Genomic DNA, 144,179 nt, shown 5'->3' on the forward strand with positions numbered 1-144,179 from the left:
AGAAAGTCAGTCTTAACGTACAGTCCTGTGAGCATGACTGTTCTCATCTTGCTAGAGGGGAATGCTCGTACCATACTCATCATGAAGATGGACGAGAAAGGGGGCTTTGACTCAGTCAGAGCGTTCAGGTAAAAATCGTGGTTCATGTTCGTGGTAACCTTAATGAGTGGGCCCATCTGGTTCGGAACCCCCCCCCCCCCCCCAAAATATCACAGAACCATCTTTGTGGTATGGTGTCCCCCCCCCCCCCCCCCGCCCCCAACATGCTGCGGATTAAACGTGATGTCGATCCATCAGTGCATGCGACTCCGTTCATCATTTGAAGAGGAACAAAATCAAGACCCGTCAGACCATTTGTTACGTTTGCAGTCAGTTGATGTCCAGTATCTGTGTAGTTCGACCCAGTGAAAGCACATCGTCTTATGTGCCTCTCTGAGAATAGGCCTTTTGCGTGGTACGCGACTCTAATACATCCATTCCGTGCAATTCCCTTCGCGATATTAGTTCGGAAACTGGATGAAATGGATCTGCGTTCGCTGACAGTAACAGTTCCTGTTGAATGTGAAGCCGACTGTACTGTCATTGGCAAGGCGTGGCGATTGGCTGTGGTCTCTAGCACTAGCGATCTTTTCACGATCGCTGTTCTTGCTGTGTGTAATATGGTTTCGAGTGGTACAGCGTTGCTTGTAGAAACACTGGACAGTCAGCGTAAAATTGGCCAAATTCAGTCACAGTGTGGTCATCGACGTGGCCACTTCTTTCTGCCATTCTGTCTGTCAACCCATCTTCCTAGTCTAATTCCTTACAGCCGACTGGCAAGTGACATTACTTACTGGACAAGACATAGAGGTGGAAGGGCTTAATGCCGCGATCTGTGCTGCGTGCAATGAGGAGTAGCGGCTGGCGATGGCGTCTGGTGTGCTACGGGTCGCAGGATCAAATCCAATCGCCAAAGTCTCTTGTTGTTTAGCATTTACCATTTCTAGAAAGTTCTCGGAATTTCGTATATCTGTAATATTTGTATGTTCTGGAATATTCAATGTTTGTATAAATAGCAGCACTGTCCGTCCACAGAGAAAGCTCTGTCGTAATAAACTCACTTTCAGTGCAAAGCGTTGTACTTCTCTGACGACCCTGTTTTCTAATTTGGACTATAGTGCGTTTACGACGTGACATTGTTTGGTGGAGACACGGGTGCCTCCCCAAGACCTCGATTCCAATCAGGTGGAATGGCGGTGCTGCTGGCGGAATTGGTATCCGATGCCCCGGAGGTAATTGCGTCATTGGCCAGGTCTCTGCTGCTTCTTTAGACACTGTGTGAGACACTGTAAGGAATGCCAACCACGGAAGGAGGTGCTGCAATTACCTCCGGGACATCTGATGCCAATTTCGCGTGCAGTAGCGCTATTCCGCCGGATTGGAATCGACTCTTAGGGCGATTCCCGAAGTCGACAAACGAGAATCGATGGATAATTGCCTGCACTGACTACCTTACCCGCTGCGCTGTCATCAGAGCTGTGCGAACTGCCGAAGCTCCGGAGGAGGCACCATTTAGAAGCATGGAGAAAGTTTTTAAAATTTCTTTTGTCCGTAATGATCGCTGGTGTTCGAAGACAAACAACAATGCGGAGAAGAGACGGAAACCAGTAGTGCCGGTAACCATAGCGACCATACAGCCAAGGGATGGCGATGTATTCGTTAGGGACTCTCGGCTATCTGGTTAAGAAAAAAGAGAATGGTGCAAAACCCATGTTGGAAAATTATTAAAATGTTAAACAAAAATGTCGAGGTCAAAAGAAGAACAGAACAAGGGTTCAAGATAAGCACTCTATGGCTTTGGATACCCTCGAATCATTTGCTTCATATTCCTAAACCTACAAGACGTGTGGGTAAACCATTACTTACTTACCAAGCTTTGTACTCTCCATGGGCAGGTGCGTGTCTTCAAGGCACATTTTGTTGCATGACAAGCGGAACCGATGTGAAACTCACGAGCCGTGAGAAAATTTCCTGTCATAAGAATTCTGTAGCAGAGAACGTTGAGACGATGAGACGACAGTATTTACTGTCAACAGTAACAACATATTAGACTCTATTAGAAAGTAATAATTCTTTTATGAGAACATAATTCTTCCAGTCATGTCAGAGGTGAGGTAGTGACCTTTGGCAAACCAAACACAACGTTTCTATGTGTCTGAGTGCCATGATACGTGACAGCTATAAAGCAAATACCATTTGCCATTGGACTGTCTATAAAGCACCTTTGCGGCCAATAGACATCGATAATTTTTCGGTGACTCCTGTTAACCATCTGCCATCAATCAGACTCTAAACTATCAAATATAAGTACACTGAAGAGCCAAAGAAACTGGTACACGTGCATAATAACGTGCAGGGCCCAAGCGAGCACGCAGAAGTGCCGCAACACGACGTGTCATGGAGTCGACTAACGTCTAAAGTAGTGCTGGAGGGAATTGACATCATGAATCCTGAAGGGCTGTCCATAAATCCGCAAGAGTACGAGGGAGTGGAGATCTCTTGCGAACAGCACGTTGCAAGGCATCCAGCACGTTGCAAGGCATCCCTTATACGAGGTGCATTCGAGTTCTAAGGCCTCCGATTTTTTTTCTCCAGACTGGAAAGAGATAGAAACATGCGCATTGTTTTAAAATGAGGCCGCATTCATTGTTAATACGTCCCAGAGATGGCAGCACCGTACGGCAGATGGAATTTTACCGCCAGCGGCGAGAATGAGAACTGTTTTAAATACTTAAAATGGCGACGTTTTCCTTACTTGAACAGCATGCAATCATTCGTTTTCTGAATTTGCGTGGTGTGAAACCAATTGAAATTCATCGACAGTTGAAGGAGACATGTGGTGATGGGATTATGGATTTGTCGAAAGTGCGTTCGTGGGTGCGACAGTTTAATGAAGTCAGAACATCGTGTGATAACAAACCGAAACAACCTCGTGCTCGCACAAGCCGGTCTGACGACATGATCGAGAAAGCGGAGAGAATTGTTTGGGGGATCGCCGAATGACTGTTGAACAGATTGCCTCTAGAGTTGGCATTTCTGTGGGTTCTGTGCACACAATCCTGCATGACGACCTGAAAATGCGAAAAGTGTCATCCAGGTGGGTGCCACGAATGCTGACGGACGACCACATGGCTGCCCGTGAGGCATGTTGCCAAGCAATGTTGACGCTCAACGACAGCATGAATGGGACTTTCTTTTCGTCGGTTGTGACAATGGATGAGACGTGGATGCCATTTTTCAATCCAGAACCAAAGCGCCAGTCAGCTCAATGGAAGCACACAGATTCACCGCCACCAAAAAAATTGCGGGTAACCGCCAGTGCTGAAAAAATGATGGTGTCCATGTTCTGGGACAGCGAGGACGTAATCCTTACCCATTGCGTTCCAAAGGGCACTACGGTAACAGGTGCATCCTACGAAAATGTTTTGAAGAACAAATTCCTTCCTGCACTGCAACAAAAACGTCCGGGAAGGGCTGCGCGTGTGCTGTTTCACCTAGACAACGCACCCGCACATCGAGCTAACGTTAGGCAACAGTTTCTTCGTGATAACAACTTTGACGTGATTCCTCAGGCTCCCTACTCACCTGACCTGGCTCCTAGTGACTTTTGGCTTTTTCCAACAATGAAAGACACTCTCCGTGGCCGCACATTCACCAGCCGTGCTGCTATTGCCTCAGCGATTTTCCAGTGGTCAAAACAGACTCCTAAAGAAGCCTTCGCTGCTGCCATGGAATCATGGCGTCAGCGTTGTGAAAAATGTGTACGTCTGCAGGGCGATTACGTCGATAAGTAACGCCAGTTTCATCGATTTCGGGTGAGTAGTTAATTAGAGAAAAAATCGGAGGCCTTAGAACTTGAATGCACCTCGTATATGTTCGTGTCTGGGGAGTTTGGTGGCCAGTGGTAGTGTTGAAACTTAGAAGAGTGTTCCTGGAGCCATTCTGTAGCAATTCTGGATGTGTGGGGTGTCGCATTGTTCCTGCTGGAATTGCCCAAGTCAGTCGGAATGCACAATGGTCATGAATGGATGCGGGTGATCAGACAGGATGCTTACGTACGTGCCACCGGCCAGAGTCGTATCTCGACGTATCAAGAGTCCCATATCACTCCGACTGCACACGCCCCACACCATTACAGAGCGTCCACTAGCTTGAACAGTCCCCTGCTGACATGTGGGGTCCATGGATTCATGAGGTTGTCTCCACACCCGTACAAGTCCATCTGCTCGATACAATTTGAAACGAGACTCGTCCGACGAGGCAACACGTTTCCATTCATCAACAGTCCAATGTCGGTGTTGGCAGGACCAGGCGACGCATAAAACTTTATGCTGTGTAGTCATCAAGGGTACACTAGTGGGCTATTGGCTCCGAAAGCCCATGTCGATGATGTTTCGTTTAATGGTTCCCACGCTGACACTTGTTGATGGCCCAGCATTAAAATCTGGAGCAATTTGTGAAGGGCCGCACTTCTGCCACGTCGAACGATTCTCTTCAGTCGTCGTTGGTCCCGTTCTTGCAGGATCTGTTTCCAACCACAGCTATGTAGCAGATTTGATGTTTTACCGAATTACTGATATTCACGGTACACTCGTGAAATCGTCGTACGGGAAAATCCCCACTTCATTGCTAACTCGGAGATGCTGTGTCCCATCGCTCGTGCGCCGACTGTAACACAACGTTAAACTCACCAAAATCTTGATAACCTGCCGTTGTAGCAGCAGTAACCGATTTAACAACTCTGCTAGACACTTGTTGTCTTGTAGAGGCGTTGCGACCGCATCGTCGTATTCTTCCTGTTTACTTATCTCAGTCTTTGAATACGCATGGCTATACCAGTTTCTTTGGCGTTTCAGTGTAATATGCACTGAGACTTGGCAAAACACCTTTTATGAACATTGTGATAAAAGGAAGAAAAGTGAATGAAAAGCAGAGAATAACATTGTGTGTGACCACTGTGATTAAAGGAAGAAAACTGCTGCGTGTTCGCGTTGGTAACAATACCTGCTTGTCATTAAACTTCTGTGTACTTTGTATCACTTCGGGTTCGGCTGCATCCCGCCAGAGGCAACCTAGCTATGCGCTGAGAAGATTTAATCGCACTGGTGCTCTGTCGAGAGTTCAATGTTTTCTTGCTGTTCCGCTTAGTAATTCGGGTTGTTCAAATGGTTCAAATGGCTCTGAGCACTATGGGACTTAACTTCTGAGGTCATCAGTCCCATAGAACTTAGAACTACTTAAACCTAACTAACCTAAGGACATCACACACATCCATTCACGAGCAGGATTCGAACCTGCGACCGTAGCGGTCGCGCGGTTCCAGACTGTAGCACCTAGAACCGCTCGGCCATAGAGTTGTTCACCGAAGAGTGAGGTCGAGTTCTTCATGTTATAGATGGTGATCCGTAACTGTAAAAAGTGTGCTTACGACATTCGAAGATTACTGCTTCCCTCTGCCTTCGTGGTCACGAGTGCACGTCTTCAGAGTCAGAACGTTTCTCATTTCAACAGCTTCGACTTGTGGATGCCCATCTGCCAGTATTTGCCGTATAGCCAAGGACCAGCATAGAAAGAGAACTCTGAGCGCTTCTTGTTATGTGTCGTTAAACTACTGGTTGTGATCCGCGAAAATTCCTGTTCTTCCTACGAGGTCTTTTTTACAGAAATTTAATTTGACATCTGACCTACAATGCTGTCTAGCATTGATTAGTGTCTGGAAAATTTGTCTTACGAACATGCAGCACGCTGCAGGTGAAAAGTAGGTCCGCAACTTGTTTAATAATTTAAATAAATGGTTGTAACTCTGTCGTAAGTTTCGTTCAGAAGAATCTTTTTATTTCTTGATGGTGACGGATTTCGGACACCTAAGTCCATTTTCAAACCATCCGTAAAGTGTGACAATACAGGCGGAAACATATGTACAAGAACTGTGCCACTTTGATCACCACTGTAAGGACAGTTTTGTACATAGATTTTCGCCAGTATTGTCACACTTGCGACACGGATGGTTTGAAAATGAACATAGATGTCCGAAACTATTCACCATCAAAAAGTAAAAAAAAAGATATTTTTAATGCAACTGATGACGGAGCTACAACTATTTATTGCAAATTTGTCTCTGTCCTCAATCTGGATCAACAATGCGAGTTACCAGAATGTACCTGAATTATTCTCAAGCAACTTATATAAAGCAATACCTAGCCTAACTGAAATTTTTTACTGTTTGGTGCAATCAAAATTAATTAATCTTTTTTAAATTGTTGTATGTTTTTAAATTGTTGTATGTTTTATTAAAACTGCTATGAAAGAGTAATTCTTTAAACTGTTTATTACCTTTTAAAAATCATGTGTTAAAACCGCCACAGTTATTATTTTCAAGATTACTGAGCCGGAACTTAAAAATTATATATGGTTTTAAATTTTACCTTGTGTGTGTTTTAGAATATGTAATCTAAGCTGAATGAAGGGACCGAGCGATATCTGGCCTAAGCTCAAGCTGGTCACCACCTGATTATTAACCGACTGTGTTTGTTTTCATGTCCTTGAATTGTGATTCAATACTGTTAATGTTTTTATTGTTTAAATTCTGTTAATATTCATAATCTCACTGTTTATGAGATTTTAAACTCATAAGCAATATTTAAAGCAATATATTGAAGTTTTATTTTTATTGTGGGATTCATTAAAAACTTTGGTGGCCCTTTTAACACCTACTTTTGTGATTGTTCATTGTTGTCAATATCATTTAATTGCTGCTGAAGTAAATACATTTTGTGGGTGTGTTAAGTCCAGTACCTAACATTTCCAGATTCATGGTATCTGCTATTTCAAAAACTCAGATGAAAAAAAGTAATACTGACAAAGATGAATCACAAGTGAAGCAACTGCATAAAGGCAAATACTGTGTACAGCTTTCTTAAACCTTACAATAATTTGCTGGTTAAAGTCAGATCGTCGAAATGCCTGACTTCTGGCATATTTCTGCAATACTTTTCAGTTCTTAGAAAAGGCATCCGCTTGAGCAGTCAGAAGATTTTCTGTCGATAGAAGTGAAAACTTTACCCAGTCAGTACCTCCATAAAGGTTTATTAAGAGATGTGTGTTGAATAGAGACGGTTAAGAAATTAACAGCTGAGAAGTAGAGGCATTTGGAAACCATCACTCAATGGAGTGAAATGTTACCTGGGTCATGGAGTTGCCGGTGAAGAAGAAACGTGAGGATTTCTAACCGCGCTCGCTAACAATTGCGCTGAAAATTTAAATAAATAAATATAAACTTAAAATTATTAGAAGGAAAAGGAGCTTACCCAAATGTAGTTCCAGAAGAAGGGCAAATGTTCTGTAACATCCAGAAACAATTGCTTTGCTGCTGAACGGAATAACAGATCGTTTAAATACTAGGTGAAATACTAGGGCAGAGTATGTGATACGAATTTCCAAGTATACGACAATAGAAAGAATAGGACACTACAAAAAAAGATTTTAGCCTCACGTCAGTCGAAAATAGATGACTGCAAGAAAGAAGTCAATAAAATGCGAACCATAAATTCAAGTAACAAGTATAAAAACTTACTGGTTAGAAAGTTTAAATCACCACAATGAAATACAAAAGAATGCTTAGCGGTGTATTAAATATGGATCAGCCAAACGCATAAAGTAGACGGAACGTGAACGGAATAGTAGGGGCATTGACAGTGTCTGGAGGAAACTGGAACACAATGATAAAATATACTGAAACAGTAAGGATAAGGGAAACTATTTGAAAAAAGAAGACTGCTATTAAATATTTACATATTTTTTGAGATTATTTCAATGAAATAATTTTTGAGTTCTAAAAAATAAGGTAACAACCTCTTCAGTTCATGATGCTAAACAGGATTACAATAAGAAAAAAAATGTCAGTTTACATAAGAAGATGTTTTCAGAAATGAATTTTGAAAAAATAATTGATTTTAGTGTAATAGTCAGAAGTCAACGAGTCAAGGAAGAGACTAAGAATTACAAGTGAAATGGTTCAAATGGCTCTGAGCACTATGGGACTTAACTTCTGAGGTCATCAGTCCCCTAGAACGTAGAACTACTTAAACCTAACTAACCTAAGGACATCACACACATCCACGCCCGAGGCAGGATTCGAACCTGCGACCGTAGCGGTCGCGCGGTTCCAGACTGTAGCGCCTAGAATCACTCGGCCACTCCGGCCGGCTAAGAATTACATAAGCCAAATATCGAATGAGGGAATGTTTTGCATGTAACATCAACAATAACTGATTAGATGGAAAAGCCTTCATTAAATTTCACTAAGTTTGTTCCACTACCCTTGCCAATGAATGGGTTCCACAGAGACAACAGTGTAACGCTAACCAAACACTCAGTCTCACGATTTTACTTTAAGAAAAGGATTTTAGAAATCTTTGTAGCAAGAAGGCTTATGTGTACAACCAAAAACCTTTGTAAAATTAATACTATACGTAATCACACTGTGACTAACGGAAGACACAATTCCAACACTACGTTGGCCAGCAACTCAATATACTTCTTATTTATTTAGTTTTCTGTCACATTTGCATACAATATTCAATGGCAACTAGTTTCGAGCAATTTCGTCATTTTCAAACCATATGCTAACCTGGTGTATGAACAAGTCTTCAGAATGTCCCACTGGAATTATATTGGAATGAAATATTAGAGATGCAGGCAATAATTTGAAAATGAACGCAATCGTTGGAAACAGGTCACCATTAAAGATTATATACAACTGGGTCAGAAAACTAAATAAATAATAAGTGGTTCAAATGGCTCTGAGCACTATGGGACTCAACTGCTGAGGTCATTAGTCCCCTAGAGCTTAGAACTAGTTAAGCCTAACTAACCTAAGGACATCACAAACATCCATGCCCGAGGCAGGATTCGAACCTGGGACCGTAGCGGTCTTGCGGTTCCAGACTGCAGCGCCTTTAACCGCACGGCCACTTCGGCCGGCATAAATAATAAGTAAAGGAGGAAATCTTGGCCCTGCTAAATCTTCACTAATTTGGTAATTTATCTGTCATTTGTTGAGGGTCTTTTAGCGAATTCGTTCATACGTATCTATTAACAAAAAATTTTCTGTTGGTTAGGTAAAATCGTATAGCCTATAGAGATTTGAGAACCTATCCGTAGTTTGCCTTCCCTTGTCTAAGTCAGATCGGCAATAAGAGAAGTTGACATCATCTACATTGATATCTATGCTCCGCTAGACACCCTACGCATGAGACAACTTCGAAATCTCATATATTCAGTTCGTCTTTCACGAACCAGCCTTTCCTTACTACGCTCCTTTTCCCGTCCAGCATTTTTCGCACTGCTGTATGTGTGAAGACGAGGGAACTTTACGTTTCGCTATTAGAAGAAAATTAAATTTCATTTGACCGTAGATAAACTGATTATTGATAAAATTTTACACGAAATTTGCTACATAAAAAGTATATTGTAAAAATGGCGTTGTTAACTTGAAAACTTCTTTCAGTTCTCTTAGGACCGTTAGGTGTAGATGTTTTGAGGGAAATTTTTGAAAATTTGTGGTGAGTTTCTATGGGACCAAACTGCTGATGTCATTGGTCCCTAGGTTTACACACAACTTAATCTAACTTGAACTAACTTACGCTAAGGACAACACACACACACACACACGCACACACACACACACACACACACACACACACACACATGGCCGAGGGAGGACTCGAACCTCCGACGGGGAAGCCGCGCGAACCGTGGCAAGACACACAAGACCGCACGACTACCCCGCGCGCCTTTTTCAGGGAAATTTATGTGTATAGTGTCGGTATCAGATTTTGTTATCAGAGAAACCGATTAGTTTCTAGGGTTTACTTTATCTCTTTATGCTTCAATTTTCATTCATCTTCATTTTACAATCTAGAGAGACAAATATCTAATGTGTCTTGTTACGGCGACAATAGTGACCGCTGAACTTCACCAATGGGATTCTTTAATAGGTCACGTGATCTCAGGAGCTAAGCCACGCTGAATAAATATTCCCATTCTCGTCACCGAAAGTTCCTCTTTTGATAACAGCGCCGATTCATTGTCATAAGAAAGCACCAAACGTAGGGACTGTGGAACCATACGGGTGGAGGAGTCCTGCTTATCGGTGACACGTATTTTTACGGAAAAGATGCTGAAAATTTGCCTCCACAAGTATGTCAACTTTCTTAGCTCAACAGACATTGTTGATACCGCCGCTAATGAAAACAGGTCCATCGTTGAATGATATGAACGGAATAAACCAGAAAATAGTAATTACCCTTTGCCAAAATTCTAGTCGCAAAACTTCAGCGTCTTGCGTGAAGGTGTTACAACAGGCGATGCGGAGAAAAAACACGAACTATGTTAATGTAGTGTGGAGTTACGGAGGGCGTTTTTGCTTGTCGTGGAACTACGTTCACCGGATTAAAGAATGTTTTCATTTTATGCACATTTTGCTCGATTAAACCTTTAGAAGAAATGTGTGCCAGTCTCACTAAGCTTATCGGAGGCAGGCCACGTGTGTTGCTGTGGTCTTCAGTCCAGAGATTGGTTTGTTGCGTCTCTCCACGCTACTCTATCTTGTGCAAGATTCTTCATCTCCTAATAAGTGCTGCAACATACATATTTCTGAATCTGCTTACTGTATTCATCCCTTTGTCTCCCTCTACAATTCTTACCCCTCACCCTTCCATCCAATACTGAACTGGTGATCCCTTGATGTCTCAGAATATGTCCTATCAACCGACTCCTTCTTCTAGTCGGGTTGTACCACAAATTTCTCTTCTCCCCAGTTCTGTTCAGTACCTCCTCATTAGTTATGTGATCTACCCATCTATAGCACCACATTTCAAAAACTTCTATTCTCTTCTTCTTTAAACTGTTGATCACCGATGCTTCACTTCCGTACATGGATACACTCTTAGGTTAGGTTAGGTTAGGCACAGACACTTTCGGATAAGATTTCTTAACACTTAAATCCGCATTCGACATCAATAAATTTCTTTTCTTCAGAAACGCTGATCTTGCCATTGCCATACTACATTTTATACCATCTCTACTTCGCCCGTCATGAGTTATTCTGCTGCCCAAACAACAAAATTCATTTACTACTTTAAGTGTCTCATTTCTTACAATAATTCCCTCAGCATCACGCGATGTAATTCGACTAGACTCGGTTATCCTTGTTTTGTGTTTGTTGCTGTTCATCTTATATACTCCTTTCACGACATTGTCCAGTATGTTCAACTGCTCCTCCAATTTCTTTGCTTTTCTGACAGAATTACAATGTCATCGGTAAACCTCAGAGTTTTTATTTCTTCTCCCTGAACTTTACTTTGTACTCCAAATTTTTCTTTTGTATACTTTACTGACTGCTCAATGTACAGATTGAATAATATTGGCGATAAGCTAGAACCCTGTCTGACTACCTTCTCGACCAGTGCTTCCTTTCCATGCCCTTCGACTACCGTCTGGTTGCACAGAGCATAGCTGAATCATAGCTAACACTTGGCTTAAGTCACGAGTGAACAATCTTAGATATGGAAAGCATCGACTTAGAAATCGCCTACTGGGTTCCTGACTAATAAGAGGATCTTTTTATTACAAAATAGGTAACTACATAACATCGCACCATGTAACACATTATTTTAAATGCTTATTATAATACAGTCAGCTTGAAATTGTATTTTCATTGCATTAGGGCATGTAAATCTTGAGTACTTGTCATTTATTTTATCTCGATTGCATGCCTGTCAACTTCAGGGAGCTACATAGGTACTTTAAAAGAAAATTACCATTAGAACTCTCTTTACTGTAATTATCAACGGGCATATTGCCCCGAGCAGTGGTTCAAGTAGTCTAGCGCGACAGCCAGCATTGCTAGGGGTGTCTCTGTCAGTGTCACGCCGTAAACAGAATTAAGTCGAAAACCGAAAGGAGTCGTCGTCAATGGAGCACATCACTCAGCACTGAACGCACGTTTAGGTCTACAGCCAGAACGCAACTGAACTTCTGCGAGCAGAGAGCTCTGTCTATATAAAAATCGATTGTTCCACGATATGCAGACGAAATGAATACAAGAAATTTCGAGAACCTTCGAGCAATTACAAATTCTAAATGACAGGTCATGATCGGTTTGAACTGTAGACGCACGGCATATTAGATAGCGATGCTAATCCTTACGCGACCATGAATGGTGTTAAAATGGTGTATTCTCGAGATTCATGACGACTTTTCGTGATGATCGTTGGTGTAAATTCTTGACAACGACAGCCAGTTAAAACAAAAAAAAATGTGTTCTTTTTAACACTTTTCGCACTACACTGAGTGCTTACCTAAGAATCCTACAATTCAAGATCATAACCAAAATGCAATAACAAATATAATGTTCTGTGGTAGGTTAAAAGCTTTTATCGCACTTTCAGTGAACAAATCTCGTTTGACATATGGGTGTGGGTGTGATAACGAGGGAAATAATGCCAGACACGTTCCATTACTGAGCTGCCAAACACAAACCAACCTTCGTCAGGGGTGAACAGGAATGGCGACAATTCCAACAATTACTGGTCAGTGACAATTGCTCTGCTTGTACCCCAAACTGCAGTATTCGTGGAGTCCATTGCTGTTCGTCGGTAACTACATATAAAATGTCGACAACGTGACGAAATGGTTATAACTGTTCAACAAATTTTTATACGAAACTGAGGTTTTTCCTAAAGTTCAAAACAACAACACCATCAGAAAGGCATTCATTTTGTCCACCCCATGCTGCGACCAACGATGCTTTGCTACCAAACTGGCAAATTGTGGATAACCATAAATAAACAGAGCACACAATGTCTTGAAAAGATAAAAGCTGTGGCTAACTTCGAATTATCGTACAGGTTCGCCAATTCAAGAAGACTTCCAAGGAAATCATTACTGTCGGCAGTCATACATGGAGTGGCGGGCAAGGCGGTGACGATTTTGACATCATTTTGACATTAAATCGTAGTGCGGTCCCAGGAATTAAAAACAGAGCAGTTGCCTGCATAAAAAGGTTGGCAAATTCGTTCATTCGATATTCTAAGTTTCACGTAAGTTGTACAACTCATTATGGTTGTTAAGGAGCGAGTGACTGGTACTAGCCATGTCTGAAGTGTCGTCTTAGTTTGCGAATCAAGATGACTGCCCCTCTCTTTCCCTCAGGAGAAAACGGACATCCAAACACCAGCGTTTCCACGTTTAGGAATTTCGCCCCTTTCTAGCGTGAAACGTCTCATATTTTGTGTGATTTAGGGCTATTTTATTTTGACAGGGAGTGAGGGAAATCTGGAAAAAACTCAAAGTTACTGGACATAAATTACCATTTCTTCATGTCTCAGCCTTACGGCATCACATGCCTGTCGTAGACTACCTAAAAATTTAGAAGATTTCTGCCGTAATATACCTGCTGTGGTGTCACCGCCAGACACCACACTTGCTAGGTGGTAGTCTTTAAATCGGCCGCGGTCCGTCAGTATACGTCGGACCCGCGTGTCGCCACTATCAGACCGAGCGCCGCCACATGGCAGGTCTAGTCTAGAGAGACTCCCTAGCACTCGCCCCAGTTGTACAGCCGACTTTGCTAGCGATGGTTCACTGCCTACATACGCTCTCATTTGCAGAGACGACAGTTTAGCATAGCCTTCAGCTACGTCATTTGCTACGACCTAGCAAGGCGCCATTTCAGTTACTATAATTACTATCTTCAAGAATGTATTCTGAACAGATAATATTGTGAATCATGTACCGTCAAGAGTGACGTTCATCATTAATGGATTAAAGTTAAGTATGAAACTAATTACGCCCGCTTTCTGAATTCTCATTCCTTGTCATGTTCCAGACCTCACGTCGGTATAGTTCTTCCCTCCTCACGCCAGCCTGCGTGAGCTAAAACGCGTGCTTTTCGGCCTCCACTCGTAACACGGTGTTGGCTCTTCTGCTAACACAAAACCTGCATAATTTTATATGAGCCTGATGCGAACAGAATCAGTAAAGCAGTTTCAAGATTGTGTCAAGATACTTCAACATAAATTTGGCTGCCACTTCAAGCTTTTATCGACAGGATACTATAGCAAAATGATACTCTGAAATTATTTTTCAGGAAAGCAGGTTTTGAGGATTCTTCTAATACTAATGACAGTATCTAAGACAGCATCTCGAACAGTGTTAACAACCTGTTTAGTAATGAATTACACTTCATAAGTTGAATCCTCTCTGTAAGCAATGATTTGAATATCTTCTTTCAATAGTTCGGGAGACATTGCACTAAATCAGAATATCACATAAATGACGACCATATTTATGTTGGAAGGAAGCATATGCGATATTGGAAGATTCAGATATAGCCCCCCCCCCCCCCCCCCCCCCGCTTCAGCAGAAGAAATGAACAAAATTTATGCAAGTAGCTTGGGAGTTTTTTTTTGTGAAAATAATACTGCAGATCCAATAGCGGTCAGACTTTCCGATTTATTGAAATACGTAGACTCCCAATTACCATGAAGTCTGCAGTGAATGATGTGTTTAGCCATTTTCATTTTTTGGTAGGAAAAAGCAGTATTCAGAAAGCAGACATTGTGTTCTTATCGAAACCAAGCATCTTGGAGCTTGGAGTCGAAGGTGAGGGAAAAAAAAAAAAAAGGTCAGCTGAAATTTACTGGTATAGGGTAGTAAGCTTGAAAGATCATTATGTCAGTTTTATTTACGAAAACATAGAAGTGGTCATTTCACTTTTACAAGCAGTTCCATCTTTTAATGCTGAGATAAAGATATTAGACCATATTCTCAAAAATGTAGGAACAGACAAAAGAAATAGAATTACGACGAAACACTTAACGGTTTGCTTCATAGCAAACTGGGAATGCTAGCAAACTGTAGCTCAATCTTAGAACCGAACATTGCCATGCTAAATGCTACGAAAAACTGTAGAAATAATGTTTCAGCTTCTGACCCTGTACATCTATGAATGTTTATTATCGTGCACCATATGTATTTTAAGTTATTAAATATGCCAAATAAAGTGTTTTTCTTTGATATATGCCATAAATCTAATGATTTTTAAGATTTTAGGGGTATTTTAGGCATAATACCGAAAGATACTAGCGTTAAACCAAAATCGTATGTGGAAACACCGCCACACACATTGAAATAAGATACCAAGCGAGCTCGTAACGCTGTGAAGCGGGTTACAATTGGAAATATCTGGAAAGGAATTTCCAATTTTGTCTTTTGCCTTACAACCAGTGGAAACCTCCCGAAAACCTTGCTCGGAACCAGGCATATGGAGTTATCTTTCATTTGTTTCTGGTGCAACATTGTTCATTGTCCCAGATGTTCATTGTCGCAGACGAAAATCAAAATCTGTATATGAATTTGTACTGGGTGTTAAGGAAATTCGCGTATTCCTATAGGTAACGGTATTTGTCAAAACCAGAAAAAAAGTTCCAGTACTGATATTCCCAGAAACGAATACGTGTTGAGATATGGGCAGCATCATTGAAGTTGGTAACACTCAATCCGCGTTACACAACACCTGTAGCGTGTAACTGGCGTGAAAGAGTATTGTGCCAGTACCACATTCGAAAACATTTCATCCTCTCGAAACTTCGTTCCATGAACGCTTTCTTGGCGATGACTTTCGAAAGCAGCTACAGTTCTCCGAATGAGGTATAGTAAAACGTAAAGTGAAGAGGCATTTCTATACAAGATTGTGTTTTTGATTGAAGTATTGGTTACAAAGCATGGGCAAAACACACAACTAATCAGGCGAAGATTCAGCATGACTAAGAGAAGTGGAGACTATTGGCAACCAGTTAATTAACCAGCCTGCAAATAGCCGCAGCAGACATGCTCCTGCAATTATTAGAACACATCCCATTGAACTCACGAGGTACCAAATAATAAGTGTCACGTCCGTTCTGTACGGATGATTACATAATTTCTAAATGGAACGTCTGAAGATGTGTGCTTTGACCGGTCGCTCAGGAAACACAAAAGGCTTGCGCGAGCGCGCTGGATTATCACTTGTGGAATTTTACCTATGGGGGAAAATTAAAACAAGAAGCTTACAAGGAAACACTAACAGCTCCCTAAATCATGTAATGACGCATAATACGGCCTTCTGTTGCGGTAAGTACTGCCTGTCCGGAATCATTTTGTTGTACGCATCACTACTCTAGCTCAAGATTTTGAGCACTTAACGTGACAACCATAATACTAGGAACATGTGTGTGGGTAACATGGAGTTCATGAGCTAGATACACGATAACACTCTATTGGTAATATAATGAACAAAAAAAAGTTGAGTATATCAAAGGGAGGGCCACTCCACACAATGATAACGCCTACCAGAAATGCTCACATCATTTCGTCAGACGCTTCAAATCCGACTTGTTGAGGGCACAATCATGCGACTCCAACACATGCAAGTCGTTCAGTTTTGTGAAAAAAGCCTACCGCCTACATGAATATAGATCTTTCGGTGAGCTGATTCCACTGGTTGCCTCCACAGTCCATTTTAACTAGAATTCCCTACAATCTTTCCGTTTTCTCACATTCTTTCGTTCTCGGTTCGTATCTTCATCTGCACTTCCTGTGAAATACAACAGTAGCGCCCGGTCTTCTGCCATCTTTCTTTCCTTGTTTCTGTCGGAGAAATTAAAGCGAACAATTCGTCGCTATATGGCGATCTGTATGAAAATCGCACATGAGCACGAAAATAGCAGGTCGCAGCGATCGGTTATTGACCGCTGGTAAATCCGAGGCAGTTCGATCAATCGCTTGCGCCAAGTTGCTTCTGTGTAGAAATATAGCTTCCTGCTTGAAACCAAATGTCTGTTTATTGCATTTACAAAATTTGGTTGAAATAGCTCCATACTTCCTGGAGTCTTGTAGCTTCTGAAATTTTGTTCCGTTTTGCTATAACCATCTGGAGTAAGGACTTTTATGATACAACCGATATTTATTCAAGGAGCACGAACCAGTCCGGAAAGTGAAGTTGGATGCTGAATTGCCGCTTACATTAAGCATAAATACAAATGTAAAAAGGAATGATACTCTCAGATTTTGTAGTGAGTAACATTTTGAAGCTTGAGCTGTAATAGTAGTAATATATGTTAAGTTGATAGTAACGACCAGAGTCACAATATGCCTGCAGCTATTAGTTGAGATATTTATGAAACAACAGTAAGCATTATTAAGCGAATGAGGTAACATTAAGTCGGGATTTTAATTTAAATGTATAGGGGGTATAGCTTTAATTGCGCCCTTGCTTTTTCATATAATCTAACTCTCCGTGATACAAGTTACATAAAGAGGTGCAGTTGATAAGATTTCTATACATAGAGAGATTTCAGAGCCATTGCATGAATACTTGTAGCTAAAACTACCAGTCTAACAAATGGTAAAGGAACTAAAGGAATTAAGAGCTTCTAAGACTATATAGTTCCAAAGAGATGCTTTCCATAAGAAGTTTAATGAATAAGATTTTTTGCTAGTTTTACCTGAAATATGCAGACGATCTTCCCATGTCGCTAAACATAGCACTTCACTTTTAGTTCATTTTCCACAGTAGACCCGGTGGCGTTCGAAATACTAGTTGAAATTTCTTGACATATCGCTCGTGTCTGGCAGGTCGAAGTGGGCAACCGACTACAGCCGACAGGTTATCGCTGGCGAGATCGCCAGTGATTTGTCGCTCATGTACCTGGAGCTTAACGTTTCAATAAGTAACTCTGTTGTACGCTGCAAAGAGGCTTTCTACAGCTCTGTCTCATTCCATTTGCCTTACATGGCAGCCATGAAAAGAATCCTCTAGTCCAGTGTCCATGAGAAGAGAATTAGCAAGCAACAGAAATAGAAATCGAGCGAGGTCGCGCCGACGTTAATAGTGTTCTCGCACTAGGGAGCAGCCGAGTTCTAACCGCCCTATCCTCTCTCATTACCCTAGTTAGTTTAGCCTTCCCCTGCCTTCTCTAAACCATGTTAGGCGAAATTTGGAAAGACTTCTTCGAAAATGTCGTGGTCAATTTCCTTTTCAGTATTTGTCCAATTAGAGCTTCGAGCTGCGTCGCTAATGACTGCATCGTCGACGCGACGATACATCGAAATTTTCCTGTTTCCAAGAAGTAAAAATAAAAGTAGCTAATATATGTACCGCGAAGGAAGCTCTAATTATTTTTAGTGGAGTATGCGTGTGTGTGTGTGTGTGTGTGTGTGTGTGTGTGTGTGTGTGTGTGTACTAGGGTGACCAGCTCTCTTGTCTCCCGTATCATAGCAAATTTCTTTAATCCTCCCAGCTTCATTATTGAACGCCTGTTCCTCCCAAAAATTTCATCAGTGATCAATTTCATAAACGTTAATGCCACGAAATACTACCGGGAGATCGAATTCCCAGGCCGACAGAACTTGAACATTTTTGATGTGACAGTCGATACTATTGTCGACAAATACTCTTTCTTCTGTTCGTTATTTTACGGAAAGAAAACGGTTCGCTTCAAGAGAATCGAGGAACCGAGAAAGAATGGCTTAGCCTTAAGTGTCTAGAGGGATATAAGAGGAGAAATGTTTGTTTGTCGGTTAGTACCGGCTAGTCACAGATTCACGATTTCGTACCGATTAGGAGCTGTGCCATAAGAACATGAATGTAACAAGGACTTGTGAAAGTGGACTATAGAGATGTTCATGTTTAAACACACTCACTACATTATTTATCAATTGACTCACACATCACAACCCAGCAAGGGTAATTGACTGTCTACAAAGATTAACAAAATTTCTGTTTTATATTTGAATTCCTATTGTCACCCATTCCAAGAACATGAGATGCACTCCAAATTTATTGGCACTAAATCTATCTTAAACCTCCCTTAAGATCATGGTCAGAAATTAGTCGTCTCGCTTAAAACCATGACCAAATTTTGGTGGCTCTAGTGCGTACTTGATGTAGTTATCTGTGTACCTAACTACACGCTTTCATAATTCACAGACAAGAAACCCTCACGCACTGATTTTGAAGTATACCACTGCTTACCTCGCGACAGCGACGACTACGTGATCACGCGCCGCATGGTTCCACCTCTTACCGTTTCGTTTCTTCCCCTCTGGGCCGACTCTCTTTCTCTTTTTCCCCTGCCCCTTTTTTTACCCCCTTTTGAAACTGGAGCAAGGAGAGAAGCGGCCGAGGGCGGTGGGCGGGTTTAAAAAAAGAATTGATGCTTTGTGTCAGGCACGCAGCGCCGGCCGCGGGATCAACTTATCAATTATTAATTGCCTTCGTTTCGCGGCAGATGTCTCTGGCGTCGCAGCCCTCGGTGCAATATCTAAACTTGGCGGGCTGTTCCCCCCAGCCGCGCGACCCCCCAAGGATTCACTCCGCTGTTCAAACCGGCGCGCCGGCCCTTCTGCTTCACATAGTCGCACCCCGGCGTACCCCCTTCAGCATCCCCCCAGCGCCGCTCTCGATCCGCTCTTTGCATACGTACCACCACCCTCTTCTCCCTTCCTCCGCGCACCCGAGCACCATTCCATCTCTTCGTCTCTCTCGTCTGTGCTTTATGTATTTTTGTCAGAGGAGATGTTTTTAAGTCTTTCATCTCACTGGCCATTTTGAACTCCTAAAAAAAAGGGAGGTAAAAAAAGAAGCGAGAGTGAGTGAGGACGGGCCGAGAGAGGAAGAGAGGAAAAAAGGAAAAAAAAGGGCCGACTTGCAGAACACCGTGCCAATTTATCCCGGGGTTTCTGTCTGAGCAGCTTTGCCTCTAACTACTCATAAATTTTTATACCTTCGTAAATCGTTCGCCTGGCAGTCTGAATTTTTTATAATGCATAGGACGGACATTAAAGCTGACTTGCAGGGAGGCGACCTCAGGGACCGGCTCCTCATTACGGTGAAAAAAGACCGCTGTTTGTGACGGACCTACGCAGCGGGCGAAACTTGTATCCGGGCAACTCAAAAACAGGTACGCTCTCACTGTAATTGGAGCGGTAATATATTACTAGATGTGGCAGTTTCCAGGCTTTTTTTACACAATGTTTTATTTCTCAACCGCGCAAAAAGTGCATAAAACCCTTCAGTTTAGTAAACGTCAGTGTCTGATGTAATCGAATCGTAAGGAGAAAGATTTTTATTTTTTATTTTTTTCCTGGAGTGCTCTCTTGTTAGTTCTTCAGTTGTTCCCGTCTGTTCAATACCTCTAACTCGTTCCAATAAACGTTGTGAAAATAACGAAACAGTCAGGATATTCACCACTTCAGCATTTACTTATTCATGCGATGTGCAGCAATGGATATTTCAATTTTTTTCAGGTGTTGTTCGTTTTTTGTGCTGTTTAAATGTCGTCCGCGAAAGATAAGCTGTATTCACTGATTTGCTCTCTGACAATTACAGTCTGTTAGGTACGAAACTAATTTACATAATATGATCACCGTATACGTGATGTTACTGGTTGTATAACTGATGATAATGGTGGTATTTCCACATCACTGCTTCCATTAGTACAGATGCCCTAATACACTATGTGATCAAAAGTATCCGGACACCCCCTAGAACATATGTTTTTCATATTAGGTGCATTGTGCTGCCACCTACTGCCAGGTACTCCACATCAACGACCTCAGTAGTCATTACAGACCGTGAGAGAGCAGACTGGTGCGCTCCGCGAAACTCACGGACTTCGAATGTGGGCATGTTATTGGGTGTCACTTGTTCCATACGTCTGTACGCCAGATTTCCACACTCCTAAACATCCCTAAGTCCTCTGTTTCCAATGTGGCAGTGAAGTGGAAACGTGAAGGGGCACGTATAGCACAAAAGCGTGCAGGCCGACCTCGTCTGTTGACTGACAGAGATCGCCGACAGCTGAAGAGGGTCGTAATGTGTAACGGGCAGGCATCTATCCAGACCATCACACAGGAATTCCAAACTGCATCAGGATCCACTGCAAGTACAGTAACAGGTAGGAGGGAGGTGAGCAAACTTCGATTTCATGGTCGAGCGGCTGCTCATAAGTCACTCATCACGCCGGTAAATGCCAAACGACGCCTCACTTGGTGTAAGGAGCGTAAACATTGGTCGATTGAACAGTGGAAAAACGTTGTGTGGAGTTACGAATCACGGTACACAATGTGGCGATCCGATGGCAGAGTGTGGGTATGGTGAATGCCCGATGAACTTCATCTGCCAGGGTGTGTAGTGCCAACAGTAAAATTCGGAGGCGGTGGTGTCATGGTGTGGTCGTGTTTTTCATGGAGGGGACTTGCACCCCTTGTTGTTTTGCGCGGCACTATCACAGTACAGGCCTACACTGATATTTTAAGCGCCTGCTTGCTTCCCACTGTCAAAGAGCAATTCGAGGATGGCGATTGCATCTTTCAATACGATCAAGCACGTGTTCATAAAGCACGGCCTGTGGAGGAGTGATCATATGACAATAACATCCTTGTAATGGACTGGTCTGCACGGAGTCCTCACCTGAATCCTATAGGACACCTTTGGGATGTTTTGGAACGCCGACTTAGTGCCAGGCCTCACCGACCGACATCGTAACCCCTTCTCAGTGCAGCACTGCGTTAAGAATGGGCTGCCGTTCCCCAAGAAACCCTCCAGCACCGTGAAAGTGGAAGCTGCCGTCAAGGCTGAGGGTGGGCCAACAACATACTGAATTCCAGCATTACCGATGGAGGGCGCCACGAACTTGTAAGTCATTTTCAGCCAGGTGTTTAAATGGTTCAAATGGCTCTGAGCACTATGGGACTCAACTGCTGAGGTCATTAGTCCCCTAGAACTTAGAACTAGTGAAACCTAACTAACCTAAGGACATCACAAACATCCATGCCCGAGGCAGGATTCGAACCTGCGACCGTAGCGGCCTTGCGGTTCCAGACTGCAGCTTCAGCCAGGTGTCCAGATAGTTTCGATCACATAGTGTATCACATACATTATGTTATGTTAATCAAAATAACAATTACTTTCTCCAAGAACTGCTTTTACAAAGCTCTATTTGCTGCTATAATGCTATTAACCTCTACCCAAAGTGACAAATACTAGAACAACTATCACCGTTATCAATAGTACTCCTCCTACTCCTACTCCTACTATTACTGACACTATGCTTCTTCTTTCATTAGTTCAGTCATTTCCTCCCTAAAGTAACATGAATTTTTTGTCGAAATGAATGGCAATGTTGTACAAACTTGATAGAGTGTAGAAAAAAAGTTGCTTAATTTACCAACAAACTTGTATCCCTTGGCTATAGGATAATTTCGCAGTGTTTGAAAAGCTACTGAAAATAGTGACGTAAAGGTTCGTATCGGAAACTAACGAAAAATTGATGTCACATGCCTTTGAACGTAATCTTTGTAGAATAGTACATCACATCAGTTTCGCCCGAGGGCAAGTTTAGTCTGAAACAAGAGCGCTTTAGTCAGCTAAGTAAAACAACGTTCTTCCCCTGGCTGACCCAAGCTTAAACCTACACCAAAAGATGATCCTCCCTGGGACGTTATACGTTTCAGTCCTCGTATTGTCTTTTCCAGTTGTCACTAATTTGAAGTGTTAATTTCGTTTGTCTCACCTAGTTCATGCCTTTACGTGTCGAGGTTCATTCATCAAGCCATGGAGGAGATATTTTCTCAAATCTTTTTGACCATTTTTTAAATTACTTCTGCACTTAACGTGTACTAAACAATATACAGTTTTCAGAATGAGATTTTAACTCTGCAGCGGAGTGTGCGCTGATATGAAACTTCCTGGCAGATTAAAACTGTGTGCCCGACCTAGACTCGAACTCGGGACCTTTGCCTTCCGCGGGCAAGTGCTCTACCATGTGAGCTACCGAAGCACGACTCACACCCGCTACTCACAGCTTTACTTCTGCCAGTATCTCGTCTCCTACCTTCCAAACTTTACAGAAGTTCTCCTGCGAAACTTGCAGAACTAGCACTCCTGAAAGAAAGGATACTGCGGAGACATGGCTTAGCCACAGCCTGGGGGATGTTTCCAGAATGAGATTTTCACTCTGCAGCGGAGTGTGTGCTGATATGAAACTTCCTGGCAGATTAAAACTGTGTGCTCGACCGAGTCTCGAACTCGGGTTTTTGCCCCTATTTCAGTGCCTTGGATGGATTTTGCTAACAATTTTGCTTGTTTATTCTCCGCGCATGAACATGTACAGGCGAAAAATTTGTTACAACTTCAGAAAAATTGGGTGATTTATTCAAGAGAAGGAGCTTCTCAAACTGAGCAACTCAATAACACGTTGGTAAAACTCTTATGCAAGCACTATTCGACTTGACATTGATTGAAAGAGTTTTTGGATGTCCTCCTGAGGGATATCGTGCCATTTTGTGATCAAATGGTGAGTTAGATGGTCGGAATCCCGAGCTGGTTGAAGAGCGCTGCCCATAATGCTCCATCTTACTGGCCAAGGTAGGGTTTGGCAAGCACCAAGACAAGTAGCAGGAACTCTCTCCGCGTGCGGGCTGGAGTTATCTTGCTGAAATGTAACTACTGGACAAGAAAACGTGACCCACAATATCGTCGACGTACGGCTGTGCTGTAAGGCTGCAGCAGATGACAACCGAAGGAGTTCTTTTATGAAAAGAAATGGCATCCACGACCATCACTCCTGGCTGTCGGTCCCTATGGAGGGCAACAGTTTGGTATCCCACCGCTGTCTGGAGCGTCTCTTCAGAAAAGTCTTTGTCCTGGAATCTCACTGACTGGAATAGAATTGTCTTCAGTGATGGTGGTGTCCCGCCGCGGAATGAGCCCCAATGACAGTGAAGACGTGTCTGGAGATGCCCCAGACAGTGGTGGGATACCAAGGGATATCAGTCTGGCTGTCACCAGCCATACGGTCCCACAGTGATGGTTTGGGGTGCCATTTTATTTCATCGCAAGGCCCCTTTGGTTGTCATCTGCGGCACCCTTCCAGCACAGCGGCACGTCGACGATATTCTTCGGTTCGTTTTGTTGCCCTTAATGGTAAGCCAACAGGGCTCTCTCCCTAACTGAGAAGGTTTGCAGCATTATGGGCAGGGCCCTCTCACCAGCTCGGTAATTTGATATCTGAATCACCAATTGGACGGAATTTGGCACAGTATTCCACAGGAGAACATCCAAGAACTCTGTCAATCAACGCCAAGCCAAATAACTGCTTGCATAAGAACTAGAGGTGTACCAAAGTGTTACTGAGCTGGTGAATTTCCGAAGCTCTTTCTCTTGGATAAATTCTCATATTTTTATGAAATTCTGATCATTTGTTTGTCTGTACACATATGCAACATCTAACGATTCCCGTCCCATTCTGATAAATCCTTCATTGTACGTCGTATTTTTTGTCTAGAGTGTATGACATGGAATTGAGTTATCTACGAGAAAGCCTTCACCAGTATGCCACTTCCCAGTTGTACACCTTACTGACTACGGGTGTACTACAAAACCACGTGGGGGTGAAATGTCCAACCAAATTTGGGAAAATATGAGTAAGATATTAAACAACAATATCCTCACGTTAGAAGTAAAATCTGTATGGCATGATATTGTCCATGAGAAATCTCTAATGGAGCATAAACCGTACAAGATAAAACTGAAGACTGTCCCATGTTGTGACCACTGTCAATTAGCAGACACCCTAGAACATAGCTTCGTTTGCATCGATCGCTCTTTGATCAGGAACTGGACACACAAAAAGTAGCAGTTATCAACAGGACATTGGAAACCATAGGATCTCTACAGGAGGTGCTCTATCCGGACTGGAGCTTATACATCAACTCGTAATACAAGTTATGCCTGGCTGCTTGGAAATTTCTGTACAAATAGAAACAAAGTTGCAACGTCAAAAAAAAAAAAAAAAAAAAAAAAAACTGGAATTATTTATTTAACGGAAAATACAGCTCACCTTTATTCAAATTCCATTACAGACTTCAGAGGAATCTTCCTCGGACCCAGTACAACGATTCAAGCGTTCAAAACACTCCCTGAAACCCCATTTCGATAGTCTGTTGAGTACACCCGAAATTTGATTACTTAACTCTCAGCCACTCTGAAAATAACCACACCAAAGATCTTTTTCGCTGCAGGAAATAGGTGGAAGTCACACGGCTCAAGGTCCAGTGAATAAGGTGGCTGTGGCAACACCTCAACGCCTAATTCAGTGACTGTTTCTTGAGTCTCGATCGCGCGATGAGCCGGTGCATTATTCTGATGAAGAATCCATTTCAGCTGAGCAAGATGTGATCTTTTTGTTGCAATTTTCCTGCTTAATGTCCCCTTCAGTATGTCACAAAAGTAATTCATAGCAGCATTGCGTTTCTCATTCATCACGTAATCATACACAATGACGTGCTGATCGAAGAAGATAAGAGGCATGACTTTTCCTGCACTTGGTTGAACTTTGGAATTTTGGGTCTTGGACTTGAAGGAGGTTTGCATTAGGCACTATCCTGTTTTGTCTGTGGGTCATAACGACGAAAACAGGATTCGTCGCATGTGATGATTTGTCCAAAGCATCTGATTCTCCCTGAACCTTCCCTTCCACTACTGACATACCAACACACAGTGAGTCTACTGTTTGTCACTGATCATACGAGGCACCCACTTTGCTGCAACTATTCTATACCCAACAACGTTTCGTACAATGTCTTCAGCTGATCTGTAGGATATAATTTCTGCAATCTTTGTTGACGGTAAACGATGATCTTCCCGCAGCATGACATCAGTTGTCTTGACACTGGTTTCAGTCTTCGAAGTTGAGGGCCTTCCGGGCTGTGGTGCATCCTCAAGGTCATTTTTATCCTCGCGAAATCGGTTATGCCTCCCAGAAACTTGTGTTTCCCCCATGGCTTACTCTCTGTAGGCTTGCTGCATCATTTCCAACGTTTGTGACGGAGTTTTGTCAAGAAGAACGCAAAATCTAATTGACGCGCGCTGTAGCAAGTAGAGATCGATGTTGGATACAGTAAACACGCCCGTAGACTTTTTAACAATACCACCACTTGCAAAGTAGGTTAGAAATCAGATTAATAATGTTGCTCACGCAGCATATGTTCGCTTTATCGGGCAACAACAAAGTTATTGACTGTGGATGGTATCGTCAGAATGGAAATAATGAAGTCACTGTAAAAATGTCATGAATTTTGGCACTTATCTTGAATGGAGTCCCACGTATATTTCGTCGAAGTTGTTATGGCTCATCATTTTGATTCTATGGTGATTCCACTTTCCCCTTTTTTACTATTTATGCATGACTGTGCTTAAACTGACACACAATATTTTTAGCGCAACGCAATCTGACTATCAAAGATCCCTGCAAAAGAATGGCCCTGACTAACATTAAACTATACCTCTCACAAATCACTTACCTCACAAAAATCTTCGCTGCTCAAGCTACTGCAATACAGCGAGCGCCACTACTGCCAGCTAAATAAAAGATTCAAACTATGGAAGGCACTAACTACTGATAGGGATAGTTAGCAAATGAAAGATATTAATAGAGAACAAACAATGTATTTACCTTAATATCATCACAAGTCTTAATATATATATCAGTTCATGACAAATTACAAATCTCCGCCATCTCTCTCCCCACATTCACCACTGCTGGCGGCTCACCTCCAACTGCGCAACGCTACGCGCTGTTCACATCCAGCTGCCGCTGCCCAACACTACAATGGCGAGTATTACAACAATGCAAAGCAGACACAGACTGCCCACAGCACAGCCAGTGATTTTCATACAGAGGTGGCGTTACCAATGAAAAAACCTAAACAGCCTACTTACATAGCCCCCATGCTTCCCACAAAAAATTTTTACAAATAGGATTGGGCAGTGGCCAATACAGAATTGAAAAAAATTTTTCATAATTACAATAACAAAGAAATCAAATGCACACACTTATTGATACAACGTTGGTCAAAAGCTAAAAATTTCTTACAGTCCATAAAGACAGTCCACATTGTTCATCACAGTAAAATAGTGTTTCTCTCAAAGTCTGAGCAGTAGAAGAAAATGCACACGGAAGTAGTGGATTTCCATGCAGTCTTGAAGAAGTAGTGTTGTCCTTCCAACGGAAAGTCAGTGCTGACTCTCGACATGCTGACAGGTAATGGGGCACAACAGAGCAAACCCACTGCAGAGTCAGTCGAAGTTTTGATGAATATTGGTAGGTAGGTCATCACAGAGCAGACCCACTGTAGTCCTGGTAGAGATTACGGTATTGGTGGGCCACCAGAGGTGCAGACCCCACTGCAGTCCTTGTAGAAATAATGGTATTGATGAATCATCAAAGATGTAGACCTACTGTAGTCCTTGTAGACACGGCCAGCAGCCATCTGTTGCGACTGTGCAGGTGCACAATCACCATCGAAGAGTCTTGCGGAGAATATAGCAAGTCCATAAACCACCCCTTGTCCACTCACAAAAAATTTGTTTGACATGTCCTTAGAACCAGCAATGCTGTTATCCAGTCCCTTGCGGAATTATTAACACATGTGCAAACACTAACAGTCCCAACTTCTCACATATTGTCCATATACTATGACCAACAGAAACGTGTGCAGTGAAATGTAACTTACAAGTTAATAATATCATGAACTGGTGACAATTACAATTTTATAACAGAAGAATACAATAACAAAGGTACAAAATACATCATTAAAGAACATAACAATACAGATAACATTTGTAGTACAGGCTTTACAAAAGAATCGAACTAACATAGACATCAGTGTTACAGGAATTATGACATGAGTACGTACATAAAAGATCAGAATAACTTTCGAAACATCAACTTCACACATAAGCATTTAAACAGAATGAATAATGTCTAATATCTTTACAAAGTAAATAACATATTATTAATGCCAATTATATTTGATGATAACAGTATTCCTCATCATAGTGAATGTAGCTTAATATTAAAAGAGGGAAAAATTCTATGAAACTACACAGAGACAGGAAGAAAACAACTACACAAGGGTACACAAACACATAGTGGGATAACACCAATAGGAAAGGACAGGGTTCGTTTTCAGTGTAACATTTGGTACTGCAGTCCAACCCAAAACTTCATTCTATAGATCTTTCGTCTTATTTCAACCTTTGCTTCCCCCCAAAAAAATCTTATCCAAGCATGCTTTCTGTATTCTGTTCATATTTCTTTCAAAATAATTATTTCTGATTGTACAATACTCATTTGGGCCCAAATCCTTTTTATATAACTTCGCAATGCATTCTTTACCTATTCTCCATAGTCAGTTTCTCATATAGTCTACCCCCTCTTAAGCTAACTTAAATCTACTGAGCTCAGATGCTAAACTAAGGGACGAGGCAATGCAGCAGCACGTAAAACAATTATTATAAACAGCAATGCAAAAAATGCAAATTGGCAAAGCTAGCAGCATAAATGAGCAAAAGTCAAATTCAATAACACTATGCCTGGCAAACAGCAGCAACTTATACCTAAACATGACATAGCGCAAGCAGAAAAAATATTACACTAAAATGGCCATGTCTAATACCTATGTCACATCTTAACATTAGAGTGATGCATCACAATTTATTCTACAAAAGAAATTACCAAGTACTTGAAAAGAAAATTATGTGTTACTGTTATTAGTTCCTTCTTATTGTTCTTTCGTTTCCAAGTGCTCCTTTTTTTTAAAGAATGTGGATCATAAAATAATTATTTAATAGATCTGTTGACAGAAAGTGTTCACATTAGCAAATGCATTTCATTTTATAAAAGCAATGCTGCAACACAGCTGAAAAACAGGTATCAAATGAAATAAGCAGTTATGCAAACCAAAGCATAAAAATATCATTCAATAGTCATGTGACATTTCATAAGTTAGTAGAAATTCTCTCAACTCTCGTAGAAAGACGCTTGTCGTAATCAGGTGTGCAGATGTACGAATATTTCCCATCAATTCATAAGCATTTCAGTAATTAGCACAAAGTGCGAGTAATCATATGTTTTCAAGTAACGAGGGTGTCGCATTAGCGATGAAAGGCACACCCTAATGGCTTGTTCTCCAGGTGTTTGACACGTCCCACGTCCCCTTTTTTTTTTCTACCTGTGCCGCTGAAAAGGGCTCGCAACAATGGCTTTTTCTCCAGGCGTCTGACACAGCTGGGTGCCCGCGACGCATTACGTGCAGGTGATCACTTAACTTTCTTACGGAAATATTTACCGCTACAGTGACAGCCTCACATAAAAATATTTCACAGGTCAAGAATTAGCGTTGCAAATCTGTAGAAACAAAATCCTATGAATATAACAGTGTCCAAAAAATGTTCAGTGGCATTGTGATACATTCACACATGATTCACACATGTCATAACTCGTAAAGTACGATTCTTGGTTTCCAACATCCTTTTTCACAAGTCAAGAGTCCCTACCCACTATTCATTACTCCTTACCTTATTACACATATACGTATCCATCGACACTCGTCAATATTTCGTCATTATAAATATGAAGCATAATCAAATAACTCATATAGCCTCAGCCTATTAATCGTAAACATACCTCAGCAGCATAATACACATCGTCGTCGTAAAAATAACATCATAACACCTCGGTCAAATCTCAAAATCGTCGTAGCTTCCTCCAATAATTAAAAAAATTCTCTGCTCATGTCAAAAGTGTCATCTGCCTCAAACGTACTTTAAAAATCATAATCCCTTTACCAAATACATCATTCAAAGCTCTCATAGTATCACAATGGTTCCAAAAAAATATGAAGAGTTCACACAGTACAGACAAAATACAATTTCGTAAGTGTGAAGTTATCCAACGGTGTAATTACGTAAACATGTGTCACTGATGTAGTAAAAATAAATGTTTGTCTCTCTCAGTTAAATGATCAGATAGCTGTGTAAATTGTGTGTTAGAGAAATATGGTACCGATGTGTAAAGTTGTATAAGCACATACCATATTAGCTAGGGTTCCTTGTGGTTGCCACACACATGGTACACAAAGTAAGCATGTACCCCCCTGAGGATTAATGTAATTATACCCTCAGGTGCTACAGATTATTGCAATGGAATGAAATGTATCACGGAAAAACTTTGTATCATTGTGTTTCAAATATCTTTGAAAATAAATGTTTTTAGTACAAAATTGATCACTCAAATACGTGTCCTGTAGCGCTAAATGTGCGTCTTGTTGCAACATAATCTCTGTGGAAGTGTCGTAGTTATCGTCCTCCGAAAGCTAAGTTCTGCAGAAGTCAATGTACTGACCTCATGATAAACAAAGTGAAATGCTTTGCGTATGGATATCATACTTATTACGCTTATTGCTGTGATGAAGAAAGTCCTGTGCTGTAACGTATTGTTGTGCTACAGAAAAGGCTGTCTCCTTGTAGCTATACCATAAAAGTTACTACTAAAACATATTTTACTTTCCAGAATAATACATAAAAACTGTGCAGATATAAAACAGAAACACCGCAAAATCAACATTGTAAATTGTCACTCATTAGTAGCGTCGTGATAAAATCGTGTAGCTGTCACATAAACTAACTATTGTCTCATCTGGTATCTCACAGAAAGTACTTTAAATCCCGAATGTATTTTCAAGTAAACCAAAATGTTGCATTAAAATCTCATTAGCAGTACTGGTAAATGTTCTAAGTATGTGAGGCTTATAGTCGTTACGTAATCGTGCAACAAACAAGCAAGAATGCACACACACAATAACACTGTGTCGTCTGTCCACAATAACAATGCATTCGTAATTTCTGTTTAAATAATTTCTCTTGGTTCTTGGCTGGATATTTAACTTCAAACATTGTTGTATGTTAACAGATTCGAAGTCTGACAACGCTTACTCGCAATGTAAAGTGAAAAGTTATATGGCAAAGACAAAGTTAAAAAGCAGATTATCTTTCAATAAACGGTTTTACATGTGAAATGTGGTACAATCTTTTACTCTTCCTAGTGCACAGAGTTTCAACTTCAAAGCAATTATCATGTTGTATACATCGGTAAAGAATGCTAAAATTTTTCTCAAGGCTAGCATCTTATGTTATTTTTCTCGGAGCGAGCGGGCGCACGCGGCTGCCTGCTGTGCGGGTCATTGTCTGTTTCTTTGTTGGCGCGCGTCGTTATTCGGATTAGGAGACCGAACTTCTAAAAATTCACCTTGACGAGAGGGCCCTGCCCTGTTTGAAGCTCGCCAGTTCTGATGCAATTCAGGTCTGTCGTTACGATCATATCGTCTGTCGTCATGTCGGTAGATTCCATAGTTTCTTTCTTGTCGGTCACATGGTGGAGAATTTCTCCCTGAATCGTAACTGTGCGCCAAACTGTCGCGTCTGAAGTTATTCTGCCTCCATTGATAATAATTGTTTTGGTTCCCATATTGTCTGTTTCTCTGATTGTCTCTGTGACAGTCATTACTACGGAAATGCGATCTTTCTCTGTAACTATTATTACTCTGCCAGCGGTTGTCATATGGGTGGTGTCTGTTTTGGTCACGATTTGCGTTGTAAGAATAGCCTTTTCGTGTCCAGTTATTGTTTCTGTCGAACCGGAATTGTGACGGATGTGACCTGTAGTGATTGTTTTCCTGTTTTCGCATCCCGCGACGGTCTGTGTCAATTTCCAGTTCTTGTAACAGTCCCTGAAAAGCTTCAATGTCGTCTTTGCAACGTCCTGCTAAAATAATATGTCTCAAATGTTCGGGCAGTTTGATTAAGCAAATGCGGATGAGTTCTGAGGGGCTGTATGGGTTTGATAGATATTGATTCTTATGCAACATGTCTTCAAAATATTTGACAAGACTGGAAAATTCAGATTGTTCAAAGTGTTTCATCATCATGATGCTATGTTTTACACGGTCTTGTGTAGCTTGAGACCAATACGCTGAGAGGAAGGCATGATAAAAATCTCCTTCACTGTGACAATCGTGAATGACCGATCGCATTCTTACACCTGGTTCATTCTCTAAGTAGCCACACATAAATTCTAACCTGTGCTCCAATGACCAGTTGGGAGGGAAACAATGAGAGAATTGATGGAGCCACGCTTGTGGATGAATGTCGTTGGCAGAATTCTTAAACGTTTTGAATTTACGTGTAGTAATGAACAGCTTATAGTCAAAATCATCGTGTCTGCGAGTAGCATCTCGGTCATAGTTACGTCGTGTCGGCGGTTCCATCTCAAAATTCGGTGTACCTTGCCAATTTCTTTCATAATTACCGAAATGCCCTGTGTTATTATTTTGTGGCTTTTGCGTATTTCTAAGTTCCTCTTCCCGTGTTGGAGCGCGAGTGTCTTCTGAAATACGTAATTCTTGTATTACCTGTGTCAGCTGATCTTGTACTTCCCGGATTTCTCTTTGGTGTTGCGTATCAATTTGATTCAGATTTTGTTTCAGTTTCCTAATTTGTTCGCTCTGTTCTGTGTCATTAAAGACTACCGGTTTTGCGTCATTCAGATTATCATCTACCTTCGTAGATAAATTATTTAGCTGATCCGAAAGTTGAACTACTTTCTCTGATAATGAACACATTTCCTCAGTGTGTTTTTCTGAACCAAGTTTCAGAGTGTCCATTTGTGTTGAAATCGAATCTACTGTGTCCTTTAAGTTATCCTGAGTTTTTGCAAGTTGCGTAACCGAATCGGTAGATGCAACTGAGTCAAATTTAGCTTGCAAGGTCTCATGATTTTCATGAACAATAATTTGCAGTTCTTTTATGGCTGCTTCGTGATTCTGTAATGCATTTTCATGCCGCGAAAAAATAGGTTGAAAATGCTCACAAATTTGTGTTTTTACGTCATTACAGACTTTTTGACATTTCGATTCAATGTTATGTAACTCAGTAGTTAAGTCTTCACGTGTTTGTTCAAGAGTTTGTTCCAATGAGTCTAACTTTTTAAGATTTTGTTCCACTGTGTCTAACTTTTTGAGATTTTGTTCCACTGTGTCTAACTTTCGAAGATTTTGTTCCATTGTGTCTAACTTTTGAAGATTTTGTTCCATTGTGTCTAACTTTTGAAGCTTTTGCTGTGTTTGTCCCATTTGCTGTATTAATTGTAATAACAATGCACTGGTGTCTGGAACATGTTCCTCAGTGCTTTTCGGCAGTGAATTTGCACCGGCAACATTCACATTTTGACAAGCAGAAAATGTGTCTTGACTTATTTGAGAAAACGGTGAGGAACCAAAACCTGAATCTACAGTATTTGCGAGATTGTTTCCTGTCATTTCGGATTCCTGAGGCGAGCTGTTGCCGACCGATCGTTCGATAATGCGTCCCTCTTCACTAATTGTTTCACTGTCCACGCCATTGTTTGCCGCCCGCTCCATTTCCCTATGCACAGTTACCAAATTACTACTTTGAATGTCTGTTAATTCATTACTCTGCGGCGCTAACACACTGCTTTCATCTTCACTGTCATTTCTCAGTTTACTTTGGAGCCTAGTATTACGTTTTTCACACGCCATTATTGTCACAATATTTCACACGACAACACAGAAAAGCACAATTTGAAGAGCAAAAATAAGAGAACACATTAACATAACACTGAAAAAATATCTAGTTAATTGCACGCGCTGCTGAGAAATACTTGGTGTAAAACTGCATGCATGCTACAACTGTTTTACTGTACCACAATGAAAGACTGCAACTACAAAGGAAATTCTCTCTATAATTACGCGCTAGCAATAAACAAAATCTACACTAATTGCACAAACTACAAGAAAAAAATCAGAAGATTCCAGTGAGGTATCCTAGGCTAAGGGTCGACATTTGAAACGTCCCCTTTTTTACTATTTATGCGTGACTGTGCTTAAACTGACACACAATATTTTTAGCGCAACGCAATCTGACTATCAAAGATCCCTGCAAAAGAATGGCCCTGACTAACATTAAACTATACCTCTCACAAATCACTTACCTCACAAAAATCTTCGCTGCTCAAGCTACTGCAATACAGCGAGCGCCACTACTGCCAGCTAAATAAAAGATTCAAACTATGGAAGGCACTAACTACTGATAGGGATAGTTAGCAAATGAAAGATATTAATAGAGAACAAACAATGTATTTACCTTAATATCATCACAAGTCTTAATATATATATCAGTTCATGACAAATTACAAATCTCCGCCATCTCTCTCCCCACATTCACCACTGCTGGCGGCTCACCTCCAACTGCGCAACGCTACGCGCTGTTCACATCCAGCTGCCGCTGCCCAACACTACAATGGCGAGTATTACAACAATGCAAAGCAGACACAGACTGCCCACAGCACAGCCAGTGATTTTCATACAGAGGTGGCGTTACCAATGAAAAAACCTAAACAGCCTACTTACACTTTGACTGCTAGAAAGTCCAGATCTGTATTTTAGCAATATTTGAAGACCTAACAAATGCGTTTTTCAGGAAATTCTTAATGATCAAACAATCCCAGATCAGAGCAATGGTATGGTAGAAATAATTTTTGACTTGGTGTTCACGATCCACATTTTTATTAAACTTCTTGTAAATTCACATATACTTATTCTTAATTGTCGCAACATCAAGAAAACAGTTTTGTATCAATTTTGATATATTTAATTTCCACTTTAACCAAACACAAGACTTGACTGTTATTTTACAAAGCGAAATAACAACTTAACTTCTACAAAGTGAAACAAAGACTGCTCTGTGCGCATTCGCTCCAAAACGGTTACAAGTAAGTCAAAGATTATGACAGTCTCACATAAATGAAAACACACAAGAACCAAAATGGTTCAAATGGCTCTGAGCACTATGGGACTTAACATCTGAGGTCATCAGTCCCCTAGAACTTAGAACTACTTAAACCTAACTAACCTAAGGACATCACACACATCCATGCCCGAGGCAGGATTCGAACCTGCGACCGTAGCGGTCGCGCGGTTCCAGACTGAAGCGCCTAGAACCGCTCGGCCACACCGGCCGGCCACACAAGAACCATATCACTGTAATATATCGATACATCGGAGTACCTATATATTAATAAAACCAAATGTGAATATTGTCACAAAAATATGTCTGTTACTTCGCAGAAAAGTAGTACGATATTACTGGTATCGAGAACTGGGGTTGGAGTGCCGTAATGGTCACGTAAATAAAGAACCATTATAACTTTCCGTGCTTCCCTCAAACTACATACTTCCAGGCGACTGACGCGTATGGTATTATGTCACTCAAGGTCAGACCTCTCTGATACTGCCAATACCAGTCTCAAGAGTGGGAGCAAAAAAAAGGTCCGGTTATTTTTCTGCACCCCCTCGTAAGTTACGTAGGAGCAGAAGACTTTAATTTTTAAAAAAATTCCACAAATACAAACACGGTTTTCAGAACTTTCTTGCTCATATTTTGGACTAAGGTCGTCAAAAATAAGTTACAATGACCTACGTTAGCAGACACTTATTAAGCTTATACTCAGAAGAGTATATTCACAAATATAAGAGGAGATTTCTGCCGAGAAACAATAAAATTTTATTTTTATTACTCTTCTTAAGAAGAACTCAGTTGTCAAGTTGATTAATAGGGTTTCTGCCGTTTATTAGCGTCTTTCCTGCACAATCTACAATCTGAGTTCTTCAAAAATGGATGCTCTACTCGAGATATTCAAAAGGCGCTGCGCCCTGTTTCGCCACCAGAGATTCCTGAAGAGATACTGGAAGAAACGCAAAAGGTTGCACGTTTGCCATATATTGGGTCGATATCTGCCAAAATCAGCAGCATTCTCCTCAAACATAATACTAAAAGCGTGTTCCATCCACCCACCAAGATTAAGCCTCTGCTAGGGAGTGTGAAGCATGACCTGCTTCTACAGAAACCTGGCGTTTACCACGTACCTTGTGAATGTGGTATGGCATACATCGACCAAACGACCAGGACCGTTGACATCAGGTGCAAAGAGCACCAAAGGCACACCAGGCTGACACAGGCGACCAAGTCAGCGATTGACGAGCACTGATTAGAACTCAATCATTCCATGAAGTACAATGATGCCAAGATTTTAACACAAACATCGAGATAATAGGACAGCGTCATCAAAGAATCTATTCAGATTAAGGTCATAGAGAATCTCATTAACCTGGACACCAGTTTCCAGCTGAGCTCGGCTTGGAACCCAGCACTCGATCTTCTGAAGACGCAACGTAGGCCACATCCAGACCCTTAAGGGACACAAGTATAAAGATGGAATTAGGGATACGAGCCCAGTACATGTAACAAAGGACGTACGTGAAATGATACGTCAGACCACAGGCACAATATCTGAGGGCGTTCTTCAGAGTCTCGAGTGACAATTTGAACAGAATCGGCCCGCAAATGACATTGTAGCCGCTCCTGGCTGCAAGAACTTCGGACGGAACACCTGACACGGCACACCACGGTAACAAACCGTCTCAATTCACAGAATGACTAAAATGACGACAATCGACTGATAAGATGTCTAGCACAACTTGGACCCTATTCAGAGCTTAATTCAGCTATATTGACAACGGATAATAGCCAAAAAGTACGCTCACAGCCTTCGGAACAGCCACGGCTAGAAGAAAACTTTACAGCCGTTGCTATTGGTCGGCGCACACCACGGACAGAGCGCCAGATGCGGCGCGGGGGAACTCTTAGCACAACGTAGGCATAAATATCGGACTCGTTCCACACTGGAATCTAGCCAGGGCATAGCCACCTACGGTAAACTAATATACACTAACAAGCGACAAACGTCGGCAAGCCCCTGCATATCACCAACACTGATTGGTAATTACCAGCTGCTGTTAGAGCCGACCAACAGGTCACAGCAGGGACACCGACGAGCTCGCCCACTGACGCACAAACAAACCGCCAACATTACCTTACACTGTGCATCCGATATATGACCTATCGGACACAAGAACGATAATAAACCTAACTGTTGCAGGTTGCCGACGCTGAACGAGAGCTCTACACCGGCACCCAGCGCCAGCCTCCGAGCGACACAACCCCACAACGTCAAAGGTATCGACATGCATGATACCCACTACTAACAAAGCCTATCCTTGCACGACCTATCGCAGGCCGCGAGACATCCGCTACTGCTCTTACCACCCGATCTAACTATCGCAGAGTTTTTTTTTTCCCTTGGCTCTTGCCTTGGCACTTTTTTTTCCTCTGCCATTCAAACCGCTGCCCTTCGTTCAACTTCGACCCAATCTATCTCAAAAATGGTGCAAATGGCTCTGAGCACTATGGGACTTAACATCTGAGGTCATCAGTCCCCAAGACTTAGACCTAATTAAACCTAACTAACCTAAGGACATCACACACAGCCATGCCCGAGGCGGGATTCGAACCTGCCACCGCAGCGGTCGCGCGGTTCCAGACTGAAGCGCCTAGAACCGCTCGGCCACTCCGGCCGGCCAATCTATCTCCAGATGAGCACGTATTAATGGTTAACCGTAACTAGACGTACGCAAACATCGCAGTACCCACTATCTATATATATATATATATATATATATATATATATATAAACACTGGAATGAGTGTCGGACAGCACCTGAAGAAGACTGCGAGTAACGCAGTTGGAATATCGTGCAGGAAAGACGCGAATAACCGGCAGGAACCCGATTAATCAACATGACAGCACCTCGCCGGGGAAGCCTGAATAATTAAATAAGAACTCAGTTACTTTCAAGGAGGTTGTTTTATATGAATCCCATTCTTTTGCCATTTCCTGCCAAAATAAGCGGTCACTGCGGAGTACTTGGCGAGCGGTGCATCACAGTGAAGAGAAACAGAAATCAGGCAACCAATGAAGCGGGCAACACACCTCTCAGAAGATGAACGTTGAATCCGTCATAGAGCCGAGCTTGGTCACAATTTACGCTTCAGAGGAAAGAAAAGCTTTAGTTCATTTTCAGACGAAGAATTCAAGAAATTCACAATACACGTTGTAATGGTACTTGAATTACGTAACCATTACGGCACCTCACCTCAACCTCTCGATACCAGCAATTTCTGTAAAATAGTTAACATATTTCTGTGACAACATTCAGATTTGATTTCATTAATGTAGAGGTACATTTATACATCGATATGTATAAATTGCAATGATATTAGCCTCTTTGCATCCGAGCTTGGAATCATCACTACCTAGATTTTCGACGATTGGGCCATGAATTCACAACGAGACCAGCGTGGGAAACACGGAGAGATGAGTGCCTAGTTTACCCATTATTTCAAGAAATGACTTTATTAACTGTGCTCTAATGACACCTGCCAAATAATGTAACTTTGTTGTTGCCAGAAAATGCAATATTTAGCAGCCTGAGCAACACTACAATCATAATTAATTTTTGACCTTTGTTGCGGTAGGGTTGTTAGAACGTGTAGATAGCTGGCGGATGAAGGCATATTCCGGCGAGGGAAGGTCAGCTGTAGGGGCTGTGGAGGCATGATTAAAAAATATAAAACATAAACAAATAAACAAATAAAAACAGAAAAGCGGATAGCGTCTTTAACAAAAACAAAAAATGGAGGTAGCGTCTTAGATTACTAATCAAAACGTTCTCTGTCCCGGCTTCGAACCCCATCACTGCTTAAATTTTGAATGAAATTCAGCAGCAACGGCGACCGAACACTTCCTGTTAACGGCCTTGTTAAAAAGGCCAGAGGAGTGGACAGAGGTTTAGGGCACTCTCTTGCCCTGGGGGTGGGAAACTGCCCTTAATGGTGTAAGTAGGCTGTTTGGGTTTTTATGCTGGTAACGCCACGTAGCGCTCTATATGGAAATCACTGGCTGTGCTGTGTGCAGTCTGTGGCTGGTTGGCATTGTTGGAATAGTCGCTATTGTAGTGTTGGGCAGTTGGAAGTGATCAGCGCATAGCGTTACGCAGTTGGAGGTGAGCCGCCAGCAGTGGTGGATGTGGGGAGAGAGATGGCGGAGTTTTGAGAGCGGATGATCTGGACATGTGTCCATCAGAGACAGTAAATTTGTAAGACTGGATGTCATGAACTGATATAAATATTATGACTTTTGAACACTATTAAGGTAAATACATTGTTTGTTCTCTATCAAAATCTTTCATTTGCTAACTATGCCTATCAGTAGTTAGTGCCTTCAGTAGTTAGAATCTTTTATTTAGCTGGCAGTATTGGCGCTCGCTGTCTTGCAGTAATTCGAGTAACGAAGATTTTTGTGAGGTAAGTGATTCGTGAAAGGTATAGGATATTGTTACTCAGGGCCGTTATTTTGTAGGGATTTTTGATAGTCAGATTGCGTTGCGCTAAAAATATTGTTTGTCAGTTTAGTGTTGATCAGAATAAGTAAAGAGAGAAATGTCTGAGTACGTTCAGTTCTGCTCAGTTGTTTGAAAATCAAATAACGTAAGGGGTTTACCAGCACAGTAATTCATTAATTTTTCTAAGGGGACGTTCCAGTGATCAATGGTATAAGGTTGCAAAAGGCAATGACAAGCACTGCACTGAATAGACATAAGATGTCTCCGCAGGACATGGTGCTTGTAACTGAAATAATATCATGATGATCTCTCCATTGGCAAAAGATTCCGGGTTAGTCCTCATTTACATCTCCGGAAAGTGGCTGCAAAGGGGAAGGTGACAAAAAGGAATAAACAACGACACTATTTGGAATTTCTGTATATTGCAATACTTAGATGCACACTTTTGCGTATTTTCCTTCATTAATTTCCTGTACACTTGATTCCACAGCTTCAGTCTGATGATGAAATTTTGAAATGCATAACGCTTAATAGAGAATTGTGCGATCATAATCGTTCTGTATTTCAAGTTTTGGCAAATCTGAATGGTCGCCTGCCTCCACTATGGAAGTATTTCTACATCAAGTAATAGTTCCACCTTTCGTGACATCTAAAGATCAGCTGCACTTGCGTATTGTCGACCGGATGTATTTGATCAGATAATGTACACATTTATGAAAAACAGTTTATTACTTCATTTGCCACTTGTCCAACAGCTCCGTGAGTACCACCCGCCTATATGGTTGCGGTGCACGCCATTCTGCCCCCACGCCCATTTTCGCTGTTCCTCCGAGGATATCTCGGGCGCAAGCCACCGTTCACCACAATCGCAAGCGAGGCGGAATGCTCCCCCGAATTTAACTGCAGAGCAACTAGCAGTGCCGCTTTTACGCTTCCAGACTAACGCATTTAATTATGCACCAGATAAATCTGCGGGTTTTCTCCCATTTTCTTTCTTTTGGCGCCCACGGTAGCGGTGGCGGTGGATGCGTTCCTCGCTAATACAGCGGCCATTCGATTTCTCCGCCGTCGGGGGATGGGGAAGGGGGGGGGGGAGGGGGTGGGGGAGGTTCCCGCAGGGCGGAATCGCAGTGGTTCTGTTCTTATCCTCTTATAACAGATTAGCCGAGCAGCAGTCTTCGCTTTGTAGCGACCCCTCTGCGTTCTCGTGTTGGTTGGCTGACCTGTGGTCACGCGAACCAAGTCTCCCGGCGGCGTGCTCAAAAAATCCCTGCAGCTCCGTTCCAGAGGCAAGAATACCTGTGTGAAATAAAACGCAATTCCCATGCGCGAAGGATGCTTGCGGAAAAATGGTTGAAAGTTGCGTGTTGAACGGCCATTTTCAATTTACAATTACGAGGGGCGTTCAGAAAGTAAGCTCCGATCGGTCGCGAAATGGAAACGACTATGAAAATCCGATAAAGCTTTGCACAGATGTGTTGGGTAGTGTCTCTAGTATAACCCCAGTTAGCATCACGTCGCTCTTCTCATTTCTGAGCTCGCAGTGAGTGCGTAAAGATGTCTAGAAAATAGTGTCTGCCGCCAAGTACGAGGGCCTGGTGAGAAATTTCGCCTGAAGCTATGCAGCTAACATTACATAACTGTCGTGCTGTTTCTTCTTCAAGACAATTCTCAGCCGCATTCTGCAGGGGGAATGAAGATGCTCCTGCATCGTTTTCAAATGGAAGTGTGAGATTACCCACAATACAGTCCGCAATTGTCTCCCCCTGAGTTTCATCTCTGGTCACATGAACCGCTGTCTTTGAAGACAACATTTTGACACAGACAACGAGGTGTAGGCCAGCGTGGAGAATTGGTGGAAAGCACTGGCGGCTGCCTTCTATGATGAGGCTATTGAAAAGTTGGTACAACGCTATGACAAAAGTCTAGGTCAGAACGGCGACTACGTAGAGAAGTAGCTGAAAGGTGTAGCTAATTGTTACAAGTAAAACATTTCTGATGTTCACTGTGGTTTCAATTTGGCAATCAATCGGAGCTTACTTTCTGAACAGGCCTCGTATATCATGACTTCACTTGGGGAACTAGCCATTCCAGAACCTAAGCGAAATTTAATCTTTACCAGTATCGACTACAAAACAGTCACTGTCTTTGAAGAAAGCATGGTCACACGTTTCCAGATGCTGCAGCAAATGAGCGTTTAGCTGGTTCACGAGCGTTCGGTATCGGAGCATTTCAAACTACTCTCTTCCCTGATTCCTGAAGGCGTGTACTCGTTTCATGTTCTCGGCACGCTGTGGTTCATTGATGAGTGATGTTCAATGCTTATATATGCCTGATATTGTCGATATGGGTGGTATCCGCAGAGTACGGTAACTGAAAAAACTTCACAAGCCAATATTGCTAAGAAGTGATCTTCATGATGCTGGGAAGCGCATATGCAACATGAGACGGCTTGAGTATTGTATGGGCAGTATGTTGTTATATTTTAAAGCATAAGATCCGATGATGACAGCACAGCTCTGTCGAAACCGGACGTCCAATAATATGCTTCTTTAGCAGTCTTGGCTTGTGAAGTTTTCTTCAGTTATCATGATGATGAATGCGGCTTCGCATTCTGGCAGTTTTGGTGAGACGTTTCGTGTTACTGGGATTATCTGGAGGCAGGGCCTATTCACAAGGTGATTTCGTTAGGCGTGAGCTAGGTATCTTATTAAATGGTCAGACTTCCATTGATTCAAGACGCTATTTTTGCCACAAGCGAAAGCACTAGTTCAGTGTATTACGACGTTTGTAGTTACGACCAGTGGTACAGAATCCGAAATCCGTCATTCAGTCCGAAGAGTAATTCAGTCAAATCAATATCTCTCACAATTAATTTAGTTTATTAAGTTCTTTGTATCGTGCATAAACTTTGGTTCATTTGTTGTGGGTGTATCTGGTTTACTTGCTACGTGTCTGTAAGTTGTTAATAGGGCTGTGTATTATTCTGTGAACTTGCTTTGGAGTTAATTGTACAATATGGAAATCACGTGCCTCCTCTCATTTAAACTGCAGTAACATACAAATATTGCATTACCACACCTAATTCGGCAACGTGAATCGCTACCACAGACGTTAACAAGGACTCGCTGCAGTCCACAACGACGTATGGGTGGCACTCCTGAAGACCTCACCTCCCCTCTCAGCACAGCAACGCCCTCACGCTGAGGTCAACATAGTGTCGAGCTAGCACGAGCTCTCCCCGGTTCGCGACCACAGTTACAGCAGCCAACATCGCCGGGTAGGACAGTGACCGTTTAACAGAATCAGATTTTCACTCTGCAGCGGAGTGTGCGCTGATATGAAACTTCCTGGCAGATTAAAACTGTGTGCCCGACCGAGACTCGAACTCGGGACCTTAGCCTTTCGCGGGCAAGTGCTCTACCATCTGAGCTACCGAAGCACGACTTACGCCCGGTACTCACAGCTTTACTTCTGCCAGTATCTTGTCTCCTACCTTCCAAACTTTACAGAAGCTCTCCTGCGAACCTTGCAGAACTAGCACTCCTGAAAGAAAGGATATAGCGGAGACATGGCTTAGCCACAGCCTGGGGGATGTTTCCAGAATGAGATTTTCACTCTTCAGCGGAGTGTGCGCTGATATGAAACTTCCTGGCAGATTGGTAGAGCACTTAACCGCGAAAGGCAAACGTCCCGAGTTCGAGTCTCGGTCCGGCACACAGTTCTAATCTGCCACGAAGTTTCAGTGACCGTTTAGGTTTATGACCTTGCTAAATGTTGCATTTTGCACTGCAAGAGAACGGGTTATTAATTACTCCAGCACTCCTGCGGAAAAGAAGTGGGTCAAAGTTAAGTTAATCTTTTAAATTAATGTACGTTTATGTAATAAAGCGAACAAAAATTTCGCGTGTTCTACTGTGATGAGCCTTCCCCTAAAGCAATCAAAGAACCCACAGTTGTAACTGGTCGAAAGGAATTTTTCCTACTCACAACATAAACTTCTTTCGTCACTGCCGGCCGGGGTGGCCGAGCGGTTCTAGACGCTACAGTCTGGAACCGCGCGACCGCTACGGTCGCAGGTTCGAATCCTGCCTCAGACATGGATGTGTGTGATGTCCTTAGGTTAGTTAGGTTTAAGTAGTTGTAAGTTCTAGGGAACTGATGACCTGAGAAGTCCCATAGTGCTCAGAGCCATTTGAACCATTTTTCTTTCGTCACTGATTTAGTGTATGAACATGACCACCATTACGTTGTCAAGGATTGCAATAATGCAACCTTATCCCTGTATCTGATGCTTTTGCTGTATCCCGTGCAACATTTCTTATCACAGATAGCATCTCCTGTTCTTTGCATGGATCTTACAGCCAGTAAGTTCAGAGAGGCTAAGGCGAAATGGCTGCATGAAAAATGTGAAGAACTCGAAAAAGAAATGAATTGCGGAAGGACTGACTCAGCCTATAGAAAAATCAAAACAACCTTCGGTAAAATTAAAAGCGAGGGTGGTAGCATTAAGAGTGCAATGGGAATTCCACCGTTAAATGCAGAGAAGAGAGAAGATAGGCGGAAAGAGTACATTGAAGGCTTCTATGATGGAAAAGACGTCTGATGAAGTGATAGAAGATGAAGCAGGAGTCGATGTAGAAGAGGTAAAGCATCCAGCGTTAGAATCAGAATTTAAGGGAACTTTGGAAGACTTAGGCTCAAATAACGCAGAAGGGATAGATAACGTTCTATCAGAGTTCCTAAAACCATTGGGGGAAGTGGCAACATAACGACTATTCAGGTTGATGTGTAGAATTCATGAATATTGACATATATCATCTGACTTTCGGAAAAATATCAACAACACAGTTCCAAAGATTGATAGAGCTGACAAGGGCGAGAATTATCGCACAATCAGTTTAATAGCTCATGCATCCAAGTTGCTGACAAGAATAATATACAAGAGAACGGAAAAGAAAATTGAGGATGTGTTAGAGGACGATCACTTTGGCTTTAGGAAAGGTAAAGGCAGCAGAGCGGCAGTTCTGACGTTGTGGTTAATAATGGAAGCAAGACTAAAGAAAAATCAAGGCACGTACATAGGATCTGTTGACCTAGAAGCGTTCGACAATGTAATATGGTGCAAGATGTTCGAAATTCTGAGAGAAATAGGGGTAAGCTATAGGGAGAGACGGGTAATATACAACATGTACAAGAGCCAAGGGGGAATAAAAAAACTGAACGACCAAGAACGAAGTGTTCGTACTAAAAACAGTGTAAGACAGAAATGTAGTCTTTCGCTCCTACTGTTCAATATGTACATCGAAGAAGCAATGACGGAAATAAAAGAAAGGCTCAGGAGCGGAATTAAAATTCACGGTGATAGGATATCAATAGAACGATTCGCTGTTGACATTTCTATTCAGGAGTGAAAGTGAAGAAGAATTATATGATCTACTGAATCTAATGGACTGTCTAATAAGTAGAGAATATGGATTGAGAGTAAATTCAAGGAAGACGAAAGTAATGAGAGGTTGTAGAAATGAAAACAGCGAGAATCTTAACATCAGGACAGTTGATCAAGAAGTAGATGAAATTAAGGATTTCTGCTACCTAGGCAGCAAAATAAGCCATGACGGGCGGAGCAAGAAGGCCTTGCACTGGAAAAAAGGGCATCCCTGGCCAAATGGTCAAGAGAAGTCTGCTAGTACCAAACATTGGTCTAAATCTGAGGAAGAAATTTCTGAAAATGTACGTCAGGAGCACAGAATTGTATTGCAGTGAGACATGGATTGTCCGAAAACCAGAACAGAAGATAATCGAAGCATTTGAGATGCTATCTACAGACGAATGTGGAAAATTCGGTGGACTGATAAGGTATGCAGTGAGGACATTCTCCTCAGAATCAGTGAAAAAAGCAGTATGTAAAAAACACTGACAAGTTGGAGGCATAGGTTGATAGGGCATCTGTTAAGACATCAGGGAATAACTATCGTGGTACTGGAGGGAGCTGTAGCGCGAAAACTGTCGAGGAAGACAGAAACTGGAATAATCCGGAAAATGACTGAGGACGTATGTTCCAAGTGTTACTCTGTCATGAAGAGATTGGCACGAGGAGGAATTCTTGGCGGGCCCATCAAACCAGTCAGAAGACTGATGACTCGGAAAAGAAAACCGTCTCGAAGAGATGATGTACGTATTTTTGTAAAGTGCATTTATCCGGTGCTTTGCAAACAGTCACTAACAAAGAGCTTTTCGCACTGTTTTCAGAACACATTGTCGAACCATGGCTGTTCAACCTCGCTAGGATCTTGTAAAAGATTTTTAGGTTAACTTATGTTGAACTAATGACGGTATAACTGCTATTTTTTCGTTGTGCTATTGTGTGTTCTGCTCAATCAATTTTCAGTTACTGTTTTGCAGTCAGCCAGTTAAGAGTTGTAAACAAACTCAAATAAACAACTGAATGAATGCATCAATTACAGATGCAGCATGCAGAATTAATTAATTAATGTGATAGTTTTGAAGTGAGTGGCAAAGGATGTTTGAACTATTTAACTGACAAAAGGCTATTGTACCGGTAGCCTCTGTTCTGTCAACAAGAGTAAATCTGACACAATCATTACTGAAATACAAGGAAAAATAAATGCGAGTGAGAGACAGAGAGAGAGAGAGAGAGAGAGAGAGAGAGAGAGAGAGAGAGAGAGAGATTCTTTCAAATAGCGCTATGGCGGCAGGAGAAGATTTTAGCTTGACCTGGCCTGAGAATGGTCGATTTTGTACTTCGATTGTAGCTTACGAACTAACATTGTAATGTTTATTAATGAAATTGTCACGTCTAACGAGCAACCAGATGCTTACACGGTTTTTCTAGTCAAAATCCGGCAACATACTCACACATCTTAGGCTTCATCTCTCACAAACGTTGCTACTGTATGCCATCTTAACTGTTGATCCAAGGGGCTGACTGCACATACCGCGGAAGTGGCGTGTTGACCTCTACAAACTAGTTCAAAAAGTAAGAGACACATTTCGTCTTAGGTACTACTTAAAGCCTCAGTTTTTAAAGGAAACAGTCGACAGAAAAAGTGGAACTACTTTTCATGACCAGAATAAGTTCATACTTAGTATCATTTCCAAAAAGGTCTACTCGAAAACGCTAAATTACACGGTACTGGTGTCATATATTTTTCGTCTTCACAACGCACGTCTATCCCTGTGTATTAAAGGGTTGAAGTTCACGAAAAGGCGATTTTAATGGAAATCATTGTTTCTGGAGAGAATTAGTAGCTTTTCTATATCTACAGGTACATGTAATCAGCAATTCACAATTTGTTGCGGAAACTATTAAAAATATCTCGCATTGAAGTCTGCTCTGAATTCCGACCTTCCGTAAAACATCGCCAACCTTGCGGATTTTGCGTTCTTATAAATCTGACACGCTTATGTACCTACCTTTGCAGCAGTATTTTAACCCGTCGATCCCGTGTGGGATCGGTTCCGTCTCTTATTAATTTATTTGGTACGAATATCTCAAGTGTCGTCGACACTATTTCCTCGAATCTAAACCATATTTGCTGAACGCTTACATAATTAGCTTAGAATAATTGGAAACTATATATTAGGAAGGCGCCACGCGAATTTTTATCTGCTTATTTTAGAGAGATATATTTTGCGTTTGTTTTTGGTGTATTTGGATGTTATGGTATCCAGTCTCGCTACAACTACTTTGTGATCACTAGCCCCATATTCATCGTGGAGCTCCCAATTCGTTCAGGACTATTTTTTACTAAGATGTGAAGAACATTTTCGCAACCATTTAGACTCCGAGTGGGCTCCTGAACTAATTGCTGAAAACAAATTTCTGAGAAAGTATTTATTACGATTTGGGCCGTGATTTGTACATATCACCGACTTTAAGCATGTATTTTCGCCAATATAGCTATGCTATCAACTATAATGGTATGAATAAGATGCTTTTTTGAAAAGAGACTCAAATTTTCTTTGAGCCTTTCACTAACTGAGTCAGGGATTCAGTAAAAGGGGCCAATTATTAATTTATTCCAGTTGTCAGGTATAACCTCTACAAGTATTAACTGATACATTTCAGTTTCACTTCAAGATAAGATATTTTTAACAGCAACAAAAATATGACCAACTGTATTTCATCTATTCCTTCTGAGTACCATTAGGTCCTTCGTAAGAATTTTGGCTAAAACTGTCTGCGACTTCATCCAACTTTCAGTATCTGTAATGATTTGAGCTTCAGTGCCTTCTATTGGCGCTTGGAGCTCTGGATTTTTCCCAGTACAGATACGACAATTTACAATTATAATACCGACGATTCCTAGGTCAATCCACGTCCTCTGTTTGACCTGCAACCATTGAGACAGAAGCCCTTTTTGTGCTTTGCCGAGGCATTCTAATCTACAGTGTAACTAGGCATAAGGTCACACAAATTAGGGAAAAGTACTTTTATAATTGTGTTTCAACATTGTCTACTTATCTTTCGACAACCCTCACACATTAAACAACTTTTCACACTCATTAATTACCAAAGTCTCTGAATTATGTTTTAACCACAAAATGTTGTTAAAAAATCAGCCAATTTGTTCAGCCTCTTCACATGGACACAGCTGCTGATTCGCAGCCATGTTTAAGATTTTGGTTTAATCATAGGTCGTTAATTTTCTCTCATACAAGCATCACACAGTGATTATGTTTCACACCTGAAAGCTATGTGTTTGCGAAAGCATTCCTTCTTAAACAGGAAAATCTTTTTGATATATTCGAGTACCTGCTATCACTTATACCGATACATTCTCAGTTCAATGATTCTGACGAATTGAAACCGTAGTGCGTCCGGGAGCAATGGGCCCATAAATTTATCGTTTGGAAGCAATGCTTTAAGAAACTGAGCCTTCCCAGCATGGCTATACTGGAATTCTATTCAAATGTTCTACGGACTCAGTAACGCATCAGTTTTATTTTGATTATTGCTGTTAATAGAGGAATTAATTAAGTTCCACTTGTAGGTAAAACTGTTAAAAAACTGTGCTACGAAAACATTCCCAAATTTGCACTAGTTGCTCAAATACTCACCGTTCTACATTTCTCCTTTATTGTTATTTGTTAATAATAGTTCCTTAAGCTTCACATAACCAAATTCTGCTTTTGAAAATGTTGCCTATTTTCATAAGGAAAAAAGTATGCCACATTACAAAAAAATGGTTCAAATGGCTCTGAGCACTATGGGACTCAACTGCCGAGGTCATTAGCCCCCTAGAACTTAGAACTAGTTAAACCTAACTAACCTAAGGACATCACACACATCCATGCCCGAGGCAGGATTCGAACCTGCGACCGTAGCGGTCTTGCGATTCCAGACTGCAGCGCCTTTAACCGCACGGCCACTTCGGCCGGCGCCACATTACAATAACTGTATTTATACACTTGCCAGTACAACCAATATCACCTAAAATATTTTGTAATATCGCGGATTATTTATTTCTCAGAGCTAACGAGATGCGACTCAAAACGATACGAAATCTAGTCTAGGATATTTTAAGTGAAATGCTTGTCAGAACATCGCATAGCGTAAGACGTAAAAAGTTTATCTTGACGTTAAGTATCAACTTACGTTGGGCTTGCGATATTTACACACGACACGAAATTTCAATTAATGCGTTTTGCTTATATAAAAGAATACAAAGGGAAAAGTGACTATGAACGGTTGTTGGATGAGGGGTGCCACCTTCACTTTGTCTCCTTTGTCTCACGGATGTGTGTGAATGTAGTGCTACAGAACTGGAAATGACACTTGGTTGGAGGAAGACATATAACACTAGGGGCGTGCTGAAAAGTAATTACTCCAAACTTTTTATGTGAAAACTTTTGAAGCTTTATAAACAAAGCAAACGTTATTAACATTCTACATCTTTATTCTTCATGCCTACATATTTATTTCTCAACAGTCACTCTGGCTACGAACACATTTCTTCCAACGAGAGGCCAGTTTGTTGATACCGTCACTGTAGAATGTTTGTTGGTGGAACCACAACCTCACCTCAGCTTGTGCCACTTCATCACTATCAAGGTGATGTTCTAGAAGTTTTGGAAAGAGCTGAAATTCGGATGCGGCCAAGTCGGATTGTAAGCACAGAAAGGAAGTCAGCATCGTCGTAATGCAGTCTGCCGTTTTTATTAAACTACTGATCTAGATTTCAACTGACAGAGCAGCTACCATCAGTGCGTTATAAGTGTCCATGTAGACTGAACGTAGTTATAACGACACATATTCCAATCTAACTCAAGCGTTAGTCCAACTAATCTTCATTCTATTCTGGACAGTCGCTAGCCACAACGTTACATCAGGATATATTTTTAGAAAACAGATCTGAAGACGGTCATTATAGACCGAAACCGGTAGTCAGATGGCAAAGAAATTTGTGACCATCGACGTGAAGTAAAGGAAATTCATTCTATATTCGGGTCACTGTTTTTTTCGCAACGATGTCGCAGCTCGTGAAATTACTTTAAAGCATCTCCTAGTATCCCGTGTAAGACTGCCAACTGTTCCTTGTTAGATACTTTAAAGTCGTCGAAGCCTTCCGAAAACAGAGTAGATTTAGTACTCCGTGGCAGTGTGGCGCGTCATATGTTGAACACAAAATTTTAACTGTCAAGATGGAAAGAAAAGATCAGCGACTTTTCCAGACTAAGCGGCCGGGCTCATCAGCTGTCGCCGGACGCTACCAGGAGCAGTAATCAAGCTGTACGATACTGAGTGGTAAGCCGACATGAGTGACAGTTTTTTCTAGGGATCACGAAGAATTCAATAAGCGTAGAGAAGACAGATGCTATCAGGAGTGAATATTACTGAACCACCAGCTCAAATAGTCATGGCTACAAAATACTGACAGGAATTATTTATGGAAGATTGGAAAAAGGTAGAAGCTGACAACGCGGAAGATCATTTTGGCTCCGGAGAAATACACGAACACACAAGGCAATACTGACAATGAAGCATTTCAGAAGATAGGTTGAAGAATGGCAAACCTAGGCCTATAGCACTTGTATGGTTAAAGGAAGCTTTCGAAAATATCTTCTGGAGTCCACTATTAGAAGTTCTGAAGGTAATACGGATAAAATGAAGACTGGCAATGGCAAGACAGTCATCTCTAAAACAAAAATTTGTTTAACATCGGATACAGATTTAAATGTTAGAGAATAACGTACTATCATGAGGTGTAAGTATACATTCAAAAACACTATAATGAGGCACACTGCTAATAAAGGAAAACAATCATCGTATACCATACAACATCCGTCATATAATATACTCTTACAAAACGACAACAATTAGTGGTCATACGGCAAAATCATAACTTGTGTGCAGACAAATGTTTAAGACCAACTGCTTAAAAACCATAGAAAGCAGGAGGCTATCCAATTCACATATATCAACTTAGATGTTGGTGTTGAAAAGTAAGAAGATGACGTCCCATCGACGAAGAGGTCATTAGAAACTGACCACAGATTCTGACTAAGGAAGGATGAGAAGTAAAGAATGAGAAGTAAACCTTACTATGTGTTGCGCGCCCGTTGGTCCGTCGTGTGGCGCTCACATAAAAAAAAAGAAATAGCAGTTAAGGGGCACTGTGTAAACGGTGGAACTGGATGGCCAGACGAGAGTATTAACTGCCGTCCTCCACAACGCTAGTCCAGCGGTTCAGTACTGCACAGTCTTTGCTCCCTAGGTGCGGCAGTGGGACACTTGGTAAGAGAGGGATCGTGATTCCATTGTGGACTACACGCTAGACATGCTCTGAAACCGTGCCACACATCTTGTCTGCATACATTTCAGAGGAGCAGAGACGTTATATAGAGAACCACAGAGAAAACCCTGGTAAAATTTGACAGGTGTGTTCACCCGTTTCGTGTTACATATATTTCGGTGCTAATATCTATGAAAACCATGATATTTTCTTACTGATAGCATTCTAAACACTGCACCATATAAATAAGATATATGTATTTCGGCATATCAATTTACATTTTTTTTTGTTAACCAAAGTATACATAACACCGCCACGCGGGATTAGCCGAGCGGTCTGAGGCGCTGCAGTCATCTAGTCATCTAAGGCGCTGCAGCCATGGACTGTGCGGCTGGTCCCTGTGGAGGTTCGAGTCCTCCCTCGGGCATGGGTGTGTGTGTTTGTCCTTAGAATAATTTAGGTTAAGTAGTGTGTAAGCTGCAGGACTGCTGACCTTAGCAGTTGAGTCCCATAAGATTTCACAGACATTTGAACATTTTTTTATACGTAACACCAAATGACCTGGACACGACCGTCGAAGTTTACAGTTATTTCATCTGTAACCTGTAAGTAGTGTGTTTGCACCTCTAACGCGTATGTAAACAAAAGGTGCCACATCGGTCCGATTGCATGATCTGTTGCGTAGTCTACAATGGAATCATGATTCCTGCTTAAACATTTGCCTCAATACGTGTTAGCAATAACCAATACAATCCTTCAGCATAAAAACAGTTAAGCCAATTCCGTTCCTGATTTGCAGCCTGAAACGGTAAAACGAGCGCCTGGAAACGTAAACGTCAGGAGGTCGAATCCCAGCAGGACCACGGAATCTTTCCGTGTGCCTTTAAACTAGTCTTCACCTCTGAGCGATGTGAAGTTCTTCAGTAACGACACGGCTTTCGGATTCCGCGTTAAGCTGTAGGTCCCTTTCCCCAGTGGATTATGGGGGTAGAATGGGGTCACGCAGATCACCGAAGTAGCGTCCAATTGAAAGAACTGGGGCACACGGGACTTCTGTTATTGTCGTAACGCTATGACAACATGATGCTCCAAATAACTGCAACAGACTAAAAGTCCTTACGGCTGTTGAATGAACTGTATAAGGCAATGATGATGGGCGGTGCTCCCAAAACCAATGTCGCAAAAAAGTAAATAAATAATTCAAAAAATAAATGAAAAATCGTTACCTAGAATTTGATTGCTATTCTGAATCAATTACCTACATAAGACAGGTAACTTTGATGTAATAATTACATGAAGATTTCAAAGTTTTATTTCAGGCTCCAAGTATTCGTCATTTATTCTCTTCTAATTTATAACATTTGCTTTAATTTACTGTTCTGTATGATTTCTGTATCCGAATAATACAGGGTGATTCAAAAAGAATACCACAACTTTAGGAATTTAAAACTCTGCAACGACAAAAGGCAGAGCTAAGCACTATCTGTCGGCGAATTAAGGGAGCTATAAAGTTTCATTTAGTTGTACATTTGTTCGCTTGAGGCGCTGTTGACTAGGTGTCAGCGTCAGTTGATGCTAAGATGGCGACCGCTCAACAGAAAGCTTTTTGTGTTATTGAGTACGGCAGAAGTGAATCGACGACAGTTGTTCAGCGTGCATTTCGAACGAAGTATGGTGTTAAACCTCCTGATAGGTGGTGTATTAAACGTTGGTATAAACAGTTTACAGAGAATGGGTGTTTGTGCAAAGGGAAAAGTTCTGGACGGCCGAGAACGAGTGATGAAAATGTAGCACGTATGTTGTGAGATGTTAGAGAATTGGCTGTTCCCTTAGCTCGAACAAGAAGCACAACAATTCATATTTCAGCAGGATGGAGCGCCACCACATTGGCACTTATCCGTCCGTAAGTACCTGAACGTCAACTACCCGAGGCGATGGATCGGCCGCCAGGCAGCCCGTGACAGAGCACTTCATCACTGGCCTCCAAGAAGCCCTGATCTTACCCCCTGCGATTTTTTCTTATGGGGGTATGTTAAGGATATGGTGTTTCGGCCACCTCTCCCAGCCACCATTGATGATTTGAAACGCGAAATAACAGCAGCTATCCAAACTGTTACGCCTGATATGCTACAGAGAGTGTGGAACGAGTTGGAGTATCGGGTTTATATTGCTCGAGTGTCTGGAGGGGGCCATATTGAACATCTCTGAACTTGTTTTTGAGTGAAAAAAAACCTTTTTAAATACTCTTTGTAATGATGTATAATAGAAGGTTACATTATGTTTCTTTCATTAAATACACATTTTTAAAGTTGTGGTATTCTTTTTGAATCACCCTATATTTTTCTCCTTTTTTTTTGTACTCTAAGCGTATGAAAAATCTGATATGAAGGAACTGCTTTTCAGAAAAAGTGTTTTACTTTACTCGTGCATGCTGCACTGGTGGTGGTGGTTTGCTGTTATGTGGAGACATCCGTTATGTGACCTTCAGCTAAGTGTCGAGTCATATCGAAACCCTGCTCTGGATTCTTTGCGCGTTCCACAGAATATTTCTTGCAGTAAAAAGTACCTTTCGCCACACACGTTACAGTGACCTGCAGATGAGAAATGCATTGCAGGACCACCCCCGCCGTCTCGGCGCGGGAGCCCGTGCCCCAGTTTGTCGGCGAACGGACGGTACGGCGGAGCGCGCCAGCCCGCTGAGAACACTAAACCAAAATCCAATGAATTCCTAATGAACGATCAGCCAAAGGAAAGACCAGAGACAATGTTTCGGCAACACAATGCCAGGCACGGGGCGCACCTACAGCAGGCAGCCGGCCGCACGTACGAACGCACACAGAGCCCCGCCGCCGCCTCACAAACGGCATTTCTAATGAACATCTCGACACGGCAAATAGAAGCCTTTATAATTGGGAGGTAGGCGCTCCGTATTTGGACGGAGCCTTGGAGGGAATACCAAATCATCGGCGTCGTGCCGCCCGGGGACGCAGGGGACCCATCGGCAGCAGCGGCGAGAGGGTGGGGCCACCAGCCAACAGACAGCTCTTGACGGTCGATCGATCACCCTGCAGCGTCTTGGACCCGCGGAGTGGCTTTTGGGAGAGTGGTGTCATCTCCACCGGCTCAAGATGCCTTCGACACTCAGAGGTCATTGCCATACTTCAGCGGACGCAAGGACCACATCGTCAATTGCACACTTAACTAACTCCGTCAGTTCTACATCCTCTCCTTCTACTTCCTAACCTCTTTCTCCTTTTCTGTCAACCCTTCCTCCTGCTCTTTCTTTCCTCCTCCTTCTCTTTCTCCTATTTCTTCTCCTTCTTCTTCTTCTCCTTCTACTTCTCCATTTCCTTCTCCTTCTTCTTCTCCTTTTCCTTCTCTTTCTTCTCTTCCTACTCATCCTCACTTCCTCTTTCTCTTCTTCGACGCCATCATCGTCTTCCTCTTCCACCTTCTGCTCCTCCTCCTTCTCTTCGTCCTCCTCTTCCTCCTCATCTTCCTCCTTCCCGTTGTTCTCCTTCTCTTCCTGCTTGTCAACCTCCACCTTCCCAGTCTCTAATGACACACTGTCACGGGACGTTAAACTCATTAAACTCTAATCTTTCTTCCTCCCTTCCTTCGCCTCACGCTCTTCCTTCTAACCGCGCGACCGCTACAGTCGCAGGTTCGAATCCTGCATCGGGCATGGATGTGTGTGATGTCCTTAGGTTAGTTAGGTTTAAGTAGTTCTAAGTTCTAGGGGACTGTTGACATCAGACGTTAAGTCCCATAGTGCTCAGAGCCATTTTAACCATTTCTTTCTTCCTTCTACTCACACTTATTCAGCCTTATCCTTATCTGTATTGTTATCCTTGTTGTCCTCATCATTGACCTTTTACTTGTCTTTGTCCTTACCATTTTCCTTATCCTTATGTCCTTGTCCTTGGCCTTTCCCTTGTCTTTGTTCTTACCATTCACATTATCCTTATTAACTTTGTCTTTGTCATTGCCTTTTTCCTTGTCTTTGTCCTTGACCTTCAACTGTTATAGTAACATCTTTTCACATGAATGTAGCTTTGAATTCAGAACCAATATTAGGTTTTTGTCTACTGTGTTCACCTGCAAGCTGTGATATGGAACGAGAGTCCCGAAAGCCAGAAGGTATAACTGGAAACTAAGTAATTTTAAATTTGTACATGACTGTCTGCCGCTCGTGGTCTAGTGGTTAGTGTCGCTGTCTCTAAACAGCGAGGTCCTGGGTTTGATTCCCGGCTAAGCCGAATATTTCCTTCACTCGGAGACTGCGCATCCTAATTATTTCATCAAATTTTCATCAATAAGCAAGAAGATTATGAAACTGACTTACTTTCGTATGGAGAATGTGTTAATGGTCTAGGTAAAGAAAACTGGACAAAGGCAATAGCGGAAGAAAAGTAATCACTTGAAAAGAATGACACACGGTAGTTAGTAAATTCAAACGAGGCAAAAAGAAAAGAGATATTTACACCCAAATAAATTTAGGTGATGTGCGATATGAGGCTAGGGTGATTGTCGGAGGCTATGAACAAGGAAAGAATATGGATTTCAGGAAATTATTCAGCCTAGCAGTATGTGTCGGTTCACTATGAGAAAAGTTTCTAAATGAGTTTTGAAGTAAAAGTAGCTGTGCTTGTGGGAAACTGGACGAAGAAATTTTAATGAAAATACCTGAAGGATACAAAGGAGCTGGAAATATTTGTATTTTGAAGAAAGCTCCATCCAGATGGAACAAAAAACTGACATATTTATATAAATCCTCCCACTCTATGGCCATTGTGGAGCAACCGTGATACATTTTCAGTAGGAAAAAAGTAGCATTGGTTGCAAAAATAGCTTTATTGGCGCTTTTCGCCTTTACGAGACACCTTCAGAAATCCTACTAGGGAAAAAAATAAATTAAAGCAGATTATGGATATTGTCCTTTGTATCATAAGAAGGTGGTAAAAACATTTTAAAATACTATAAAAACTTCAGACATAAGGGGTCTTACGTACAGAAATATCGAAAACGCAATAGTCATAAGTAGTCGAAATTTTGGTGCGTACGTAAAATGCAAAGGCAAAAGAACTAAAAAAAGAAGATGCACTCGATTCGCAATGAAGAGCCAAATTGGAAATTGGTAGTGGAATCCTGAAAGGTAAGGATAGGCGCCTTTTTAACGGTTACGCTACAAATTTACTATCTGGATCTTTGTTGCGAGACTAAGGGAACCTTTTTAAAAGTTCTTTTACTTTTGCATTTTAAGTGCACACCATATTTTCGACTTCTTGTGACTAACACGGTCCCGTTAGTTTCTGTACGTTAGTCTCCCTTCACTCTGATGTTTTCATAGTATTTAAAAAAATTATCACCTAGTTGCCGGATAGGACCACACCCCTCATCTGCTTTTATATATTTTTTCCATCTGCGGTTTCTGTAAGTGCCTCAAAACAGTGTAACCCATCAATAAAGCTTACACTATTTTTTCACTGTTTTTTACTTCTGACAGTTTTCTTAGAAACAGAAAGAATAATTTAGTTGAAGTCAAATCAGTGCATATTTAAAGATGTAAATGAAGAAGTGTGTATGACTACACATTTTGATGATGGACTCATAATAGGAAAACTTGGAGAAGCTGAAGAAACTTTTTTGAATATCTGTGGTAGAAAATCGTGATATGTACGTAGGGGTAAAGACAAAGAATGGAGTATTTCTAGATAAAGAACAGTATGTGAAAAAGGACTATACGAAATCATTATGACTTACTGGAGCATAGCAAATTTCGTTGACTTGAAGCTATAGAAAGTCTGCTTTATTTATCATGTAAAACCAGGCCAGATCTTGAATTCACAGTCAGTTATGATAACCAGTTCAGAGGTCTAAAGAGAAAAAGCCACCAGAATGTCCAAAGGGCTCTGAATATCTGCAACATATCAAGAATTGTGGCTTTATCTGTAAGAAGAAAGATGATGAAGAAGATAACACTATTCAACAAAATTTTTACTAATTATGCTTACGATTTAAGAGACAGGAAGACTGTATATTGTTTTTTATAAAGTGCCATGAAATGTAATGTGGTAGATACTTCATACGTTTCAGCAACAGAATGTGCCAAAGAATTAAAACGTATAAAGACACTGCTACAAGAGGTATCCTTAAGAGAAGTGAAGACTATTACTCATGTAGACGAGCGAAGTACTACCCAAGCGATCAAATCACGATAGCTAGTTTGACGAAGCAAACACGTAGATGTGAAATTCCACTGTGTTAGTGAACATTAAAGAGAAGGTTTGTTTGAGATAATGACCTGTAGTACAGACTAACAGTTGGAAGATATACTTATGAAAGTTCTACAAAATTCAAAGTTTGAGAAATTTAAAAATGCTGTTATGAAACAATGAATGCAAAACATATGACTAAGATTTATTGAAAACAAGCATACTTCAAGGAGGGCGTTGAAAATGTTAGAGTTGGTAAAACACAATACTCTCTAAGTTGATTTCAAAGGTTGGCAATGAGTAATAAGTGAAGGCGAATTATTAGAGACTGTGTACTGTCCGTGTCTCTGTGGTGTTGCCGTCGAATAAAATACCTACCTTATTTAGTGCAATCAGCGTGTACCTTATGAAGTGCATGATGAAATGAATCACATAGAAAAAAAACACAACAGGGGCTTTGTCCCTCGTTTAACCATCGCCTCAATATCTTCGCCACAGACGCAGTCAGTGGACATAACAGTACCTAAATATTTAAAATTTTCGCATCTTTAATTTTTTTTTATCTTTGAGAACTAAATCCGTTTCTTGTTTACCAATGCACAATGTACATACTATGCCATTTTGAAATTAGTCCTCTTTGAGTTTCTTCATTTATTTGTTCGTTTTTGTCTCAGAACCTAAACCTTCTGTGGCGGCCCTGGAGACAAAGCTCTTCAAGAAGTGATCATCAGTTCTGGTGTACCCTTCCTATCAGAAGTCTCTGACGACCTCGGTTTCGACGGGACGTTAAACCTTGTAGTGGAAGTGTTCATTGTGCCTCTCTCTCTCTCTCTCTCTCTCTCTCTCTCTTATCGTCGAATGCGAAAATCACACGCAATTTATGATACGATCCAATTTATTACCAAATTAATCCGAAATAGTAGTTATAATTTGAAACCGTTATCATTATTCATACGTGTTTGATTTATTCTGGAAACATTCGATTTTTGATGCAAAGGATCGATGCATTTTATGATCTGAGTTGTGAGCGACTGTTTCTTTGTTGTTGATTGCTATCAGTCAGTAGTAATCTGTCAGTCAGTTATGGAGTTTCGGTGCAGTTACTCGGAAGATGTCTGTTTTGTAAGTTAGAAGTCTATTATTGCTTAAAATATTGTGAAGTATCTGTCATGAAATTAGTTATGTCAAAGAACGGAAACCAAATTGCTAAATTATACTGAAATGTGGTATGAAGAAAACAAACAGAAAGGAGCAAATATAATCTCGCAGAAGAGTCGTTATTTGTCAGATACAGACCCTATCACACGCACTAGGCGACAATGACGACATTGACCCGTAATTTTGGCGAAGGTCTGCGAGACCCAGACGAGGATATTTTTTAGTTTTCAAGTATTATTTCGAATTTTCCTCTCGCTTAAAATGGTAGCAAAACACCTAGTGATAGAATTCCTAAACAGTGCAAGAGTAAAATTTATTTATGTTTTTAATAGCAGTAGAGGGGGGGGGGGGGGAGTTGCGTAATAACCCTAATCTTTCTTCCTTTCTGTCAGAAGTAGCTTGTTCACCAGGCTATTTTTCGGTGTAACATCTTCATCCTATACTGCTGAACTCGGCAATGTTTTGCAATTTTTAAATATGTACGGGAGTTGGACATATGTCCTAACCTCTTTCTTCCGCCCTCCCCCTATCTCTCTCGTCCTCTCCCGTAGCAATCGCCAACAACGTCTCAAAAGCAGAACATGACATATACAGACAGACTCATCAATGCAGATGGATCAGAAGACGAAGACAGACCGACATAAATACCTCGAGTAGTGATGATGATACGAGTGACAGTGACAACACCGACATAGTACAGACACAAAACATACATACCATAAAATACCTGAAACATGTACAACTACTCACATTAAGCAAAGATTCCTATTTATATCTTATTATGAATGAATCTAATTAAAAGTAGGAGTAACTAGAATAGTCGATTGATAGATATTGTTCTGGAATCCACGTTAAAACTGTACCGAACACTGTTACTTAGTTACATAAATGAAAACATAATTGCAAATGTAATAATATGAATATAATATAAATTTAATATAAAGTAATAAATGAAAATCAAAGAGTGTAAATATATCTTAGTCTAGAAAAATGTACACACATCAAAACATGTTTTGTATCACCCTGATTCCCAGAACTCCTGGAGATAAACGTTGGCTGTGGGTATTGTATCACAGCCACAGTCCCTTTGACTGTTCAGAGATGTCACTAAAGCCGCCCAAAGACGCAAAAAACTATTTATGAACAGCGCCTATTAGACGGACGGGGTTCGACAGCCGATCAGTTACAGTCATTCCACCAGGAAGGAGATACACGGCTCGTGTTGTCTGTAGTTCAACCATGCCTAGACGGTCAATACCGGGGTTAGATCGCGTCCGTATTGTTACTTTGTGCCAGGAAGGGCTCTCAACAAGGGAAGTGTCCAACCGTCTCCGAGTGAAACAAAGCGATGTTGTTCGGACATGGAGGAGATACAGAGAGACAGGAACTGTCGATGACATGTCTCACTCGGGCCGCCCAAGGGCTGCTACTGCAGTGGATGACCGCTGTCTATGGATTATGGCTTGGGGGAACCCTGACAGCAGCGCCACATGTTGAATAATGCTTTTCGTGCAGCCACATGACGCCGTGTTATCACTCAAACTGTACGCAATAGATTGCATGATGCGCAGTTTCAGCTCCGACGTCAATGGCGAGGTCCATCTTTGCAAGCACGACACCATGCAGCGCGGTAGAGATGGGCCCAGCAACATGCTCAATGGACTGCTCAGGATTGGTATCACGTTCTCTTCACCGATGAGTGGCGCATATGCCTTCAACCAGACAATCAGCGGAGACTTGTTTGGAGGCATCACGGTCAGGCTGAAAACCTTAGACACACTGTCCAGCGAGTGCGCAAGATGGAGGTTTCTTGCTGTTTTGGGGTGGCATTATGTGGGGCCGACGTACGCCGCTGGTGGTCATGGAAGGCGCCGTAATGGATGAACGATACGTGAATGGCATCCTCCGACCGATAGTGCAACCATATCGGCAGCGTATTGGCCAGGCATTCGTTTTCATTTACGACAATTCGTGCCCCCATCGTGCACATCTTGTGAATGACTTCCTTCAGGATAACGACATTGCTCGACTAGAGTGGCCAGCATGTTCTCCAGACATGAAGCCGACCGGGGTGGCCATGCGGTTCTAGGCGCGTCAGTTTGGAATCGCGTGACCGCTACGGTCGCAGGTTCGAATCCTGCCTCGGGCATGGATGTGTGTGATGTCCTTAGGTTAGTTAGGTTTAAGTAGCTCTGAGTTCTAGGGGACTGATGATCATAGATGTTAAGTCCCATAGTGCTCAGAGCCATTCTATGGGACTGATGACCTCAGAAGTTAAGTCCCATAGTGCTCAGAGTCATTTGAACCATTTGAACCAGACATGAAGGCCATCGAACACGCCTGGGGTAGATTGAAAAGGGCTGTTTATGGACGACGTCACCCACCAACCACTCTGAGGGATCTACGCCGAATCCCCGTTGAGGAGTGGGAAAATCTTGACCAACAGTGCCTTGACTAACTTGTGGTTAGTATGCCACGACGAATACAGGCATACATCAATGCAAAAGGACGTGCTACTGGGTATTAGAGGTACCGGTGTGTACAGCAATCTGGACCACCACCTCTGTACGTCTCGCTGTATGGTTTTACAACACGCAATGTGTGGTTTTCATGAGGAATAAAAAGGGCGGAAATGAAGTTTATGTTGATCTGTATTCCAATTTTCTGTAAAGGTTCCGGAACTCTCGGAACCGAGGTGATGCAAATTTTTTTGATGTTTGTATTTGCAAGATAAATAGTAAGTTAATGGTGACTTGTTCTATCTCCTACAGCTATGTAGGTACAGCATACAATGTAATTAGATTACATTGAAGCAGGATATTCTTGCAAAGCCAGGATTTGTTTGCTACCTAACCCGGTTATGTAACCTAAAACACGTCAGCTCACATAGCACTCTAACAAACAACACCGATATAGATTAAATCCCCATGAACTGAACAAACTGAGTTTTCCCGAAGAGGGATGTTCGTGTGAGTAATACTGTGAGGGTTGCCCAGAAAGTAATGCACCGCATTTTTTTCCTCACCAATTCTTTATTGGACATAGTGTCCGACCCCGGTAGCTGAGTGGTCAGCGTGACGGAATGTCAATCCTAAGGTCCCGGGTTCGATTCCCGGCTGGGTCGGAGATTTTCTCCGCTCAGGGACTGGGTGTTGTGTTGTCCTAATCATCATCATTTCATCCCCATCGACGCGCAGGTCGCCGAAGTAGCGTCAAATCGAAAGACCTGCACCAGGCGAACGGTCTACCCGACGGGGGGCCTTAGCCACACGACATTTCATTTCATTGGACATAGTGAGAATTATACACACGAAATAATGGCGTTTTATCTACACACTCTATTTTACCACGTAATCTCCAGCCTGTTCTATGGCCTTCCTCCAGCGTGAAAGAAGGGCGAGTGTGCCCTGTCGCCACCAATCCTCGTCGTGGTGGCAGAGGCAGTGCTTCTCCGTGTGAATCACCTCCTCATCGCCCTCAAAATGTCTTCCACGAATTGCATCCTTTAATGACGCAAACAGGTGGAAATCCGAGGGGGCTGCGTCAGGTGTGACAGCTGTGGATGGTCTCCCCGACCGCTGCAAATCGTGGAGCTCCGCCGAACCGCCTTCTCATGACCTCACCCTCCATGCCCAGCGAGTAACTGTACTTCTGTCGACAGCAAATGCTCCACAGACTTTGCGCAAGCGTTTCTTTCTCTGTAATGAGAAATTCAATTACGGCACGTTGTTTGTAATGTACATCAGCTACAGACGCAATTTTGAAACTGTCGTGCAGCTGTGCTGTCTGTCGGAAGTGACCGAAATTTGGCACGCTCACTCAGGAGACTTCAAGTAATCTATAGGTAACGTTTCGCATTCGTAGCATTCTTTTTCCAGTGAGAAAAAAAGGCGGTGCCTTACTTTCTGTGTAACCCTCGTAAAATGGGTAGCACGATATGTGGATACTGGATTTGAAGTTCAGTACCAAGTTCCCTACCCCACATGGTGTTGGTCAAGGGATATCTGTATTTGCTCTTTGCCATCTCATTTATAGTTTGATGCATCCAATTCCTGTAATTTTTTTAAAAGTAAGTGTACTTGCTGTAAGTAAATAAAGCAAAACACCATAGTGTAGAAAAAGAACTCGACACAGCCCCACCTCCACTTGGTGCTGTGTGGACAACAGGGCCCATGGACTCAACTGCGTAGCTCAATTTTGCTGCACAGTGGTGGTCACAGGTGCTGGCTTAGAGGTCTGTGTGGAGCACTACGACCTGCATAAGGTAATAAGATGGCAGGCTCTAGTAGTCACAATGCAGCTTGAAATTAAAAAAAAAAAAAAAAAATGCAGCAGCTCCCTCTCCCTTCGTCCATTTCATCATCCTCCCCCCCTCCTTCCTTATCTCTATCCATCACCTTCACCTGGCCCCCTTTACATCTCTTATTCCACACTATCTATCCAGCTACTCTTCCCTCGTTTCTCTCTGTCCATCTCCTCATTCTCCTTCGCTGTATCCATTTCCTCCCCCCTTCTCTGTCCATCTCCCTTCTCTCTGACCTCACTTATTGTTACTACAAATGGAATCTTGATTAGGGATGGAAGTCAAAATGAATGGGTAAATCGGTTGGAACCATTATTACATGAGGTGTGAAAGAGACATTTCCAGTTGCTGGATCTGTGAAGATAGTAGCTTTAATGGCAGTATATCTCATTGTGTTTGTGCTGGTGTAAGCTGTCACCAGCACTTCGATCGGCACAGAAGCTGCGAGAAGATCGGTAGTGTGGACCGGAGTAAGCTAGCCTGTCAGAAGAGAGGCCAAAGGCAAACTCGCAAGAAATGCGCCGCCAACGCCCTCTTAGCCGCCAGTATTTAGATCGCCACCGCGGACCGGAGGGCTCAAATGGCTCTGAGCACTATGCGACTAAACTTCTGAGGTCATCAGTCGCAAGAACTTAGAACTAATTAAACCTAACTAACCTAAGGACATCACACATATCCATGCCCGAGGCAGGATTCGAACCTGTGACCGTAGCTGTCGCTCGGTTCCAGACTGTAGTGCCTAGAACCGCTCGGCCACTCCGGCCGGCTGGACCGGAGGGCCTAGTCAGTCATCCAGTGAGTCAACGAGTCGAGTCATCGGTCGCAGCCCAGTGGCAGTCGCATTCCCAGTTAGCTCAGCTTCAGGCTCAGAGTCAGTCAGTACCTAGTGACTAGATGGTTCAAATGGTTCAAATGGCTCTGAGCACTATGGGACTTAACATCTGTGGTCATCAGTCCCCTAGAACTTAGAACTACTTAAACCTAACCAACCTAAGGACATCACACACATCCATGCCCGAGGCAGGATTCGAACCTGCGACCGTAGCAGCCCCGCGGTTCCGGACTGCGCGCCTAGAACCGCTAGACCACCGCGGCCGGCCTAGTGACCAGAGATGCGTACATAGTGGACTTGTCTTCACCAGCAGTGAGGCTATCGTGGACTATTACAGAATAGCTTTTGCTATCTCACCTGGATTATCTTAAGTAACGTTTTGTTCTTATGAATAAAGAACCCTGTCACACTAACGGCCATTAAAATTGCTACACAACGAAGATGACGTGCTACACACGCGAATTTTAACCGACAGGAAGAAGATGCTGTGATATGCAAATGATTTGCTTTTCAGAGCATTCACACAAGTATGGGGCCAGTGGCGAGACCTACAACGTGTTGACATGAGGAAAGTTTCCAACCGATTTCTCATAAACAAACAGCACTTGACCGGCGTTGCCTGGTGAAACCTTGTTGTGATGCCTCATGTAAGGCGGAGAAATGCGTGCCATCACGTTTCCGACTTTTATAAAGGTCGGATTGTAGCCTATCGCGATTGCGGTTTTCGTATCGCCACACTGCTGCTCGCATTTGTCGAGATCCAATGACTGTTAGCAGAATATGAAATCGGTGGGTTCAGGAGGGTAATACGTAACGCCGTGCTGGATCCCAACGGCCTCGTATCACTATCGGTCGAGATGACAGGCACCTCATTCGCATGGCTGTAACGGATCGTACAGCCACGTCTCGATCCCTAAGTCAACAGATGGGGACGTTTGCAAGACAACAACTATCTGCACGAACAGATCGGCGATGTTTGCAGCAGCATGGACTATCAGCTCGGAGACCATGACTGCGGTTACCCTTGACGCTGCGTCACAGACAGAAGCGCCTGCGATGCTGTACTCAGCGACGAACCTGAGTGCACAATGGCAAAAAGCCATTTTCTCGGATGAATCCAGACTCTGTTTACAGCATCATGATGGTCGCATCCGTGTTTGGCGACATCGCAGTGAACGCACATTGGATGCGTGTATTCGTCATCGCCATACTGGCGTATCACCCAGCGTGATACTATAGGGTGCCATTGGTTACACGTCTCGGTCGCCTCTTGTTCGCATTGACGACACTTTGAACAGTGGACGTTACATTTCAGATGTGTTACGACCCGTGGCTCTACCCATCATTCGATTCCTGCTAAACACATTTGAGCAGGATAATGCACGACCGCATGTTGCAGGTCCTGTAAGGGCCTTTCTGGATACAGAAAATGTTCGACTGCTGCCCTGGCCAGCACATTCGCCAAATCTCTCACCAATTGAAAACGTCTGGTCAATGGTGGCCGAGAAACTGGCTCGTCACAATACGCCAGTCACTACTCTTGGTGAACTGTGGTATCGTGTTGAATCTGCATGGCAGCTGTACCTGTACACGCCATCCAAGGTCTGTTTGACTCAATGCCCATGCGTTTCAAGGCCGTTATTACGGCCAGAGGTGGTTGTACGGGGTACTGATTTCGCAGGATCTATGCACCCAAATTGCGTGGAAATGTAATCACATGTCAGTTCTAGTATAATATATTTGTCCGATGAATACCCGTTTATCATCTGCATTTCTTCTTGGTGTAGCAATTTTAATGGCCAGTAGTGTTATGTATGCGTGCAATTGTGTTATAGAAAGAAGATGCCGGCCATCAAACAACATCCTCTCCTTGCTTCCCATGGTACAAGCCTACAATGACAACGACACGACACAAAAGTTTTAACCTACGAAAGCTTCATGACAGCCAGTCTTGTCTCACTGGATAGTTTCTGTTGGTTTAGATTGCGTATAGCACGATTATCACCGAGCCGACCCTGAGCTGCAAATATCAATCCAGTCCTTGCAACACACCAAAGATATGATCGCCACCGACAACACACTGAAATATCTCTTTCAAGTATATTCTTTTTCGCAAAATATCAATACTCTATGCGGAATTTGCTATCGTTATGAAAACATGTGAGAGCAGAACTGTCAAACCGGCTGTCACATTTATTTCATTGAGATTTTCATTCAAAAATATGATCCAAAATTCCGGTTGAATTTTCAAAAAAACTTCTTTTCTTAGAAAGCTTGTCCTGACAATTACGAAAAAAGAAAGAAGAGCCAAATCGGTAGAGGCGTTCTCAAGTGAAGAGTTGTTTTTATTTATGGAGATTTTCATCTGCTTTAAATATGGATTTCTGCAGTATTGTTTCATTTCTGATTTTTCTTACAGTATATCTCATTACTTCGAAGAGATAAATGATTTTCCCTATTACGATACGGTGGCTACTTGCGTACTCACGTTATCTAAATACTCACTATTTGTAGATGTTTGTAAATGGTTACGGTCCTGCAGCAGTCCCTGTAACATTGACCCGGCGAGGGAGATTTACACGGTGATAAGAGACGACGGCTTTCGGTCTCACCTGGTCGGTATCGGGTGGCGTGGCGGAGCTGTGTTCGTGCAGGGATTTATAGGAGCACGGCGACCATCCCTTTACGTGCGCTGTCAGCCGTTATTGATGTGGGAAACGGAATTACTTTTTCGCCCCGGGGCACGTCGCAGTCGAAGGGAAGATATCGAGCTCAAATTAGACTTTTGCATGCGAAGGACGAATTCTTCGTGGTGACGTCTAATTTGTATCCAAATATACGTTTACCCGTAATACAGAGGGGAGGGGTGCGGCGCAAAAAGAAGAAAAGCAGGGGGGAGGGAAAAGATGTATATTCACAATCAGCGCACGGCTTTCAGAACTGCCTCCGGTAACAGTAGCCGCGCTGCAATTGCTTCCATAAGCGAGTGTGAGAACGGTGCCAGAGGGGGGTGGCGTGGGTGCGTCAGTTGATGAAAGGGTGGAGCTGCCCGGAAGGGGATGACGCGACGGCCGTGTGTTATTACTGCGGGACTTCGAATCCCGGGCAGCGCGAATCGTTTCCCGCTGTCGCTACAGCGAGGGGCCAAACTGCTGCGGGGGTGATCTGCGAGGGGTGAAATCGAGCGCGCCGTCCTCTCCCTAAGGACTGTGTTACGAGTCGTACTCACGAGCGGCTACGTTTTTACTATCGAAAGTCATTCAAAGCAAGTCTGCGGTCAGTATCGAGTAGATACCAATAGTATGACTGGAAAGTTGCACAGGTCACATCAATATTCAAGAAAGGTAGCAGGAGTAATCCACTAATTTACAGGCCCATATCATTAACGTCGACCTGCAGCAGGACTTTTGTACATATATTGTGTTTGAGCATTAAGAAATACCTCGAAGGGAACGGTCTGTTGACACACAGTCAGTACGAATTTAGAAACCGTCATTCTTGTGAAACACGACAAGCCCTTTACTTACAAGAAGTGTTGAGTGCGATTGACAAGGGATTTGAAATTGAGTCCGTGTTCCTAGATTTCCAGAAGGCTTCTGGCACTGTACCACACAAACGGCTTGTGTGCTTATGGAATATCGTCTCAGTTATGTGACTGGATTCGCGATTTCCTGTCAGAGACGTCGCAGTTCTTACTAACTGACAAAAAGTCATAGAGTAAAACAGAAGTGATTTCTGGCGTTCCCAAAGATAGTGTTGCAGGCCCTCTACTCTTCCTCATCTATACAAAAATTTTAAGAGACAATCTGAGTAGCCGCCTTAGATTATTTGTAGATGATGCTGTCGTTTGTCATCTAGTCAAGTCACCAGAAGATCAAAACAAACTGCAAAACGATATAGAAAAAGATATCTGTATGATGTGAAAATTGGCAATTGACCCTAGATAATGAAAAGTGTGAGGTCATCCACATGAGTGCTCAAAGGAATCCGTCAAATTTCGGTTACGCGATAAATAAGTCAAATCGAAACGCTGTAAACACAACCAAGTACTTGTTGTTGTTGTGGTCTTCAGTCCTGAGACTGGTTTGATGCAGCTCTCCGTGCTACTCTATCCTGTGCAAGCTTCTTCGTCTCCCAGTACCTACTGCATCCTACATCCTTCTGAATCTGCTTAGTGTATTCATCTCTTGGTCTCCCTCGACGATTTTTACCCTCCACGCTGCACTCCAGTACTAAATTGGTGATCCCTTGATGCCTCAGAACATGTCCTTCTTCTAGTCAAGTTGTGCCACAAATTCCTCTTCTCTCCAGTTCTGTTCAGTAACTCCTCATTAGTTACATGATCTACCCATCTAATTTTTAGCATTCTTCTGTAGCACCACATTCCAAAAGCTTCTATTCTCTTCTTGTCCAAACTATTTATCGTCCATGTTTCACTTCCATATATGGCTACACTCCATACAAATACTTTCAGAAACGACTTTCTGACACCTAAATCTATACTCGACGTTAACAGATTCCTCTTCTTCAGAAACGCTTTCCTTGCTATTGCCAGTCTGCATTTTATATCCTCCCTACTTCGACCATCATCAGTTATTTTGCTCCCCAAATAGCAAAACTCATTTACTACTTTAAGCGTCTCATTTCCTAATCGAATTCCCTCAGCATCACTTGAGTTAATTCGACTACATTCTATTATCCTCGTTTCGCTTTTGTTGATGTTCATCTTATATCCCCCTTTCAAGACACTGTCCATTCCGTTCAACTGCTCTTCCAAGTCCTTTGCTGTCTCTGACAGAATTACAATGTCATCGGCTAACCGTAAAGTTTTTATTTCTTCTCGAAGGATTTTAATACCTACTCCGAATTTTTCTTTTGTTTCCTTTACTGCTTGCTCAATATAGAGATTGAATAACATAGGGGAGACGCTACACCCCTGTCTCACTCCCTTCCCAACCACTGCTTCTCTTTCATGTCCCTCGACTTTTGTAACTGCCATCTGGACCAAGTACTTTGGAATTACAACTACGAACAACTTAATCTGGAAACAGCACATAGAAAATGTGGTGGGGAAGGTAAACCAAAGACTGCTTTTTATAGGCAGGACTCTTAGAAAATACTACAGATCTACTAAAGAGACGCTTCTTCATCCTCTTTTGGGGTATTGCTGCACGGTGTGGGGTCCTTACCAAGTGGGATTAACGGAGTACATCGAGAAATTTCAGAGAAGAGCAGCACGTCTTGTATTATCGCGAAACAGGGAAGAGAGGGTCACTGACATGATACAGGATTTGGGGCCGACACCATTAAAACAAACGGTTTCGTAAACTGACATAAGGGTGGGAGAGTGATGTGATAACTACATGCCCCACCACATCCGCATACAGTGTAGTATGCAACTTAGATACTTGCACAGGATACAGTATTTCAATAAACAGGTACATTCAGCAAATTATAATTATGTAAAAATCCCAGATAAAGGCAACTAACTGAATCAATTTCTTAACAACATTGGTCTGAAGCTACCTGAGAATCTTTCGTTTCTCAGTTCCAGCTCATCATTCAATAGCTTATGAGGAGATTTTATTACTTCACTGTGTATATTTCAGTTTCTTCAAGGGTGTTCAATTTCTTGCTTTTAGGCAAGATGCGTAAGATCTTTAGAGCTTGATTTATTTTCTTTAGTTGCTGGTTACTACCTCTTGGGTGCTTGCTAAAAGTTGAAGTACTGCTTCCTGTTCTATCTTTGAAGGTGTATCTTGTCTGTCTGATGTAATGTTTGTCACAAATGTCACACAGTATCTCATACATGCCTCATTTTCTCACCGAATTAGTTTCATGTGTGCAATGCTTATGGCTATTAACTAAGTTGTTATTTGTATATAAACTCATCTGTACGTTAGTTTTGTCCAATAGTCTTGCAATTTTCTCTGAAACAGTACCAATGTAATGATTGGAAGAGAATCCATTCTGATTTATTCTGCCTTCTCTCTATTATGTGATTTTCTTCATATCATGATGGTTGTAAGCCCAAGTTCTCATAGCATAGATTTTTGTAACTATGTGTGGCCTATAACCATTTGCGTGCACCACCCTAGGTGAGTGGACAGTGCGCCAGCTTGTCATGCTGGGGGCCTGGGTTCAATTCCGGGCTGGGCTGGAGATTTTCTCCTCTCAGGAACTCGGAGCTTGTATCGTCTTCATCAGCATCATTTCATTCTTATCGATGTGCAAGTCGCTGAAGTGGCGTCATCTCAAAAGACTTGCAACAGGCGTTCAGGCCTACCTGCTTGGAGGCCCTCACCACATGACATTTCATTTCATACACATTTGTAACTGCAGTATATTTTACAAGCTGTAACTCTTTCTCAGTTTCATTATTTTGCAAGGGGAGATTAAACAGGAAGAGAACCACAGAGTTGAAATATGCTTTTTTTTGCAATTCACTGAGTGAGTGGTATAATTATTAATCATATCATCTACTGATGAAGTGAAATTTGTTAACATCAAGTATAGATATAAGTGTCAAGAAGTTTTTTCTGAAAGTATTTGTATGGAGTGTAGCCATGTATAGGAGTGAGACATTGATGATAAATAGTTTAGTCAAGAACAGAACAGAAGCTTTCGAAATGTGGTGCTACAGAAGAATGCTGAAGATTCTAGGAGTAGATCACATGCCTAATAAGGAGGTACTGAACAGAACTAAGGAGAAGAGGAATTTGTGGCACAACTGGACGAGAATAAGAGATCGATTAGTAGGAGACATTTTGAGGCATTAAGGGATCACCAGTTTAGGATTGGAGAGAGCATGGAGGGTAAAAATATTACAGGGAGACTAAGAGATGAATACACTTAGTAGATCCAGAAGGATGTATGTTGCAGTAGTTACCTGGAGATGAAGAAGCTTGCTCAGGATAGAGTAGCATGCAGAGCAACATCAAACCAATCCCTGGGCTGAAGACCACAACAAAACGACATTAACGATTTTCTGATCAAGGAAATTTATGGTTCTCTGTTCTTTAGTCTGTTTGTAAATTGGATTTTATTATGGATGCTGTTTAATTTGTTGTCATTACAGCTATTTCCTTTAGAGAACCATCAACTACTTCAATAAGATCTTCAACATATCTCTTATTATAGCAAATTTTGGTTGTTGACTGTTCAGATTCCTTAAAAATTGTTGTTTCAAACTGTTAATGAGGATGTCAGCTAGAGTCCCTGTGAAACAACTGCCCCATAGCTAGCCCATGTTCATGGATATAAATTTAAACTTGCGAAGTAAAATAATTGTTAGCCCTAACTCTAAAGGCTCTATGGGGTCAGTGATTTCGGCTAGTGATAGATTTTTTGCTTAATCTTACTTCTCCATATTAGGTCAATAGTTTGTTACAGTTATATTAACATACATGTTTGATATGCCAAAAGAAACAGCTTTACTATTATTAGGGATTATCAGATCTTTCATTTTATGTGCTCCTGTGAATTATAGACTGTGTAACAGTCTTCTTATTTATAGAATTCTTTGAGTAACCTATCAAGTTTTTGGTTGTTTCATAGACTGAGCAGTCTATGTAGTTGACAATTGGTGTAATGGAGATATTTTGCTTGTGTGTATTAGGTTGAGTTCTGAAGTTTAGTACATTTAAATTCATATTGATACATTGCCCAATCTCCTTATCTGTAAAGATGAAATTATAGTCTTTGAGTTTCTTGTTTAACAAATCACTAAGGTTGGTAGTGAGGATCTTAGTTTAATTTTCTAATTTCATTTATCTTAAAGAAATCTTGTATTTTTTAGCTACATACTCAGCCTCTTTCAGAATAATAGTAGCGTTGCCTTTGTAAAGGCTTATTTAATTAACGCTACCAGTCACAAAGTTTGTTAAGTGATGTATTATTTATTTATTGTGCGAAATGTTTCGAGGGAATACCTCACATTCAGGCTAAATGGCATTATAAAAACAATTTCACAATATAATCATACAGATGTTATACAGTCTTTTCATAAATACTGTGGTTATCTTTGTTCTTCTGGCGTGGCAGTTTCGTTGTGATGAGATGAGGAGTTTCCATCTCCGTGGCTTTCTTGGCTTACTTGATCTCTGTTCATAAATTTTTACAAACGTAATAGTAACTTGGAAGCACGATCACAAAAAATAATCTGTAGTGCAGTGGACAAGATGGCGGTCAAAATACAGCTGGTTTAGATTTGACTATCGATCTGTCGATCTATGTGGTGTCAGATGTTTACATCTCTTCTGCACGTCTTGTATCGTATTGCAGATATTGGTTGCCGAAATACATCTCAAATTGAGAACCTGTTACAATATTATTGTACAAATGAGGATATAAACTATTTATTTTACTCATTTCTAAGATATTGCTGAGGCTAGCGTCAAACAACTGTGATGTTATGTATCTTTTATTCTGAGAGTACGCTAGTGAAATTGGAAAAGAAATGTGAATTTTTGAAGTCTGTCGTTTCATTCAGGATCTCGTTATTTACCATGTGGTCATGGATGAATATTTCCATTTCTTCCAAGATGTCCGTTTTCCAACTCGTTGTCTATTGTAACACAGTGTCCTGTTTCATTCATATGTTTTGCTATAGCTGATTTATTCGGTTTGCCAAGTCTGAAACAGTCAATGTGTTCTTTAAAGTGGGTTTTAAAATTTCATCCCGTTTTATTGCAATGACTGCATGTAATTTTACAAATTCCTGATTTGTTCAATTTCTTTGTGGGATGTGAGATGTCATGTATCAGTTTCTTTTTTAAGTTGTTGTTGGTGCAAAGGTGATCCTGATGTCTGTTTTTTAAAAGGCTTGCCTATTTTGTCTAATATGACACCTAAATATGGTAATGTTATATACTTGGGTTTTTGGATGTTGTGTGAGGAAGCTGTGTCACATTGTTTGTTGCCATTTTTAGTTGTGCATTATGATAGTGTGTCTATTTCATGTTCATGATAGTCATTATTATGTACAATGTATTTGATAGTGTTCTTGTCTGTCTCATAGTCGACAGCATTAAGTGGGAATTTCTGTGCTCTGTTTAAGAAGGATCTGAATGCAGCTTGTTTATGTGAGTTGGGATGTGTGGAAGATTTGTTAATGACTTTGTTTGTGTATGTTGGTTTTCTGTATACATTGATATTTAGAGTTTGGTCTGTTTTAGTTATTGTCATGTCTAGAAAATTAATTTTGTTATCTTTCACATGTTCTACAGTGAACTGGATGTTGTTGTGTAAATCATTGAATCTGTTTGACAGAGTTTTTATTTCTTCATCCATTCCATTGGATACAATGAATGTGTCTTCAACACATCTGCAGTAGTGTACAGTATTCTGGGTTATTATGTCTTTGTCGATGAGAAGTTTATTTTCAAGGTGGTTAATGAAAATTTCTGCAGTGATTCCACTTAGAGTACTCCCCAGTGCTAGGCCTACATCTTGATTGTTCATTTTACATGAAATGTGAAATATTTGTGTGTAAGGACAAACTATACGAATTCTATTAATTCAGCTACTTCAGCTTTGTACATGGTCTGACATTTTAATAGGTTATATTTGATCATTTCTATGGATTATTTGATGGGTTTACTGCTACGTAAGTTTACTATGTCAAGGGAGATGAGCTTTCCATTGGATGGAATATGAAAATCTTTAATATTTTTAGTTGCGTGGTAGCTATTTTTCACTGAAAGAGAGGTTTTAAATTAGTATTGTCTTTGTAAAATTGAATGCAGCTGATGCATAACGTTTTAGCCTGGATAATTTATGGCATTGACAGCTGGTCTGTTAGGGATATTAGGGTTATAGATCTTAGGCTGGGCTCATAACTTTAGGGCTGTTGGGTTCAAAGTTGTTAGTTTCTTTGTTTCTTCCCTTGTTAATAACAAGCATGTTTTATTCAACTGTTTCTTTAGTTTAATGTTGAATTTCTGAGTTGGATCATGAGAGATTTCTTGTACATGATTATTCTGACAGAGGCAATATAGTAGTTATCATTGACAAACATGAATATATAAATAAAACACTTGAATTCGTTCAGAAAACCTCATGTTTGAATCAGAAAGCATTCTAACACAGGAAAACGGGAACGAAACAAGTGAGAGAGCTAGTCAGTAACGAAATCAAAAACATAGCAACACAGATGAAAGAAAATAGAAGAAACTGAAACAATACAGATTCTATAACACTGAAAATACTTAGAAAGAAACTACTGGAACACAGCACCATCATCAAAAAGGCAGGTAAAGGAAACACAGTGGTTCTCATGGATAAAGAGCAATACATCAGTAAGACACAAGATTTCATCACAAAAAATAAAATTATAAAATTAAAATCAGATCCAACAAACAAATTCCAAACGAAGCTGAGGAACACTCTGAAAGACATTGAAAACAATGAAAAAGGAAAACTGATACAAAGAAATCCCACAGCACCTTCTCTCCAATGCTGACAAAGCTACACAAGAAAGATCTCCCATCAGAGCTATTGTGTATTATAGAAAAATTCACACTTACCCACTTGCACGATATGCTGAAAATCTAATCAGAAAACTACAAATTGCAAGAAGATAGGACTATAAGAAACACCACACAATTGATTCCATACATAAAAGACATACCAGTTCCAGACACAACCACCATTCTGCCATTTGATGTAGAGAATGTGCATTCGAATATACCGATAACTGGTACAATAAACATTATAGAACAAAATCTTAAGATACACAGTACACTTCCACATGAATAAATTAAAGAAACAGGCTTCTAGAGGTAATAACAGAACAGACTTATTTTCAGTTCAATAACGAATTCTATTTACAAAGTGAAGGATTACCAATGGGATCTCCAGTGTCCTGTTCCATAGCAAATATATTTATGAACCATTTAGAACAGATCATCTTTAACAAAATAGTGCCAAATAGATACAAAATCCTATACTGGATTAGATATATGGATGACATCTTGTTCCTGATAGATGAACAAACAATAAAACTGACCAGTTACACACAGCCATAAATTCTGTTCATGATAAGATATATTTTACAATAGAGAAAGAGCAAAAAGACATTTAAATTTCTTGGACATCACCATAAAGATTCAAAACAACCAACACACATTCACTATATACTGAAAACTGACAACAATGGACACAATTATACATGAGACACCACAACACCCTAATTCTCAAAAGCAGGCAGCACTTAGATACATGCTCCACAGAGTAAACATAATGCCATTAGATACAGATAGTTACAAAAAGGAAGTGAATATTACTAGACAAATAGTCACAAACAATGGATACAAAGAGATCTTAGGAACGAAACTGAACAAGAAAACCAAGAAACAGAAAAGAACAAACACCCACAAACAAATAAACAAAATACAAGAATAGAAACAACACAAAGTGTGAAAGAAACAGAAAGTAAAAGATTGTACACAATTACATACAACCACAAATACACACACACACACACACACACACACACACACACACACACACACGGAATATCCAATATTCCCAAAAAACAAGGCATAAAAATAGTACACCAAACCAACAGCTCAATTCAGAAATACTTCCCAAAAACATTAGGAAAAACTGATCTGTATCAGAAATCAGGAATATACCTACTGAAATGCGGTGGAAGATACATAGGTGAAATGGGTAGGACATTTGAAACTAGATACAAAAAACATGCAAGAGGATGGAAGTATAGGACAAATCATTCAACTTTTGCTGAACACTTACACCAACACCAACATAAAATTACAACCAGAGACACAGACATGGAAATCATAAGGATAAACAACAACAAAAATCACATCCTCACCTTACAATATTACTACCACATCCAAAAAAACACAATGGAAAAGAAATAACTCATAAATGATCAGATCAACTTGGCAAACCACATACTCTTTAAACTGACTGACCACTTAATACAACATATAATCACAGGCCCCATTTAACACTACAATTTCCTCAGAGGTATCGTTTCATAGTTGGCAACACTCACAACGTGAATGAAAGCAAACGAATAGGCACGAACACTGTGGCAATGATGACTGGAAAACAGTTAAGAAACTTAATTGTAAATAGTGCATTGTAGGAAATAACCCAAAATGCCAAAAACTTCCAAGTGCAGGTATGAAATGAAGCCAGTCGACACCAACGACTGCTAGTAAGGAGAGATGGAGAAGATTATGTAAAGAAACACTGTAATATTTTAACACTGTAAGTAGCTTGCAGACCAACTTTATAAAGAAACAGCTGTTTTTAACCTAAAACAATAAAAAAAACCTACAAACATGTGTATCCCATTCACCAAATACCACAGAAAATGCTTTGTATATAAAAGTGAAACGCGTCTTGAGTAATTATTTTGAATTCGACTGCAGTTAGCTCAAGACAGATAACCTATAATAACAGATGCTAAGAGCTGCTGCGGAAGATGGCCACACAAACAAACGTATCATCTTTGTTTGTGGAAAATGAAACACATTTCCATATGTCTGGCTGGACAAACAATTGATAATATTTGTTTTGGCTGGAGCAAGAGACATGGTGAACATCGTGAAGTGTCTTGTCACAATATATATGTGTAACAAACAGGGAATTTCTATCTAGTAACGCATTTAATTACGTACTAGATGATGCATTATATAGGAGAGTAGTAATGAGTATCATTATAAATTGCAATAGCAGTATGCAAATGCTCTCAAAAGTTCCTCACACCAGTACAGTCAACCAACAAAACAGCAATGGTGACGAAATAGTGGGGAAGGGGAAGGAAAAGGGATGCAGCTTGAAACATTCTAAGGGTGGCGGCGGTGTGGGTGGTAAGGAAGGAAGGAAACTGATTGGGATGGGGCAGTTTGTAGAAATGGATCTCCAAAGAAGGGGCAGAGTAAAATATGAGTTCTCCTATGTATAACGTGGACTCTAGATAAGATTTATTAATGTTCGTCAGGTAGTATGGATCTGAGTCCAATAATCATATGGATTTTGGTTGCTCCCCTCCTCCCTCAGCACTGGGGATCCACTTCAAACTACTCCCCCCCCCCCCTCGATTCTCCCCCTTCCTTGCCAACCAAACCAATACCACCCCACCACATCTATCCAGTCTGAATAATATCTTAAGTTCTGTTGCCTGCACAGCTGCATCCATGTTCGTACCTGCTCCCCACCATTTCGTCACCACTGCGGTGTTGTTTTCTTCGTTGATTGAGCTGGTGTGAGGGACTTTTGCTAGCATCTGCTTACTGCCATTGCAGTTTCTAACGGTACATATTATTACTCATCAACACAGTGCACCATATTTTAAATAATTAACTGTACTATGAGGCAGAAATTAGATGTTTGTTACAAATATATTATGATAAGACACTTCACGATGTTTACATGTGAACTGTAATAGTGAACCTTCATGACATATACTGAAACATTGTTACGTACCAAGGTGTATGCAAAAATAATATAATTATCACGCAAAACAATCAGTTCAGTTACTTATTACCTAACACACCACAGATTGCATTGTTCAGACTCTGATGTCTCTCAGGTGATATCTGGAAGATTGTTTTATCTATGTCCATGTTAGTTGTTGTTCAGACGCAATAGCGTTACACATACCCGTTAATTGGTTAGCAGTTTCCTATAAGCCTCTGTAGGGCCAGAAACAAAAGTCTGCAATATATTTAGCCGCTTTAGATGTTTTTCTCAGTTTTACTAATGGCAGGTCTGGCCTGTATGACCAGATATGCTTTTTCGACAAGTACTAGTATTTCATATCAGTCTGATGTCTTTTGACATATAAATAAGATAAAAAATCATGGTATTTATACTCTATTTTTATGGTTTCCCTGTTTCTTGTTTCTGTGTTTTGTACTTCTATTGCTTATTCCAGTTTTTCTATTTGAAAATTGCCTAATGCCGAAATGTGGAACGTATAATAAAATAAAAATTATTACAGTAAAACGGTCACAAATCACCATCGTTTTAGAAAGCATAGCTTGTATGAAGCTCAGCTTGCCCATTTCTCACATGACATACTGTGAACTATGAATGAAAAAGACCAGGCAGATTCCGTATTTCTATATTAATGAAAAACATTTGACACAGCGCGCCATTACAGTATGTTAACGAATATAGAAGTGTATGGAGTAGGTTCCCAGGTAGGTGAGTGGCTTGAAGAGTTCTTATGTAAGAGAACCAGTATGTTGTCCTCGATGGCGAGTGTTCATCAGAGACAAGGATATCGTCAGGTTTTCAAGGTTAAATAACAAGTGCACTGTTTTTGTTCTACGGATTTGTGTGTAATTCTAACTAGTTTTCAGCTTATTAGGCTATCTTCAGGAAACAACGGACTAGCATCTGGAAGGGACACTGGTTTTTAGGTCATCAAATTATAGGCGAAGGTACAGTCACTTCAATAGTGCTGTGCGTCAAACTTGATTCCTAACGTTGAAGTACTCTTTCGACAACAGGCAATGTTAAACACAATAAATAATTAAACTGCACAATATTACAGGTTTATTGGCTGTTGTTGTTGTTGTTGTGGTCTTCAGTCCTGAGACTGGTTTGATGCAGCTCTCCATGCTACTCTATCCTGTGCAAGCTTTTTCATCTCCCAGTACCTACTGCAACCTACATCCTTCTGAATCTGCTTAGTGTATTCATCTCTTGGCCTCCCTCTACGATTTTTACCCTCCACGCTGCCCTCCAATACTAAATTGGTGATCCCTTGATGCCTCAGAACATGTCCTACCAACCGGTCCCTTCTTCTGGTCAAGTTGTGCCACAAACTTCTCTTCTCCCCAATCCTATTCAATACTTCCTCATTAGTTATGTGATCTACCCATCTAATCTTCAGCATTCTTCTGTAGCACCACATTTCGAAAGCTTCTATTCTCTTCTTGTCCAAACTATTTATCGTCCATGTTTCACTTCCATACATGGCTACACTCCATACGAATACTTTCAGAAATGACTTCCTGACACTTAAATCAATACTGGATGTTAACAAATTTCTCTTCTTCAGAAACGCTTTCCTTGCCATTGCCAGTCTACATTTTATGTCCTCTCTACTTCGACCATCATCAGTTATTTTGCTCCCCAAATAACAAAACTCCTTTACTACTTTAAGTGCCTCATTTCCTAATCTAATTCCCTCAGCATCACCCGACTTAATTAGACTACATTCCATTATCCTTGTTTTGCTTTTGTTGATGTTCATCTTATATCCTCCTTTCAAGACACTGTCCATTCCATTCAACTGCTCTTCCAAGTCCTTTGCTGTCTCTGACAGAATTACAATGTCATCGGCGAACCTCAAAGTTTTTATTTCTTCTCCATGAATTTTAATACCTACTCCGAATTTTTCTTTTGTTTCCTTTACTGCTTGCTCAATATACAGATTGAACAACATCGGGGAGAGGCTACAACCCTGTCTTACTCCCTTCCCAACCACTGCTTCCCTTTCATGTCCCTCGACTCTTATAACTGCCATCTGCTTTCTGTACAAATTGTAAATAGCCTTTCGCTCCCTGTATTGGCTATAAATCCTTTTTGTGGTCTTGATACTGGTTGAAAAATTGTTAAATTGAGTACTCTTCCTTTATGTTTCGCAATAATCATGTTTTTTTATCATTGTAAACTAAACTTTAGGCAATGAACAGTATTATACACAATAATTACAATATATGAGCTTACATTATCACAGGCTATATGGCTGTGATGCCATAGTTTGTGATGTCATGACATTGGTTGAGAACTATCTAAGTGAGCAGTAATACCTTATGTCGAGTGACAAAATATGTTTAATATTGTAAATAACATTTTTATAAAATGGGTAATATTTAAATGTATTACATGGTTAAAATATACAATATTAACGTCTTACAGTTTGTACTGTTGGCGTTTGTGGGGTAATGAACAGGAAATTCTATTACGGTTAGTTTTGTGTAGCAGTATGTGTTAGTGTGGAGGTATGTGAAGCTTAATAGTTGATGTGTGCTCAGCATGTTAGAAGGACTTGAAGTAAGCAGGTATTTATCTCAAAATCCCCAGCTGGTTCTAAATGATCAGTTACAGCTGAGCACATCACCACTATTAAGCTTCACCTAACGCTATCAAGATGTCATATACCCACAAACCGCCACACTGACGCATACTGCTACAGGAACCCAAAAATTAATAGGCTTTCCTGTTTCTTACCACACAAACATCAACAATATAACCTGAAATATTTTCATATTGTATATTTTAACCATGTGCTACAGTTAAATATTACCCACTTTATAAAAATGTTATTTACGATATTAAACAAATTTGTTGCTCAACATAAGGTGCTAGTGCTCGCTTAGATAGCGCTTAACCAATCTCACCACATCACAAATTATGGCATCACAGCCATATAACCTCTGATAGTGTAATATTATGTACACTCCTGGAAATGGAAAAAAGAACACATTGACACCGGTGTGTCAGACCCACCATACTTGCTCCAGACACTGCCAGAGGGCTGTACAAGCAATGATCACACGCACGGCACAGCGGACACACCAGGAACCGCGGTGTTGGCCGTCGAATGGCGCTAGCTGCGCAGCATTTGTGCACCGCCGCCGTCAGTGTCAGCCAGTTTGCCGTGGCATACGGAGCTCCATCGCAGTCTTTAACACTGGTAGCATGCCGCGACAGCGTGGAAGTGAACCGTATGTGCAGTTGACGGACTTTGAGCGAGGGCGTATAGTGGGCATGCGGGAGGCCGGGTGGACGTACCGCTGAATTGCTCAACACGTGGGGCGTGAGGTCTCCACAGTACATCGATGTTGTCGCCAGTGGTCGGCGGAAGGTGCACGTGCCCGTCGACCTGGGACCGGACCGCAGCGACGCACGGATGCACGCCAAGACCGTAGGATCCTACGCAGTGCCGTAGGGGACCGCACCGCCACTTCCCAGCAAATTAGGGACACTGTTGCTCCTGGGGTATCGGCGAGGACCATTCGCAACCGTCTCCATGAAGCTGGGCTACGGTCCCGCACACCGTTAGGCCGTCTTCCGCTCACGCCCCAACATCGTGCAGCCCGCCTCCAGTGGTGTCGCGACAGGCGTGAATGGAGGCACGAATGGAGACGTGTCGTCTTCAGCGATGAGAGTCGCTTCTGCCTTGGTGCCAATGATGGTCGTATGCGTGTTTGGCGCCGTGCAGGTGAGCGCCACAATCAGGACTGCATACGACCGAGGCACACAGGGCCAACACACGGCATCATGGTGTGGGGAGCGATCTCCTACACTGGCCGTACACCACTGATGATCGTCGAGGGGACACTGAATAGTGCACGGTACATCGAAACCTTCATCGAACCCATCGTTCTACCATTCCTAGACCGGCAAGGGAACTTGCTGTTCCAACAGGACAATGCACGTCCGCATGTATCCCGTGCCACCCAACGTGCTCTAGAAGGTGTAAGTCAACTACCGTGGCCAGCAAGATCTCCGGATCTGTCCCCCATTGAGCATGTTTGGGACTGGATGAAGCGTCGTCTCACGCGGTCTGCACGTCCAGCACGAACGCTGGTCCAACTGAGGCGCCAGGTGGAAATGGCATGGCAAGCCGTTCCACAGGACTACATCCAGCATCTCTACGATCGTCTCCATGGGAGAATAGCAGCCTGCATTGCTGCGAAAGGTGGATATACACTGTACTAGTGCCGACATTGTGCATGCTCTGTTGCCTGTGTCTATGTGCCTGTGGTTCTGTCAGTGTGATCATGTGATGTATCTAACCCCAGGAATGTGTCAATAAAGTTTCCCCTTCCTGGGACAATGAATTCACGGTGTTCTTATTTCAATTTCCAGGAGTGTATTATAATTATTATGTATAACATTTTCATTGCATGAAGTTGTTCACAATGATAAAAAACATTATTATTGCACATCATAATGAAGAGTACTCAGTTTAATCATTTCTGAGATAATTTCAAGACCAAAAAAAAGGATTTATAACCTATTAACCTGTACTATTTATTGTGTTTAACATTGTCCATTGTGTAAAGTGTAATTTGAACGTTAAGAAACAAGTTTGATACACAGCCCTCTGTGCAAGTGATTGTAATGTTTAGTTACCTAAGAAGCAGTGTCCCTTCCAGACGCTAGTCAGTTGTTTCCTGAAAATGGCCAAATAACCGATTAGTAGTTCGATATAAAAAAAACTCCGCAGAATAAAAACAGTGTACTTGTTATTTAACCTTAAAAGTGGAAGTGTTCTGCCAAGAAGTAACGTAAGAATCCATTAAGAAGTATCGTCAGGTGCGCCGCAGGGAAGTGCGATTGGACCAGTATTATTATCTACGTACATAATTGATCTGGCAGACTGGGTAGGCGGCAGTCTGTCAAAGCTGAGTGACTGTAGGAGGATACAAGACTACTTAGAAAACATTTCTAGGTGGTGTGATGAATGGCAGCTAGCTCTAAATGTAGAAGAAAATGTAATTTGATTTGGATAAGTCGGAAAAGCAAACTCGTAATTTTTGGATTCGCATTAGTAGTGTCCTGCTACAAGTAGTCGTGTCGTGGGAGTAACGTTGCAAAGCGATGTGAAATGGAACGAGCATATGAGAACTCTGCTAGGGAAGGCGAATGGTCGACTTCAGATTATTGGCAGAATTTTAGGAAACTGCGGTTCATCTGTAAACGAGACCGCATACAGGACGCAAGTGCGTCCTGTTCTTGAGTACTATTCGAGTTTTTGGGATTCGTACCAGGTCGGGACGAGGGAAGCCTTCAAAGCTATTCAGAGGCGGGTTATTAGATGTACTACCGGGAAGTTCGAACTACAAGGAAGAGTTACGCAGATGCTTTGGGAACTCAAATGGGGATCCCTGGAGGGAACACCAAATTCTTGTCGAGCGACACCATGGAGAAAATTTAGAGAACCGGTTTTTGAAGCTGACTGCAGACCGATTCTACCTCCGCCAACATACGTTTCTCGTAAATGCTACGAAGTTAAGATCCAGCAATTAGGGCTCATATGGAGGTATGTAGACAATCATTTGTCCCTCGCTCTATTTGCAAGTGGAACAGTAAAGGGAACGATTAGTAATCGTAAAGGATGCCCTCCGGTACGCACATCATGGTGGCTTGCGGCGAATGTATGTATATGTATATGTATATGTAGATGTACATGTACATCATCAAATCAAGTTGCGGGCGTGGAACTTAGTGGCGGTCTTGGTCAACCTCTGTATAATAATTCTTCGGTGCCTGACATTTTTCCAACAGTGAATGCCTTGATGGAATCCCTGCTTGTAATTATCTGCATTTTGGCTGTTCAGAAAACGATACGCCCTGTGCCCAAGATTGGTACCTACGCTGAATAGCACCGCTGAAGCAAAAAAGTCTGTGGAGCGGACGTGTGCGTGGAGTGAAAAGAATTACGACACACGGTTGATGCTCTTGACTGCGGCGGCTGGGCAGTTGTTCGTAAGTCGACTACGTTTCAGAAGTGTCTGAATGGGACCCAGTGACAGTTCTCCGCGCTGAAGGGCAGCGATTCTGGGCAGTCGGACGGTACTGTTGACGTTCTCCATTGCGGCGGCTGTGCAGTTGTTCATACGAGTTGCCTATGTTTCAGAAGTCACTGTATGGTACGCAATGCGATAGCTTCCGGATGGGAACAGTGTGGCACATGAAACGCAGTGAGCACTAAACATGTTTGCCCTCGAGCGGAGACTTAAGCAGTATCGGCACACGGACCGTGCATTCGAACGTCATCGTTGAACATGCCGAGTTTCTGAAGTCATAACGTGGAAAGAGGACACTGGTGAGTCTTTCCGAATGTGTAGCGCAATATCAAGCATGACAGGTATTCTGAAAGTGCGTCTGAAAGTAGATCAATGAGATGGGAGAACGCCATCTACGTCCTATGCACGCTATCTCTTTGCAGTACAGAGTCTGGAGGCAGTATATTGGCTTTCAGTTGAAGCCAATATTGGTGGGTTTATATTATAACTTACATGCTATGAACATACACCGTTTCAACGCACCAACAAGTTAATGTCTCAGAAACCCGTCGTTTACTGGTACTATTGATGAGACACAATGATGAGAAACGTTATATTGCTAGTCAAAAAAAAAATTCAAATTGTCTCTTGCGTGCCATGAAAGTACGGCATTTCAAAGCAAAGGCACACTGATGATTCATCAAAAACAGTTCTTTGTACGGTGTGTTGTAATTAAATTCCAGTTAGTAGAACATCCGCGATTAAAGAATTCGAGGCAGTAAGATAGGATACAAGGTCATCTATTGAAAAAGTTCGGGGTAACGTCATGAATACAGACGCAGAATTACAGAGTGATGAATGCTGTGTTGTGATTTCGCATCGCACTGCATCAATTCTTTCTTACTTACCTTCGCGTTTTCTATTAGGTTCTAATAATTTATTATTAATTTAACACAAATATATTTTATACTGTTCGCGTTACGTAAATATAAGTGCCCTCTCCCTCAGAAGTGTGTGTGTCTGATTGGCTTTATCTACAAGATAACTTACACTACTTGCAGTAAGATATTTTGCACTTTCTTGCTTAGTCTTATAATTCACATGTTGTAAACATACTGCTACTGAATAGAAACTGTGATGAAATAAGAATGAGCTTAGGATTTACTGAAAATTGAGCATGTTGAAATAATTTTTATCTTATGTGGAAGACTATTGTAAATTTATATTGCATTATTTGTAATGGAATTTTTGGAAGCTGATGTCCATATGTAATAGACATGGAACTTCCGTTTTTGTCTTAGAACATGTTGATGGGCACTGAAGTTTTTATTTACATATACTACAGACAGAGTAACATGACTGACATGTGGACGAGGGAGGAAATGTCCATTTTAGCAGAGCTGCCTCAGCGATTTTACGCCCGTCCACTTCGTTAACAAACTTTATGATGTGCGAGTCAGTTACTGCCGACAACTGCCGCTGGAGAGACCTGCAATCGGGTATGAGACACACGATACGTATGCACAAGCCGCGTCGTTTCTGACGTCCATCAGCACGTTGAACTCGGCACGCTCAATGTTGACGTCCCATTGCTCGGTCCGTGTGCCGACAGGTTCAGGAGCCTCGGTCGAGCATAAATGGTGTGTCCAGCGTCGTGTGGCGGATGTAGATGTACACTCCTGGAAATGGAAAAAAGAACACATTGACACCGGTGTGTCAGACCCACCATACTTGCTCCGGACACTGCCAGAGGGCTGTACAAGCAATGATCACACGCACGGCACAGCGGACACACCAGGAACCGCGGTGTTGGCCGTCGAATGGCGCTAGCTGCGCAGCATTTGTGCACCGCCGCCGTCAGTGTCAGCCAGGTTGCCGTGGCATACGGAGCTCCATCGCAGTCTTTAGCACTGGTAGCATGCCGCGACAGCGTGGACGTGACCCGTATGTGCAGTTGACGGACTTTGAGCGAGGGCGTATAGTGGGCATGCGGGAGGCCGGGTGGACGTACCGCCGAATTGCTCAACACGTGGGGCGTGATGTCTCCACAGTACATCGATGTTGTCGCCAGTGGTCGGCGGAAGGTGCACGTGCCCGTCGACCTGGGACCGGACCGCAGCGACGCACGGATGCACGCCAAGACCGTAGGATCCTACACAGTGCCGTAGGGGACCGCACCGCCACTTCCCAGCAAATTAGGGACACTGTTGCTCCTGGGGTATCGGCGAGGACCATTCGCAACCGTCTCCATGAAGCTGGGCTACGGTCCCGCACACCGTTAGGCCGTCTTCCGCTCACGCCCCAACATCGTGCAGCCCGCCTCCAGTGCTGTCGCCACAGGCGTGAATGGAGGGACGAATGGAGACGTGTCGTCTTCAGCGATGAGAGTTGCTTCTGCCTTGGTGCCAATGATGGTCGTATGCGTATTTGGCGCCGTGCAGGTCAGCGCCACAATCAGGACTGCATACGACCGAGGCACACAGGGCCAATACCCGGCATCATGGTGTGGGGAGCGATCTCCTACACTGGCCGTACACCACTGGTGATCGTCGAGGGGACACTGAATAGTGCACGGTACATCGAAACCGTCATCGAACCCATCGTTCTACCATTCCTAGACCGGCAAGGGAAGTTGCTGTTCCAACAGGACAATGCACGTCAGTATGTATCCCGTGCCACCCAACGTGCTCTAGAAGGTGTACGTCAACTACCCTGGCCAGCAAGATCTCCGGATCTGTCCCCCATTGAGCATGTTTGGGACTGGATGAAGCGTCGTCTCACGCGGTCTGCACGTCCAGCACGAACGCTGGTCCAACTGAGGCGCCAGGTGGAAATGGCATGGCAAGCCGTTCCACAGGACTACATCCAGCATCTCTACGATCGTCTCCATGGGAGAATAGCAGCCTGCATTGCTGCGAAAGGTGGATATACACTGTACTAGTGCCGACATCGTGCATGCTCTGTTGCCTGTGTCTATGTGCCTGTGGTTCTGTCAGTGTGATCATGTGATGTATCTGACCCCAGGAATGTGTCAATAAAGTTTCCCCTTCCTGGGACAATGAATTCACGGTGTTCTTATTTCAATTTCCAGGAGTGTATGTATGCTCATTGCTTCACTCCGTAGCGACGTATCTTATAGTGAAGTGGATCCTACGTGATCCCGTATTTTCATGGCACGTTCCGTTTGTTAAACATTGGTGGTATTTTAAACATGGGTGCAGGGCTGTGCGAGTTGTGGGCTTTTTTCTTTATGTGGATGCCGCATTGTTAGACTAGAATATTTACTAATTATATGCGGTTGCTTCACGACCATCTACGTGATTTTACTGTCGCAATGGCGAGCAGTTAGTGGGCTATGATATCTTGCTTGAGAGTACTTGCCGCGAAACTGTGTTGTGAATATTTGTAGCCGGCCGATGTGGCCGAGCGTTTCTAGGCGCTACAGTCTGGAACCGCGTGACCGCTACGGTCGCAGGTTCGAGTCCTGCCTCGGGCATGGATGTGTGTAATGTCCTTAGGTTAGTTAAGTTTAAGTAGTTCTAAGTTCTAGGTGACTGATGACCTCAGAAATCCCATAGTGCTGAGAGCCATTTGAACAATTTTTTGTGAGTATTTGTAACCAAATCATTTGATTTGCTGCTGAACTATTTGTTTCGAGGGAACACTCTGCACTAAAGTAAGAAAACTTGTCCATGTGTATAAGTGGCATGACCATGGACCTGACTTGCTGTTGGGTGGATGACGAAATGTAATAGATCCGAACCTGACAAGCTTGCAAAGTGAATTCGGTGTAATTGCTTTAAGAGGGAGCTGCTACACTTTTGTTGTCGATGTTGTTAACCCTTTTATATATTGAAGTCTAACTATTGTGATTTTTTATTCCTTTTAGAAGATTTCAGTTTTAATTGAAAGGTGTTTTAAAGAATTGGATCAGCATAAATAATATCTCGATTATATTCTTGTATATGGTTGACTTATATAATTCATTTCTTTAAAAAAATTTTGGTGAACTGTTGATTATAAAGATTTCATTTCTTATATTTTAGCAGCGTTCCTTGTATTTTTTGGGTTCCTTAACTCAATCGACAAAAATAGAATACATATAGGATTACTCCTTGCCTGTCTGTCCGTCCGCTTGTTAAAACCAAATTTCCTCAGGAACAGGTTATGGCATAAAGTAGAAATTTATGTCCCGTACTGAGGTCTACAGTTTCTTAATCGTGCGAAGAATTTAAGTTTTTAAGTCAATGCAATTAAAAAGATATGGCTGTTTAAATCACGTATGCTGATAGTCGCTGTAGGTGAACAGCACCTACAGATAAACAATATACGTACACGTCAGGCCTGATAGGCTAGTAGTAAAGCGCATACCTGGCGAATGAGGATCGAATCTTGGTTGGATCAAGGATTTTTCTTTTCTTGGTCTTAGTTCTAACCCAGTCTCCACCTTTGAGCGATTTGAGGAGTATCAGAAATAACACGTGGTTCGATTCCACGTTAAACGGCGAGTCCTCTTTCGCTGCCCGCAGGACAGCGGTAGTTCCGGATACACAAGTCGCCGAACTGGCGTCCAATACAAAGGCTTGCACCAACGCCGATGGCCCACACCAATTATTATTATTGACATCATCTATAACCATAACTTCGTTTGTTTGGAACTGTCATGGCGTGAGTCCTACTAACACTTGTCCGATTTTATTTTAAACACAGCTTCTGGTCAGTTGCTGATATAAAGATCTCATTTGTTAACTTTCAAAATAGGTCTTTGTCTTTTAAAAACAAATTCTGGCAAATGTAAGGTAATAAGATATGTTGCCATTCTGCAGGGGTTATTGTGTTACAAAAGAATAAATTTTTTGTAAGAACATAGTGATGGAACTTTGTTTGCGTGTCTCTATCCTTTTCCCTAATCAGCCACCGAAAATAGGGTCTAGTATCAACAGCACCTCAACCCCAGAAGTCACCTTGCCGTCATTCTGGAAATGCTCTTCATTTGAGGGAAGGTGAAGAAGTTAGTGAGACGGCCGTGGTGGCCGAGTGGTTCTAGGCGCTTCAGTCTGGAACCTCGCGACCGCTACGGTCGCAGGTTCGAATCATGCCTCGGGCATGGATGTGTGTGATGTCCTTAGATTAGTTAGGTTTAAATAGTTCTAAGTTCTAGGGGACTGATGACCTCAGATGTTAAGTCTCATAGTGCTCAGAGCCATTTGAAGAAGTTAGTGAGAGCTACATGAGGGAATACTGGGGTCCAAGAAAAATTTGTTAGCTGAGAGGCCAACATGTGTGACTGTGTACTGTACAAACAAACTGCAGCGCTGTCGTGGAATGAACACATCATCTTGGAGAGCTTCCTGTGATGCGTTGTTGGCAGCCTTGCTCAAACATGTCTGGATATTCCAGTAGTATGCTCCTGTCAGTGGTTTGTCCCTTACAGCCATATGCTTAGCACAAGGGTGGCATCACGTATCGATACCACCGCAAGGGTCTCTTGAAGATGGCAACAAAATGGTTCAAATGGCTCTAAGCATTATGGGACTTAACATCTGAGGTCATCAGTCCCCTAGAACTTAGAACTACTTAAACCTAACTAACCTAAGGACATCACACACATCCATGCCCGAGGCAGGATTCGAACCTGCGACAGTAGCAGCAGCGCGGTTCCAGACTGAAGCGCCTAGAACCGCTCGGCCACAGCTGCCGGCAAGATGGCAACAAAACTGCCAGTTTCCGTCAGACGCCGAGAACAGTCGTTTGGCGTCTGGTGGACCCAATGATGTGTGCCCGCTGAGCCATGCCTACAGTGGCTAAATACAGGGTGCGGCAGAACCGACTAAGCAGTTTTAAGGAGCAATAAAAAATAAATCTGGATGTATACAGAAAAAATGATTTTTTTTCTAAATTAGTACTATTTACCATTTTACATCCATTTAGTTTTGAAAATAATGTCCTCAAGATGGCTGCTGTTGGCATCAATACGTTGTTGTAGACGATCGCTGAGTTTCGAGCAGCTCTTGCACACATATGACTGGGTATGGCATTTACTTCGTCAATAATCCACTCTATTAACTCTGGTAGGGTGTGAGGGCGGCTTTTGAAAACCTTTTCCTTCAGATATTCCCAAATAAAGTAGTCACAAATGCTCAAATCTGGTGACCGTGCAGGCCACCCGACATCACCCCTCAAAGAGACGAGGCGTCCTGGAAACATTTCTCTCAAAACATCAAGTGAAATTCGAGATATGTGAGCAGTAGTTCCATCCTGTTGGAACCACAAGTCCCCCAGTCCATATTCTTCATCAATCTCGTCCATTTTATCTTGCAGAAAATTTTGCAACATTGAAACATAACGTGTGGAATTCACTGTCACGGTCACTCCATCCTCCTCAAAAAACGTAAGGGCCTACCGCGTGATATGGCACACCACACTGTGACTTATGGGGAATGTTGCGGTCTTTGCGGTCTTTCATGAATAATTCAGGGGCTATTTTCAGCCCAGTAGCAGAAGTTTTGCTTATTCACGCATCCACTAAGAAGAAAATGTGCCTCGTCACTACTGAAGAAAGCTGCATTCGTCGGGATCTGAGCAAGCATTTGCTCACACAGATTTTGACGGTTGGCGTAGTCTGCTGGGCGTAATTCTTGAGCAATCGGTATTTTGAAAGGATGGAACTTCAAATCGGATTAAAAAATCCTTCTCAAACTGCGGTCTGAAATCCCCAATGGAACAACATGACGTCGAGCAGAACGTTGCGGCATTGTGGAACTGCTGTCCTCACCCGCTGCACATTTTCTGACATTCTGATGGATCTGCGTCGGCCATTTGTATCTATTGCTAGTGTGCTACCAGTTTCCTCCAACTGCCGAACCCAGGCCCGAATTGTGTTGCGTTGGAATGTTGAATGTCGTCGAAAAGCTCGTTGAGTGGCCATCACAGCTCTGTTGTTTTCATAATAAGCGCGAACGGCAAAACCACAATGTGAACCGGTCCAGACTATGCTGGCTACTGAAACGGGGTCAACAACTGAACAAAGGCAGACCATGTGCAACTGCCTAGCCCCCCCCCCCCCCCTCCACAGCCCCACTGGGAATCGATAGAAACTGCTTAGTCGATTCTCTCGCACCCTGTACCATGAGCGCCATATGCCGCCGCCATATAGGACAGCCGGCAGCGGAACTCAGCCCATACACACTTCGAGCCTCTTCGCTATGCTGACGCCACCCAGTCGTGGCTCCAACAGCATCGTTCGCTTCTTAGTGAAGAGAGTCTTAGTCTAGTTGACACTGATATTGCTGGACTCTAATTCTTGCAACATTAGTTGTAATGAGTTCAAATGTTCGAATGTGTGTGAATTCCTAAGGTACCAAACTGCTGAGGTCATAGGTCCCTAGATTTACACAGTACTTAAACTGACTTACGCTAAGAACAACACACACACACACACACCTATGCCCGAGGGAGGACTCGAATCTCCGGCGGGAGCGTCCGCGAAATCCGTGATTTGGCGCCTCGAACTTCGCGGCATCTAATGAGTATTCGTACGCTTGGAGAAATACAAGTAAATCTTCTGTTTGTTGCGTTAATATGTTCGCTAATCATTTCTGCTCCTGTCCAGCTTTCCTATGACGACAGTTGTCGCATCACTCTCTAGCCCACAGCTCATCGCCATTGTGTACAAAGTCGTAAACAGCAACCACACCAAGACAGTAAAAGAAAATCAGCATCACCTTGTCTGGCGAGGGTTAATTCCTTGCCTTTTTAAGCAGTTGTGACTCAACATGTCTCCACCGGTTGCTTTGCGCTTTTACCTCGAGGTCAAATTCATCGGTAATGACTGGGCGGCTAAAGCTGTCTCTCTTGGCCGGCCTTTTTGGATGAGTGTGAGCAGTCGAGGAACCCAGCGGGCAGCGACATTTATCATGTTCAAAATGTCACGCAAGATGTCCAAAACTGATCCGTGACTAATTATCATGTTTTGCAATGTCGCCTCGAGGATGAGCACTTGTTCCGTTGCGATTCCCATTGCTTCACAGAGAGATGGTCCGCCGCTTCGTTCTCGACATTTAGACCTGTTTGACCACAGTCGAAGCACGTACACCATCTTGTCGCTATCTCATACGATAGTCCACTGTTTCCGGAATTTCCACCAACTGAGGATGAGCTGTTGCAGCTTATCTCGCCTCAAATGCGAAAAACAAATTACCGCGGGATACTACACGTTATCAATGGGTGCACCGTTTTACTGTAGCTCCACAATTTCTACAAATAAACAAGAAAATTAATTTAAAACTATACTTTTTTCGATGTGATGATTGGTACTATATGGCTGTCCCGCGTTGGACTTCTGGACCTTATGCAAGCAGTCATTCGCTTGGCAGGGCGTCGCCAGACACGTCTATGCCGGTCGATGGGTATCAGTTCGAAGTGAGACTCAGTCTGATTCAGTCAACGGGATTTCAGGCCGAAGGAGTGTCTGGAGACGTCCCTGACAGCGTGGGGTACCTATGTGACTGTCGCCCGCCATATTGCCCGACAACACTGAGAGATGGTCTGGGATGCCATTCCTTTACGTAGTAGAACCACTGCGGTTGTCATCCGCGGCACACTTTCAGCAAAACAGTACCCCCGCCCCGTGTTTTTTCCCTTCGTGGAAAGCCATCCTGAACTTACATTTCAGCAAGATAATGCCCATCCGCACACGATGAGAGTTTCTAACGCTTGTCGTCGTGCTTGTCAAAACATACCATGGTCAGCGAAGTCACCGGATGTCTCTGCAATTGAGGAAGTCTGCACCATTACGGGCATGGCCCTCCAAACATCTCGGGACATTGCCGATCTAACGCGACAGTTGGACAGAATTTGGTACCATATCCCTCACAGTGTCATCCAACAACTCTATCAATTAATGCAAAGGTGCACTAATGGTTAATAGAATTAGCGAAGTTCTTTCTCTTGAATAAATTATTCAGTTTTCCTGAAATTGTAATCGTTTGTTTGTGTGCATGTGTACGTTACACCTATCGATTTCCGTCGCATTGGGATAATTCCTTCGTGGTGCGTAGTTTCTTCGCCACGTATTTACACTTCACATTCATACTTGACATGGCGGAGGGAGACAGTTCCCGAAAACTGCAATAAGGCAAGACCTAAAAAAACTACAGACTAATCACCCTTCTCAACACAAAACACAATCAGTAACACTATCAGAAACAGTACAGAAAATCCGTAGTTTGTAGTGAGGCAATGGGAAAAACTGGATTTAGAGGGACATATAGTGCAGCGGGAAAACTGAACATACATCTACATCTACATCTACATTTATACTCCGCAAGCCACCCAAAGGTGTGTGGCGGAGGGCATTTTACGTGCCACTGTCATTACCTCCCTTTCCTGTTCCAGTCGCGTATGGTTCGCGGGTAGAACGACTGTCTGAAAGCCTCCGTGCGCGCTCTAATCTCTCTAATTTTACATTCGTGATCTCCTCGGGAGGTATAAGTAGGGGGAAGCAATATATTCGATACCTCATCCAGAAACGCACCCTCTCGAAACCTGGCGAGCAATCTACACCGCGATGCAGAGCGCCTCTCTTGCAGAGTCTGCCACTTGAGTTTATTAAACATCTCCGTAACGCTATCACGGTTACCAAATAACCCTGTGACGAAACGCGCCGCTCTTCTTTGGATCTTCTCTATCTCCTCCGTCAAACCGATCTGGTACGGATCCCACACTGATGAGCAATACTCAAGTATAGGTCGAACGAAAGTTTTGTGAGCCACCTCCTTTGTTGATGGACTAGATTTTCTAAGCACTCTCCCAATGAATCTCAACCTGGTACCCGCCTTACCAACAATTAATTTTATATGATCATTCCACTTCAAATCGTTTCGCACGCATACTCCCAGATATTTTACAGAAGTAACTGCTACCAGTGTTTGTTCCGCTATCATATAATCATACAATAAAGGATCCTTCTTTCTATGTATTCGCAATACATTACATTTGTCTATGTTAAGGGACAGTTGCCACTCCCTGCACCAAGTGCTTATCCGCTGCAGATCTTCCTGCATTTCGCTACAATTTTCTAATGCTGTAACTTCTCTGTATACTACAGCATCATCCGCGAAAAGCCGCATGGAACTTCCGACACTATCTACATAGTGTTCGATATTGTAAAACGGAGCGATATGTATGAATTACCTCTATATCTGAGCTCATAGTTTTCGAAAAATGATTCAGTAAGTGTCCTAACAGGTCTTGCCAACCACGGAACTGATTCAATGTCTGTCAGTATACTGAAGAATATACATACCAAACCCCTACATTTCCATTTAAACTCGTTAGTGTAGTGAAAAAGTCGGAATTGAAACAGGAGTGAAGCAGATTCTATGGCAGCAGTAGACTGCACAATATATTTCAGTTCCTTAACTGTGAATACGAAAATGACATGCTTGTCATTTTGACGAGCTACTGCATAACGAACTCAAAAGCATTTGATGACGACTTTCTCCAAAGTCGAAACCGGTTATGATATCATCTGTATCATCTGAAGCTGGAAAATACAAAGACGCACACTGTTCACTGAGTAATCAAAACGAGTAAATATAGGTAGTTGATATTTTGATGAGACGGTGTTTTGCCCTATGACAGCGGCTTCCTACTGAAAAAATCATTACTTTCCATTATCTACTTTCTCATAAATGCCAAGTCGTCTGAAGTAGAAGAAATATTATTTTAATTTAGTTCTAGGTTATATCACAAAGAAAATGCGCAGCGGAAATCTAGCTACCGGACTTCATATCGACCGAAGAAGGATTGAACGTTGCTAGGTGCTTCCTAGCACCTTTGTCTTATGGAGTGCATGAGAATAGTGATTACGGTAGGAAGGATATCGCGCTAGTGTGCATGCTGGGGAAATGTTTAATGAACTAAGTTGATATTTAACGGACATTTATTCACAGAGTGGAGCCTACGTCTGAACTTAATTAAACATGTAACACACAAAAATTCATAACATTTCGTACCAACAAACTGTATTAATCATCATTATTCACCGTGGATTAGGCCGCGTGAGGGAAATGTTTACTTATAAAAATTCAGTCATTCACAGAATATTAGAAGGAAATACTCACCATTTTCTAGCGGAGGATGAGTTGACAAAACTGTCTTCTGCCTCGAAGCGGAAGTACGATGCTTGAAGTGAATCACGATCAAGTAACGTCCACTGAGTTCTCTCCCTTCTGAATTTTGTTAAATGGAAACGAAATTATCACCCACGAGAACCCCGTAACATTTATGACAAACGACTCGAAGATTATAGTAAGTTCTTAACTCGAAAAATCTGGACTAAGTCCCATCCAAAATCGCCGCCTAAGTGCGCACGGGGCCAAAGGCCATGCCGCAGTGGTAACACCGGTTCCCGTCAGGTCACGAAGTTAAGAGCTGTCGGGCTGGGCTAGCACTTGGATGGGTGACCATCCGGTATGCCGAGCGCTGTTGGCAAGCGGGGTGCACTCAGCCCTTGTGAGGCAAACTGAGGAGCTACTTGACTGAGAAGTAGCGGCTGCGGTCTCGTCAACTGACATACGTCCGGGAGAGCGGTGTGCCGACCACATGCCCCTCCGTATCCGCATCCAATGTTGTCTGTGGGCTGAGGATGGCGCGGCGGCCGGTCGGTACCCTTGAGCCTTCATGGCCTGTTCGGATGGAGTTTAGTTTTGTTTTAAGTGTGCACGGGAGCGGTCCAACATACTCACCAAAGACCAGTTCAACAACTCTTCTATGACTGACTATCTCTGTACAAAATCCGACCTGCCTACTCTCCGTGTATATAGACCGAAGAGACTATCAGGAGGACAACAAGACGAATTTTTCAGTGCTGCCAGACGCCTTCTCCAATCAGAAGACAGGCAAGGCAACGCTTGTTTCTTCGTCCTCAAATTTTTGCAGCTGTTCAGCGACTAAAGTTTGAGCAAAGGCGTCCTTCGCACTTGGGTCTGTAGGAGTCAGTCAGGAGTTTGCCTGATAGAAAAACCCACGCAGTTGAAGTCTCACCTGAGAGCCACCTCAAGATAGCTTTGAAAGTTAAATTCAACTGACGTTTTTAGACCTCTGATGCAAACTCTAGCAAATAAATTCCACATGAATTCACAAAATTTCATGCTTTTGCAGTTACACCCACATTCATCCATCCTTAGGACAGGTGGTCACATGGTACGCTGAATATCAAGTGTAATGAAAATGTAAATAAAACACATTCAGTTTCCCTGTAAGTCCATCTTTATCTAGTATAGTTGCGGGACTTTGGCTGTTCGATACAAAATGTCGGAACAAAACACGTTTACCCGTTTCTATCTCCAATTGTGATTTATTTTACTACCAGTTTCGGTGTTACATTAAGCCATCTTCAGGCCGTCTGACCAACGTGTAGGAAGAATCCTACTGCTTGTACAATCGAACAGTCTGCAAGTGATGGTGGAAAGAAACGCGTTGTTGTAAAATAATTCTACGGATACCAGTGACTGGCTCTTGTTTCGACTGTACAAAAGATGGGATTCTTCACACACGTCGGCCAGGGGGCCTGAAGAGGGCGTAATACATTGCTGATACTGGTAGCAAAATAAAGTAAAACTGAAAATAAAGACGGCTAAAGGTGTTTTGACTTGACATTTTACACTCAACTTCGGTTCCTCGGAGTGATCTTCCTCTCTGGCATGGCAAAATCTGAGGAAACACAAGCAGAGAAGGCAGTCTGCAGAAAGTGATAAAATTCCAAAAAAATGTATGAAAGGGGCATTGACTGACGCCTTTCAGTGGGATAAAGGGTGCCCAACTGACTCATGAAGCCGTTCCTCAGAGGAAGTTCTGTCTGACGATCAAAAAATATATGTTCTTACTGTAATAAGTCTTAGAAATTGGTCACCTGATGCATGTACAGGGCACTAGGGAAGTACAGAACTGCGTGTTTATAATCTGTTGCGGTTGATTTTCTTTGACTCATGTTGACTGTCTATTGCGGAACTGCTCCTTTTATTATGACAGCACTGAGAACCATCGTCTAGTGACACTCCTCTCCTATGTGCTAGTTCTTACTAACTGCTGGGTGCCATACGGCTGGAAGTGCATCAACAACAGTCACTTTTGTTGAACTGAAAGAAATGTGACTGATAAGAAAAAAAGCATTAAAACAAACAAATGCATTACGAAACTGAATTTTCTAAGAAAAAAAAACCATCATTCTTTCGTATATCTTGGAACGCTGTGCCTACAACGGAATATTGTGTAATAAAGGAAAAAGAATATTCAGATTATTTACAATTGTTGACAACAATATCTACTTCTACATCTACATCTACATTTATACTCCGCAAGCCACCCAACGGTATGTGGCGGAGGGCACTTTACGTGCCACTGTCATTACCTCCCTTTCCTGTTCCAGTCGCGTATGGTTCGCGGGAAGAACGACTGTCTGAAAGCCTCCGGAAAGGAGGAAGTTTATTATAAATTTGTTGTTGTATAGATGTTTTTAGAATCACGTTATGTATGAGAATGGATAATGGTTCTCAACCCTGCAAAACTAAACACAAAATATATCTATTTAAAAAGCAGATAAAAATTCTCTTGATGTCTTCCTAAGAGACAGTTTCCAATCCTTCTCAGCTATGTAAGTGAGGTCAGATGTGGCTTACATTCAGGGAAACAGTATCTGTGGCAATTGAGAGATTTATAGCGAATAAATTAATGAAACATGGTACTAAATTACTGATTCCTCATGGTACACGAAACAGGACAGAACACTGTAGCAAAGTAACGAAAAAAACATCACAAATTTAAATGAACACAAAACCTTCAAGATTGACGATCATTTAGAGAAGTTTCAACCGTAGCGCGGACTTCAGCGCAAAATGTTTTTAACAGCTTACACAACGAATCTCTGCCTCGAAATCTGAAAGAAAATCCAAAGAGCTTCTGGTCGTACGTGAAGAACACCATCGACAAGACACAATCAATACCTTCACTATACGTTACCAGTGGCAATATTACCGATGACAGCATCATAAAGCGGGGTTATTAAACGTAGTTTTCCGAAATTCCTTCATCAAAGAATACCAAGTAAATATTCCAGGATTCGAATCAACAACATTTGCCAACAAGAGTAATTTGGAAGTAGATATCCTCGGTGCAGTGAAGAGGCTTAAATCAATAAAGGAAAGTCTTCCTACTGTGCGGCTGGTCCCGTCGGAGGTTCGAGTCCTCCCTCGGGCATGAGCGTGTGTGTTTGTCCTTAGGATAATTTAGGTTAAGTAGTGTGTCAGCTTAGGGACTGATGACCTTAGCAGTTAAGTCCCATAAGGTTTCACACACATTTGAACATTTGAACAAGTCTTCCTGTCTAGTTAGTACAACAATTACGTTTCTTTCAGGATATGCTGATGCAGTAGCCCCCTTCTTAGCAATCATACACAGTCGTTCTCTCGTCGGAAGGTCCCTACCAAAACACTGGAAAGTTGCACATGTCACACCACTGCTCAAGAAAGGAAGTAGGAGTAATCCGCTGAATTACACACCCACATCACTGACGTCGATTTTCAACAGGGTTATCGAACATATACTGTGTTCAGACATTATGAATTACATTGAAGGAAACGGTCTGTTGACAAAGAGCACAGACTCAGGAAATACCGTTCTCCTGAAGCACAACTAGCTCTTTATTCTCACGAGATAATAAGTGCTATCGACAGCACATCTCAAGTTGATTTCATATTTTTAAACTTCCAGGAGGGCTTTGACACCATATAGTATCGCCCCAGTTGTGCGACTAGCTTCGTGATTGATTTCATTTCATTTTTCCACATCATCTATTACGGTATTTGTAATTAAATACTTCATGTTTAGATACCAAATGCGCAAAGAAGACGTTTAATTATAACGAGTTACAATAGTATCGATGAAAAGTAGTCACAATAGAAAACTTCTCTATGATCGATATAAGGTGTCCAGGTAAAATATGATAATGGTATACCAATAATTATATTCCCAACAGTAAACTTCTGTTTGAGCGATATGAGGTTTTACGTTATTAAATTTCAAAATTTGTGAAATTAGTTCGTGTATAGCTTTACTAAAACTGGTTTATCGACGGGCCAGTTGCCTCCCTCCCCAGAATTGCTCTTCGTTAAGGCCTCTCTCTCTGTATTAAGTTCGTGGCACACCCATAACAGGTGCTCTATTGTTTGATCACCCTCTCCGCACAAGCAGCACTTACGTCTAGGCTGAACCGATGGTAGTGGGACATTAATTTTCCATGTCCTGTTAACACTGTCGTAAGATTTTCATGAAGTGTTTATTACAAATATGTCACAGTTGCAGTACATACATTGTGTGGACTGGTTTCGAACCGACTGATTCATTCTCAAGACTGACATACTGGGGTAGCACAGAAAGTGTCCTCTACAATTGGCAATACATGCATCACATAGTTATTGTAGATAAATGTCACAATATATGCGTACATATGTTCACTATAAAAGTCAGAGGTCATGGTACGTAACAACCTACATAAAATCATTGAGTAAAACGGAAGTGGTATCTGCTGTTTCCAAAGAATGTGTTATAGGCCCACTACTCTTCCTAATCCATGTGAATGATTTAGGAGACGATCTGGGCAGCCCTCTTAGACGGTTTGCGGCTGATGCTGTCACTTATCGTCTAGTAAAGTCATCAGATGATCAGAACCAATTGCAAAATGATGAGCCGGCCCGGTGACCGAGCGGTTCTAGGCGCTACAGTCTGGAACCGTGCGACCGCTACGGTCGCAGGTTCGAATCCTACCTCGGGCATGGGTGTGTGTGTTGTCCTTAGGTTAGTTAGGTTTAAGTAGTTCTAAGTTCTAGGGGACTGATGACCTCAGAAGTTATGTCCCATAGTGCTCAGAGCCATTTCAACCATTTTTTTATTTTTTATTTTTTATTTTTTATTTTTTTTTGCAAAGTGATGTAGACAAAATATCTGTTTGGTGCGGAAAGTGACAAATGTCTCCGAAGAAATAAAACAGTGAGGTCATCAACATGAGTACGAAAAGATGTCCGTTACATTTCAGTTACAGGAGAAATCACACAAATTTAATGGATGTCAATTAAACTAAATACCTAGGAATCACAATTACGAACAACTTAAATTGGAACGATCACGTAGATGTGAGAAAGTCAAACCAAAGACTGCGTTTTATTGGCACAACAGCGAGAACATGCAACGGGTCTACTAAATAATCTGCGTACATGACACTTGGCCGTCCTCTGCAAGAATACTATTGTGCGGTATAGAATCCTTATCAAATAGAATTGACGGAATCTACCGAAAAAGTCCAAAGAATTGCAGCTCGTTTTGTATTACCTCGAAATAGGGGAGAGAATGTCACTGATATGATAAGCGAGTTGAGGTGGTAGTCATTAAAACAAAGGCGTTTTTCGTTGCTGCGAGATCTTCTCATAAAGCCTCAATCACCAACTTTCTCCTCTGAATGTGAAAACATTTTGCTGACCCCAACCTCCATAGGATGAAATAGTCATCGTAACGAAATAAGAGAAATCAGAGCTCGTACAGAAATATTTAAGCCTTCATTTTCTCCGCACGTTGTCAGAGAAATAATTTGAAGGTGGTCCGAAGAATCCTCTGCCAAGCACTGTTAAAATGCAAATGTACAGCGCTTGTAAGGACGACGGGGTCGACATCCTTGCCAGTGAGTTAGTTAGCAGCAGACGCTAGCTGGCGGGTCTTAGCTTCTGTGCACTCTCCCAGCCTTTCCGGCGGACGGGGCATTGGTGTGTTCCTTCGGCAATACGAGTTAGTAGCGAGCGCACGAGGCCGTACTAGCGAAAGACTGTAAAGTGAAAACTTAGTAAAAGTGCCGTGAGTGAAGTTGAATTATGAAGTGTTTAACACATCATAGAGATTCGTCCGTTGAATGGGGATCAACTGTCTTTCGGCAAGTGCCGAAAATATAATGAAACCTGGTTTTCCTCACCCTTTCACTTCGCACTCATCCTTGAGATCGTAGATATGACACGGCGCTTCACAAGCCCATTTCTGACATTCGCCCGGCATTGTCACAAATCTTAAATTGTCATCTGGTATTTTACTGACATTGCGATGTGAGAGTGTGGAAAATCATGACTTGACAGGTTATGACAACGAGAAAAGCAGACAATCGAAACAGGTGTAGTGCCACACAAGGCTGTCATTAGCTAAGTTGTATGATAAGTAGGAAGATAAGAAACGAAGGGGTTCCATGCAGAATCGGCGAGGAAAATATGCGTCGAAAACACCAACAATAACAAGGCAAAAGGCGGTAGAGAATGTATTAATGGGTCAGGGAATAAATTTCATGCTACTAGAGGGAGCCGAGAAAAGGCAGAAATTTTGGGGGAGAAAGAGAGATTGGAATATGCACCAGTAATTATGGATGCTGGCTGTAAGTGCTACTCTGTGCTGAAGAAAGCAGCACAAATGACTGATAACATAAGTAGAATTCACTCTTGTTGATGTTCGCTTTGAACATTTTCTAAAATTTTCGTGTATCACACCATTTTTGAAACAAAGTGCTTTAATCGTTTGTTCCAGAACATTGCACTAACCACCAACAAAAATTTTCTATTCGTAAAATCGAAGTTCAGGACTGACAACGTTAAACTGATTTACTAAGTACTGATCTAAACAAATTATTATTATAATTAAAGATCTGATACATTTTATTGTTGATAACTTTTGCAAACAGCATTGGAAAATCACACCTAACTGATAGCTAATTAAAATGCTAGTCAGTCTTGATCGCATGGATTAATTAAATAAATTATGCCGGCTGAAGTGGCCGAGCGGTTCTAGGCGCTACAGTCTGGAACCGCGCGACCGCTACGGTCGCAGGTTCGAATCCTGCCTCGGGCATGGATGTGTGTGATGTCATTAGGTTAGTTAGGTTCAAGCAGTTCTAAGTTCTAAGGGACTGATGACCTTAGAAGTTAAGTCCCATAGTGCTCAGAGCGATTTGAACCATTTTGAATTCTATCACTAGGTGTTTTGCTACCATTTTAAGCGAGAGGGAAATTCGAAATAATTCTTAAAAACTAAGAAATATCCTCGTCTGGGTCTCGCAGATCTTCGTCGAAATTACGGCTCAATGTATTAGTCATTGTCGTCTAGTAGGTGTGATAGGGTCGGTATCTGACAAATAACGACTCTTCTGGGAGATTATATTTGCTCCTTTCTGTTTGTTTTCTTCATACCATATTTCAGTATAATTTAGCAATTTGTTTTCCATTCTTTTACATCACTAATTTCATGACTGATACTTCACAATATTTTAAGCAATAATAGACTTCTAATTTACAACACAGATATCTCCCGACTAACTGCGCCGAAACTCCATAACTGACTGACAGATTACTAATGACTGATACTCAGCAGTCAGCAACAAAGATACAATCGTTTACAGCTCTGAGGTCATTGCTCAGAGCCATTTGAAACATTTGAATTAAATAAATTATCACACGTGGAAATGGTAACCGGTTTCGATTTTTCTCAAAGATCATCTTCAGACCATATATCATAAGATGGGGAACAGACGGCTGGAACATTGGTGAGTGTTAGAGGAGACCACTAGTAACTGCTTAATACTGCTCGATACTGATGTATCAAGTAACAGTTCTATAATATTAAAAAAACTAAATACTTGCTTGAAAGATTAAAGTAACAGTCTATGAAATAATAAATTCTATAATCTCGGGAAAAAGTACTGGAAAGTTTAAAAAAATGATGTAACATGGTAAGAGACTGCAGCACCTAAATATCGTGAACATACCTCTCTGTTCGCTTTCCTTGCTGGAGAGTGCCGTCGCCAAAAGCAGCCTTACAGCACAGGTGCTTCGAAAATTGGAAACATATTGCAGCTGCTAAAGGAAATTGAAATTTAGTAATCTCCAATATTCGTACGAATTGGAAAACGCACGAGTACTTCCCTTTCCGTATAAATCGGATGTCGATTAAGAGCTGTCACTTCCACGGCTCCACAATAGTCAGTTAACTCGCGGGCATTCAGACGGCAGCAGCCGCAAACGGAAATTGTGACCACAGGAAAAAAAAAAAAAATCAAACAGAATTTCCCAAAGTGAATGTCTTACAGAAGGTTTAAGCTAATCTGTAACCGTAAACGGATTAGTTCTTCCCTCAGCGGACACAAATTTGCCGCCGCGGGAAGCGTCCAGACAGCGGTGCCGTTTTTTTCCTCTCTGTCAATTAATTAGCGTCACTGAAGTGTGGAACAAATTCTTCAAACATTTGCAGTTTATCGACCAGCAAGAGGCCCCGTCAGGAAAGCACCAAGCCGCACGTCTGGGTCCGCAAAGATAATACCGCTCCCTTTTATATTCACACTTTTTTTTTTTTGTTTTTTGTTAGCGACGCGCCTGTCTTTTGGACGGTCACAAAGCTACCTAACGAGTCATTTCCTGCCTCGGAATGGCTTCCTTCAAAGCACATTAGCGCGATTAGTTTAGCTCTGGCTAAAGCGCGAGCCGCCATGTGTGATTAATCAGTTCCAGAAAATTGTTGTCCCCTCCTCGATTTTTGCGTATGTGGGCGGGTATTTTATACGTGTGTATGCATGTGTGGTGTAGTGTGTGTGTGTATGTTTTGCGGGTGAGAGTGTGTGCACTCTAGCGTCAAGCACTGTCTTCAATACTGGTGTGTGTGGTCTGAGGACGAATAGAGTGTGTGTGTATATAGGCCACTGCAATATCAAGGCCAATTGCTTATATTTAAAAGCTCCTACATATTCTATAACGACCCAGTTCTTTTCTTTGAGTCGTCCAATGCATGGGATGCTTCTTACACTGGGATGATGAAAGTCGTGGCATATCTCCTCATCTCGTGTCTGGTCCACTTTTCCCGGGGTAGTGCAACAACTGGACATGGGGTGAACTCAGAAAGTCGTTGGAAGTCCCCTGCAGAAACAGGGAGCCATACTCCCTCTATAGCTGAGCATAGTTGCGAAAGTCTGTCGGTCGGGAAAGCGGCGTGCTGACGACATGCCCCTCCGTAACCCCGTCCGGTAAAGCCTAAGTGCCGAGGATGACATGGCGGCCGGTCGGTGCCGATGTGCCTTCATGGACTGTTGGGACTGTGTTTTTTTGTTGCCGGTTCAGGATGTTATGCAGGAAGTGACTTCTCGGTTATGTCCCATAAGTCTTTGATGGCGCCACGCGGGGTATGGCTCTAATGGCCCTGAGCACTATGCGACTTAACTTCTGAGGTTGGTTCAAATGGCTCTGAGCACTATGGGACTTAACCTCTAAGGTCATCAGTCCCCTAGAACTTAGAACTACTTAAAGCTAACTAAGGACATCACACACATCCATGCCCGAGGCAGGATTCGAACCGTCGACCGTAGCGGTACGCGCGGTTCCAGACTGTAGTGCCTAGAACCGCTCGGCCACTCCGGCCGGCACTTCTAAGGTCATCAGTCGCCTAGAACTTAGAACTAATTAAACTTAACTAACCTAAGGACATCACACACATCCATGCCCGAGGCAGGATTCGAACCTGAGACCGTAGCGGTCGCTCGTCTCCAGACTGTAGCGCCTAGAACCGCACGGCCATACCGGCCGGCCACGCGGGGTAGCCGCGCGGTCTCGGGCGTCTTGTGACGGTTCGCGCGGCTCTCCCCGTCAGAGGTTCGAGTCCTCCCTCGGACATGGGTATGTGTGTCGTCCTTCACGTATTTAGTCTAAGTTAGGTTAAGAAGTGTGTAAGGTTAGGGACCGATGACCTCTGCAGTTTTGTCCCATAAGACCTCACCAAATATTTCCATTTCTTCGATGGCTGGCCAAATCATTCGCTCGAATTGTCCAGAATGCTCTTTAGACCAATCGTGGACAATTGCGACTCGCTGACACGGCGCATTGTCATCCATAAAAATTTCACCGTTTCCTGGGAACATGAAGTCCATGAACAACTGCAGATGGTGTCCAACTAGCCTAACATATCTACCTCCACGTCCATTCCACGTAAACACTATTATGTAGTCACCACCGGCTTGCACAGTGCCTTGTTGACGACTTGCGCCCATGGTTTCATGGGATCTGCGCCACACTCGAACCCTACCACATCTCTCAACAAGCCGGCCGGTGTGGCCGTGCGGTTCTAAGCGCTTCAGTTTGGAACCGCGTGACCGCTACGGTCGCAGGTTCGAATCCTGCCTCGGGCATGGATGTGTGTGATGTCCTTAGGTTGGTTAGGTTTAAGTAGTTCTAAGTTCTAGGGGACTGATGACCTCAGAAGTCAAGTCCCATAGTGCTCAGAGCCATTTGAACCATTTCTCAACAACTGAAATCGGGACTCATCTGACCAGTCGTCTAGGGTCGAACCACTTGGGTCACGAGTTCAAGAGAGGCGCAGCAGGCGATGTCGTAGTGTTAGCAAAGACACTCACGGCGGTCGTCTGCTGCCCTAGTCGGTCTATCCTGAGGGATACGTTCGTCGTACGTCCCACATTGAAGTCTGGGGTCATTTCACGCAGTGTTGCTTTTCTGCTAGCATGCAAACGCCATTGATCTCAATCGGTAAGTAAAGGCCGTCGGCCATTGCGTTGTCCATGGTAAGAGCTAACGTCTGAAATTTGCTACTCTCGGCACACTCTTCACGCTGTGAGTCTCTGAATATTGAATTCCCTAAGATTTCCGAAATTTAATGTCCCGTGCGTCTAGTTCAACTAGCATTCCGCGTTAAAAGCCTGTTAATTTCCATTGTGAGACCATGAGCACACGAATCGCCCGAGTGCAAATGAAGCTCCGCCATTTCATACCTTGTATACGCGATACTAGCGCCATCTGTACGAGTATAAGTACATATTCGCTATTCCCAGTCATCAACAGTCCAACGCCGTCGTTTAAGGCCCCAGGCGAGGCGTAAAGCTTTCTGTCCTGCAGTCATCAAGGTTCACGAGTGGGCCTTCGGTTCCAAAAGCCCACTCTATTTTATTAATAGGATTTAGATAAGATACCTAGACGTTGCGAAAAGTGGCAGTTGACGCTTAATAAAGAATAGTGTGAAGCTATTCACATGTGTACTACGAGGGCAGTTCAATAAGTAATGCAACACATTTTTTTTCTCGGCCAGTTTTGGTTGAAAAAACCGGAAATCCTTGTGGAATATTTTCAAACATACCCGCTTCGTCTCGTATAGTTTCATTGACTTCCGACAGGTGGCAGCGCTGTACGGAGCTGTTAAAATGGCGTCTGTAACGGATGTGCGTTGCAAACAACGGGCAGTGATCGAGTTTCTTTTGGCGGAAAACCAGGGCATCTCAGATATTCACAGGCGCTTGCAGAATGTCTACAGTGATCTGGCAGTGGACAAAAGCACGGTGAGTCGTTGGGCAAAGCGTGTGTCATCATCGCCGCAAGGTCAAGCAAGACTCTCTGATCTCCCGCGTGCGGGCCGGCCGTGCACAGCTGTGACTCCTGCAATGGCGGAGCGTGCGAACACACTCGTTCGAGGTGATCGACGGATCACCATCAAACAACTCAGTGCTCAACTTGACATCTCTGTTGGTAGTGCTGTCACAATTGTTCACCAGTTGGGATATTCAAAGGTTTGTTCCTGCTGGGTCCCTCGTTGTCTAACCGAACACCATAAAGAGCAAAGGAGAACCATCTGTGCGGAATTGCTTGCTCGTCATGTGGCTGAGGGTGACAATTTCTTGTCAAAGATTGTTACAGGCGATGAAACATGGGTTCATCACTTCGAACCTGAAACAAAACGGCAATCAATGGAGTGGCGCCGCACCCACTCCCCTACCAAGAAAAAGTTTAAAGCCATACCCTCAGCCAGTAAAGTCATGGTTACAGTCTTCTGGGACGCTGAAGGGGTTATTCTGTTCGATGTCCTTCCCCATGGTCAAACGATCAACTCTGAAGTGTATTGTGCTACTCTTCAGAAATTGAAGAAACGACTTCAGCGTGTTCGTAGGCACAAAAATCTGAACGAACTTCTCCTTCTTCATGACAACGCAAGACCTCACACAAGTCTTCGCACCCGAGAGGAGCTCACAAAACTTCAGTGGACTGTTCTTCCTCATGCACCCTACAGCCCCGATCTCGCACCGTCGGATTTCCATATGTTTGGCCCAATGAAGGACGCAATCCGTGGGAGGCACTACGCGGATGATGAAGAAGTTATTGATGCAGTACGACGTTGGCTCCGACATCGACCAATGGAATGGTACCGTGCAGGCATACAGGCCCTCATTTCAAGGTGGCGTAAGGCCGTAGCATTGAATGGAGATTACGTTGAAAAATAGTATTGTGTAGCTAAAAGATTGGGGAATAATCTGGTGTATTTCGATGCTGAATAAAACAACCCCTGTTTCAGAAAAAAAAAATGTGTTGCATTGCTTATTGAACTGCCCTCGTAAAAGAAATCCGCTAAATTTCGATTACGCCATAAGTCACACAAATCTGAAGGCTGTAAATTCGACTAAATACTTAGGGATTACAATTACAGATACCGTAAATTGGAACTGTCACATAGATAATGTTGTGGGTAGAGCCAAACAAAGACTGCGATTCATTGGCAGAACACTTGAGAAGGTGCAACAGGTCTACTAAAGAGGCTGCTTACACCACGCTTGTCCGCCCTATTCTGGAGTACTGCTGTGCGGTGCGGGATCGGCATTAGATGGGACTGACGGATGACATCGAAAAAGTACAAAGAGGGGCAGCTCGTTTTGTATTATCACGAAGTAGGGGAGATAGTGCCACAGACACGATACGTGCATTGGAGTGGCAATCATTAAAACAAAGGCGTTTTTCGTTGCGACGGGATCTTCTCATGAAATTTCAATTGCCAGTGTTCTCATCCAATTGCGAAAACATTCTATTGGCACCCACGTACATAGGGAGAGGTGATCATCACGATAAAATAGAAATCAGGGATCGCACAGAAAAATTTAAGTGCTCATTTTCCGTACGAGAATGGAACGGTAGAGAGACAGCTTGAAGGTGGTTCATTGAACCCTCTGCCAGGCACTTTATTGTAAATAACAGAGTAATCACGTAGATGTACATGTAGATGAGAAGGTATAAGGCAAACATAAACGAAGTACAACAAGGGTAATGAAATGTAGTGGAGTTCAATCAGAGAATTAGACAGTAAATGAGGAAATCAGACACCAAGGGCTGTAGATGAATTTCCCTGTTTGGGATAACGATACAACTGACGATGGCCGAAGTAGAGAGAATATAATATGCAGACTGGCAATAGCAAGAGAAGTTCTGAAAAAGACTAATTCATTAACATCGAATATAAATTTAAGGGTTAGGAAAGCTTTTACGAAGGCGTTTATCTGAATTGTAGGCTTGAACGGAATTGAGAGATGGACGATATGCGGGGCACACAAAAGGAAAATAGACGAGCAGCTTGAGTAACCAATGAAAAGGCACTGATTCGAATTAGGGAGAAAAGAAATTAATGACACAATTTGACTCAAACGATCAGTTGATAATACGCCCCGATGCACCAAGAAATCTCTGGTAATAGGTGTGGACGGTAGAAATTGTAGAAGGAGACCAACGGTAGATAGTGAGCAGACACAGATGGTTGTTGGTTGTAGGAACTCTGCAAATAGAAAAAAAAGGCTTGCAGAGAATGAGCTAGCGCGAAGAGGTGCATTAAAGAAGTTTTCGGACTGAAGACCAGAACAACAACAACAACAACAACAATAACGTCAGAGGTAAGATTTTGGCACACGAGAGGAATTTCAAGAAGAGTGGTAAATATTTCAGAAGATGACTGTATGCTTAATTTTTGCTAAAAAATTCGGACAAGAATGTGACTGCATTGACTTACAAGCGTACAGTTTTGATAGGGTAAGCGTCCCAGGTAGCACCTCCATTCCTAGTATCGCACTCACCTGTAGTGAAGGCAATATGAAGACCACCTTTCATTTCATATGGTCGTCTTCGGTGTTCGTGGTATCATCACTCACCCTCCTTCAGCTTCTTATCAGTGATGAAGTTGGCCGCTTTATAAGCTGTATTCGTCTTCAATTTCACCTCCATTCCGGCTGGGGAAAAACCAGGTATGTAAGACCAAATCTTTCCTCTGATGGTACCATTTGAAAACGCACTAAATAAGGAAGTCAATGCTATAAAATAAAGAAAGCTGTTTATTTTCAAGCTCACTTCCTTTTGCTTTTTGGTGAGCGAACCAAACGAGCTATGTAGATAACAACGCCCATTATCATGCACTCACTGTCGCCTACAGGCCATATAACAACATTTTTAGCGTAGATTATGTGTCTTCACAACTGTCTTACCTCAATGTTATGTCATTTCTGAAGTGGTTACCTAGTCTCCTTCTCTGTCCGATACTGCATCCAACTCCACCTCACTCAGGAAATCAGTAGCTGACCAGCTCCTTAAGAAGTTGCTAGGAGATTTTAATAATTATAAGGAAAAACATCTGGTCATGGACTGACAAGAAACGCTTCTCGACTACATGAAAACTGCCATTAAAAATCGCAAACAAGTTAGGGGAAGGAAGCAAAAAGTAGCAAATTCTTCGAACGTTGATAATCCCGAAGGAATACTTAGAGTGTCCTACTCAGATGTCTGTCTCAACATGAATGCGGGTAGGAGACAAACTAGGTGCGTGTTTCTTCATGTGAAACTCTCGAACGATTTCAGTCGATCAGGAGTGGGTAATGTTCTCTTCCAGTTTCAACTTGAACCATGCAGTTTTCGATAACATCATTGCCGAAAGAACAAAATTGTTCCTGTGGTCTCAATAATATATTTGACATCACGTTTTGTGGAATTAGTTGGTTTGAAATAAATGTGTCATAAATTCGACTGTGCTGTTAACAACTATGAACAGTAGGACTGAAAATAATGAATGATAAAACTTTGGTTGTTCTTCTCTTACATCAAACAATTTCTCTACAATATTTTGTTACAGTTCCTGGATTTAGTCAATATGCGTTACACTGCTTTCAAAAGTTTTTAAATTCTTCCAATAAATGTATTAAACCTTCTCTGTGTAGTCGTTTGAATTTAATTTGCAACATGAAACATACGAATCATTTACTTTACAATGGTAGGTGTACTGAACTAGCAATTCTTATAACAAATGCTCCCAATTTTGGCTGGCAGACGGTGTTAGGAATGGGAATATTGGAATTAGGAACACTTTTACGAAGATCTCCACATTCAATATCTCTGAACTCGACTAAATAATTTCATATAGGGGAGGATTAGGAGGAAATGGATCCCTAGAAACCAAAGTAGGAGAATTATTTGTGATACTTATTGAGTTCCCTATTTCATCTGTCATAATAGGTGGGAGAAACGACAAAAATATTTGATATAGACTGGATTTTGGAGATTCATTCAACTACTTCGTAAGACTGAAACAAATGATTAGCACTTGTTACTCGTAATTGAGGTGAGACAGCAGATTCGAGGTGACGATGTGCGATAATAGAATTTTCATAACAGTGCATTCACTTACACACACTTACTAGAGCGTCGGTTTCTGCTTACCGTTTGTGCAAATATAAATGTCTTGCTACTTGTGAGAAGTGCTGTAAATGGTTTCCTAATTGTAAAGTATCGGGCCCAAGATACATTCTTTTACAAACTTGGTGTTCTGCAAACTTCTTCAGAACGTAGACTGAAGGAGAAGACATGCTTACATTGGCAAAAAGTTTTCCTGCAAGAAACTCATGAAAATTCCAAGACATGTTGTAAGACCACAGAAAATGTGGCCATCATTACGTGATCATGATTTCTATCCTTTTCTAGTTTTAAGTACCTCAATTGTCTGTCCGTTTGTCAGTTTGTTAAGAGGATTTCAAACTGAAATTCATGTCACATAGTAAGGTATGCAGTCTCCTGGCGGTGTAAAAAGAATTTAAGCTTGTAAGCCAATGCAATCAAACGGTACTGCCATGTATGCCACATATTTCGATAGTTTCGTACTCACAAACTCACTCATCAAAGGGATGCCTGAAATAGTCAGGGGGGAGAGACAGTGGTCTGAATATGTTTCATATCAGTGCACACTCCACTGTAGAGTGAAAATTTCATTCTGTATATGGTTAATTAAATAAAAAAATTAAATGTAAGAACTTTTAATGCCTAGACCGCAATTTTCCTATCCCAATTAAAGTTCGGTAACTAGCTTCGGTTGCTATCTGCAACCATCCTCAGATCGTTCAAAATACAGGGTTATTAAAAATGATTGAAGCGATTTCACAGCTCTACAATTACTTTATTATTTGATATATTTTCACAATGCTTTGCACACACATACAAAAACTCAAAAAGTTTTTTTAGGCATTCACAAATGTTCGATATGTGGCCCTTTAGTGATTCGGCAGACATCAAGCCGATAATCAAGTTCCTCCCACACTCGGCGCAGCATGTCCCCATCAATTAGTTCGAAAGCATCGTTGATGCGAGCTCGCAGTTCTGGCACGTTTCTTGGTAGAGGAGGTTTAAACACTGAATCTTTCACATAACCCCACAGAAAGAAATAGCATGGGGATAAGTTGGGAGACCTTGGAGGCCATGACATGAATTGCTGATCATGATCTCCACCACGACCGATCCATCGGTTTTCCAATCTCCTGTTTAAGAAATGCCGAACATCATGATGGAAGTGCGGTGGAGCACCATCCTGCTGAAAGATGAAGTCGGCGCTGTCGGTCTCCAGTTGTGGCATGAGCCAATTTTCCAGCATGTCTAGATACACGTGTCCTGTAACGTTTTTTTCGCAGAAGAAAAAGGGGCCGTAAACTTCAAACCGTGAGACTGCACAAAACACGTCAACTTTTGGTGAATTGCGAATTTGCTGCACGAATGCGTGAGGATTCTCTACCGCCCAGATTCGCACATTGTGTCTGTTCACTTCACCATTAAGAAAAAATGTTGCTTCATCACTGAAAACAAGTTTCGCACTGAACGCATCCTCTTCCATGAGCTGTTGCAACCGCACCGAAAATTCAAAGCGTTTGACTTTGTCATCGGGTGTCAGGGCTTGTAGCAATTGTAAACGGTAAGGCTTCTGCTTTAGCCTTTTCCGTAAGATTTTCCAAACCGTCGGCTGTGGTACGTTTAGCTCCCTGCTTGCTTTATTCGTCGACTTCCGCGGGCTACGCGTGAAACTTGCCCGCACGCGTTCAACCGTTTCTTCGCTCACTGCAGGCCGACCCGTTGATTTCCCCTTACAGAGGCATCCAGACGCCTTAAACTGCGCATACCATCGCCGAATGGAGTTAGCAGTTGGTGGATCTTTGTTGAACTTCGTCCTGAAGTGTCGTTGCACTGTTATGACTGACTGATGTGCGTGCATTTCGAGCACGACATACGCTTTCTCGGCTCCTGTCGCCATTTTGTCTCACTGCGATCTCGAGCGCTCTGGCAGCAGAAACCTGAAGTGTGGCTTCAGCCGAACAAAACTTTATGAGTTTTTCTACGTATCTGTAGTGTGTCGTGACCATATGTCAATGAATGGAGCTACAGTGAATTTATGAAATCGCTTCAATCATTTGTAATAGCCCTGTATATAAAGGCAGTGTATAAGCATTGGAAAGCATCGTTAGCTGTAGTGAAACAGCAACAAGCATTCGTAAGTACCAAAACAATAACGGTACGTAGTTGAAACCATCCCCGTGAGCAAGCCAATTTGTAGACGGTAATTTCGCTCGTTGACGGTCATATAGGAAATTGTCCAGTTTCATGAAAGGAAGTTGGATCAAAAGCCCATTACTTGCAATAGTTTAAAAGCTATTATCGTGAGAGCAATATAGGCAACGGTTCCAAAAACTGTCAGCTGTTCCATAACCTCGCTTACACTAGGACGAGCCTGCGTGGCGTGTAACGTGGTCATATTTATAAAATATGTACAATTTGAAGGATAATACGAGGACGCTGCACGTCACAGCTGACAATTTTTGGGATCGTTGCATATACTGCTCTCACGAGAATACTGTTATACTATGCAGTTAATGAGCTTCTGATCCAACTTCTGCTCACGAAACTGGACAGTTTCCTGTATGACCGTCAAACAGCGAAATTGTCATCTACAAACTAGCTTGCTCAAGGTGGCGTTTTCAACTACGTACCATTATTGTTTTGAACTTAACGAATGAATGTTGTTGCATGACTACAACTAACAATACTTTCAATGCTTATTCACCACCTTTTCATGTTCTGAACGATCTGAAGATGGTTGCAGATAGCAAACGAAACTAGTTACCGAACTTTAATTGATATAAGAAAACTGCGGTCTAGGCATTAGAAGTTTTTACTTTTAAAAATATTTTATTGAATAAATCACTGATGAAAACCAGTAGGAGAGTGCGGAGATATACTCACACTTGTGCGGTTTTTTAACTTTGTTTTTACTATGGATGACTGTTTATCGATCTTTTCCGATCATTGGATTCAATGACAGAGCAGGTTCCACCGCTGCAGTGACGCCTGTAATTTATATTGCTAGTAATACGACACTCCACGTATCGTTCTTGGAGCACATTTTCAACTTAACCACTCTATACGGCAAATCCGTCCATTATATGGCACTGAATAGCCTTATAAGGTTGACATATGGACGTTTCCGGTGAGATGAATAGCGCTTGTTATGGACGAAGTTACTGTGGTTACAACACAAGGCTCACTAGGCTTTTATTTCAGAATATTTCACTCGTCACATATCACGTCATGCAAATCCTCGTTCTCTGGTCGACGAAGTGCTCAAAATTCCGTCTAAATCTATGTCGGTTTCAATTATTTAAGATTCAATTTTTTGCAGCTGCAGTTCGCATGAAAATGCTATGAGGCGACGCGGCCATTTGGATGCACTTCTAATAACTTTTCTTATACCTTGACCACACTTTTATTCTTCCAACAACATTACGCGTTTCGACTTTCCGTCATTTTCAAAGGCAATGTTATGTTACTCCTATAAATTTGGTCCTTGGATACATTGTTTCATGTCAACATTCTCGATCACGGGAGAAGTGATAATTTGTTTGCACTTGTATCATGAGCCAGAATGTTGTCGTGATACAATGTATCAAAAGAACAGCTTTATATGACTGATATAACACTGTCTTTGAAAAATGACGGTAAGTCGAAACGCGTTACGTTCTTGAAAAAATAAAAGTGTGGTCAAGACATAAGAAAAGTTATTAAAAGTGCATTCAGTGTTTTGCTGTTATAAGTTATTCCTGTGTTTCTATACAGTAACTAATTTCTGTAGTGTAATCTTTTTTATGTTAACATACAGAGAGTTGTAGTTTCTTATCCACTGAAAATTGGAAACGTGTTTGTGCTAGAAATTTAACTCAAAACTGTCCAAACTCTCAGCTCCTAAAACATTTACCAGTAGTCACATAACATAATGTAGGCTGTTATGGCTAGTCCAGACATAGCAGACGAATGTCCAAGAAATGTTGCAGAATCATTGTGATATCGAAGAAAAACCAAAAATTTGAAGTTAAGACTCCGTTTCCGTCAATTAAGAAACATCTGATTTTTAAGGAAACCCAACACAATACCACATTCCTCGGCCACCTACGCAGTTATTGGGAGTTTTAAGCAAAACGACGTTATGTTTGGAACACCATGATTGCTCCTTGTTTCAAAGAATCGTTTACTGTCCTTCAGAATCATAAATCATGTTTTATGAATTTTTTTCCGTTTCGAATTATTTAATAGTACACAGAATGCAAACTAAACATCATCGTTTAGTATGGGTGTCAGCTGATAGTGTGTAGACTGTGTGCAGTGACAGATCTTGAGAAATGAATAATGAGTATACCAGTTGCTCTTAACATTACGAAATTATATGTGTATAGAAGATAAACTAAGGAATTTCGGACTTCATCCCAGATTAATAAAAATGATAAACTTAAATCTAACAAACATCAACTCTAACGTAAAGTCTAGAGGAAAAATTCTGAGCCATTTACGCTTAAAACACGCTTAAAACAGGGAGATGGTTTATCGCCATTACTTTTCAACTGTGGTTTGGAATATGCGATGAGAGAATGGTACAAGTAAAATCATAAAAACGTGAGAATTGGAACCAAGAAAGATCAAATTAACTTAAACTGCTTGGTATTCGTAAATGACTTAGCGTTACTAGCTAATAACATTCAAGAAGCTACAAATCAAATAACAAGCCTACAAAATGTAGCCCAAAAATAGGTCTTCAGATAGCAATCGAAAGGACCGAGACAGTGGTAGCAGATCCAATGAGCAAATAGCAGAGAAGTAAAGACAGTGAAATAGTTTAAGCACCTAGGAGAAATTATAACGTACAACTTGGACGAGTAACCTGTTTCCCAAGAAAGGACTAATAAATTAAAAAAGCTCAAAAATTAACATAGTCTACAAACAATTAAAAGTGTCTGTCAGTCAAAACTATACTAAACATTACGAAACTACTTTCAGAGTCATCCAAAAGAATAGAATCGACAAAATCCTAAAAGTAGAGAGAAGGATAGCTAGAACATGCGTAAATAAGGAACATCAGAAAGGTGGGAAACGGCGGATATTGCCAAATGAATTGGTGTACAGCGAAATGGAGCTCAGTAGAGATATTATACGGAAAAAAGGAAATTCTTTTCGATTACATTAAGAGGACACCAGAAACCAAGTTAACAAGAAAAATTATAGAGATACTTTGTAACATGAACGAACAAGTAGGATGGGTAAATGAAAGCAGACAGAATGTGTAAGAGCTATAATTAACCTTGCACGATCTATAAAACAAACAGGAAATTTAAAGAAACTGCAGAACGTGAAAATAAGATTTAAACCAAAATTGACAGACAATAATCACTTAAAAGGGCATTTACGGGTGAGGAACGACAAAAAAGATAAGAACGAATGAAAAGATACTAGGGAATACGAGAGGAAAACCTAATGAAGAAGATGACTAGAAAATGATTCACTGAAGTGATCCAATGAGGTCTTAAAAGCAGAAGACGAAGAAGAAGAAGAAGAAGAAGAAGAAGAAGAAGTGGAGGTAGTGGTTGCAGTGATTGATATTAAGCAGTGCAACAGCAGCGTTTTGCGTTGTGAAATATATTCTTTGCAAGAACGTATAAACAAAACAATATTGTACACCAGGGATAAGGTGAACGAGGTGGTCCCGTTTTTATAGACTTTCCTTTTATACGGGAAGATGGAAGATCCACGTTCCAGACGCCAGACCTCATTTAAGTTTTCCTTAGTTTCCCTAAATTCACTAAAGTAATTAATTTTACGCCGATATGGGTCTTACTGTAAGACCACGGCCGACTACAAGTCCAATCCTTGCCAGACTAGATTGTATGTATCTCTTTTCCCGCGTAAATCAATTATGACATCTGTTCTTAATCTGTAATTCCACGACGTGTCCAGTACCCTTGAAAAGTAGTCCACGGATGGATATTAGTATATCATAAGATCTTATTTTATCAATACCCTAAGGACTTCGACAAGCTGAGTGACCATCTCGTATCGTAGCAGGCCTTTTTCATAAGTCATTAGTATATTTTGTTGGCTAGTACGTTCTAGTACGACTGCTACGTTATGTCGCCGAGCAGCTGTATTATGACGTTGAAGTTACTTCAATTTTCAGAACGCAGCACGATGACTTTAGTGACGTGGTTAGAGTAACACAATAAACTAAGAGGTTATCGATATTTAGGAGTAAATAATTTCTAAGATACAGTTAGAAGACCACAGTAGAATATTTGGCGTTGAAGAGGCGTTTTATGGGTTTTTGTTACGTTTTCCATATGTCATTTGCACAATGTATCACAAGATGCAGAACGAGTCGGTTTAAAACTCATTAACGTAACCTACTTTTATACATTATTAGGTGCTATGAATAGGTAACCGGTGCGTACAGTAGTGAAGAATACCGTTGGACCCACACTGTGTAGTCGGGTGCATTCTAAGAATTTGGAAGGTTATTTTCTTGGAAAAGGAAACGGGAGATTTTTCAGTCTGTCCTTGACCGGTTCGAGCTTTAGCTCTGCTGCTAATAATGCTGTTATGACGCGAAATGAAACCTTTATCATTCTTTTGTTTAGCGATACTGCAGGGTTAACCTTTTACAGTATGCACGCAGAATGTTTGTACGGATTGCTTCTGGAAAAGAAAACTTGATCAGAAAATAACTTTTTCTGTTGTGACCCTCAAATTTACTATCACTAATACACTTCGATAATGAATGATAAAGATTAGTTTCTGAGTCAGTGTCGAAATCGTTCCTGTAACGAATTATTTTATTCAAACTCATTAGAGAATCTGTGTACTATGCAGAACTAAAAGCCGCAAATGGGCCCCACAGATTATTTCTCGACTGGCTTTTTAGCAATGAAGTTGTTATTTCTGTTAGATAAGCCATTCAAAATATTTATCCGTATAACTTTACTAATAGATACAGGTAGAATATATTAGATAAGTTATTGGTTAGTCTCCGTGATTTATAACGATACTACGTCTGAAGACACGTGGTGACATCAATATACAATGGTTCAGAACGTGTTTATCTCAGATTACTTTCTGGTACAGAATAAGGAATATAAAAAAATTTTGACGTTTCTGCTAGACTTAGTAATTCCTACGTTTGTGACTGGTATTGTACCAATTGATACAAATCACGAAACACACTATTTCGTTTTTCTAAAGTTAAAACAAAGTCTGTTTGCAGAAACTGTTACAACAATTATTTGAAAATTATTTTATTCTTACTGTTTTCTTTGCTGCGGCACGTCTATTAAGACTGTGTGTAATAATAGTGTCAGTGGCAAAACGTATGATATCCGGCTGTTATATAACCAATGACTAATCATCTACATATACGGGTAATAATGAGCGGTTATGTAGCAAGACTGAATCTTAGGCAACCTCATCTCATTATTCATACCCCAGCCCCTTCTTCATAGTTTACCGACTGCCGTTCAGGTGAAACATGAACACACTTTTTTTTTTTTACTTTATTCCAAGCATACACAAGCATGTTATTCATCAGCACTCTACGAATAGTCACGATATGTGAGTCATAAAAATTCTCCCCGGTTTTAGTTGCCTGCAGATACGACCATTGTAAGACGAAAGGATTACAACAATTAGAGAAAAATTTTAACGCACATATTCTCTAGGCACATCTTCTGGTGACTATCGGAAAGCGTATGGGGAACGGAATGTAATTAAAATTATTGGAGCAAAAAACTCGTAATATTCCCCGTCTCGAAAACGTTGTGTACAGTGTGATGACAATGTTGTGGAACACTTTCAAAGATTGCATCAAATAATAAATTAACGATAGCAAAAGACTAATAATTTATAAACAGTCATTAATTATTTACCTCTGGAATATTAAACACATTTTATGGGTATAGTTTCATCCATGACGTGCAGAAAATATTGTTTATAGTTTTGAGATGCTTTGATCTACCACAGAATGATAATTAAAACAGCATGAAATCAAAATTATTCATCTTGACGAATTTTCCACTCTGATGATGAAATTTTTGGGATTCACAACGAAAGATAAAGCGTAAACTATTATAAAATCATGTTTGAATAAAAGTTCCAATTTTAAAGGGATCCTACACTTTAGGTTTGAAAATTCTTTATCATACTTGAAGTCAGTTTCTTGTATCGTGTGTATTGTTTTGTGTTGTGTTGCAGCAGTATTTTGATCAAGGTATTTTACTTTTCATCCAATTTAGAACATTTAGTTTTAGTGTGGTACTTTCAATACCAGCAGCTTAGAAGTTGCTTTGTCGTCATTATCTTGAATTTCTATTACTTTATACATTTTTACAAATATACGTGAAATTTCGCATCGTGTACTCGGTGATTCAAAAACTACGCGTAAATTTAAGGAGTTGGTATAGGAGTGGAAATAACACATCTTTGGTGTTGGAAGTAATTCCGAGCCACTGAAAGCCTTAGAATGTCAGGAACAACAAGAAGAATCAACCCAAATGCGCCATAGGTTCAGAAAAGATAATGTACTATTCAGTCAGAGATGTTTTACACTGCAGAAGGTACTGAAAATGGCGACTACCACATTCGGTACAGGCTGACATGCCGATGGTTTCACTGGCTCATTGTTACTTCGGAGATCATAAGTTACTGTTACGAATTTGATATATTTCGACTCCTTTGCCATTTCCTTCAACCTGTGAGCAACATTTTGTTTCGCCCTACGCAGCAACTTTGGAACTTTTGGTTCTAGCATTCTATGTTCTTCGGAAGGAAATAACGCAGTTAAATTTAATTATGAGGAAAAAGAATTCATACTAATTATTACCGGGTTCTTAATATGTAAGCGGCTCTTTCACTTCCGTTATCCAGAAACGAAACCTCTTGGGCTTTGAGTTTGTAGAAGATGCTAAGTAATATTCTTCTCTAAATACAGGGTTATTACAAATGACTGAAGCGATTTCACAGCTCTACAATAACTTTATTATTTGAGATATTTTCACAATGCTTTGCACACACATACAAAAACTCAAAAAGTTTTTTTAGACATTCACAAATGTTCGATATGTGCCCCTTTAGTGATTCGGCAGACATCAAGCCGATAATCAAGTTCCTCCCACACTCGGCGCAGCATGTCCCCATCAATGAGTTCGAAAGCATCGTTGATGCGTGCTCGCAGTTCTGGCACGTTTCTTGGTAGAGGAGGTTTAAACACCAAATCTTTCACATAACCCCACAGAAAGAAATCGCATGGTGTTAAGTCGGGAGAGCGTGGAGGCCATGACATGAATTGCTGATCATGATCTCCACCACGACCGATCCATCGGTTTTCCTATCTCCTGTTTAAGAAATGCCGAACATCATGATGCAAGTGCGGTGGAGCACCGTCCTGTTGAAAGATGAAGTCGGCGCTGTCGGTCTCCAGTTGTGGCATGAGCCAATTTTCCAGCATGTCCAGATACACGTGTCCTGTAACGGTTTTTCTGCAGAAAAAAAGGGGCAATAAACTTTAAACCGTGAGATTGCACAAAACACGTTAACGTTTGGTGAATTGCGAATTTGCTGCACGAATGCGTGAGGGTTCTCTACCGCCCAGATTCGCACATTGTGTTGCTTCATCACTGAAAACAAGTTTCGCACTGAACGCATCCTCTTCTATGAGCTGTTGCAACCGCGCCGAAAATTCAAAGCGTTTGACTTTGTCATCGGGTGTCAGGGCTTGTAGCAATTGTAAACGGTAAGGCTTCTGCTTTAGCCTTTTCCGTAAGATTTTCCAAACCGTCGGCTGTGGTACGTTTAGCTCCCTGCTTGCTTTATTCGTCGAATTCCGCGGGCTACGCGTGAAACTTTCCCGCACGCGTTTAACCATTTCTTCGCTCACTGCAGGCCGACCCGTTGATTTCCCCTTACAGAGGCATCCAGAAGCTTTAAACTGCGCATACCATCGCCGAATGGAGTTAGCAGTTGGTGGATCTTTGTTGAACTTCGTCCTGAAGTGTCGTTGCACTGTTATGACTGACTGATGTGAGTGCATTTCAAGCACGACATACGCTTTCTCGGCTCCTGTCGCCATTTTGTCTCACTGCGCTCTCGAGCGCTCTGGCGGCAGAAACCTGAAGTGCGGCTTCAGTCGAACAAAACTTTATGAGTTTTTCTACGTGTCTGTAGTGTATCGTGACCATATGTCAATGAATGGAGCTACAGTGAATTTATGAAATCGCTTCAATCATTTGTAATAGCCCTGTATAATAATGCTTCTTTCAGACGTATATAATACGAGTGTATATAAACTGAAACGTAGCAAGACTGCAGGTTTTACTGAATTTAATGGTTCCGTCAGAAAAAAGGCTGTAACGGTAGGAACAATGAAAACCGGAAAAATGCGCAAGAAAGAACATTTTAATGGTTGTTAAAAAATCACCGAAGCTTAATCTGAACAAAAACACAGGACTGTAATTGGAGTTCCACATTTCGTGATCTTTAATAATAACATGAAACGAAATTATAATCTTGAAAAAATCGAATAAGAAACACTGAAGAGATGACTGACTAAATTCTACTTTCGACTTCTCTACATTTCTGAACGTGCAAGATATATTTATTCGTGTTGTAAAATTAAAACGATTCTTCTACTGGGGCACCGAAATACCGAATAATGGTATTTTTCTCCATAAACCTGTTGTCCTACGTGGTACTAGAGGCAGAGAGCGGATAGCGAACAGTAGGAACGTGAACTGCAGGGTACATCACCAGATAAGGTCACCTGTAATCTCTAATCAGTTTCGCGGATGAAGCTAGCAGGTCACGTAAATTTATTAATTCTTGCAATCAAAATAACTATTACCCCTAATACATAAAGTATTTCCCCATAAAGTCTCGCTGTCATTTCAAAAAATTGTAACTTGCAAACTATTAGCGATAGAGCATCATGGTTTGTTGTAAGACTTTTTAATAGCAGTCGAAGTTTTTTCTGTTATTTCAGAATTTCAAGGCATGCTCCACTTGCGGCTCGTAGAACATCAAGACGATATTCGAGTCCTGATGTACTAGTCAGCATCGCAGCATCAACAGTTCTGATAGCTTAATTAATTCCTGGTAATGTGTACATTTGACCCTTGACGTAATCCTACAAAAGAAAGTCGAATGACTTGCCATCGGAACTGCACGCGGACTGTGTGATGGCACCATCAAGCCCCATCCACCTCTTTTTAAAGTTATTGAACCACCTCACTGAGCTTGTTTTTTCGGTGGTGTCCATCTATATTGGCATCAGTAATTCCTTATTACCGTTGCCACAGATTTGGATGCTGTATACAACATACAATCTGACACATTGCGCCTTCTCCTGGTCTGTCGCCATTTTGTTGCACTCCGAGTCAAATCTGCAACAAAGGACAAAGGAAAAGAACTTCCAGAGCTGCTAAAAGTTTTGTAACAAGCCGCGAGTCTCTAATAGTTTGGCTAAATGGTTAAAATGGCTCTGAGCACTATGAGGCTTAACTTCTGTGGTTATCAGTCCCTTAGAACTTAGAACTACTTAAACCTAACTAACCTAAGGACATCACACTCATCCATGCCCGAGGCAGGATTCGAACCTGCGACCACAGCGGTCGCGCGGTTCCAGACTGTAGCGCCTAGAATCGCTCGGCCACTGCTGCCGGCTCTAATAGTTTCCAAGACATGATTTTTGAAATGGTAGCGGTCGTTTATGGACATCGTATGGAGCACTTATAGTTAAGTGGAATTTGTTTCGCTTTATTCTAGATGTTTGTAAGATTGAAATAGTTATCACGACCACTGAAGGGCGCGTTTTATAACCGAGATGGAGAGCTGAAAGAACTGATACCAGTCATACCCAGAGAGTCCGGTAGTAGCAAGTAGCGTTCGTTAAGGAGCCGAAGACGTTAATGGAAGAAAGGAATCACACCCGTTAATCATACTGCGCTTATTCATCCGCTATTATGGATCCATATTTTGTATTTATTTTTCAGTGAGACGACCGCAAAATTGATGAAATATGTTTCTTTGGTGCCACCAGTCTTCTGACGGCTTTTATACGCCCCGTCTGTGTCAATCACTTCATCTCAGAGCAGCATCCGACGTTCTCAATTATTTCTTGAGTGTATTCTGATCTCTGTCTCGCCTACAATTTTTGTCGGCTACAACTCCCTCTAGTACAACGAGATCTGTTCGCTGATGACTTAACATATTCGGATCTTTCTTGTAGTTACTACGTCCTACATATTCGATAGTGTGGAGAAATACCTTGTAGACTGATGACACCCAAGGAATCGAAGTGAACTGATAATGGTATAGTTTATTTCAAATAATGATAAAAAAGGAGTTTCACAAATGAAAATGATTTCTTTCGAAAGACTTCCTCTAGACTGCGTGTACTTTCTTCAGAGAGACACCACGTATCAACGGCTTTGAGTCTCTTCTTTCCGGATTTTTCATAGTCTGTGGCTCACATTTAACCAATGCTTAACAAAAGAAAATACTGCTCTTAACAGTATGTTGCTGTTAGAGGATGATCTCCGTACACTCATTAACGAATAAAGTGAAGCAGTCTATGTTCTGAATGTAACTGGTACAGTGGGCTTACAAAAAGGACATTTTGCTCCACAATTTAACGAAACATTTGAAGCACCTTAAAAATCTACAACGCTGTAAATGACGGCTTCAATAATTGTCTACAATATTGCGCCACCTTTCGCATGTGAGACGCCCAAATGTCCTGAGATAAAAATTCTTAGTGGTGGCCACTTATTGGTCTACATGTACATCTACGTACTTTATTATCTGCTGTCAGTGTGTGGCGGAGGGGTTCTTCCTACGATTACTAGTCATTTCTTGTCCTACTGCACTGGGGAACGGATATAGGGAAAAAGAACTTACCTGTGAAGGCAACAATCCCTCTTATTCTGTCCTTGTAGTCCTTACGCCAGATTAATGTTAGAGGTGGTAGATTCGTTCTTTAACGAGTTACAAATACAGTTTCTCTAGACATCCTCTATAACATTCCACAGAAAGATCGTCCGTTTACCTTCATAAATTCTCACGCTTGTGGATCATTTCTGTGATCAACTGGTAACAAATCTAGTAGCTCGCCCCTGAACTGCTTCGAGTGTTTGTCCTCTACTGGACTTGGTGGGGATCCGGAAAAAACTCGGATACTACTCAAAAATCTTCATGCGTTCTCTTCGCGGTCTCCTTCAAAGATGAGCTGCACTTAACTCCTAAACTATAGGCTGCCATCCGCCTTTCCTACAAGTGACATTACGTACTAGTTCTATTTTATATTTTTTACACCTATGTGTTAAGTTCCTGTTCAAGATAACGGACTGTCGGAATCATTTTACATAAAATTGGTTGGATATGCTTTTCTCTTCCTCCCTCGAGTATTAATAACGTAAGTTAAAGAGAAGTATGGGCTAGGCCGTACGCACAGCCTCGGACGCACGTCCGCCTGCCTGCGTGGCATTTGGACGAGTCGCAGCTGACGGCGGCTGGCAAGAGCAGTCGCCGAGTTTCAGGAGGTGCGCGCGCACCGGGGTGGCTCCCGTACGGTGCTGCCACCTGGGCGGGCTTTGCTCTAACTACGCAGCGTCGGCGCCGCCCCTTATGGCCGACGCACCAGTCGCCCATCAGACGTCGCCGTGGAAGGAGCTGCGTGCACTGGCTCTGTTACCTCGACTATACGCTGCCCAACTTAAGTCCCATTTATTATCAGTACTATTCTCTTAACCCAAATTCGAGTTTTCCCTTTCAGAAGACACAGAAAAAAGGCAAATGTCGATTAGTTACGTAGCTTAAGTGTCCATAGTATACAATTAAAATATGCAATGGAAGATGTTGGTTACAATATTTAATATTTAAACGAATACCTATGTTGGAACTACGGCACATGAGAATATGCATACATGTAGCTTATCCATTCGAAATGGGAAATATGACCCTCGATAATATCACGCAGTTTATATCACAATACTTTCAGGGAGGTCCTTACAATGTCGTCAACAGACCTTGTTTCGGACAGTGATAATGTTTCATTTGTTTCGTAACTACTCAGAAACTTTATGTAGAATTGCTAGAAACGTGTAAGTATAAGTTGCATCTCGCTTTGGCGCTGTGAAGTATAATTTCTGTTCTACTGAAGACATGAAGCTACGCCGATAAAGTTGCATATCATTCGCGCGAAACTTGTTCTGTTTGGTTACTAAATGCTTCACGATCGCGATCGGAAGTTCGTAACTTTGATTGGTGTATGCGACTGGTCGGTTATTGATTCAGTGAAGGCTTCAGTTTCACATATCTTTCACTGTATACTGTAACTGCTGTAAAGACTTGAGACTGGAGAAGGATTTACGTGAAGGACTGGCACTCGCTGTGTGTTTGGCATCAGTGCGAGGCCTATGCAGGTTAAATGTTTTCTTGAGAAAAGAGTCCATGTTTCGCTAATAGTTGTTCCAGGCATGCTATCATTTTATAATTCTAATTTTCTTTTTTTAATTTAGACATCAGTGTTACGGCACAAATTTAGTCACTTGATGTTAAGCAGTGCACCTTTAGTTACAAGTTTCGAATAAACTCATAATCAGAATCTCTGCAGAAAGGTTACAAAAGTCGTGAGTAACATAGCTATTTAAAATAGTTAACAAATGATAAATTGACAGAAGTTTAAAAGAAGATGAATTGAAATGAACATATAAAAGAAGATAACGGGCTTCATACACACGGTATGGCCACACGTACAAGAAACCAATTTCAATGTACAGCTGAGTAAGCAAATTTGACGTTACGTGTATGGTATTAAAAATATGCTTCTTTTTTAAACATTTGTATGTCTGTATTTGATCTGTCGAACGGCTTCAGTGCTACGGTTTGCTAGCATTCAAGCGACTTCGTGGACATTTTTGTTACCTCGAAACCTCTAAATAAAGTTGAGCTAACGTACATCAAATGAATCAATTTTTTTCCAGTGATCGTAACAGTCATTATATTTATATATATTCAAAAGCACACATCGTTCCGTATGCAACTACGAAGAGTCTGAGATTACTGAAACACTTCTTTATGTAGATATTAAGGAAAAATGGATGCTGAAGTGGTAACATTTTGTGGCTAATTCAGAGAGCAGACTGCGAACTGTGATTTTTGCACTGTGTGGGGCATTGGTTGTCTGCAATCGTCTATAGTGTAGCAAAACTGAACATAGTGTGATGATTCTCAGTGGTACGAAAACCTCGTAATGGAAGGTCTGCTGAACGAAACTGTTTACCGAATTAGAGAACATTGTCAGCTTATATTTAGCTATCACTCTGATGTGACGAGATTTGATGTTTCGCTGTTATACGAAAAAAGTACCACATATGAGACTGGGTTGTTGAAAACGATTTTTTCTGACCAAAAGAATGAACTCGAACTACACCGAAAAAAATTCGAAATTTTTACAGGGATATTTTCTGGCTACTTTGGTATAAAGGAGCCATGGTCTCTAGGGTTCATTACACGATGTTTGCATTTCGTTTGATTTGTTAGCCCCATTTAGCTTTGTAAGAGGTTTGTACTGAATCGACAGTGTGTATGTCGATATCACGCGCTGTGTATCATCTTGCATTCGCTCACGGTGCTTCTGTTCACGACACCAAAGGCCACTTTACTCTTCATTCGCGATCTTACATTCAGTACTGCTCTAATTTGCCTCGGGTTTGTTATTCCCCTGGAGTCGGTTTTACTTTAAGGGTGTACACAGCAGTATGGACAGATTCACTGATGGCGAGTTGACCGATATGCATGCCGCTTGTGGGTGCGCTGAATGCAATGCTGGAGCGGCATGACATGATGAGATGATTCAGCAGGAATAGCAACCACTTCATAGTAAAGGCGCTTGTAAGAGGGTCATCTCTACACACTTTGAGGTGATCAAGTTGGTCAGTATTGTGAACAATATCTGTAAGGGAACAGTTCTGCGTTGGTTGCGTACTATCGTGTACACTGACAGAACAGACTGAACGTAGTGTGATGTAAGTGTACATTGTTAGTAGTTGACACTTCCACTGCAGTGGTACAAAATTTTTATTACTGACATCTTGGAAGACCCGGTTTCGGTGACTCATCCCCACCTTCAATTGCAACTGTAAGTTAAAAACTGAACCATACAGTAAGACCCATAAGAAGATACCAGTAATACAAAGGCCCATAAAGTTAAAAAACGAACAGAGAAAATGAACAGACCTAAAATCAGTACAAAATGTTCTTATCAAAATTAAGTCAAAAGACACCGCAGTTACAGGGAGTGTATGGAAGTGACCATGCTACAACCACTTTTTGACGGAAGTCAACCATATGTTTCAAGCGCAGGCGAGGATCTGGAGTCTAAATAAACCCAAATAGAGCCGCATTACAGACTATACGAAAGGCCAGGAGCTTGAAAATAAGGCGAAAATTGAGCCACAAATAGCTACACCCACGAAAGGCCACCCGATGCCAAGTTTGCACTGTGCTGATACGCAGCTCGCAAACTGACGTAAATGTATGTAACAAAGGAAAACACACTTCAAGTTGTCGTAACCAAGCAACTAAACGCCTGAAAAACGACCGCAACGTCTGCTACTTACCAGTTACTAGTAGAAAGTGGCAAGGTGTCCTGTGTACCAACGGAACGGGAGCTCAGAAGTGTGACTACAAGTTTTACTAAAGTAAACGCGATGCAAGCAAAAGAGAAAGTAAGATAAAGTACAAAGTAGCGAAAATAGTAATTAAGGCAACTACACATGTACGAGACATGAGCATCCCACAAAAAACATAGTGGATCAAGTCCAAAGTAACTTGAAAAAGAATAAAAAAGCCTGAGGTAAAATCAGCAAAAGCGATAAACACAAAATCGAACACAGATCACATCTAACATCAAAACAGCGCACTGTACAAGACGCATATGGAAGTAAAAAAAATAACTGCTATAATAACAGCTCAGAAGCAATTGTGACATCAAAAACACAGGCCAGAAGGATTAAAAATGTGAACATAGGTAAAAGTACATAAAATGCTGAATAAACCACTACACAAGAACATACATTGCTGAATAAATGACTAGGTCAAATGATTACAAGATAAGAAATAGTAAATACCATTAATAAAACTGTCAAGGAGGCAACATAAAAAGTACTAATGACATATTCTAAAACCCCATGAAAGGAGGACAGAAAATGTACAATCTGCGATGAGCGACCAAATCAGTACACACGCAACCAAACACTGAACGCCAAGAAACATGAAAAATAGATAAAGAACACTAGGAACAGGGACGTTGTAGGACTATGGAACAGCGCTAACAAGCGCACGTGCGGTAGCGTTATCGCTTCCCGCGCCCGGGTTCCCGGGTTCGATTCCCGGCGGGGTCAGGGATTTTCTCTGCTTCGTGATGACTGGGTGTTGTGTGATGTCCTTAGGTTAGTTAGGTTTAAGTAGTTCTGAGTTCTAGGGGACTGATGACCATAGATGTTAAGTCCCATGGTGCTCAGAGCCATTTGAACCATTTGAACAAGCGCAAAGTAGTTAAAAAATTAACTAGCTACTCCAAGCACTGTAAAAAATTACTCAACATATTTTTATTTTTATGTTTACGTTCTACCCGTTTGTTCAGGACGATATCAGGATTACTGATTCTACCTTTGAACATCTCTGTCTCTTCTACAGCCGGCCGAAGTGGCCGTGCGGTTAAAGGCGCTGCAGTCTGGAACCGCAAGACCGCTACGGTCGCAGGTTCGAATCCTGCCTCGGGCATGGATGTTTGTGATGTCCTTAGGTTAGTTAGGTTTAACTAGTTCTAAGTTCTAGGGGACTAATGACCTCAGCAGTTGAGTCCCATAGTGCTCAGAGCCATTTGAACCATTTTTTTTGTCTCTTCTACAATGTTCAAAGTGAGGCCCTTAGGACAGAAACACATTATTGAAAAACCGTCTGCGATATTACCTATCCTGTGATTATGTTTGGTCTGAGAGTTGTTGTTTTGCTCTGTGTTGTACGTCGCATATTATAGTGCTTGCTTAGTACAGGCTTTTCCACTGCAGTCAAGGTACTTTTACAGAGAAAAGGTTATTTATATTACTAAAGGGCTAATCTGGGGCATGGCGCATTTTCCAGTTGTAGCTTGCCCATTTAACGGCTTCCACGGGCAACGTATCTGCACTACATCTACATGATTATTCTGCAATTCACAATTAAGTGATTGGCAGACGGTTCATCGAACCACATTCAAACCATTTCTCTACCAATACACTTTCGAACAGCACACGGGAAAGATAAACACTTAACATCTTTCCATGCGAGCTCTGACTTCTCTTACTTTATTATGATGATCACTCCTCCCTATGTAGTTGGGCGCCATCAAAATATTTTCACGCTCTGGAGGCAAAGTTGGTGATTAAAATTTCGTGAGACGATCCTGCTGCAACGAAAAATTTGGTTTTCAGTATTTCATACAATTATTGACCAAAATTAAAGATTTTAAATGCTGTCATAACCTACTCATTAAGAGTCATAACTTATAATCTTACGATAAAGGTAACACAATACGTCGAATATTACAAATAGAAGCTGTAAATATATTTGGAGACAGTGTAACACGTGGCGCGAAAATTACCTAGACTATATTCATCCAGTATTTGAGAATAGAACTTAGCGACTTCCAGCAAACTTTATATATAATTTCAAACCTTTGCGAAACTTTTTTACGCTGACATTTCCAAGTAAATGATGAAAGGAAGGAAGTTTATAGCTTGCTTCACTTTCGATGTTCATGTAGTAACACTGCGGCATCACGTACGACGTTTTAATGTATTACTTCTTTATTACCGACTCTTTGCCAAACGCACTTTGCAGGCAGTATCCACATGCACCACTGAATGTACTTGCAAAATTGTATCATTGTACCGCACGCAGTCCGGGAGATACAAAGGTTTACACATGGGACTTCAAGTCTTTAACGAATAGGGGCTGGTAATAAAATCGAATAAACCATAATTACATTAGTACTCTGTAAAGAGAGGCGGGAGACCACGGACACCTTACAGCAGAATACTCAGATGAATATACCTGAACGACCTCCGAAATGCTGTCGGTGGAGTTGGCGTTCACCTGGTATAAGTATTAGAACTGCAGTTAATCTAGAAAAGAAAGTTTTTGCGATGTTCTATTGCCGTAAAGAGGATAGTGAACTATAATAGTGAACTCAGTGAGAAAACTATTTCATCTGATTCATTTTTAAGGACATTAATTAGTTATATAACGATGTTTTCCAGTTGGTAGTGTTTCAAAGATTTCCTAGAAGCCCTCCTATACCTCTTCGCCGGTGAATGCTATCGTCTGTTGTGTAACTGATATTTACGAAGCTCCTCTTCGCCATCCTCATTCCATGTAGAGTCTTAAATAGCTTTTTCTAGGTCGTGTGTCTCATCTACGTAACAACGTTTTCAGAAACGTTAATTTTTGTGAATATTTCCGTTGGTACCTACGACTTTCTGCTACCTCCTGCACTAACGCTTCTGTAACTTGTGTATGACTCTCATAGCGTAAAAGCACTTTATCCACAACGAGGAAGAATAAAAGTACTGTAATTGAAAAATCCGTTCTATTAGATAGCTGTAAGAAAATGAAGACTGAATGGACCAATTTAATTCAGTTTTCCTTTGCATAAGTACAATTTGACATAAAACAGCGAAGCTTGCAACACTATATTCCGTACGTGAATCGAGTTACGCATGGTTTTAGAGAACTTAACACAATTTAGGAATAGCCAGAAAAAATGTTCTATTAATAAGAATTTTATTTGCAACACTAGATTCATCGGTAGTGAAGTGGAGACGGAAGTAATGATTTGTCACAGAAGATTGAAAATAATTTCTATTGTAAATAGCGGTACATATTTTTTTCAATACTAAACTAAATCTACAATTTTAATTTGTTACAGAAACGAAAAAGATAAGAGATTAAAAAGTTGCTGCAACTTTCTCCCCAGTCTATACCACATACTGATTTGTAACACAATGATGAAACTATGGACCCAAATCCTGAAGGAAGAAAGTTCATATTTTCGTCAGACCGAAGTAAGTCTTCGTTTTCCGATGACTGTTTGCATTACTAAAGACGAATGCTAGGTAATTTCATTTATAATGTCACGACTGATTCATCTTCCATTCTTAACCAGCTGAAGAGGGAATACTGCTACTGACTCGTCGTCACCCACGTTAAAGGGCAACATAGCGAGTAAAACTTCGATAGCGTCTTGATATTAAGAAGCGAGGATGAGCGATAGCTGCAATTAAAAAAAAAAAACACAAATGAGGAAAATGAGTAACTGGACCAGAGAAGTACACGAGATAAAAGAAGATACAGCAGAATAAAAAATCTGCATGAAGATGTTAAACCAAGGCGAATTTTTGGATAAAAACAATAACATAGCAATAGCGAAGAAGTGTGAAGTAACAAAAAATACGTGATAGAAAGATGAAATATTATTATTGCAGACGACATAGAATTGAAATTGACACTTTGTCTTCAAATGGTTGCAACAGCAATAGAAAACGGAAAACATTTCGCGGTAGGTAAACAGAATGGCGCCTAATGCTACTTAGGCCATTCTCATCTAAGTATTAGCGATGCACTCATAATAGTGGCTGTAGGAAATGTATTTCAAAACTATAATTTTATTTAATATTATTGATTCCTAGAATGCATCACTTAGAGGCCTACTGAATTCCTTGGCAAAGAAAACAGGGCAACATTTAGACACTGTATTTGACAGTACTTACCTAATGTTGGAGGAGGAAGTATGTTAAATAACGTTACTTAATACTGCTTCACCCACTTTTATTACCTAAAATAACCCACTTTCATTACCTAAAATAATAAGCACTACGATTTTCGACAATACGCCACCGTTTCCAAGTAACTCTGCCTAGTAATCTTATGTTTAAGGAAAATAAAAAGAAACCTTTGTTTAATGAAACCCCGCGCAGTTGGCATCACTATGCCTTTGATTTCGTATCGAAAATGATGAATAGTCTCATAGATGTGGCAAGCTCAAAATAATGGTTTTGCACCATTCAAGCGTAAATAATATCAAATAATACAAATGTGGAGAATAAAGTTTACCACAAAACGATAAACAATGTCGCATTGTAAACGATGTTCAGTATGTCATTGATTATCCGTTAATAAATCTATATCAAAAGCAGAAATCAGAGGTGAAATGTGACAAACAACCAAAATCACTGATAATTAGGTTAGTGGTTCTCCCCGTGTAGCCACTAGAAAGTGTCTCATACGCAAGCATCGCATCATGATGATATACAAGCAGAAATGTTTTCCCAGCTGCAACCGTCCTCAGATGTTTGTCAACCGTTACTGCCTGAAGGTCTCCTATACGCTTTTCCATATATTACGGTCTTCTGCTACACGTAAGACACACATGTCGCTCCTGCATGAATGTACCTCTTCCACTGCGTTGACGTCACGATCTTTCTTATCACTTGCAACCGAGATAACAGCGCCTGTGGCCCACCCGCCATTCGTTGCACTGGTGATGTCTCCCACTCAACTCCCATTTCATTTTCATTACAGTCATAATGTACGCTCATCACTTCTCTGACCGGTGGTCTTGTTTTCCTATCTCTCATTCATAGCAATTCACAACATGAATACTTCCATTGGTTGCTGAGAAACCCTAATCTCGCAAATAATTACAGCTGTAGAAGTACATGTCTAAGTGCCAAACTCCAAAACTAGTACCGTAATATACATTTATTCTAAACTTATGTTTTGAGACATATCAGAAGATTCATATAAAAATTCTATTTATTTTTCGAGAAGCTTTCCAGACTATTTGTAACTTCCTGGTCATGTCTTTTGCTATCACGCCATTGTCTTCAGGTATCGTAAATACCAAAGCTCATAAAATGCTTCTATGACTTCATTAATTCGTAATTTTTTCTTTTTGATGTGTTAAATGCACATTATTTTAGTCAAATTGTATTTGATTTTTCACTATTACTTTCAAGTTTGCTCTATTAAGCTCTTCTATTTGTTTTCGTACTCGTAGTTCATTTTCGCTAGAAACAAACACTACAGTGCCAATAAGCAAAAGAAGTGTGGTTAAAGTATTTTCCATTAAGCTGTGTTTATTCTTCGTTTGCTCAGCTGAGAGATATTAATGCTGTCTACAGGCGTTCAGAGAATACCTCTAGCGATATGAGACATCTTCGCTGAGCTTCTCTTTCAGTTCTGAATGTCCCGTTATCTCTTTGAAATGTGGTGGACGCTCTAGAACGAAGCTCTACTCTCGTCGTGGAACTGCACGAAAACGTCATGTTTTTGATCGAATGAAGTATCATTCTCAGTAAAAAACTGAGTTCAGCAGTGCGCAGTTAAACTCTTTTAAAAGCTAAGCATTTTACATGTACTGTGAGATATAAAACATGACTGGTTCTTTATAAATGTTGTTTAAAATCATAAATGGAACGATATGAATACAAAGCGGTTACTTCTGTTTATAAATTTCCAGGATGATAACAACTATTCACGTTATACCTGGAACCACCTACGTGATAAAAAAATAAACTACGTCAGTTGTTTTCCTCTCGTGTGGGCCTTCAGAGGACAACGTACCAATTTCAGTTCTTGGTATCCTGCGATTTTCTCTTTATTTCCCTCCAGTATTCTTTCATACTTTCACTGAGTTCATTTTTCCTCTTTTCACTCCGTTTTGAATCTGCTTTCTTTTCCTTACCGCCTTGAAATCCCAGCATCTGTAACACTTTAATTTTAAAGCTGTCCCCATTTGTTGTTTCTCTTAGTGTCACGTTCTTTCTTTGTAAATCTTTCTTGACATCTTGAAACTAGCTTGCAGTCGACCCATATTGCAAAGGTATTTGAGAGTTTATTTAGTTAATGTGTTGTGATCCACTGTCTATGAACGACCAAAGAATATCAGTCTTGTCTCTCTTATTGTTTGTGTTACATTTTTGTTGATTGCGATATATTTCAAGATTCCTTCTTAATTTCTATGACACTGTCATCTTTAGTGAAACTAGATTTTTCCTACAATTATTCTCTCTATTCCCTTCAATCTTCTTAGGAGAGATATTTTTTTTAACCTCCAATCGGTAGCAAAATGTAAACCGAGTGAAAATAAAAAATGTTTGAGCATTTCGCCACACCTTGCAGCTACTTCTCTGTACAGTTGCCAATCTGATTCAGACATTTGTCGCAACATGGCTTAAAATTTCTAACACCCTCGTCTTAGAAGGCAGCCGCCTGTCATTTCCGCTACTTTCCCACGCTGGCCTGTAGCTCGCTGTCTGTGCCAAAATGCTCATAGCTGGCAGTTTATGGTGAGCGAAGAGATGCTCAGAGAGAGCCAAGTCCAGGCTGTATGGAGGGTGATCAAACACTTCCCAGCGAAAACGCCGCAGGAGCGTCGTTGTTGCACCTGCAGCGTGGGGCCGAGCATTGCCACGATGAAGGAAACGCTTGACAATTGTGTTAGGTGGGTTGTATGAAATCAGGCGGAACCCCTCAGCAGGCACTTCACACTTGATGGCAGACTATTATCCTAAGCGTTCTTGTGTGCTCACTGCGCGCTAAGAACTGAAAAAATGCTACATGATGAGATCGACAGCATGCTAGAGACACTGTGAAACACTCTGCACAAAACTTCATCGCATTTTCACTCTTGTTTTAATTTCGCGACCGACTGAAGGCTGGAAAAAAAGGTTGCTCTAGTATTTTATCCAACTAGTAATTAATTGTGTGGCATTCACTGGTATGTAGGCAACTTGGTAGTAGAAGTACTGTACTGTAGTACTTTATTTTAAGGTTAGTATATAAGCGTATTTTATTGTAAACATTCTTCATGATACCATAAACCATTTTCATTGTGTGGATCCTTTCTACTATAGCAGACTTTTCTAAACCATTTCCCATGTTATTTTTTCCAAATGCTTGGATTTTTTTAGTTCTTGTATTGGAGATATCTGCTACTAAAATTTCTGAATACTTTCTCACAGCCGACTTTTCATTTTTATTTTTTAAAGAGCTCTTCAGCCAGTTTTGTTGTTTACCTTCTTTTCAAAGTAAGATGTCAAAAATTAGCTTGAACAGTGCTCTCACAATAGGCTTTTCAGGATAAGTCCACGGAAGACATCACTCTACAAAAGCTATTATGTCACTGTGAACAAGGAGTGGTACTGGCTTGTTGTGCATGTTAGTAATTTTGCCGATAATTTCTAATCACACAAAAAAATTTGATAAAGTAGACACGAGTAAACAGTTGATATGGGAAGAGACGGAAAATGTCAAGCAAATTTATATAGCAGCCGAAAGTGTTAGTTATGTTACATCAGAACAAATTTCTATTACGTGAAAATTTAGGTTATGATGAAAAAAGATGTTTCCTTCTGAAGCAATACATAGTACGGACCTAGTCTTTTCAAATGAACGTTGGTTAACTAATTACAAATGAGAAATCAAGATAATTACAGATCACAAGTCGATGGTGACTCTCTACACCTATAGCCCGCAGTTTACCTCAGATACTCATGGCCACTCCCAGGCACTCTGGAACTTAGAGAACTGAGTTAAAAAATCAATCACGAAGGCTAGGAGAGTATTTTTCCTCGAAAGAGCAGAAAGCAGTTGCTAGCATCACGTTTACACGATGAATGGACATCATTCAGCTCTTATATGACAGACATAGAGGAATTAGGGGCAAAGTTTAAACGGACTGTAAATCGCGGTGTTGACAGTATGTGCCTGCTAAGTGGATTAAAAGACCCACATTCGCTCAGTAAAAAAAAAAAAAAAAAAAAAGAAATAGGAAAATGGTGAGGAAGCAAAGACTATTACACTTCTAGTTAGCCGGCTGCTGTGGTCGAGAGGTTCTAGGCGCTTCAGCCCGGAACCACGCTGCTGCTACAGTCGCAGATTCGAATCCTGCCTCGGGCATGAATGTGTGTGATGTCCTTAGGTTAGTTAGATTTAAGTAGTTCTAAGTTCTAGGGAACTGATGACCTCAGATGTTCAGTCCCATAGTGCTCAGAGCCATTTGAACCATTTTTGAACTTCTGTTTCAGAAGAGAACACTCTAATGAGGACAGACAAAAATTAATAGAGATTCTTGCGTCTATAAAAAGATTGTGGTGGGAAGCTTACAGGTACCACCGTCATACCTTAGCAAGTCATCTAGCCTAGAACATGATAAAATACTGTAAATAATAATGTAAAATAGCTAAGCGGGTCGAAGGTTTCCATCCAGTCCCTCGATGACCAATCTGGTGTGGCAGGAGAAGATAGTAAACGAGAAACTGAAGATTTAAATTTTGCATTTAAGAAATCGATCACATTGAAGGACCGTACAAACATTCCGTCGTTTGAGCATGACACACTCTCCCGTCTGGAGGCCATAGTAATAGGCACCCGTGGGGTACAGAAGCGACTGATAGAGCTGAAAACAAATGAGTCTTCAGGTCCAGATGGAATTAGGTTTTACAGAGAGTACTCTACGGAAAATCCCCTTACTTAGCTCACATTTATCGCGTATCTCCCGCCCAGCATAAAGTTCGAAGCGACTGGAAAAATGAGAAGGTGGTTCCTACATATAGGAAGATTCATTGGAACCCGTGAGCTAGGTTTCTACAACTTTAAAATTGTCTTATGCAGAAGTTGTAACGGAGCTTGGTATATAAGATGCTGATTAAGTACTCTGAATAAAGCGTAACAGCTCTTGTCATTTCGACATCCATATTAAGAAAAGAAATAATCAGAAACTTTGACTTAGGATAAATGATACAAGTTTGTAGGTACATCCAGTGATATACGCGGCTACTATCTGTCAACTATCTGTGAACGGCTACTATCTGTGAACAGAGTTCGTAGTAAAGAAGAAATAAAATAAAACTTCATACACGGCGCGGCACTTTTTCACACACCTCAGTGTGTGACATTGTGTCTCCTGTACCGTGTGTCGTACAATGACGTATTTTTTTAGGTATATTGAGTGACATATTCAGATGCTGTCTGCCAGATGTGTTAGTAGTAAACAAATACAAAATTAATGCGTCATGCTGCATGCGGCAGCTTTACTGCACCAACATTAAAAAATGCAGTAAGTGATAAAAAAAAATTCCTTTCATCATTTTGTGAGTATTGTCAGCGAAATAAGTTTTGTGAAGGTTTGAAATTAAGTTTAATGTTTGTTACAAGTCACTAAGTGCCCTAATTACTAAATACTCGATAAATAGAGTAAGGATATTCGCACGTCTTAGGATACACTTCTTTTTCGGCCTCCAATCCCACCCTTTGATTGGCAGATGGTTCTCACGCTCACAGCAATTCTTTCCAGACAGTAAGTGATGTGCATACCAAGTTTGGTTGAAATCAGTCCAGTGGTTTAGGAGGAGATGTGGAATTGACATACATAGGTAAAGGGTGCCCATAATTAAAGACAAAACAGATCAATGTCCTTACGATCGGCCCGATGCAGAATTTTTGAACATATTTTCAGCTTGGGTATAATAAAGTTGCTTAAGATGGAAAAACTTCTTGGGAAACTCAGAATCACCTTTTCTCACATTATATCCCGAACTGTAGATGAAGGGCAACAGGGAGATTCCATATTCCTGGATTTATAAAAAGCGATTGACGCGGTGCCCCATTATACAGAGTTAAGAAAAGTACCAGCATACGGAGTAGGTTCCCAGACATGTCAGTACTCGAAGACTTCTTAGGTAACGGAACTCAGTATGTTGTCCTCGACAGCGAGCGTTCATAAGAATCAAGGGTGCCCCATGGAACTATGATATGACCCGCTGTTCTTCTCTACATACATTGATAACCTAAGGAACAGAGTGAGCAGCAATCTGCGGCTCTTTGTTCATCATGGTGTGGCACACAGGAGTGTGTCGCCATTTGTAGGCGGATCAGGATGACTACGAAGTTTGTAGTTCATGTGATGAATGGCAGATAGCTCTAAATGTATAACTGAGAACCCCTATGCCCACGCCCAGCCTCAGCCTATATATATATATATATATATATATATATATATATATATATATATATATATATATATATATATATACTTTTCTTCTGAAACAGTATGCCTATCTTTGATGAATGGAGGACGTAAAAAAATGAAGAAGGCTCTTTACACTGTGCTGTCAATCGTTTGGTGTAGTGTAGTTCCATGGGAGAAATAATTATTTACGTAAAATGAGATTTAAATAATATAAATCGGATTAAAAAGTACAAAAAAATTTCTCCTTGCTCCGTACGGATTCCTATTCCAACACAGGTAGTGTTGAAAATTTATGACTGCGAATTTTTTAATAGGTTTGAAAATACCTATAAGATTTGACATTAAAAACGCAAGGTGCATATAACAGATATTGGTAAGGGTGTGAACTATTCATGCATCAGTTACTAAGTGTTGTCAGGAGGTGAACCATTCAAGTAAAAACTGTGTTTTGCATCCGCCCTCTGTTTCCATTTTAAATCAAGTATTTTTATAGCAATTAAAAATTCACAATCACAAATTTTTAAGACTATCTGTATCGAATTAGAAACCGTATGGGATTAGGAGAAATTGTTTTATGCATGTTAGACCTATGTTAAAACTTAGTATATTAAAAATTCATTTATTTAAATAATAAATTTCTGCTTTTAAATCTTGTGAGTTTGAAATTGTTCAATCGACTTCAAACATTTTGGTGAGATTACAAACAGAGCCATGCGGTAAACAACAGGTTTAATTCCGTTTCCTTTCACTTGATTCAAACAATATTTTGCTTCCGCGTATGTGTATCTCGCGAATACATCGCGAGGGTAAAAATTGGTGAGATTCGAACTCACAAGGAATCTTACCGGCTATCGTTCTTCCTGCCAAACCCTGCAACAGGAAAACGGGGAATGGCTGTGGTACACAAAGCTACCTCCGCCACACACCAGTCCAGAAAGTGAGCTAATATTGCATTGCCACCCACATGCGATTTATTATTTAAATTTTCAGTTCTAACTCATCGGAAAGTTAGTTTAATATCAACTACAAAATTTGTATCGAACAGACAAACGAGAAAGCGCCCTCATAAAAACATTGTAAAAATTTGTCAAAATGTACAAAATGAGGTTTGCGCTGTAATTCAGTACGGAAGAAGACCACTCTACAATTCTGTATTAAGTGAGCGTACAGTCGTAACCTATAATGCAGTCCTCACATATTGAATACTAATATTCTTTGAAATTTACACAAGATGACAGCATTTCCTTTATTTTGGACTGAGCAGACGATGATATACCTAATAAATTCAACTCATACTTGTTGATCAAAAGGTAAATAATACGGTTTCGTATATCATCAGTTTGAAAAGCATCACAGCTCACAGGGACTTTGCGACATTTTCTGCTGTGTGTTTATCATCCTTTTTTTTTATTTAACTAACAGTATGGTAGGAACAGCAATCTATTGTTTGCCTCTCATAAATTTTAGAGTTCGATTCAGACCAGCTGTCTGGTGCAGATGTTAACTATTTACTCCTCGTAAAGAACATCCATGGTTAAAATTAACGTAAGTTATGTGGTTGTCATAATGTGTATTTCCTTTTGTTCATCTATTATTGAAATTATAACGGTTGTGGCAACCAGGGAGTTGAAACTTGTATATGGACTTCCGGTAATATGACTTTTGTTCGCTGACACACCGATTGGAGCGTTGAAAGTTAATCTCACCCTTTTATTACTGGTTGACAAAAATTTAATATTATTGGTCGAGGTAAATTTGTTTCGTACAAAACAGAATTTGGTGCTCTGCGGATTCACGCACATTTGTTCCTGCTTACGCCTTCGTGTATATATTGCGCTTTATAAATTACGTTACAACATGTTGCTCGCGTTCTCCTAGACTTTTGTTCGGATCCATAATAATCAGTAAGGTAAAAAAATCCGTACTAGTTTTGTTTCGTATAAAATAGACGCTGGTTTCTTCACTTGGTGTTCTGTGGTCTCATGTATATTTGTGCTGCTGTCGATTCTGTATGATGTTATAACTGTATTGATCGTATTGTGTTTGATATGTGTTCGCATTCATCTTTCGTACTCTTTCACATTTCACGGAGAACTCCATTTTAGCAGCTTTTGACGGAACTGGCATTTAACTTTATTACATCTCCTCACGGCGTGAGCACGTAATTATACTTTGAATGAAATTTCTTCTTGCCACCGTGCTTTGTAGTCTTAGTGAGAGGGTAAAGATGCTACTACGCATTAAGGACACTCTAAACATTTGTTCATCAGAAGGTATACCAAAACACTTAAGTATTCCCACCGTACTGAATGCAACTACATTTGATACTCTTAGATATACAGAATTTACCAGTGCAACCAATGCTGAAAACACAACAACGGTGAGGAAAAATGCTATATAATTTTAATGTACTATTCGTTCTGAAATTTTCGTTACAGTAGGACAATAATACCACTATTGTTTTCACTACCTGCTAGTAACACGTAAACATGTTTCTTCTTTACTATTTTTCGTTACACTGCACTCTAAGTGGGAGCTGAAATGCACTCCATCAAACGTTTTCCATGTCACACTCGAATTAATCTGTAATTCGCTTTGAGCGTTATTTTAGTTGTTTTTTTGTATTTCTGCTTTTATAGACTTGCTTCGCAGTACGTGACTGTCTTTCTAGTTAAAAAATGTTTGTTACTGGCGCATTCATATAGGTTGTATTCTTATTTAACGGGTCAGTAACATCTTATACTCTGTTCCAAAGTGGCACAAGGCAGATCTCTCTATTAGAACGACAACTGAGAATCGTGTTGGGGGATAGAGTATGTCTTCTTTTTGACTAGCGTTACATATCCCTGCAGTTCACAGAAGTCGCTGACACGATGTGGCTGGGAAGAAATGAGAGCAGCCCGCTTTATTGATCTGTTCTCTGGGTTGCGTATCATCAGGTGTGAGCTAACTCAATGCAACAATACACTAAGGCGACAAAAGTCACGGGATACGGACACCCACGTACACATACAGTGGCAGTGTCGCCTACACAAAGTGTAAAAGGGCGTTGCATTGGCGGAGCTGTCGTCCGTAACCAGGTGATTCATGTGAGGCCGGCCGGAGTGGCCGTGCGGTTCTAGGCGCTACAGTCTTGAGCCGAGCGATCGCTCCGGTCGCAGGTTCGAATCTTGCCTCGGGCATGGATGTGTGTGATGTCCTTAGGTTAGTTAGGTTTAAGTAGTTCTAAGTTCTAGGCGACTGATGACCTCAGAAGTTAAGTCGCATAGTGCTCAGAGCCATTTGAACCATTTGATTCATGTGAAAAGGTTTCCGACGTGACTACGGCCGCAGGACGGGAATTAACAGACCTTGAACGCCCAATGGTAGTTGCAGCTAGACGCGTGGAACTTTCCATTTCGGTAATAGTTAGGAAAATTCAATATCCAAGATCCGCAGTGTCAAGAGCGTCGAGATGCCTTTAATAGGTTCCACAACGAAACATTGTCTCGAAATTTGGTAGAAAATCCGAAGAAATTCTGGTCGTATGTAAAGTACGCAAGCGGCTAGACGCAGTCAATACCTTCGCTGCGCAGTGGCGATGGTACTGTTACCGACGACTGTGCCGCTAAAGCGGAGTTATTGAACGCAGTTTTCCGAAATTCCTTCACCAGGGAAGACGAATGGAATATTCCAGAATTTGAAACACGAACAGCTGCTAGCATGAGTTTCTTAGAAGTAGATACCTTAGGGGTTGCGAAGCAACTCAAATCGCTTGATACGGGCAAGTCTTCAGGTCCAGACTGTATACCGATTAGGTTCCTTTCAGATTACGCTGATACAATAGCTCCCTACTTAGCAATCATATACAACCGCTCGCTCACCGATTGATCTGTACCTGCAGATTGGAAAATTGCGCAGGTTGCACCAGTGTTTAAGGAGGGTAGTAGGAGTAATCCATCGAACTACAGACCCATATCATTGACGTCGGTTTGCAGTAGGGTTTTGGAGCATATACTGTATTCAAACATTATGAAATACCTCGAAGGGAACGATCTATTGATACGTAATCAGCATAGTTTCAGAAAACATCGTTCTTGGGCAACGCAACTAGCTCTTTATTCGCACGAAGTAACGGCCGCCATCGACAGGGGATCTCAAGTATATTCCGTATTTCTAGATTTCCGGAAAGCTTTTGACACCGTTCCTCACTAGCGGCTTCTAATCATGCTGGGGGCTTATGGGGTATCGTCTCGGTTGTGCGACTGGATTCGTGATTTCCTGTCAGGAAGGTCGCAGTTCGTAGTATTAGACGGCAAATCATCGAGTAAAACTGAAGTGATATCAGGTGTTCCCCAGGGAAGCGTCCTGGGACCTCTGCTGTTCCTGATCTAAATAAATGACCTGGGTGACAATCCGAGCAGTTCTCTTAGGTTGTTCGCAGATGATGCTGAAATTTACCGTCTAGTAAAGCGATTTAGAAAAGATTGCTGTTTGGTGTGGCAGGTGGCAGTTGACGCTAAATAACGAAAAGTGTGAGGTGATCCACATGAGTTCCAAAAGAAATCCGTTGGAATTCGATTACTCGATAAATAGCACAATTCTCAAGGCTGTCAATTCAACTAAGTACCTGGGTGTAAAAATTACGAACAATTTCAGTTGGAAAGACCACATAGATAATATTGTGGGGAAAGTGAGCCAAAGGTTGCGTTTCATTGGCAGGACACTTAGAAGATGCAACAAGTCCACTAAAGAGACAGCTTACACTACACTCGTTCGTCCTCTGTTAGAATATTGCTGCGCGGTGTGGGATCCTTACCAGGTGGGATTGACGGAGGACATAGAAAGAGTGCAAAAAAGGGCAGCTTGTTTTGTATTATCACGTAATAGGGGAGAGAGTGTGGCAGATATGATACGCGAGTTGGGATGGAAGTCATTAAAGCAAAGACGTTTTTCGTCGCGGCGAGATCTATTTACGAAATTGCAGTCACCAACTTTCTCTTCCGAATGCGAAAATATTTTGTTGAGCCCAACCTACATAGGTAGGAATGATCATCAAAATAAAATAAGAGAAATCAGAGCTCGAACAGAAAGGTTTAGGTGTTCGTTTTTCCCGCGCGCTGTTCGGGAGTGGAATGGTAGAGAGATAGTATGATTGTGGTTCGATGAACCCTCTGCCAAGCACTTAAATGTGAACTGTAGAATAATCATGTAGATGTAGATGTAGATGTAGAAATACCAAATCTGAGGCATTACCTCTCACCACGCACGACACAGTGACTGAGAGCCTTCACTTAACGACCAAGAGCAGCGGCATATGCGTAGAGATTTCAGTGCTAACAGAGAAGCAACATTAAATGAAGTAAGCGTAGAAATAAATGTGCGACGTACGACGAACGTACTCGTTTGCGAGTGCCTCTGACAATAGCACGGCATCCCCTGCAGCACCTCTCCAGGGCTCGTGATCGTATTTGTTGGACACTAGACTTCTGGAAATCCGTGGACTGATCAGATGAGTCCCGATTTCAGTTGGTAAGAGCTGACGGTATGGTTCGAGTGTAGTGCAGGCCCCACGAAGCCATGGACCCAAGTTGCGAATAAGGCACTGTGCAAGCCGGTGGTGGTTCCATAATAGTGTGTGCTGTGTTTACACGAAAAGAACTGGGTTTTCTGGTCTTACTGAACCCATCATTAACTGTAAATGATTATGTTCGACTGCTGGGAGACCATTTGGAGACAAATAACGATGAAATTTTTATGCATGACAATGCGGCATTCCAATGCGACATGCCAATGCGATATATCAATCGGTTTATCTGCAGAAACCAGCAGGTTTTAGGAAACAGCGGTCATGCGAGACACAGGTGGCCCTCTTTGTTCACGATATACAACAGGCTCTAGATACCGGCTCCCAGGTTGACGCCATATTTCTCGACTTTCGAAAGACGTTCGACTCAGTTTCGCACTGTCACTTGCTCCAAAAAAGTGCACGCTTACGGTCTATCAGATGACATATGCGATTGGATAGAAATTTTTCTAACAGACACAGTGTAGTATGTCGTCCTGAATGGGGAAACTTCAACAGGAACAAGCGTAACATCAGGTGTGCCGCAGCGCAGCGTAATGGGTCCACTGCTTTTTACGGTTTATATAAACGATCTCGTTGATGGTATCGACAGCGGCATTAGACTGTTTGCCGATGATACTGTAGTCTACAGGAAAGTAGTATCTCACAAAAGTAGTGAACAGATCAATGATGATTTGCAGAAAATAAATGTGTGGTTTAATGACTGGCAGATATCTCTCAATATTAGTAAGTGTAACCTACTGCGTATAACAAAGCGAAAATCCCCATTAATATACGAGTACAAAATAAATGCCCAGTCTTTGAAAGCGGTAATATCTGTGTCAAGTATGTGGATGTGACTATTCGAAATGATCTCATATGGAACGATCACATTACACAAGTAACGGGTAAGGCGAACACTAGATTGAGGTTTATTGGTAAAATCCTGAAGCGATGCAGACCTTCAACAAAGGAAATTGCTTACAATACTTGAGTTCGTCCAGTCTTAGAGTATTGTTCGTCTGTATGGGACCCTTACCAGTTGGGTCTGACTCAAGAGACTGAGAAGGTCCAAAGAAGAGCGGCAAAATTCCTGACTGGTACACTTAGCCATCGCGAGAGCGTTGCAAATCTCATAGAAGGTTTGAAGTGGGACACACTTGCAGACAGACGGCGCGCTAAACGGAAGGGGATGCTTACTAAATTCTAAAATCCGATCTTCGCCGAGGATGTAAAGCATATATTATTACCACCAACTTTCAAATCGCGCAATGATCACCATTCAACGATAAGGAAAATTAGAGCTGCTACTGAGGCGTTCAGACAGTCGTTTTTCCCTCGCGCGATCCGGGAGTGGAACAGAGAGAGGGGGAAGGTGGGGTGGGTGGGGGGGGGGGGAAACATGACTTTGGCGCGAATAGTGCCCTCCGCCACACACCGCTTGCTAGCTAGCGGAGTATATATGCAGATGTAGAGCTGTTCCCGACTGGTTTCAAGAACATTCTGGACAGTTCGAGCGAATGGTTTGGCCACCCGGATCGCCTGATAGTAATCCCACGAACATTTATTGGTCATAGTCGAGAGGTCAGTTCGTGCACAAAATTCTGCACCGGCAAAACATTCGCAGTTATGGACGACTTTAGAACAGCAAGGCTAAGTATTTCTCCTCGGGACTTCTAAGGACTTCTTGAGTCCATGCCACGCTGAACTGGTGCACCACGCCGGACGAAAGGAGGTACGACACGATATTAGGAGGTACCCCAGTACTTTTGTCAGCTCAGTGTATGAAGCAGATCATCCGTGTATATGCTCTGACGCACCTGCACCCTAGTGCAAATACGCCACGGCGTGTATCACGAGCCCAAACTTGGAGAGACGCTCTGTCCATTGATGCCCAGAGGAACTTATAAATAGCTCTGTATATAGCCATAGAGAGT

This window comes from Schistocerca piceifrons, chromosome 8 (assembly GCF_021461385.2).
Source record: "Schistocerca piceifrons isolate TAMUIC-IGC-003096 chromosome 8, iqSchPice1.1, whole genome shotgun sequence".
Taxonomy (NCBI): Eukaryota; Metazoa; Arthropoda; class Insecta; order Orthoptera; family Acrididae; genus Schistocerca; species Schistocerca piceifrons.